The sequence below is a fragment of the Anguilla anguilla genome, chromosome 10 (genome assembly GCF_013347855.1).
Source record: "Anguilla anguilla isolate fAngAng1 chromosome 10, fAngAng1.pri, whole genome shotgun sequence".
Lineage (NCBI taxonomy): Eukaryota > Metazoa > Chordata > Actinopteri > Anguilliformes > Anguillidae > Anguilla > Anguilla anguilla.
The window spans coordinates 7,700,580-7,843,633 of record NC_049210.1 but is presented as its reverse complement, the minus strand read 5'-3'; the positions used below and the strand labels follow the sequence as shown (position 1 = coordinate 7,843,633).

The window sequence follows — 143,054 nt, the reverse complement described above, 5'->3', positions numbered from 1 at the left end:
CAAAGGTAGCCGGGAAGTACGCGGTCATTCAGTCCGACCGTCACATCGGATCAGCGTCTCAAAGAACCACCGGCTGGTGGTCACGTCCCCAGATATCAGGGCCGTGTAACTACCTCCATTTCGCTCACTTATTTCCCTCCCTGACCGGAGTACCAGATCCCCCCATTTTGTCATTAATGTTGTGCGAGAGAGCAATCGTCTCTCCCTCGTGTTATTTAACTAAAGTGATGGGGAGAGATTGCTGGCAGGGCTTAGGCAGGGCGTGTCTGCGATGCCAATGCTAACCGTCTGGACTTGGTTTCGAAGGCCCGGAGAGGACAGGGGTTTTGGGTTTGGCCGATATCCCTGAAGCGAGGCCACGGATTGCGGCAGTTGCTCTCTTCATGGGAAGAGGACTCAGAAATGGCGAACAGCTGTGAACATCCCCGATGTGTTCTTTTACTGAAACCTTGTGTCATCCACCAGCTCATCCGCTAACTCTCCTCTCCATGTGGCCTACTCTGAACTTTGCCTAACCTCACAGAACACGCACATGCAGACACACACACGTACCACACATGCACACACACACACCACACACACACACCACACACGCACACAGCCACACACCACACATGCACGCACAAACACACACACACACACACACACACACACACACACATCCACCACACACACACCACACATGCACACGCGCACACACACACGCACACACACACTCTCACACATATGTGGCTGTGCACACATTCACACCCACACACTCCTTCAAACACTCTCGTAAATCCTCAGATGAAGCAAGAGCAAGCGGCACCCATATGGAAAAAGTTTATGGGAAACAGCAGAGCAGGAGCAGAGGGAGGCTGCGCCCACGATCCTTCACATGCACCAGATACTCAACTCTGCAAATTCACTGTCCCTACCACTGAAACAGAAACTTTCCGGTTTGATGTGTCTTAGGAATATTTGTGGTTTGGGCCAAGACTAAATCATGACAAATAGGAAATGGACCTTCTGTACTGTTATACAGCTCAAGAAACTCCTGTTGCCAACCGGAACCTCCTGTAGCTAAGGAGCAGAAAGGATAGAATGAACTCAGGTGCTGAACATCTGGTGCGTCTATAGAATCTGGTTTTAGGGAGGATGATGGGGGGGCTGAAAATACTGAAAATATCCATGCATCTTACTTGGGGGAGGGGGGAGGGGAGCTGAAGATAAGGAACAGAAACTAAAAGCTAAGGTGGCATGGTTGTACACCTTGCCATGTTTCGACATCTGCTACAAAATCAGTAACGTGGGGGGGGGGGGTTTGGGGTCGGGCAGGGGGTTTGGGGGCCAGCGAGGCGAGAAACAGAGGACAGGGCACGGTCAGAAATGAAAGGGAGAAGCAGAAGTGGAGGAGGAGGAGGAGGGGAGAGGAGGGCCAGAGGAGGTTCACCTCTCCTGTGAGTTGAGCAAGAGACAGCTGTGAGCTTTGGGGGGGGGGGGGGGGGGAGTGTCCCCCAGCCCCCTCGTCTGCGTGTCAGGGGCTGTGATTAATGACCTGCAGGCCCCGCTCTCGCTTCCTTCCTCTGCAGCGATGTCATCCACACCACCCAGCACCAGGGCTAATGGACACCCAGCACTAGGGCTAATGGACACCCAGCACCAGGGCTAATGAACACCCAGCACCAGGGCTAATGGACACCCAGCACCGGGCTAATGGACACCCAGCACCAGGGCTAATGAACACCCAGCACCAGGGCTAATGGACACCCAGCACCAGGGCTAATGAACACCCAGCACCAGGGCTAATGGACACCCAGCACCAGGGCTAATGAACACCCAGCACCAGGGCTAATGGACACCCAGCACCAGGGCTAATGAACACCCAGCACCAGGGCTAATGGACACCCAGCACCAGGGCTAATGAACACCCAGCACCAGGGCTAATGAACACCCAGCACCAGGGCTAATGAACACCCAGCACCAGGACTAATGAACACCCAGCACCAGGGCTAATGAACACCCAGCACCAGGGCTAATGGACACCCAGCACCAGGGCTAATGAACACCCAGCACCAGGGCTAATGGACACCCAGCACCAGGGCTAATGGACACCCAGCACCAGGGCTAATGAACACCCAGCACCCAGGCTAATGGACACCCAGCACCAGGGCTAATGAACACCCAGCACCAGGGCTAATGAACACCCAGCACCAGGGCTAATGAACACCCAGCACCAGGGCTAATGAACACCCAGCACCAGGGCTAATGAACACCCAGCACCAGGGCTAATGAACACCCAGCACCAGGGCTAATGGACACCCAGCACCAGGGCTAATGGACACCCAGCACCAGGGCTAATGAACACCCAGCACCAGGGCTAATGGACACCCAGCACCAGGGCTAATGAACACCCAGCACCAGGGCTAATGAACACCCAGCACCAGGGCTAATGAACACCCAGCACTAGGGCTAATGAACACCCAGCACCAGGGCTAATGGACACCCAGCACCAGGGCTAATGAACACCCAGCACCAGGGCTAATGGACACCCAGCACTAGGGCTAATGAACACCCAGCACCAGGGCTAATGAACACCCAGCACCAGGGCTAATGAACACCCAGCACCAGGGCTAATGAACACCCAGCACCAGGGCTAATGAACACCCAGCACCAGGGCTAATGAACACCCAGCACCAGGGCTAATGAACACCCAGCACCAGGGCTAATGGACACCCAGCACTAGGGCTAATGAACACCCAGCACCAGGGCTAATGAACACCCAGCACCAGGGCTAATGGACACCCAGCAACCAGGCTAATGAACATCCAGCACACACACACACACACACACACACACACGCATATCTGCCTCTGACAAAATGCCTGTACAGAACCAGCATTCACGATGGCAACCCCTTTCAGCACTTCAACACTCCCCTCCGGAGTACTGATTTGATAGTGTTCTGTGTGTGCGTGTACGTGCCTGTATGTGCGTGCGTGCATGCGCGCGCGTGTGTGTGTGTGTGCACATACTTCAGCGTGTGAGAGAGTGCGAGGAGCCCATCGCCAGCGCGCTACGCTCCGTGGGGTGAATGTGGGAGAGAGCGCGGATCGCATGTGTGCCGGTTCCCAGCCTGTCAGGCCGGCTGTCAGGCGGTGATTTATGGTTGTGAGACTCAGAGCAGTCTTCGCTGCCAGTTCACTATTGTTACAACTGACAGCTAATGAGGCTAGACGTGCTTCTGAGCAGAGCACTTAACAGGGACTTCGATCTCGCTCTCTCTCTCTCTATCCCTCCCGCCCCTCTCCCCCCTCTCTCTCTCTCTCTCTCTCTTTCTCTCTCTCCCTTCCCCCCTCTCCCCCTCTATCCCTCTCTCTTTCTCCCTCTCGCTCTCTCTCTCTTCCCTCTCTCCCTTTCTCTCACTCTCTCTCGCTCTCTCCTCTGTGGTGGTAGCTATGAGTACTCACAGGCGTGGAGGCAGAAAAGCCAAAGTAGACACACATGGAAAAGAATCCATCCCTCCTTCTCTATTTCTCCCTGTTTTTCTCTCACTCCCTCTCTCTCTCTCTCTCCCTCTCTCCCTCTCTCTCTCTCTCTCTCTCTCTCTGACTTTCTTTCACTGTCAAAACCATACATATACATATACACACACACACACACACACACACACACAGCAGCCAGGCGCTCGTGGCTCACACAGAGCAGAGACAGCAGGTCAAGCTTCGCACATCAGCGGCAGCTCAGTGAGGACACACGGCCCTGGAAATGGCGCCGTCGCCCTTCACGAAAGCCGCACTCGACTGGTGCTGGGCCCCGCGCCGCGGTCCTTCGCCACCGGCAAGCTGCCGTCACGCCTGCGAGCCCCTGTCTGTGAGGCACTGCTGAACTTCAGTATTCCACGGCCATACCCTCTGCATCCCAGGGAATGACAGCATTAAACTCAGGGAATGACAGCAGTAAAACTCAGGGAATGATGGGGTAAAACTCAGGGAATGATGGGGTAAAACTCAGGGAATACAGCGGTAAAACTCAGGGAATGATGGGGTAAAACTCAGGGAATACAGCGGTAAAACTCAGGGAATGATGGGGTAAAACTCAGGGAATACAGCGGTAAAACTCAGGGAATGATGGGGTAAAACTCAGGGAATGATGGGGTAAAACTCAGGGAATGACAAAGCTAAACTCAGGAGTCCTCCGGTGACAAAGAAGAGGGACAGCTTTTGACTCTGCCTTGGGCACAGGGGGGGACCTCCGAGGACCAGCACACAGTAGAGAAGGGCGTGCGAATCGTTCCTTTTGGGAAGACTGACCAACGAAAACACCTCAGGTTCCCTCTGTCGTCTGTATCTGGGATTATTACTGCGGGTTAAGTGTTATTATGACAAAGGGAGTGTGGCGTTTCTGAACTGTGGGCAGGTCTTTGCAAATATCTCTCTCTCTCTCACTCTCTCTCTCACTCTCCCTCGCTCTCTCCACCCCTCCCCATCTCCATGGGACCAGCCTTATAATCGCTAACAGAGTTGCTGGCAGTCCCCCCATCCCCCCCCCCAACCCCCCCGTTCAACCCCACTTCCTTGTCAGCAATGATTAATGGCAGTGCGGTGTAGTGCGGGTAGCATTGCCAATTTCAGCGCTGTTCCCCCGATACATAATGAACTCTGACAGACTTCTTTTCCTCCTCTGTTTTTTGTTCATTCTTTTTTTTTTGTTCTTTTAGGTAACTGGGGGACTTAAACCTGCCACCACGGCTCCAGATGCTCAGGGAAGACTGAATTCATCAGGTAACCTGGTCAACCAGACTGCCCATGCTCCGTAGAAGGGAAAGCTTACGTCTGTAGAAGGTTCTTGTTACTTCCTTCTTAGTTGACCATCAGTCACTGATGAGTGCCTGTAAAGATACAGTGTGTGGTCAGTGAGTTCTACACCACCCACTTCGAGAGTGAATTTTTTTTTGACCAACCCCTCATTAAAATGTAGAATAACATCTGTTGAAATGTGGAATGGAACATGTATATATAGTATGTCCATAAAACTGAATTTTCAGGAATACACAGAATTCTTAGGAACAGCAAAAATCTGAAATGCTTTGTTTTCTTAGAGAAGACTAGAAATGGATACAATGTTTCTGCATTAGGCTGACAAAATGGGAAAAAAAACTGAATATATGCAATAATAGTACTACAACAACAACAGCAACAATAATAATAATAATAATACCTTATTATAAAGTACTTTTCATGCAACATCTGCAGCATCACGTTCTAAAGGTCCAGGAAACTGGATTTAAAATGTGCTTATATTCCCCAGAAGTGACAGTTGATTGTATTCTTAATACTTATCTCAAATTTTTCAATAATAACGATTAAATTGTAATTAAACTGTAGAAGGAATTATGTTGTTAATATATTTCTCAACTAAAAGATCCTAGTGCTCTGTTTGGGCTACCACACAACAAAAAATAAAAATGCATATATTTTTATATATGTTGTTGGCGCAACATCATAAAACAATCTTAAATTTCTGGCCCTCGGGGAAAATACGGCTCATCGCTTACCCGCATGAATTGGTTAATATTATATTGTCTATGTCGCCCTCTGGTGGTTACATCTAAAACCGTATTACCACTGTTCAAATGGTGGACTAAAGTAAGGGCATTTAACCTTCATGGTGCGCTTTGATGACGTAAAACACAAAAATGCGTTTCCGGATTCTGTTCGGCCAGGTGTATTTTTTTCGTACATTGAACAGACCTCAAAGTGACAGCACAGGTAATTTAACACGTACAAAATGCAGCCACGATCTTAATTGTTTTTTCTAAAATTCGCCTGGCGAAAATTACAGTAAAATGTCCAACTTAATTAGCAAGCTATATGTTCTGTTTCCTATAAGCCAGATAGCTGACCGGACATGATGTTCAATTTTGCTAGCTAACTATCGATACCAAGCATTAGCTAGGTAAACGTTTTGCTGGCTAGCCACCATCCCAAGTGATAATAGGCATTACGATTGTTTTACAAACTTACTCGCGATGTGTGCCACAGCGCTAGCTAGCATTTTCCAGCTAAATAGTTTGCATGCAATTATCTTAACATAGCACACAAACCACACACTCCGTTTAGCTAACTGAAATAACTGGGACTTGCTGGCTATACGGGACCAAGTGCAGTATCAATAACAGTATGTAGGCGGTCTATTTTGTTGAAGTTAGTATGATAACTGGAAGACGTAAGAAATGTTATTGGACGGGTATAAACTGTACAGCACTTTTGGCGCTTGTTTCTTGGCACTTTTTTCATTTAGCGTTAGCTAGCTTTCTGATATGATGTTACGGTTGGTGCGATTTGATTCCAAGAAGATGGCTTAGTCATGGCTTAATCCTCTTATTGCAGGGCGTCAAATGCTCTCCCTGCTCTGTTCTGTAATAAGAAACAGGTCACGGATGTGTTGCGTCAGGTGTCGTGATACTTTTTGCAGAATAGTGCAAAGGAGAGGGACTTAGCCATTGTCTATTTTTTTAATCGATGCGCTTAAGTTATGTTCTGTTTGCCGCTAACGGTACAGTCTTCTCGTGGTTATTTTTAACTGTGATGTCGGCTAAATCTACGAGCTGTGTGCATCAATCTTTCTCCGTCCCTCCCTCCATCTCTTCCCCTTAGGATGACACAACTGGGAGCCATTGCCTCAATTGTCTTGGCAATTGGGATAGCCGCTCTATTTTCTGCTGTCCACAAGATTGAAGAAGGGCACACCGGAGTCTACTACAGGTCAGCTAACTCCAAAGTTAACTGCATAAACACCTCCCTGTATTTAACAACACACCCGGCGTGCTATGCTGGAGTTTGTCCATTTATTAAGGATTAACTTGGTGGCTTATTATGCAGTTATTGGGAAAAGTACATGCCTTTGAAATCATGTTTTAAGTCTGCTTAACTGGATAGGGTTCACACAAAAGCAAACCATTCTTTCTCTAGTGTAACCTTTATTTAACCAGGTAATTCAACTGAGAACTCTGTTCCCTTTTGCAGTTATGATGAAGTTTGGGAATGCAGGAGGGGGTTGATTAACCAGTCCGATGTAGGCAGCCAGTTTTTTTAATTTTATTATTAGTGTCCGTGTTATTTCAAAAGTGTCACAAAATCTTTAATGAGCACAGAGAGATGTGATTGAGTTTTACTGCCTTCTGCAGCACAGGGTCACCATCACTTTACTGGGGGTGTTGAATTTTCAGTTTGATCCAGAGGGAAGAGTGTCCTTTATTGGCCTAGCTTTAGCAGGGTACAGCTGATTAGCTTCAGCAGTTAACCATTGGAAGGGTAGAAGGTGGTATGGCTGCTTAGCTTTAGCATTTAGCCAAGAGAAGGGTACAGGATGGTATGGCTGCTTAGCTTTAGCAGTTAGCCAAGAGAAGGGTAGAGGGTGGTATGGCGGCTTAGCTTTAGCAGTTAGCCAAGAGAAGGGTAGAGGGTGGTATGGCTGCTTACCTTTAGCAGTTAGTCAAGAGAAGGGTACAGGGTGATATGGCTGCTCAGATTTAGCAATTAGCCAAGAGAAGGGTACAGGGTGGTATGGCTGCTTAGCTTTATCAGTTAGCCAATAGAAGGGTACAGGGTGGTATGGTTGCTGTTGTACTGTATTTAATGCCACTGCTATATTGTCTGTTCACCAGAGGCGGCGCTCTTCTGACCACCACCAGTGGCCCAGGGTTCCACCTGATGTTGCCCTTCATCACCTCCTATAAGTCTGTGCAGGTGAGGAGAGAGAGTGCTGGGGAGTCCCAGCACGGACCATGACATCATGCGGATAAGTTACTCTGATGCTCTACTTTTCTCAACGTAGACCCGGTACTACCATGTATGGGGTCCATCCACCATGTTTTATTTGCATGCAACGGGCTATTGATCCGCAATACGCCCCACACAAGGAGGTAGCATTACCCGGCTACCACCAAATCTAAAGGTCAGGTCTTAGGAGTGAGCAGGAAAACGAACTGCTTTGGAAATAAAACATTATTTTCAGCTGTATTGCACCACTTGTACTTGTGATTGCTCCTTTTAATTGCCCCACAAAAAGCAGTGTGTGCTTTCTTTACTGCCGTGTCAGAGTTTCCAAAATAAGAGCGTTGATTTGAATCCTGTCTGGACCGTGTTGGCAAGTGATTATTTCAGGCAGAAATGTCAACACCACAGCAACCAGTGCAACTGGAAAGACCCGACCCTTAGCTTGCAGAGTGTTTGTATTGTCCTCAAACAAGACTTTACTTCTGAAATGTGTGCAGTGATCTGAAAAATTTTTTTTTCTTTGACTCAGTAGTTTCTGTTTGCAGGTGTATTTAGTAGATAAATGTTTATTTAACATGCCTGTGACATGTTTTCTTAACAGTATAGCATCACGAGTAACTGGTAAGTGGTTTTATGGAGGGTGTAAACCATACCTTTTTATGGATACTTTTTTCATGGAGCGATAGAACATTTACCGTCCAAGTCTTACCATTTAGAACATGAGGTTAGAACAGGCCTTTCGGTGCATCTCTGCTCACAAAAATAAAAATACAGCTTATTCACAAAGCTAAGTTATAAAGAAAAAAGGGAAACAACGAGAACTTTGACAACAGCAAGATGTGATTAAGTAAGACATGATGGGTGCAACAGAGGCCAAGGTGGTGGGGAGATGGTTTGAGTCCTTTGACCTTTTTCTTCCTCAGACGACCCTTCAGACAGACGAAGTTAAGAACGTGCCGTGTGGCACCAGGTAGGACTCCCATCTGCCTCCTGGTTTTATTAGATTTTCCCTTTTTCTTTTTTTTTCTCCACACATTCATTCTCTCTCCTCTGCCATGGCTGCTTGGTTTTCTGGGGTTTTAAATAAAAAATTGTACCCACGGTGTTTATGGGTTTTAGTCTGGGCTCTTTGGTCTTCGTAACTGTGTCGGTACTGTCTCGTTCCAGTGGAGGGGTGATGATCTACTTCGATCGCATAGAAGTCGTCAACTTCCTCGTGCCCTCGGCTGGTACGTTTGCCCTTCCTATTTGCACGCGTTCATGCTTGTGTGTGTGTGTGTGTGTATGTGTGTGTGTGTGCGTGAATGCATGCATACATTTGTGTGTGTGTTATTGCATGTGTGTGTGTTTGTGACAAAATTGCAGATTCCCTTGTTAAGTTTCCTGGTTAGATCTGGGGCTTGTGTTGGGCCGGCGTTGTAAAAAGAAAAAAACAGGAAACGGCCTAACGTAACCCCATAGGCCGACTGAGACTGCCAGTAAATAATTAACGAGCTCACACACGGCCCTGTGTACAGATCAGTGGGGAAATGGGAGCGGTACTGCGGAACAGTTAGCGTTAGCCTCACGCTGCTGCTAGGACTGCTCTGGCACTGAGAGGGTTCCCTCTCTCTCTCTCTCTCTCTCTCTCTCTGCAGTGTATGACATCGTCAGGAACTTCACGGCCGACTACGACAAGGCCCTCATTTTCAACAAGGTCCACCACGAGCTGAACCAGTTCTGCAGCGTGCACACCCTGCAGGAGGTCTACATCGGCCTGTTCGGTGAGAGCCCAGCGGGTCCGTCTCCCCCGTTTCCTCCCGGAAGACGCGCTGCTGCATGTGTCCACTGGAGGGAGCCGTTCAGCTGCTCGACACAAACTGCTGACTGCGCTGCGTACAGCGAGTAAACTGGTTCCAGCGCTGCTCTGTGTGACACTAAGGGATGTGCTTTTTTTTTTTTTTTTGTTCAATCTCAGATCAGATTGATGAGAACCTGAAGCTCACCTTACAGGAAGACCTGACCAGTATGGCACCTGGAATTATCATACAGGTGAGAAGGAGAGAGAGAGAGAGAGAGAGAGATGAAGGGGATCACGGTCACTGGTTTGGTAAATTCAACCTGGGGTGAATTATCAACCGTATTTTAAGCTGACAAAACGCTCGCCGTGAGGTGCGGTCAGTCATCCTAAGCCTTTGAAAGGGCCATCTAACGTTCAGATTGTGCATTCTGAAAAACTCTCAGATGGAACACAGCCAACCAGTGCTCGCATGTCACGAGGTGATACTAATTTCCCAAAGAGCAGTGTGGTCTGTAATCCCCCCCAATCCCCCCCACCCCGAGAGTACCCCCCTGTTGACATTGTGCACTCATGCGATGACTGGATTTTCCAAGAGACTTAACGTGGGCACGCTCGTTTTTCCCACCCACTGCTTTCCTGTTTTCCAAGAACAGGAAATGCCGTAATCCTACTTCAAACACTGGGGATTTACTTTTATTTACTTTTATTTCTTATCTTGTGCTATTTTGTTTTTTATTAGATATTTTTATTAGATTAAAAAAAAAAAATGAACGAATTTACTCATGGGAGAGCACGTAGAAATGAAACGATACGCAGGTCGTCCGATTCGATTTTTAGTGACCAAACAAAGGCCTGATTTGGTCTTCGAAGCAGCCGTGGGACACAAGCCTTAGGAAGGTGCGATAAATCCAGTGGTCAAACTTGGGGTAATTAATTGCGAACCCGTGAGTGTTCCAAAGCGTTCCGAAGCCTTTTATGGGCTGCTTTATTTCCCTCACTTGCCAAGAGCGTTTTGGCAGGAGACGCAAAAACATTATTGGAGAAAAAGAGTTTAGACCTGGAGGCCGCGGCCGGGGTGCGGAGCGGTGCGTTTGGCGATTGCTCTTCCCCAGCGAGACTCGCACATAAATTTGAGGTTCGTGTGATCAGGGTCCGGAGTGTCCAGAGGCAAACGCCGCAGGAGCGATCGTTTCACGTGCAGAGTTGACGGCAGACAGCATTACATTACAATACAGGCATTTGGCAGACGCTCTTATCCAGGGCGACGTACAACAAAGTGTATAACCTTAACCAGGAACAACAGCGTTTCCAGGACAACGATGTTGCAAGGAGGTTGGGTGGGGGGGGGTCGGCTCTGCCTCGCCTCTCAACAGTGTAGCGTAAGGGTTAGGGAACTGGCTTTGTAAGTTCACCTTTTGTGGGTTTAAATCCCAGATGAGGCACATCTTTAGCACCATTGAGCAGGGTTCCTTAACCCGAATTGCTTTGGTGAACAAGGACACGCAGAGTCATTGGTTGCGAAGCTGCGTGAGTTGCTGTGGATGAGGCATTCTGCTTTTTGCCGGAAATGTTTAAATGTTTAGTTTTTAACTAAATTTGTGATCCCTTCTCGTCTGGCAGGCGGTTCGAGTCACCAAACCCAACATTCCGGAGTCCATTCGCAGGAACTACGAGCTTATGTAAGTCCCCGTTCCAGATGTTTGGAAGCAAGCTCTCCTTTTGCCAAAACTGAGGACTGGTGGAGAAAATTGGCCCAAACTGATTTTCATAAATCCTTTTTTACAGTAAGCACTGTACATGTTCAGTTTGCGCTGTTGCCTTGAAGCATTTAATTATTTCATCCTGGGAATTCAGTGAAGAAATGGAGGAAATTCAGATTTGTACACATGGTGGTATTTTTCAGGTAAGGGTCGGTTTGAGAGTGAAGAGCACAGCAATGTGTGTGCGTGCGTGCGCGTGTGTGTGTGTGTGTGTGTGTGTGTGTGCACATGCGTGTTTAAGATTGCACGTCTGTCTTGTGCAGGGAGAGCGAGAAGACGAAGCTGCTAATTGCCGCACAGACCCAGAAGGTGGTGGAGAAGGAGGCGGAGACAGAGAGGAAGAGGGCCGTGATTGGTTAGTGAGAACCAGGGAGCGGCTACTGCCAGCCTTATGTAATCTAGGGGGGGAATAAAAGTTTCCATTTGTCATTTCCTACTTGAGTAACCGGATGATACAAAAATCCCCCCTCCCACACATTTTAGGAAGAGATTGTGCTTTTATGCATCATTTACGTGAGGCTGTCCCATGTTTATGCACCCCCTCGCCCCCCCATTCTCCAGAGGCGGAAAAACTGGCCCAGGTCGCAGAGATCAAATTTGGACAGAAAGTCATGGAGAAGGAAACGGAGAAAAGGATATCGGAGATTGAAGGTGTGTGTGCGTGCGTGCGCGCGCGCGCAGTTGTGATTTCGTGTGTCTCGCGGTGCCCTGGTCTCCAGTGAAGTGGGTCGTTTCTGAGAGGAGCGCTTGCGGTTTCGGGGAAATGGGAATGGCGCGAGGCCAAACCGTCTGGATTCTTTGGGAGTCCTCGTGCCAGGGCTCTGCTGCAGAGGCTGCGCTCTCTCTACTCTATTCATTTGGGTGCGCTCTTCCTTCCTTCCTCCCTTGTCCTCGTTGCGTCTCGAATCTTGAAAGAAAGAAAGAAAAGAAAGAAAGAAAGAAAAAAAAAAAAAGACGGACTTTCTGGATCACAGAGAGCTAGCGGACTGAGCTGGCCAGAGGATGGTGGCGTTTCGTTAAACCAAAGGTTTCTTCCTTACCTTCCTTTTGCAAGGCCTTTAAAAAAAATAAAAAATAAACCGTCCTTTTTTTATATTGTGTATGCACTCGGAGTCCACAGGGTCGAAAATGACCCCCCAGTGATAAAGCCTCCTCATAGAATTCTAAAGCCCAAATCAATATTTTTCATGTAGAAACAACCTGTCGCTCAGTGAATCGGCGAATACAGAATGGCTTTCCTCCTTCGCGTTCCAGAGAGACGGTATTGATTGGGCCATTTCCCTGTCCCCTGTTCCCAACCCCGCTTGCCTCCTTTTCCTCTTCCTCCTCCGCTGTCATCCTCACCCTCTCCGACCTCCGCAGATGACGCCTTCCTGGCGCGGGAGAAGGCCAGGGCAGACGCCGAGTTCTACACCGCTCACCGGACGGCCGAGGCCAACAAGGCGAGTGTGCGCCCTCGACCACACACCGCGTGCGCTCTACCACACACCGCACGCGCTCTACCACACACCGCACGCTCGACCACACACCGCGCGCGCCCTCGACCACACACCGCGCGCGCTCGAACACACACCGCACGCCCTCGACCACACACCGCACGCGCTCGACCACACACCGCACGCCCTCGACCACACACCGCACGCGCTCTACCACACACCGCACGCTCGACCACACACCGCACGCCCTCGACCACACACCGCACGCCCTCGACCACACACCGCACGCGCTCTACCACACACCGCACGCTCGACCACACACCGCACGCGCTCTACCACACACCGCACGCTCGACCACACACCGCACGCCCTCGACCACACACCGCACGCCCTCGACCACACACCGCACGCGCTCTACCACACACTGCACGCTCGACCACACACCGCGCGCGCCCTCGACCACACACCGCACGCCCTCGACCACACACCGCACGCCCTCGACCACACACCGCATGCTCGACCACACACCGCGTGCGCCCTCGACCACACACCGCACGCCCTCGACCACACACCGCACGCCCTCGACCACACACCGCGCGCGCTCGACCACACACCGCACGCGCTCGACCACACACCGCACGCCCTCGACCACACACCGCACGCCCTCAACCACACACCGCGCGCGCTCGACCACACACCGCGCACGCGCCGAACACGCGAAGGACACGCGACGAACATGCGCGCTGCACACGCAGCGTCAAAGGCAAAGCGAAGGGTTCACTGACGAATTAGCTCTAAACTCATTCAGTTCAGTCCAATACAATTCACTTCAGTCCAAGTCAATACAGTGTTTCATTGGCAGCGGATATTGCCGGAGCACAAACAACATGCAAATGACATACAGTGTTACACCAAGATAACTATGGCTAGACTGATAAATATATAATCACAAAACTCTTAATATTAACTTTCTCTCTTGCCCTTCCTCTCTCCATCTCTCTCTCTCTCCCTTCCTCTTTCCCTCTCACTCTCATGCATTCCCTTCTGTCCATCCCTCTTCCCCCTCTTTCCTCTGTTCGTCTCTTTCTCTCCCTCTCTTTCCCCCCCGCAGTTGAAGCTGACCCCGGAGTACCTCCAGCTGGTGAAGTTTAAGGCCATAGCCGCCAACAGTAAGATCTACTTCGGGAACGACATCCCCCACATGTTTGTGGACTCGGGCCGTGGGGGGGCCGCGGTCAAGGCCCCGCCCACCATGGACAGGGTTTCTGACAGCTCCTTTGACCGGGACTGAAGGACGGGTGTCCATACCCCCCCCCCTCCCCCCCCAGGTGTGTAATGTGGGGACCAGGGGTTGGTGAATGAAGGACTGAGCGATAAGACTACTGAGGAGACGAATGCAGGAAAAACAAGAGGAAGGATGTAGCATCTAGTCTTTTCCTTTTTAAAACACTGAAAGTGTGTGTAGGTATATATTTACAGTTTATAACCCCCCCCACCCCATACCCTCATCTGATTCTTTGTTTGTGGTTCAGATTAAACCAGGGAACTTATAAACTTTATGCACTGTAAGCAGTCATGGGTCGTTTTCCCATGTCCCCATCTGTTGATGTTCTGTGCGGTTTGTTTCTGGAAGATGCTCAAGACAAACATCTGGACTGGTCCCTCCGTGAGCACGGGGGGCGGGGCGGGGGCGGGGGGGGGTAGGTCTCAGTCTGATAGGACAGCCAGAAAAACCAAAGAGCCAGCAGGGAAAGCATCATCCAGACTGGTTTGGGCTTGCAGCCTTACGGTTCTAAAGCTCATCGCATTTCCAAAAAATGTGACACACACCCCCCCCCCCCCCCCATGCAGCTGGCTTCACAGACTAGACACAAAACAAAACACTCTATTGTGTAGGCCTTTGTAGGAGGAGTAAGTATGTATTTACAGCCAGAGGTGCTCATTTGGCTGAGTTGTTTATTTTTTATTAGGAGCTTGGAAGATGTCTGTTTTGGTATTAAGATGGCTACCGCAGTGCAACATGGCAGAATAAAGACTTGTAGTGCTTTGCGGGAGAGCACGGCATAGACGAAGACCTTCAGGGATTTGTGCTTTGTAGCTGAACCATGTCTTCACTGTAGCAGTATTTCATGGTGGGGCTGTGTGGGGGGGATTTGTCATGCCACAGGGAAGGAAAAGCCCCTCGAAATGAGGGAGAATCACCCAGAGGGGATTTGTACAAGCGCATGCTCTTACAGGCATTGTGCCTGATTCCGGGAGCCTGACCCTTTAAGCTCTCTTGTCATTGGTTCCCGGAATTCTGTTCAGATTGGGTGTAGACTACACCACACAGAAACATACACAGAAACTGTGATAGGGTTTTTTTTTTTCCGGAATGAAGTTTTCCGATTTTTTCCAAAATTCATTATCCTCGATGTAAAACCATGACAGCTTGGTTCTTGGGGCCTGCGACTGGCAGAAATGGCACTGACAGCTAGCTTATGCAATATGTCAATAGCCTGTTCTCTTAAGTGTATCATCTAATTTTTATATAGTTTGCCCTTTACCTCTTAGTCTTGTCTTTGCTTCAGAATCTAGGCCTGTTTATCGAATACGTTTATTTGATATGGAGGGTGGTAGGGCTTACTGGGACCAAACAAGCTATGCCGTTCAACTATTCCTCCTTCGCTATGAAGTCATTTACTCATACCACAAACTGCATTTCCACCCCTGTAATTATTCTGCAGTGGTAGAGTCCTGTTTTTTTTGGGGGAGGGGGCGGGGGGGTCACTGTGACATTGGTGAACCGTTCAGCCCTCTTGAAGGCCTACCTATGCCTTCCTGTGATTGGTTGTCCGGCTGATATCGAGCGACACATTGTATCCTCAGTATCGGTTATGCAAGGTTTTGACCGCTACTGCTAACCTGACGCGGACAATCCTCTCCATTGCAATGTTCCCCCAGTGTAACACAAGTGCTCGAAGGGGGTCCAGCAGAGTTACAGCAGCTCCACAGAATGCATTGGTATTTTCACTATGGTGTAACGGCGAGCACACTATGAGGATGGGAATATTAAGTGTTATAAGCAAGGCGTGTTGATAGTTTTGTTTCTTCATCTGAAATTTGAAAGGATAACAAATCAGGAAATGCAGATCCAGCATTTTTTAAATTTTAATTTAGGGGCATATGTTGAAGCATTAGGATAGCCATTTTCACATTGTCAGTGTGTTACAGTCTGAACATAAGTGCGATATTGCGTTGATTTCTAGTGAAAAAGATTGTCAATTAAAACAATTTGATTTGAAAACAACTCCAAGCATTGTGTGTAAACATTATAAGCGTAATTAAGCACTTTCATTCCACTATGTGGCAAGCCACAGAATAGCTCATTTTCCAAGTACTTTGAAACCCGTTTGAACACTGCATGACTCAAAAATGTCTGGAAGCTTGAGAAACACACACGGTAATTTCTGGAAATTCGCGTACTAACTTGCTACTAACATCTGGTCTTGTCACAGCAGCTTTTGGGAAAATTGTGACGTTTCTGGTTTTCACTCTGGCTGACTGGGTTAATATGACACACCGCATCACGACATTACAGTGTACTACAAACGTGATTGTGGAATTAGTGTGTAACCACGGCTACTGAAATGAAGATGCGGTGCGTGCTCTCACATTTTCTGATTCAGGTAAGATTGTTGTTAGTCTTCCCCTTACCAAGATGTACTACTGCAGTGACACCGAATAGAGATTATTCGTTTGTCCAGTGTAACGGGCGGCGATATTTCATAAGGGCACGCATTTAGGTTTGTTGAAATGCAATACTATCATCAGGTTTGAATGTCTGTTCTCGGTTGTGTAACTGCAGGTGGTCAGCCACCTAGAGGACTAGTCAAGTTTTCATACCACTTTTATGTATGAAGTTTAAATTCCAGTATGCAAATACAGTATCATCTTATTTAGAGCACTGCGATGCTGTTCTTTCATTAGCTTGCTGGTGATGTGCACACTTTAATAAAAAAGAAAGATGTAATATTGTTCATAATGGCCTAGATATTTCATTTCTGTGACTACAAATCGTACTGTTTACTGGTCCACAGTGCATCCTCCATCACATTTCAGTTCTCTCTCTCTCTCTGTATACATACATACATACCTATATGTGTGTGAGTGTGAGAAAGATCATTTACCAAAAAAAAAAAAAAAAACCCGAAACATAATTTTGGCTGTGTCTGTTTTAACCGTCCAAGATCCAAAGAGCGAGACAGGGAGGGAACATCATTATCCATCAGTTCTGCTGGCCTTTGGGTCCTGTTCGTTTTCAGTTTGTGCGTTTCATTTGGAGGTATCAAAGGTGCTTATTTCTAGTTCAGTGCGGTGGTTATTATTAGTTATTATTACTATAAATCCACTATCTAAGACTCAATACTTAGTCAAAAAGATCATGGCTTCCCTCAGTTTCTGTTCACCTCCAAACAATCAGGGCTTCTTTTTTTATCACAGAAGCAGACCAGTACTTAATATATTTTTACATATTCTGTAAATGCAAACGGCCTAATTTGACCTTATATAGATTTCCAAAGCATCTGGTTCCTTTGTAGAACACAACCTCCCTCCTTCTCGGTAACTCCATGATTTTTTTTAGTCCACCTATGTAGCGTGTTCTCAATTAACACGGCTTTTAAAATGAGTGAATACTAAATGGGGTGTTGCTTCAGTCGTGCTCAGGTAGACTTAACTGAATGTTACCTGAAGGGAACCATTTTTATTTTGTAATATAACTGTAATAAGATGCACTGTGTGAAGATGGACTAATTTCGGGAGATCTAATCGTTAATTTTGTCATTTACAATAAAGATATTTGAAGGATTGGTTTGAGGCAGTATTTTTTCTTTCTTTGCGCTGAGTATGTATTTGCTTAATTTCTTCAGAAATGCTTCGGGGCTTGAAAGATCACTATTTAGGCGTAGGCTCCCATTCACTTACGGAATGAGAAAAACGCCGTTGCTACAGAAACTCGCATGGTGTATCACGGGAAAGGGTAAACCGACAATATTTTTATTTAAGGATTATTGACTGGAATTACTGGAAGTCGTCCACGTGTCAGTAAATTCGCGATTAAAAAAAAGATAACTGGCGTGACTCATCACGATTCCCTCCGCAATACACACACTATTAAAAGGAGAGGAAAAGGGAATGCTTTGAAGCATTTCAAGGGAAGCATAACCCCGCCCCCAATGTTTTATGCGTATTTTGTGCCGGGAACGGCTTACATTTAACAGTTTAATAAAACCTTAGGTTAAATAGAAGGGGGATGATCTTGAACTGATGCACTTGTACGTCGCTCTGGATAAGAGCGTCTGCTAAATGCCTGTAATGTAATGATTAACTGCAGGAAGTGGAGCACTAAACAAACGAAACTTTTAAAAACAATTACATTTCCTCTCTAGAATTTCATGAGAACTTGATTTAAAAATATATCGATATAGCACTGCTATAAATGCTTGGTTGTATGATGACTCAAATTGGGCTGCAGGGCAGGGGCGCATAAGGCCCGATCCATATTAGCTCAATCGTATCTGTGGGAATTTATAAGCATCAACCAACATGTGTCCCGTAAAATTCCACTGTGCTGAAGTACAGGAGTGAACCAGCATAGTTTATACACTTATCAGAAAACTAAAACTAAGGTAAATGGTTAAATAAATAAAAAAACCAGCTCGCAACCTTACCAAGGTCCAGAATTGTGCACCCCTAATTTTGCGTCATCCTGGATGATTTCGATACCGCAAAATCTCTTCACCAGTTCAGGTTGTTAAAAACGAGTTCAGGCGAGTTGTGGAGAGCCACAGTGCCTGCAGATATCTGTGATTTACAACGACTTAAATGAATCACCGAATTGGAGGGCTGGATTTCAGCACTGAATTAACTGTGGAATAGAATTATTATTCTTTTTATTATTAAAGGTTATTATTAATTTACTTAGAACATCCACCACACAACAGACAGTTACAAAAAATATACAATCTTTATTAAATATTCTCATTTAAATACATATGTATTGGGCTTGGTTAGAAGGTCCCGTGGGGTTGCTGCACTAGGGACAAAAAGCATGGAATCCCTATCTTATGCACCAGGTGCACCCCACTACAAACAGGCTATAGCTCCCCACAGCGCACTTCACCTAGAGGACTAATACACTGGTCAAATCCACTCCACTACAACTAGGCTTTTGTTCCACACAGCACACGTAAAATAGACGGCCGAGAAGTACACTAGTCAAATACAGTTCACTCGCCTTTAAACACTTTTACATGCCTACAAAGCAAAAAGGTATAGAACATGATTCCTTACAATTAGCCCCCTTAGAGTTCCTCTCCACTGAACCTCCCCACTCCGCCCTACTTCAAACGTAAACACTATACACAAAAGGACTAGGACAGAAAATGAAACAAGGCTATCCACAATAATAAACACTAAACACAGAGTAATAGAACTTAAAAACTAAACTCGCCCGGCTGGCGAGACCCTCCCCCGGAGTCTGCGTTTTTGGCACCGTCCGACTCCCCGGGGCAAGCGTTCTTTGAGGTCGGCAGTGCGGACAGCACGCGGCAGCGGGCCGAGCGCTGATACACAAAACTGGAGAACCGGAAAGGGCGCATACACTCCTAAATGCCCAGCCCGTGCTACCTAAAGGAGGCTACTAACCTCCCCTCCTGGCGCTGGAACAGCTCCCCTGTCTGACTGTCAATTCCTCCCATCAATCTACCCAAGCAGTCCACCACCCACAATTGCGCTCCCAGTTCCGCCTCTCACATGTGTGCCCACTTGCCGTCAATTCACACCACAGTACTACCTTCGTTTGAAATCAATACTCTTCACAAACCAGAATCATTTCAAATTACGGGAAACACAGTAGCCAATCTCGCCTACGCAAGGCATAGTCAGGAACTGGAATGCGTCCGAATTTTTTTCCTTTCATTAAAAAGTAGGTCTCGGGGCGGAAAGCACCAGAACAAAAAAAACAAGGAGTTCTGTCAACGAGGATTGCGCTCAATAACTGGGAGCAACATGACAGTGCTTCAACATTCACGTCGTGAAAATGAAAATAGACAAGTGCGCGCGATTCACTGAGCGATGCTAGTCGCAGCGGAGGAATAAACCTTCACGCCAAAAAGAAAAGTTTCGCGAACTTCAGCTGGATATTAACTGATGCCATGTATTTTAGTCAATTGCGTGTCATGAACAATACATGTGGATTATCGCATCAACACGGCGGGCTCCTGCTCCAGCCGGTCTGGGACTATTTTCTTCATCGCAGAGAGTGGCTCTTGTCACCTTACCTTGCCGCGGGTGTCGCTTTCTTCAGCCACTTACTTATATGCGCACCTTTCCTGGCGTTGGACGTCGTGCGCTGCCGCTGGTTGGCACTAAACCGTTACAAGATCTCCGGCAACAGCGAGTTAGCCATATGCGTGCGTCTTTGGTTTAACTCTGTCCTAAGGATATTTTGGAACTACCTGATCTGCATCCTTCCAGCAACGGTTATTCTGCATCGACTTCGAAGTTCGAAGATGCCTGCCCTGGCTCCAACCTGCTGGCAGGCGCTGTGGCAGATAGCTTCGAGCTTATTCCTGTTCGACGCTCTGTTCTACTTCTGGCACGTCGTGATGCATAGGTAACTCACCTGTGGGGACAGCAGTCATACATGTAACAATTTTTTGGATTTTGCTGATTTACTCAGAAAATATTTTGCCAAGCACTATGAAATTTTACTTTCAAATAGCTTTGACATGTCTGTAGTCATTAGCCGTTTCAATTACATGCACAACACAATCCATACAGGTAAAACCAAAGTACACGCAGCCCGATGTTACAGTCAGTCATACCATCTAGCAGTAGCTGGTATGATTGTAACAGAGGTGAGGTATGATTGTAACGGTAAATGAAATCGCCCTATAGTGTGGATAAAAAGTCAATCAAGGAAACACATTTCCAATGGTAATGTGAGACCAAACATAACCTCAGATTATGAAGTATGGGGCTTTAAGTGATGTAAGTTGTGATAGCGTCCAAATTGATGAGGAAAGCTGCTTTTGGTTTTTTTATTCAACACCCAGGTAAGCTTTTACAAAGCAAATATTCTACCGTACAGACCAATTTGGGGCATGCTTATTATAAATGCCTGTGAGCAGGTGGCTGTTTATTTTCCATTAATGACTTAAAGGAATACAGATGATCAACACAGCAAGAAAATTAGCTGAAAACATTTAACATAAACACTTAACTAACTTTAAAATCACACACGTTGATGAGTAAAAAATGTATTTAATATAACTATAATATATTTAATTTATTAATATTAATAAATCTTTCGATGACATACAACATCAAAAAGCACGTTGTTTGTTATAGAAACTCAGAGGCGACATAACTGTAAGAGCTGTTACAGTTATATAGACGTGGATCTCGTTTTTTATTTATTTTTTGGTCACCAAGCATCCAATTTCCGCTAGAATACACTCCTTTGTGAGGCGGTAGAGGACTGAATTGCACATGTACAAACCTGAAATTATGACATTCGTAGGCTACATTAAGCTATTGATCGTCTTACATTTATAAAACGTCACATTTATGGCGACTCTCCCCTACATCACGTACCACAATAAAACACGCTTAGGCACGTGCACAGATAGACCTCAAGGGGGGCTTGAGCCCCTGCCCTTTTGCCCTCTCACTCGACAAGTGCCCTTATGGTCGGTGGTATTTATCATTTGTATTTTATATAAAGTACAAATGATAAATACCACCAACCAAAATAAAATTATAATCTATTATATACTATTGATAATTATATTATATTAATTATATATATTATAATATATGCACAGGTCCGCATGAGTAAATCGCAACCCCTCAGCTGCAGTACCGGGCGCTGCTATTTTGTCTTGATCGGCACAGTTGCCCACTTGTTATGGATGCCCGCTGCTGTACTGACATCCGTAGATAACAGGTAACAATACTGTGAATTTTCTACTGTGTACTATTTTGCAATGTCATAAAACAAAACCACAGTTGAAACAACAACACTTACGATGCTCAAAATAGAATAAACCGGTTTATATCGGATGTGTCCATTTTAGACTAGGTTAAGTTATCCTATAGGCTACTAGCCCACAAGCAAGCTAGTCTAGCTAATTATGGTTAACGATAATTAATGAAAATAGCCCCTTTGTCAAGCAAGACAACTTACAAATAGGCAATGTTTGAAACATTTCGCTAAGATGAGTGATGTTGTAAGTGTCCCCTTTTCTTTAGTAATGCCACGGACAGTAGTCCGTTTGTTTAGCCGGCTGTTTCAAATGGGTGGTAGTGGCACGCTGCTAATTTTAATAATGCAACAACAAAAAAATGCAGTAGCCTGCTTTTGCTTGTTATTGATCACTCAGAACGTAAAAAGGGAAATAGGACATGAGAAGAAACACTGAAAAAATGATTGGTTAATGTTTAATTGTTTTCCTTAGTAATGTTTACTTAATTGCTGTTAAAACCAAACATATTTGAATAATGAAAACCTTTATTGCCCCGAAGGGAATTTTGCTAGCACAATGAGCGATACATTAAACATATAACAAAGTAACAATAACAGACAGTAATCATAAACAAGTCATACATTTCAAAAGTGTTTCCACTATATTTCTGGGTTTACATAGGTTACTTCAGAGAAAAAAATGTTTATCATTTCAGTTTACCATTAGATCTGATATTTATTTATTAATGTTTATTAATTAGTGTACTTGCTTCGGCAAGCCCACTCTCGCTACCTTTCATATTTTTTTTATTATCTGCACTTTCCGGCCAATTTTTCTAGCTCTAACTAGTCCTACAGTTTTTGCACTACATTCAAACATTTTACACCAAAATGACCAGCTAGTTCCAGACATTGTTGCTTGTATTCAGATTTTTTGAAATATTAAAAACTTTTTGTGAGCAATTTTTGTGGTCACTCCATAGAGGTCACTCGTGGACGTTTAGTGGGACACACTTCCAACTGCACGAGATTTTTAACCACAGCTTTATAGCTTAACGTTACTTTAGCTAACCCTAACATGTTAGCCTTTCGCCTACGTTAGTTAACCTAGTTAGCGCATACAGATGCTATCCTGCACACATGAGTAGGAGCTACGGACACACAGCTACCACCTGCGTACGGATGCTATCCTGCACATGCGAGTAGGAGCTAATGACACACAGGTACACCACTGATATAGATGTATGGACACACGAACGCTACAACCACCGATACAGATGGAAGACAACAAATAACATTACAGAGATGAGGACATGCCATAGCTAGCTATCTATATAGTTAGCCAAGTTTTACTCCTGACACTTTTAGGATATGACTAATCCCTGGAACATAATCGCTACTTGCTGATCCTCGGCTGTATATGTAACGCTACGGTGCGCCATGGGTCTGGACGGTTTCGTGCTTCTTCTGAGCTATGCGCCCTCATTGAAATGCATTGAGGCTTGAGGACAGTGCCAGTTGGAATTTGAAGCAAGCCCACACAATTCCTTCAGGAATTGTAACCTTTCTAGTTTTATTTATTTTTTTATAATATTGCATGTGCTTTGTGACAGTGTTTTGTGTTTAGTTATTCCTGTTCCTGTAATAAAGGTTAAACAAAAAAAAAACTATGTGAGGTCTGTGTGAAATGCTGTAGTGTAGTGTTGTGGGGAATACTATCTGTAGAGCATGAACATGTCTGGATAAGGTTATTGGGTCCAAAAATGAATGACATATTACTTTAAGGAATTATGTTTCAGAAGACCCAAAACAGGGCCCATATTATGAACATAGTGTGTGATTATGAATGCGGTGTCGTGTGGCAATATCAGGATGAAAATAGTGGGGATGGTGCGTGTGGGGTGGAGGGTGCCCTTTTTTTCAATTGAGCCCCTGCCCCCCAAAATGTCTGTGCACGGCCCCAAATGCTGTTCTATGTTCACGTGAATTTTCAACAATACTCAGGAAAAAAATAAAACCTTTATGTCATTTGATTTTATATTTGGTTCGTTCAGCATCCTCAGGATTTGAATGGCATCTGAAGAGTTTCCAATAATTATTGACTCATGTCGATGCTGTGGATGTGTGTTTTTTTATGAATTGAAAAGCTTTTTTTTCCCCCAATCATTGTCACGCGCTAACCCGCGCCTCTTGTTTGACCGTCAGGGTTCCTTGGCTATACCGGCGCGTGCACCAAGCGCATCACCAGAACCCGGACGTGTTTGCGCTGACTGCCCAAGACGCCAGCGCAGTCGAGCTGCTGTGCCTCCAAACGATCGCCCTGTGCAGCGCCACGCTGGTCGGCTGCCACCCTCTAAGCGAGATTACCTTCCACCTGCTCAACATGTGGCTGGCCGCGGAGGACCACTGCGGATACGACCTACCCTGGGCCCTCCACAAGATCCTGCCGTTCTTCGGCGGGGCTCCCTTCCATCAGTTGCACCACCGGAAGTTCCGCGGAAATTACGCTCCCTACTTCAAGCACTGGGACCGGTTGTTCGGCACCGAGTTGACAGAGGAAACGCCGTGAAAACAGAATGAATGTAATATTATTATTATTATTATTATTATTATTATTAACAACAAAAACAACAGCGGTTGGACCCATGATCTTGCAGACATAAGCCGCGTTTCCACCGCAGGAACTTTACCCCAGAACTAGGAACCTTTTGAGGAACTCAGTGCGTTTCCACCGCAGGAACTAGGTGGACTAGTTCCTGGGACTAAAAGTTCCGGGTAATTTTGGTGGAAACGCGGCTATAGTAATGTTGTTCACAGCCACAAGGACAATTACTGATATAAAGAAGTAGAGTATAGTGCATTTATCTACAGCTTTTTATCTCATGATCTCAAATGACTTTACAGAGAGTAAAGAAATCTGCAGACAATGTGTCATCCACTGACAAGGTTGCCCGCTTGGTGTTAGAGCCAGATTGGGATTTTTAAAATCTGGCCACTGGAATCCTTCGTAGTCTCTGGGACAGGCAGCATGGGATCTTCAGTCAACACAGAGTTATAAGAACTCCCAATAAGTTTGATATCCCATCAGAAAGCCGCTAATTCCTGGCGCACAGCATCAGCTCGCTACGTCTTCCAGCAGAACTTTGGCTTTCCCGGGAGTCCTCCTGTCCAAGTGCCAGGACCCCATCTCCAAACCCGTTAGCAAGCTACAGCACCACATACGTGGATCTATGTCATCGATGTATAGCTATGTTAGAGTATTGGGTGTGGACATATTTAACAGACTGGCAGGTGAGGTGGCTCTTGGTTGGTGACAGATAAACTGAAATTACTGCCTTTGTGTGAATGAGAGACAACCTGGTTTTCGTTCTTAAATCTTACAATTGTGAGGATGTGGCAATGAAGGCAAAGCAAGATTTTTTGGAATATTGCAGACCTCAGTGCAGTAAGTGTGTTCAGTTTGGTTTGCAACAGGTTCTGAATAATTTAAGTAGGTTGGGTTACATGTTATGACTAGATTACTGGCTTGAAGCCAGCAGGTAGCTGTGATTACATTTGTAAGGGGAAGCTGCTTGGCATACCACGGCGACAGAAAAAAACCACGAGCGGTGTACTTGCATTGATGTGACGTGCCAACAGTAGGCCTAAATGTTCTTTTGGGGTTTTAATTAAGCGATATGCATGTTAATGACATTTATTTTGGTTTTCGTGAATGGGATGTGTTCATTTAAGTTTTTAAAATTCATTTAAACATAAAAAATGTTTTTAAAGGATTTTCCACACGGCACACCTGACCTTGCCTGATGGCACACCAGAGCGCCGCGGCACAGCGGTTGGGAAACGCTGCTCTATGGAGTCATTTAGGGTCACGACCATGGGTGGCTCACACAGTTTTAAATGCGCTCTATAAACCGCCGCCCCCCCCCCCCCACCCCCCCACCCCCCACCCCCCACACCCCAGTCGGGACTGCTTTGCTACCACCTGCACCCCTCATCCCCCATCCCCCCCCCCCGCCCCGCCCCGCCCCGCCCGCATTTGGTTTTGACCAGTTCATTGTTTTCTTGCTCGGAGCCACCAAAAAAAACCTGGTGCCTTGGTAATACATTTTATTTCTGCACATTACATTTACATTACATGTATTTGGCAGGCACTTTCATCCAAAGCGACATACAATACATGCAAACCCAAGGTATACTGCAGTACATTTCCATTTTGTAACGGTCTCCTGATTTCTGGCTTTCCATATCTCCAGTTTTTATGCTTTGGTACAGGTATTTTTTTTTGTACAGTATTTGCTGACCGATTTTGCATAATGATGACTTCTACCCATAGCCATCAGTTAAAATAACTTTCTTGAAATTATGACAACATACTTTTCATGAACTGTTGTGTAAAGAAACTTGTCTAATCAAATGAAGTGTATTTTTTGTTCTTAAATAAAGCGAAGGTGTGTTTATTTTTGACGCTTTTCTATACTGTGCAAGAGCTGTGTGCTTGGTGCGAGCAGTCGTGTTTGCAGGGGCTCCAGTACATGGTAAGAGAGCGTTGGAAACTACATTTGATTTTATTAACACTTTCTTATTAGCTTCACCCCGTTTACAGGGGCAACCTTAGCACCCATACTTTCATGTTGTAGGAAACAAAAGTAACCGATGTTACACAATCGTGACCTTGTGACAGAAACTGGAGTGGTGAGAGGACTTGCAGCCCTGGAGGGCTTTTTTACATTTGACAAAGATTTTTTGCACTGACGCATTGACGTTGGGATTTGTGTTGTTTTTTTTCCCCCGATTAGAGTTCCTTTGAGAATTTCCATCAGAGTTATTTTGAGTATTTCCTCTGCGCAATGAAAAAAAAAAACCCATAGAGTAATGAAACATGAATTAAACAAGATGCATTGCATACAATGTACAAAAACACTCATTTATTAGGGACCGTTTGTGTGCTGGTGGCGCCAAACCCAAGTAGAAATCTTTGTGGGACACCATACTAACCGGGCGTAAATGGTGAGCTTAGCTGCAAAAATCATTTGCTAAAAATACAGTGTCACTCAACCCTGTACCATTGATGCATTGTTTTTATAAGCATGAGATAAGATAAAGAATCAACATGGGGAGAACATGCAAGCTGTAGACAGGGAGGAGCCGGCTTGCTGGTACTCGAATCTGGAATCTCTTTCTTGGGAGGCAAGGGTGCTAATCATTTTCTGTATATTGCATTCTTAATAAATATGAAAATGATCTTTTCCCATATTTCATTGGCTATTTATAGTTGTTCTTTTTGCGGTTTATGTCAATTATCACTTCAGACTGACATACATCTTACAGATGGATGAATGTATTTTAGAATAGATTTTTTAAAATTCTGTGGGCAAGAACAGAAGATTTGCTGACGACCACCACGTTGCAGCTAGACAGCCTTTGTCAGGGTTACGACACACAGAAAATGACATGCACTTATAGATGGTGGACAGGTGTACTCAATAAGCAGTCATAATTAGTCATAACTTTTCACAATTGTTTATTGAATACACCTGTCGACCACATCTATAAGTACGTGTCATTTGCTACCCTGATGAAGGCTATCTAACACATAGCCGAAACACATTGGTCGTCTTATGCTTCTGGCAAGTGAATGAAGCCTTTTTAATCCACAAGTGCCTTGGAATTTTTCTTCATTGTGTTAAATGATATTCAGCTTTTATAGATAGGGAAGTTCACAATTCAGTATTTCACATTCAATATTAACACCCTTCTCCCCACCCTTTTAGTAATTCCCGTGTGGGTACTGAACACTACTCCCGTACTCCAATTCAAACAAATCCAGTTTGTGTTCTCAATCAAACATCCCGTCCTGGTGTATGTGGCCCACTTTAAAACCAAACCAGCTGTTTGGGGGGGGGGGGGGGTATTAAAGCCCGCAAAAAAAAATAAGGCTGAACTCTTCTGGAAACCTAATGCTTGGCCAGTTTGCAGAAGAGAGCTCCTCATCGTGCTCTCTTTCAGTTTGTCGGAAATCAGCCCTGCATGTTCCTGGAAGTGCCAACACGGGAGTCTCGCAGTGTAGTAATGGGAGGTTATGATCTCGTGCAAAAAATCCCCCATGGAGTGAAACTGTATAGTCGCGCTTTCCTGGAAAAGCCTCCAGACAGTCCCTCCTTTGCTCTGATGCGACTTATCGAAGTCATTCCTTTTCCTGCTTTTTTTGTTTTGTTTTTTTAATCTTAATGTTGCACCAGGGTCTGCGTTGTGTAAACATCACTTGGCTACACAAATCCAGAGCATACGCGACGAGGGCATGTGGTCTGAAAGGAATGGTAAATGGTAAATGGACTGCATTTATATAGCGCTTTTATCCAAAGCGCTTTACAACTGATGCCTCGCATTCACCAGAGCAGTTAGGGGTTAGGTGTTGTTGGGAAACAGACAGTTTTGTGTATTCTGCATTTGGGAAGTTTCCGCTGGGCCCCAGGGGGGAAGGGGACGAGCCCCCCTGTTGTAATTCAATTTCAATGTGAATGGTACCTGTTTGAATAGGTAGGATTGGTTTGAATTTGAATGGTCCAATCAGAAGGAAGCACAGCCTCATCACCAATCAGAGGCAGTGATCCCTTTCAACAATAGAATTCCACTGTATAAATCTAATCACCCAACAATACTTTTTGAACTTCCTTGCTGAGTTGTTCCCGTAGCCGGCTGCGTAATAAATCTTCCTGTTTTTACTACAAACTTTTGATCTGCTTCTTCCTGGGCTAACGGTCATTTTACCTGTTTTTGGGAACATCTTGATTCCCCTACAAATTGGCGCTGCGAGCAGGGTGGATTCGATTCCTGACCTCCGTGGGTTCCCCGACCGATGCAAGAGGAGTGAGTACTTTGTTCTACCACCATATAGATAGGCGATTGGAAGGCAAACTTGCGGAGGTCTGGAACGCTCCACCCAGTGGTATGTAACCTATACTGTAACTTGACCGGTGTGGAAGCAATTAATTGTTTGTAGTTAAAAACTGCGTCTTTTTGTGTCTATTGTGTTGTTTTTAAAACATATGTTATGTTTTAACTGATCAGGTAATGTTTTGAATGTACCAGCGCTGTTTATGTTTTGGGATATAGCTATATGGTGACAGGGTGAGGTTCATCCTAACCTGAGGAGAGTGAGTTTTCACGCCAAAAAGGTGAATACGTGGTTGCGTAGCTGCGGCAGGCTGAGTTTTTGGCCCGCGGCCCAGAGTGACTAATTATTTTCACGTCTGGTTATTCGGTCATGTGGACCGATGAAGCGTATATCGTGTCTGTGTTTTCATGTCCCGGGGAGAGTTGAGTATTTGCGCCCCGGCTCAGAGTTAAAGACAAGGGAGTGTCTCTAACTTGAGTATCTGTGAGTACGTTACCGCGGCACGTTGACATTTCAACCCGCAGTCCAAGGTGACAAACTATTTTCATATCTTGGGTAGTAGGTTTAGAAATACTTACGAAGCGTACTCTTGTCTGTGTTTTCATGTCCCGGGGAGAGTTGAGTATTTGCGCCCCGGCTCAGAGTTAAAGACAAAGGAGTGTCTCTAACTTGAGTATCTGTGAGTACGTTACCGCGGCACGTTGACATTTCAACCCGCAGTCCAAGGTGACAAACTATTTTCATGTCTTGGGTAGTAGGTTTAGAAATACCTACGAAGCGTACTCTTGTCTGTGTTTTTATGTCCCGAGGAGAGTTGAGTATTTGCGCCTCGGCCTAGAGTGGGAGACAAGGGAGTGGTCTCTCACTTAGGTTTTTGTGAGTTTGTGCTGAGGCAGGCTGAGTTTTTGGCCCTCAGTCCAGGGGACGAAGATCTGAACCGTACCTGGAGTATTAGGGGAGCAGGCTATTATAGCTGCTTTTCCTAAGAAGCTTACTCGTGTCCGACGTAAATCACGTCATTGTTCCGTTGTCCGTACCGTCTTGGGTCAGTATTGTTGTTTGATCTTGTTCCGTTGTGTTCGATACCGTTTTGGGTCATTATTGTTGTTTGACATTGTTCTGAGTCTTTATTGTTTCGTGTTCGTATTGTTCTTGATAGTTTGTTAAGTGTTGGCCAGTAACGCGCATTTATAATTATATATTATTATATCTAGATACAGACTGATATGAAGTGTACACAATATAGTTGACAGATTATATTACCTAAGTAATATAATAGAATCATAGATAGTATTATAAACTGATTGAGGTTCCGGTCTAATAGCCTAAGGACTGCGGACCCTATATAAGCCTGAAATAATGGAGTAAGGTTAATAATGACTAATCTACAGATCTCTGAAGAGTTTTTCAATTGTGGGGACTAAAAATGGTGAAAGACAGGTTGAGTGAAGAAGGTTAGGAAGGCTGCTATGTGTTCTCTGCTAGGGAAAAAGGTGAGAACGGGCCTTTAGAGATACGCTGCTATCTTATGGTAATTCAGGGAATGAATTGAGTAGAGGCAGTGGTGATTTCCTGACCATGGTAATTGATGGTAGTCTTCCCATTTTTAGAAACAAAGCATTGTGGAGGAATTGGTTACGCTTTGAGAGACTGTAGTGATATATTGGGCATGGGCTGCATATAAGGATGTGGACACCATAAGCCCCTAAATATTCTTAATTTATGAGCCCAAGATAAGGGAGTAGCTATAAATAAATAAATAAATAAGATATCATCCTATAAGGGTATCAGCCCTACATATAGTTATAAATATTATACAATATTAAAATGTAACTGTGGGTGATCTGTGGGGTTACCAAGGGCAACCGAGGCCGTGTAAATACACCAGAGATGGAGGAACTAGAATGTAGCATTGGAAGGTTTGAGTACGTGTAAAAGATGGAAATAAAATACGGAAGTATTGAACAGAAGAGAAGGGTTTTGGTGCAAGGTAGTATACTGCCTTTACTGCAGTACTGTGGGAGACGCTGAGGACCTTGCTCAAACATGGCAGGAAGTTAGGCACTGGAAAGCCAGTGAGATTTACAGGGAAATTGCAAGTAGGGATTTGGCGGAGACGTGTTCGAAAGTACTCGTATGTGGAGAATTGAGGAAGGATTTTAAATGACTGGTGATATTTGAGCTTGTGGGTGAATAGGAGATTCCTGACTACTGCAGGAACCCCCAATACAAAATGGGGGATTGGTACAAGAAACCAACTAATCAATTCAAACTGACTAATCAGTTTGTTTTGAGTGAATCTTGCAGGCTTGTGTCCCAAGTGTCTTTCACAGGATCACAGAACTGGACCTGACCCAGCTGAGGACAAAGCAACATTCCTGGTTGAACCTGGATCCTCGTGAAAAACATAATTGGACGACATTTTATCCAAATTTGGTCTGGACCACACAGGCTCATGATTCCATCAGCTGCTTCCAGTGACTGGAACTCTGGTGTGGTCCTACATCACATAGTTAGGAAAATACAAGGGTGAGACCCAACATGGGGCACAATAATCCCCGTCTACCCTTATAGCCCCTGGGGGCTATCTATCTCTCCATTCAGACACATATTTCCAGGACAAGATGTGCACCAACACGGCAGGCGGAAGTTGAACCTGGATGATGGCCCCACAAAAGACATTTTTAATGTTGTACATTTTTGGTGTCCTGTTTTAATGTTGTACATTTTTGGTGTTTTGTTGAAATGTTGTATAGTATATAGTGAAAGGTAGCCACTGGGTCAATAGCGAATGGCACAATAATGGTGACAAAAGGAGGACTACTTTCTAACCAAACTACTCAATGCCTAACATTTCCTACTGCACTAATCCAACTGACACCTCTACCACTATCTCTATTCTAATCACTCCTGATGTCACCAGTAAACACCTCTGCTCCAGCACTTCATAGCTGGGTGTTAAACCCTGATAACAAATGCAGCTAAAAGGCAGCAAATGTGGCCCAGTGGCTAGAAGGTAGTATTTGTGTGTATTGTCACATTGTAAGTAGAGGTGCCTGTACCTGGTAATAGGCCTTGTACACGACGCTTGTAGAATTCTTTCCTTTGTTTTCTTTAACTCTTACATTATTCAGCCGGCCTTACCCATATCAGTGGGTTCTCATATATCATGCTTACTACACTTTTAGAATATTGGTCAACCTCTCTTACTGTCTGCCCAGTGCCGGCCAGCAGCAGATGGGCTTCCCCTTTGTGAGCCGGGTTCTGCTCAAGGTTTCTTCATATTAAAATCTTGAAGTTTTTCCTTGCCACGGTTGCCATAGGCGTGCCACAAGGGGATTTTAGGCCTGGGTTCTATATGTGGGAGGTGTAACTGACCAAGTGACAATACTGTTCTGATTTCCTGTAAGCCAACTAAGTTGACCTCGCCATATGCTTTATGTTGGGTCAAAAAGGAGGGACTGTTGGGAAACAGACAGTTTTGTGTATTCTGCATTTGGGAAGTTTCCGCTGGGCCCCAGGGGGGAAGGGGACGAGCCCCCCTGTTGTAATTCAATTTCAATGTGAATGGTACCTGTTTGAATAGGTAGGATTGGTTTGAATTTGAATGGTCCAATCAGAAGGAAGCACAGCCTCATCACCAATCAGAGGCAGTGATCCCTTTCAACAATAGAATTCCACTGTATAAATCTAATCACCCAACAATACTTTTTGAACTTCCTTGCTGAGTTGTTCCCGTAGCCGGCTGCGTAATAAATCTTCCTGTTTTTACTACAAACTTTTGATCTGCTTCTTCCTGGGCTAACGGTCATTTTACCTGTTTTTGGGAACATCTTGATTCCCCTACAGTGTCTTGCTCAGGGGACACTTCGACACACCCAGGGCAGGGATCGAACCGGCAACCCTCCGACTGCCAGACTTACCTCCTGAGCTATGTTGCCCATAGGTAAGGAATGCCGGTGAGACTTGCCCCTAAAGTTCTGTGCCTTTCCACAACAGCGTTTGGTCTGGGATCTTCTGCAGCAGCAGCCGCCAAATATATATAAATTCCTCTCACTAAATTTAAGGCCATAAATAAATAAGGGGAATTTGCATGATGCCATCAAAGCGCACGAAACCCTGGGGCGCGCAAAGAGGCCAAACTATTTTACGGTTTTATTGCCAACTCTTGCTCTTAATTATTTAATTAGCCCCAATCACTCGCTTGACTCACCACACTTGACAGTTGCGAGCTACGACAACCTTGGTGGAAATGTGAATTTAATGTGATCCGACTTTAAAGTTGTACCAGCACCCATATACGCAGCTTTTTAGAGGATTAAGAAAGAAAAATCAGTGGGGGGGGGGGGGGGGTAGAATACCTCCACCCCGGGGATTTTGGGCCTCAAGTTCAATCAGATGAAACCAAAATAATAGAGGATAGCACTATTTTTTTCCCTTGGGCCTAGTAATGTTTCACTTTCCATGTCCTAGCAGTTGCTTTATTTTCAGAGACTAGATGAAAAGCATGGGCAATGTTATTTAAACTTTAATTGCTCAATGGGAAAAAGGCCATAACTTTCCCAGGCAACACCTTCTCTGGGCCTGGCCTCCTCCGCCATTTTTCTGCTGTGGAATGGGGGTTCCCATGTGGAAAGGTGTGTGCGAGAGAGAGAGAGAGAGAGAGAGAGAGAGTGAATGGGAAAGAGTGAGAGTGCCATGCTTTGGCAATACAAATGCAAATTTTGTCATGCCAATAAAGCACTTTGAATTTGAATTTGAGAGTGAAATGGAGAGAGTGAGAGAGAAAGAGAGAGACACACATTCAGCACCCAAAGCACACTGATGCTTTGGCGAAAGACCATTACGATTAGCAAACCAGCTTGTACAATGTTTTATATCTTGGATCACTTTGAGCTGTGATTCTGTGCAAATACTACTAAACCAGCAGGAAAAGTATCCCTCAATTTAATAAATTATTGAAACTCAACCAAAAAACCCTGTCTAGAAAGTTTTTTTTAAATCAGAATGATTTCAGTCATTCATTATTAATTATTAATTATTTTAATTATGAGACTTTACCACACTTTCCATGTGGAGGTTTGTTAACTGGCCACCCAAGTTATCAATCTTCCAGTTTATTTTCTACAAAAAGCATCTTAAATGTCCACAAGATGTCTCTGTTGAACCAACACTGTCAACATGGTGTTGTTGAAGACCATTAACACTAATTTCAAAACAAAACAGAAAAAAATATGCATTTTCATGAAGAGGCTTTGTGTAACAATATTGTGCCATGCCTTGTCAGACAGGTTCTGCAAAACTCTCCCTGATAGGGAAATGTTTTTTTTATTTTTATTTTTTTACAATGTTGAAACACAGCCAGTATATAAATACCTATTTTTTTCAGAAAGAGAATTTCACTTTCACACACAGTTGATCATGCATGTTTTGAATTTGACTGGAAAAAATTGGTGCTTGGCTTGGTTTGAAGCAGGTATACGCTTAACAAAATCTTCCTCTGGCCATGCTCAATGGAAAATGTTCATGGAGTAACTGGCTAATTAGGGGTTAGGGGGGCTAGTTAGAGGGTGATTGTGTGGTGCACAGATTGAGCAACTGGGACACCAATGTGGTCGCCTGAAGGTTGCAGGTTTGATTCCCAGGCTGTTGTTGTACCATCAAGCAAGGCACTTAACCTGTATTGCTTCAGCGTACAAATATCCAGCTGTTATAATGGGTACTCCAAGGGGCATCTGACACAACAATTTAACAGGTTGTGTCAGATGCTTTGGATATGGACATCTGCCAAATGCCTGCAATGTAATGTTTTCGGGCCACGGACGTACCCGAGCTATTTACAAAGAACACTGTGTACATTCAGAGGAGGTTTTGGTTTTGAATGACTCTCAAGTTTTGCCCCTGCGTCTTGAGGATTTTTTTTTTTTGCTGTTGTTTGTTCCTGCCTAGGCGCGGTCGCTGCTGTAATGGCCGCCGTTTCGGGGGTCACGAGGAGAGTGCCGAGGCACACGTAGAGCGCGACCGAGCGCACCGCCCCGCGGGGCGGAATTCCCTCCGTGCCGCCCGTGTCCTCGGGAAAAAAAAAAAAAGTTTTCCCAAACATCCCGGTCTCGGCGTGCCAGTTATCGGCTCCATCTGCAGCGCTCGGAGCACCCGGAACACAGACCCGCGGATCCGACCCTCGGCCAGACCTCTCCTGTCCCCATTACAGGCAATTAGGGCATTTCCTCCATGTAAATAATCACGTTCGACCGCCTTGCGCATCTCTCTCTCTCTCTCTCTCTGTCTGTCCATCTCTTTTTGTCTTTCACCAATCTCTTCCTATCTCTTGAGCTCCAGTGCACAGTCATGTAATTGCATTCACTCGTAGAGTACATGTGGTAGGAACATACATGCACACACACACGCACATGCACACACACACACGCACACACGCACACACATGCACACACACACACCACACCTGAAATGCATTTGATGCTCTCATAGATGCAGAGGGACTTATAATATGCATCTGTGACTATTCCAACATTCATTTAACCTTACGCTGTATATTGTTGACCTGTTCCTGCAGGGCCAAGCAAAGTATTTTATCAGTTACTCTCAGAGGAGGCCCCATGTAAAACATGCATGAACCCTTATCCCTGGAAGACTGAAGTCACCCCGCTGCATCTGTACAGCATCTGTTGGGCATTAACTCTGGGAATGTTCACGCACATGTGCTCTCTTTTTCTCACCCACACACACACACACACACACGCACACTGTGATTCTTTTTTTTTTTTTTGAGAGAGCAAAAGTCCTTTTCATACATATGCCATAAAGGTGCAGCAATCTCCAGACATGTCATTGCAACCCACGCCACCTAAATAATTCCTTTAATTTGTTTTTTTTTTATTGAAGTTTGTCAGAAAATTTGAATGAATCTGTGTAGAATATGTGCCGCTGTAAATCAGTGTAGCGCAGATAAGTGTTTGACTTGTCTTGGATCCCAGACACTGAAAGTTACCGTCATTGGAGGCAAAACACACTTAGTTTGCTTATCTATTCCAATCCAAATATTTCCCGTAGAAAAGTCTTGCTTTTACATGGATGTGGAACTTTCATTGCTCTTATTGCTACAACTTCATTACTGTTGAGCGAGCTTTTTATTACCCATATGAAAAAGTACTTTGTCAAAATATCTCATAAAAAAGTTAATTGTCAGTTAAGTATGCTTATAATTTGTAATAAATCAAAACACAGGATTTGAGATCAAAATATAATTATGAGACAACAGTACAGACAATCAGTTTTTATTTCATGGTATTTACATTCATATATGTTTTACCATTTTACAGAAATGGTTGTTTGAGGGTTGAGTCCCCCAATGTTCAGCTGTGCAAAGTTAATGGATGAACTTAAAAGTAAATCAAAGTAATGAAATTTCATATTTGGTTTCGTAGCCCTTAAATGCAATACAGTAACTGCATCAAGACTGTGTCCTTTGGCATCACAAAATGTTTGGTATCTTCACTGCAGCCAGTTTCAGTCGATCTTTGTTTTGGGGGGTTTCTGTCTTCAGTCTCGTTTTCAGCAAGTGAACTACATGCTGGTTTGAAATTTAGTCACGTGACTAACTTGGCCAGTCCAAAACTTTCTATTTTCTCCCATTTATGAAAGCGTCGGTTGTGTAGACAGCGTGTTTGGGGTCATTGTCTAGCACCAGCCCGATCAGGCTGGAGGAATTTCTTTGTACATAGCCGGGCAAAACGCGCCCATACATTTCTGAATTCATACTACTGCTGCCATCCTCCATTACAAATTCAATGAAGATGAGTAAGCCTGTTCCAGAAGCAGCCATGCACGCCCGAGCAATGACACTACTTCCTCCGTACGTCAAACCTTCCCTTTTTCAAGCTTTTGGCTTTCCATCGCTTTGGTAAACATTTATTTTGGTCCCATCTGTCCATAAAGCTTTGTTCCAGAGCTCTTCTGGCTCCTCTTCTGTATTTTTTTGGCAAATTTTAATCTGACCTTTCGATTCTTGCTGATGAGAGGTTTGCATCTTGCAGTGTAACTTTTGACACTCTCAATGTCGACTGTGTACGGTGGCTTGTGATACTGTACTTTTCTCTCCTGCCCTCTGGAGACTGCTCTCTCCTCAGCATGCCTCCACCCCGACATCTGTCCTCCTTCACTGCAGATGACTTCACAGTATTCTTTGATGAGAAGATTGCAGACATCAGCAGCTCCTTTGTCCCCTCTACGCCCTCTGCGCCCTCTGTGCCCTCCGCCCCCTCTGCGCCCTCTGCCCCCTTCGCCCCCTCTGCGCCCTCCCCCTGTTTCTCCACAATCTCTCCCCTCACAGACTCTGGTGTTTCCCAGCTCCTGCTCTCCCACCACCCTACCACCTGTGCTCTCGACCCTATCCCCTCATCTCTTCTCCAGGCAATCGCACCAAATATCCTCCCATTTGTCACCTCCCGTGTGAACTCCTCCCTATCTTTTGGATGTTTCCCCTCATCCTTCAAGAGGGCCCGCATCACCCCGCTGCTGAAGAAGTCCACTCTGTCATCCAGAACTACCGGCCGGTATCTCTCCTTCCTTTTCTATCCAAAACGCTTTTCAAATGAGCTGCATCAAACCAAGTTTCTGCTTTCTTCTCTCAGAATAACCTGCTCGACCACCACCAGTCCAGCTTCAGGCCTGGCCACTCGACAGAGACCGCACTCCTCTCTGTCAGTGAGTCACTTCATGCCGCATGAGCAGCCTTCCTCTCTGTCCTGATTCTGCTAGATCTCTCAGCTGCTTTCTACACTGTTGAGCACTCCATCCTCCTGTCCTCCCTGGCAGCAACAGGGATCTGCAGCACAGACCTTGACTGGATTGAGTCCTATCTCTCCGATCGCTCCTTCCAGGTTGCCTGGGCTGGTAGAGTATCGCCACCCTGCCCCCTTGCCACGGGAGTTCCCCAGGGCTCAGTCCTCAGTCCCCTTCTCTTCTCCTTATACACCAGATCCCTTGGCCCTGTAATCTCTGCCCATGGCTTGTCTTATCACTGCTGTGCTGACGACACACAACTCTTTCTCTCCTTCTCCCCATCGGACACACAGGTCCCTGCCTGCATCTCTGCTTGCCTGAGGGACATCCAGAGCTGGATGGACAATCGCCACCTGAAGCTCAAACCAGGTAAGACGGAGCTAATCTTTATTCTTGCTCTAACCTCTCCCCTCCCTAGGGGACACCTTAATGAAGTCATCACCCTGTGCCAAGAATCTCGGAGTGGTGATGGACAACAGGCTATCCCTCTCCAACATCGCAGCGGTAAGCCGGGCGTGTAGATTCTTCATGTACAACATCCGGAGAATCCGCCCCTTTCTCACCACCTACTCAACCCAGCTCCTGGTCCAAGCAATGGTACTATCCCGCCTGGACAATTGCAACTCTCTTCTGGCTGGCCTACCGGCATCTGCCATCAGACCCCTGCAACTCATTCAGAATGCAGCAGCTCATCTGGTCTTCAACCTCCCCAGACACTCCTACGTCACCCCCCTGCTCACTACCCTCCACTGGCTGCCCGTTATGGCTCACATAAAATTCAAAACATTGGTCCTAGCATACCAGGCAGTCAAGGGATCAGCCCCAGCATACCGCCACAAGATCTTCAAACCCTACATGCCAGCCAGACCCCTCCGTTCTGCTACCTCAGGACACCTGGCACCTCCCCCTCTTCGCAATTGTGCTTCCCGGTCACGTCTCCAGTCTGTTCTGGCTCCACGATGGTGGAATGACCTTCCTGTGGAGGTCAGAACAGCTGAGACCCTGACCACCTTCAAGCGTCAACTGAAGACTCACCTCTTCAGGCTGCAACTCTCCCCATCCCTCCCTCCCTCCCTGTAGTCTCTAGTTGACTATGTAATCTTAGGGCTGTAGGTAGGTAAGCTGTTTATCTTAGTTGACTTAGTTATTGCACACGTGCCTACTGAACTATTGCTTGTATTATTTGCATAGACTGCTTTGTTGCTGTTTTTGTTTGTGTTAATCAGATTAACCTACAGGGTCCAAGTTAAACTACATGGTCGTTCTCTGCGCTTTTGCTGTCTGAAGTACAAAGACAGCAGTGCTGGACTTGTCAATCGCCGTCCATTGGCGTATTTCTTTTGTTTACATGTCACTAATATCACTGAATAAGTGGTTGGTTAACGTGGAACTGTACTTCCCTCTAGGGTTTTCAACAGACTTGTTCCTGGTTAAGGTTATACACTTTGTTGTACGTCGCTCTTGATAAGAGCGTCTGCCAAATGCCTGTAATGTAAAATGTACTGGTGATGTCTTCGGATTTGTCTGACTGTCATAAACCAGTCCACCAGTGGTTTCTTTCTTTTTCAAAACTTTCCAAGCTCCTGTACTTGGATATACCAAGTTTCTGTGCTATTCTTCTTAATGAACCCTTCTGTTCTCTTAGCTTACAGATTACTTGTTTTTCAGGCATGGTCATTTCTCTGGTCCTGGTCCTGATGGTGTATGCCTCTGACTCCAAATGCAATTTCCAGTGGAGGTTGTTATAGCAGCAAAGGGTGGACAAACTCCATATTAATGCTTATAATTTTGGATTAGATGTTGGATGTTGGGTGTCCACATACTTTTGGCCATGTAGTGTGCATAGCAAAAGTAACAAAGTGCATTCTGGAGTGCACCGTATATTATATTGTACATATTATATAGTCACATATTGTAAAAATATTGCTTACATTTGTAGAGGTGATATTTTTTCTGAAGGACTAAATGCACACAAACTTTTCAGCACAAGAAACAGAAAAACAGGTAATGTGATACATTTGAGTGGAGTAATGCAGAGGACGTGGGACATCTTACACTGTATTCAGAGGATAAAAAGGAACCTTTTGTTATATTTATGGTCCATAACCACAGGAATTTTTCATTTTTGTCTCTAGCGCTAGGGGAATAGAATTTTTCCACATGGAGAGAATCAAAAAGGGGCCTCATTGGCCCATGTGCGAGGGTTAGAGATACAATGCGTGCGGAAGTTCAAACGCTGTTCGCTTGCATGGAGGGAGAGCACTGGCTGCATGTGCACCTGGTAGACTGTACGGAACAGCGAATGCGAGGCTCAGATATGTGATCACATCACTGAGTGTTCTCTCTCAGGACCTGTGCAGGCAGGCCCAGGAGGTGGGGATGCGGGGGCGGGGGCGGGGGTGAGGGGCTGGGTGGGGGCACTGCTGAGATTATGGAGTGATAAAGAGTCTTGTGATGCCATGGGTGCGGCTAAGGGGTTCATTACAGACTCACGTCAGAGCAGGAGGGCATTGGGGTGGGGGGGTGGCAGCCCTCCTGCTCTGACGTGGGTCTCCAATTAACATGTGCACACACACATACACACACCTTCAGAAACACACGTGCACATACACACACATTCTTGCACACACACATGCACACACACAAACATTCAGAAACACACGTGCACATACACACACATTCTTGCACAGAGACACGCACACACACACGCATTCATTGTGCACATACACACAAAAACACCCACACACACACACATACTATGTGCACTAAATGATTTATTGCACTTTTGAATGCTTCTCAAAAGTAAGTGCTGCTTGGTTGTATTTATTTTTTTGCACAAACACCAGAGGCCTAAAAACACTGAATGATTCAAAAGGGATATTATCACAACATGAATGCAGTGTTGCCACTGGAGAATGAGTAATGAGGAGACAAACAAACGCAAGCCCCCGCTGGCCGGGCTGGAAGTATTTTGCTTCGGATCATAACAAATACTGTAATAACTTCCCTTTTCAACATCGCTGGTGGACATTAGGGCAGACTGACAATGGCCAGACATTTCAATGGTTGTGTAAATATTCAATTAGCGAGCCTCAGTTCTGAGTCTCGTACGACGGCCTTCTGACCTTCTGCAGTTGGCGGAGGTCCTTGCACCCAGTCCGTGTCCACATATAGTAACGGCCGGTCGCCCTCAGTGACAGAACACTGGGATAGGCAGCTAACGGATTTCCTGACTGCATTTATTACGCCGAACATTTTTGTTTCCTCGTTGTCGGAAATGTCAACGGTTCCGACAGGTCAGCAAGTGAACATAAACAAGTACATTATTATCCCACACGGTCAGATGAGACGTTAAACCGAAGTCCGGACTCACTGCGGTCATTAAAGACCCCATGACACTCACTGCAGAGAGTAGGGGGTTCCCCAATGTCCTGGCTACCTTGTATTGTAAACGTAAGTATACCTGATAAAAGTAAACTTCGCTTCCTAGTTTCTTGTGAGGGGAGTCAAAAAGGAAATTATCTAAACTCAATGATAAACATTTAACAAGACAAACTCATCATAGCTAATGCACTGGAATGACTGTCATGAGTGTCTGACCCAAGCCACTGACTGCACATTCACTCTTCATGTGCCCTCCAACAAGGTAATGCGGGTTGTAGCAACATTATGTTTTATTCCTTTATTGAGTCCACGCAAACTTATGTTAACCAGCTAGCTAATGTTACTTGAGATTGCCAGGTGTCGTCGCAACCTTTAGCTAGTCAATTTTTGCGCTACTGTTACTAGTTTAAAAAACCTTTCGGTCATCAATGCATGTGCGGCACGTTAAAGGCAATCACTAGACTAACTTTAATTCTAATTAGTTTAATAATGTTTTGTAGCAAATCCAAAGGAAATCTCAATTTTACAATATTTTCATGGCTACAGATAGAGATAGCAGCAGTAAACACTTTCCTGCTTGGCTAATAATAACAGCAAACTAGCTAGCTAAGTTCATCTTGGTTTGAAAAGCAGTTGCTGTAGCCAGTGTTATTTAGCTTACCTCGATGTGCTTCCTCAGATTTGACGGCACTTATTTCCCTGGGTTGTGGCAAACAAATTAACCTCTACATCTTGTTTGAGTCGTTTTGCACGCCAACAAAGGTAAACATTTCTTTTAAATAAGGCCATTGGTGGTCGTCAGTACACTGGCATTGGAAATGGTAGGTTCGTCGTCGCTCCTAGCGGCCATTTCCGCTTCTGCCATTTCAAAGTCTCTGGCTACTGACTTTAGCATATAGCTACAGTGACCTTTAGCTGCTAAACTGGCACAGAATGAGATTCGCTAGCAAAATTGGCGCTGTGCCGCGTACATGCCATGCAAGTCAAGTCAGTGTACACCATATACAGTTGGTGCACATGATGGCACACGATCTCAATTAAGTCCTACCGGAACGACTTCTCGTCTAATAATACAATTCCCTGTAGATGGCGGTATCACCCTTTATCAGTCACCAAATAATTTTTCAAGGGGGTGGGTGGGGGGAATGACCGTCCATGTTTTCACCACGTTATACATTCGGCTGACGATTAGACGTAGGAAATGTAACAAGTAACGACAGTTGTCAATAGAAATGTATTTCAGTAAAAAGTACATTATTTATTTATCGATGTAGTGGAGTAGAATGGGGGCGACATAGCTCAGGAGGTAAGACCGATTGTCTCGCAGTCGGAGGGTTGTCGGTTCAAACCAAACCCCGCCCTGGGCGTGTCGAAGTGTCCTTGAGCAAGGCACCTAATCCGCAACTGCTCTGGCGAATGAGAGGCATCAATTGTAAAGCGCTTTGGATAAAAGCGCTATATGAATGCAGTCCATTTACCATTTACCAGTAGAAAGTGAAAGTTGCTAATATTGTTTATACTCAGCAAAAGTACAAAGTCGCCTAGGTCCTACTAAAGTATAGTGTAAATGTACTTTTTTACTTACCATCACTGGAATATAATGGCCGGATTGCCATTAAATTTGCTGTGCACCTTCATGTTCCCAAGAGAAAGAAACCTCCTGATTTTGGTGACCACACAATCTTCCCTCTAGCGCCACCACCAGGCCAAATATATAGCAAAATGTAATGCCTCGTCTGAGTGTATTCTTCCTAGTTTGGTATTGCAGTTTGGCTACGTACTGCAGTGAAGATGGGTAGTTCTCACATCTTTGCCTCCAAAAAAGGAAAAGCCACTGGTTCAGAGACCATTCCGTAAGTGTAATTGGGCTACATTCATTTATCCATTGTATCGGTATGTCCTGGTTCGACATATCAATTTTTGGTCTGCACATTCCACCTTTGACGAACAGTCTGGACTGTGGGCATCGCTGTTTATTTTTTATTTACCTGACAGCGCGTTGCTATTGGCGTGCTGTTGGGCGAGAAATGTCCCTGCCCAAGTCTTACCAGTGGCATACTGCCCGGCAGAGCAAATAGCTTTCTCGTGTTCCTGCTTCTCAACAAGTGGCCCTCCTTGACGCGGGCGTCAAGAGCGTCTGCTCGAAGAGGGTGCCGACACCGACACGGATCACTCTCACACTTGATCGCCCCGTGTCTGGCAGCGTATTTGCCGATCTGTTGTGCTTGGCATGGTCTCCATGGCGACAGCCGGACTGAGCCGGCTCGCAGTTCCTTTCGCACCATCAGTTAGATTGTGGCGATGATGACGGCCAAGATAGCCTAGCCTAATTGTCTTGTTTTTACAAAGTAGACCCTTATATTTTATATTATATATTTTTCCAATTTGTGAGTCCTGCCTTCTTTTCTGTCTATATGTACCATCGGTCCGAGAAATCAGAAAAGTTTCGGAAGTGCTATATCAGCAAATATTAGTGTAGCTAAATTAGTGCGTACACCCAGGTTCTTACAGGCGCTAACGTTAGCTAGAGTGCCTGTTTGAACCCTTTGTCATTGCATTTTTGGATTTCCCATATAGTTAAGCCCAAAATACTTCTCCAGGACTATTTCTGAGAAAACCTATTTAGAGAAAACCTGGGAAGCTGCTGAATTAACAATGAAGTCTGACCGTTAAACTAAATTAGATGAAACTGCTACAGCTAGGGCCTACTTGAATGTTTCCCTAGAACAGGGGTCTCCAATTCTAGAGGGCCACAGGGCCCGTTGGCTTCTGTTGTCCCCCATCACTTAATTGTTCAATTTTATGAATTTAAGTCACATGATTTATTGGGTCTCAAATGCTTGTGGGTTGTGTGGCTCTCCAGGTCCATGGCTGGGCATCCCTGATCTCTCTGCTCTTGCTATTCATGAAAAAATCAGCTGTGATTTAAAAACTCCTAAAATAAATAATTAATGATGATAATAATAATAATAATAATAATACTCCTACTCCTACTCCTCCTCCTACTACTACTACTACTACTACTAATAATAATAATAATAATAATAATAATATTGACACAAAGATTGGAGCGCATTCCCTTTATTTAAATGTACACTGTGCATTATAGAAAGGAGCTGGTGTTTATGACATCACACACCTATCAACAATTGGCTTGATAGAACCCTTTGGAGGCCTGCTGTCCCTATACCAATAATTTGGTATGCGGTACGATTTTTTTTAAGTTAAGCTTGTGGAAGTGTGCAGGAAGGCAGAGGGGGTCAGCCGGAGCAGCTGTCGAACCGCGCGCCTGTAGTCCGTCAGCCAGGGAGGCAGATTGCCCACCGTGTTCATTAGCTTCCAGTAAGTTTCCCATGGTTTTCTGTTCGTCTGACATGTGTAAACTGCAGCCTGTGAGCTGTTAGTTCTCAATAATCACTTAAAGCTTTGCATTCTGACCCACCCACACATCCACCCCCCCCCCCAGCGTAAACACACGCACACACACACACACACGCACACACCCGACCCCTCTGTTCTGAAGTGATTCGACAAGAAGTTTAAATGTAAGCATCTGTAGAGCTTGCAAGCTTGAATACAAATTCTCTTTCCCCAATTTTGTTGATTTTCTGTTACCAACAAAAAATAAAAAAGTTGTTTAAGGTATGAGAATAAACCATGTGCATGACTTGCTGACTGATTATTGCTCCAAACAAAAAACAAAACAAAAACCAAAACAATCACCAGAACAATGCATGAAAACATTTTTTATAAATAAAAGAAACAATTCCATTGTGTTTTTTTTTTCTAAAGTATAATTTTGGTATGTATACACAATATATATTGTTTTACATCATCACCTCTTTGGAACAATAAAATCAATAAATTAATCAAATAAATAGGAGTTCTATAAACGGAAGCAGCACAGACGGGTTGGCGGCTCAGTTTGAGTATTTGTGGAGTACAGATTTTTGGGAAAGGCAAGGCTCACGGGTGACTGTGTCCCTAAGAAAGTTCCAGACTGGGCAGACACATCAGCGAAGGAATTCTGACAGTTATTTGTCCTTGAGTCTCCAAACAGGGCTGGGAGTGGGGGGGGCGGGGGGGCGGTTGGTGGGATTTTTTTTCCACCACTTATCCTCTTAGCTGAGCATTGATAAGGGCAGGAGGGGTGCTATTCCAAAACAGTGAAGGATACAGAGAGAGTGGGGAGGGAGAGAGAAGTAAAGGTAGAGAGGGAGGGATAGAGGAGAGAGGTAGACAGAGAGAGAGTGAGAGAGCCAGAGAGAGAGAGAGAGAGAGAGAGAGAGAGAGTACAGTAGCATATAGTTTGGGATTGATGGGGAAAAGGGACAAGGGACAGGGAGGTGGAGAGTTAGAGGCACTTGTGTTCGGGGGCCCCAGAAGGTTGAGGGCAGGGTCAATGTGCCAGTGAGTGGAGCCAGTAGTACAGTCGGTGGCTGTTCAAACCCAGGAATCTTGACAGCCTTTCTCTCCCACTCTGCACCCCCACCCCAGCCCTCCTCAACCCCTCACTCTCACCCCATCACACACGCACAAGCCCTCCCCCTCCGTCCCCCATCCCTTTTCGGGAATGGCGTCCGTTCCGGGGCCGACGGTGCGCATGTTTCTCAGTCTCAACACCTCCTTATCGGTCCCGCGTGAAGGAGAGGGGGGAGGAGGTCGCACGGCATGTGACTCCCCAGGGAGGCTCGGAGGGAGATAACCCCCCCCCCCTCCCCCCCACAAGAGGGGAGAGGAGGAGAGGGGGCATCGAGGACTCAGCCGGAGAGAAGCGGTGCAGTCCAGCTTGGGGAGGTTTTTGTCTTTGTCAGCCCCTCCCCCCACTCGCTGGGACGTCGGGAGGGCGGGAGGCGAGCGAAGGAGCGATGATAAGAGGAGAGGAAGAAATGAATCAAGCAATCAGTGTCGGTGGAGGAGAGCCAATCTGTCGCTCCACTGGGCTCTGCAGCCCCTGGCCCGGCAGCGGCGTCCGGCCCTCCGGGACCCTGTGAAAGCTTATTATCGCGAAGGCTTGTGGAAACGCGCAGGTCGTCCAGCTCGGACGTGTCCGGTGAACACTTTTAACGCTGCCATGTTTTGTGTCCTGGCAGAGTTTTTGTGCGATGAGATGTCCGTTTCAGCGTGTCAGGAAATTCCTGTCTCGTGAGGAGATTTGGCGAGTGGAAATTCACACTTTTGGTGGAGGGCGACAGCTCTCTTTCCACAGCTGTTCTCGTAGTTTTCCAGGGAATGCAAAACTAAAGTCACAGGACAAAGTCACAGTCTTGTAGATGCAGGAACCAAAGTATTTAACCCGCCCCTGGTGGACTTTGAGGCAGGAGGTGGACGTTGCCTATCTGAAGGTGGACATCTACTCTAAAGCAATGGCCTCTCTCTTAAAGGGGTTCCTGTACTTCTGTTCTCATCCTCATCGTAGGAGGCCACAGTAACCTGGCAAGCACAGCCAGAATTCTCTCGCCCCGAAAACTCACTTTCCGTTACAGTTCAGGAAAAGAGACACCACAGCCCACAGAGTCAGTCTCCTGATCCAATCAGATATCAGTCCTTAAAACCGCAAACTTTCTCCAGTCCCTCTGATTCACCAACTTAACACATTGGCTGTGGTCTGTAGATAACCCAGACAGAGGCCTACTAGCTCTGTACATTGCATGTGCAGTACTGGCTCTGTCAAGACAATAAATACATACATAAAAAAAACTGAAGAGAAAATGACAATTGGATGTCACAAGCTATTCATGTTCCTCAGTCTGTTTCTCCCTATACTGCTGATGTAACTTTTGGATCTGACCAACTATGCATGTATATCACATGCATGGTCACTACATTCTGGACCTCCGTGCTGAAATTATGCCTGTAACGCAGGGGTGCACAACTCCCGATTCCTGGAGGGAGAGTTCGGTGCTGGTTTTTGCTCCAGCCACAGAACAAAATGTTTTACTCTGACCACAGAAAAATGTTTTACCAAAGGGTAAATTTGCAGTCAGCAGCCATGGCATACAACTTTGTCAGGTCAAGTAGATCATTTAGCTAATTCACATAATTGAGAGCAGTTGGCAGTTGAGTTGGCATAAAAACCTGAAATGGATTAGCCCTTTTTGAGCACCCCTGCTATAGAGTAAGCCGATATTTCACTCAGGAGCTAGATGGCTTTTTATTTTTTAAACATTTCGTTGGGTGTGTTCTGAGTGTGTGAGAGAGAAAATGTTACTACACGTCATTGATTCTGATTTCCTGTTCTGTTTTTTTTTTGTTTTTTTTTTTCATTTCACAGATCACAGATTTATATTAATTATATTGTACTGTACATCATAATTAAATATTCTCTTTCCTGAAATACAAAATATACACATTTACAAGCAGTAAGAACCTACAGCAACTTTACATAAATACACATGGACTCGCACCCTCACCCACTGGCATACATTCCCCACTCTCCTGCCTCCATCTTTCCTGCTATACCAGAGAAACACATTTCTCGAATCGATTCCCAGTCTCTCATTACCACTTTCTACCCCTTAGGCCCAGTTTAGACGTTGGAGCTGGACGAAAGTAATACTTTGACCGTGATATTCTATGGTAATTATGTTATTTTTATAGCCTTCTGATTGGCGCAAATTATTTTTATTTTTTTTAAACTTGTGAAGTGGTGGCTTTCTTTCAGCAAGGTGTTCATCAGATTATAGTCCCTTTTGTGTATTTTGTTTTTTGATACTACTTTAAAAAAAAAAAAAACTCCCAATGTCCTCCTCATCACTGTTTCAAGAGTCTAAGCTCCTCCCCCTCCGGAGGGCGGGACTATCGACAGCCGCATTCCGCGACCACCATGCCGTCGTACTTGTACTTGTAGGTGACCACGCCGGTCTCGTCCATGTACAGGAGGGAGATGGGGTCCAGTTTGGTGGGGACGCAGCAGGCCTGGGAGACCCTCTGTGGACTCTTCATGCTGACCAGGGTCTGGATGATGGCGTGCTTGGTGGGCGTGACGTGTTTGGTCAGCGGGAAGTTGCAGACGCCGTTGCACTCGAAGGCCTCGTAGCCGGTGGGCGCCAGGATCCAGGAGTCCCAGCCGATGTCCTTGAACTCCACATAGAGGGACGTCTTCTTGCACTGGTTGGCCTTGGCGTTGCGGCGAATCCTGGAGGCCGTGTCGTAGATCAGGTTGGAGCGCATCTGAATGAGCGCCTCTTCGTCCTCCTCCGCCTCGCCCTCCCGCTTTCCCCTGCCCTCCCCGTCGCCCCAGAGCCCGTTGAGGTCCAGGTCCAGGTTGTCCTGGAGCCCCGCGCCCACGGTCTCGTGCCCGATCATCTCGTTGATCTCCCGCTTGTCGCCGCGGTGGTCGCTGCTCTGGTCGTCGGAGAACACGATCATCAGGGGCTTGTGTTTGGCCTCGGGGCTCACGTCGATCTCCATGTCGCCCCCCAAGGCCCCGGCCCCGGCCCCGGCCCCGCCCTCTGCCTCTGACTCCTCCTCCTCGCCGGTGAGGCTGGCGATGTGGACCTCCAGCCTGTGGGTGGTGCCGTACTCTGACTTGCGCCAGCGGTGGACGGCGGCGGTCAGGTCGAAGGACTCCCAGCCGTTGTCCGTGCCGTAGACCCGCCGCGAGGCCAGCTCCAGCAGCCTGGCCTCCCCCCCTCCTCCGCCCTCCTCTCCTCCTTCGCCTCCTCTCATCCTGTCGCTCTCGTCTCTCATCTCGTCCCCCGTTCTCCCGGCGCTCTGCCCCCCCTGGACCTCGAACACGGTCACCCTGCGGTCCACGCCGGCGTAGATGTGCCGGTCTCGCTGGACCAGGGTGTACAGGCGCAGCTCGGCGGAGGTGACTCGCTCGTGGTGCGGGATCGACACGTTGAACAGCAGCGGGTGCTTCCTCACACCACCGCTGCCGACGCTGTCAGGAGAAGTGTCTGCAGGAAGAAGCAACCGACCAATCATACGTTACCTTACTGCATGGTCTCCATAGCAACCAAGCAATCACACGTTACCTTACTGCATGGTCTCCACTTGCATGGATTATTCATAGTAACCAACCCATCACACGTTACTGTTCTGCATGGTCTTTACTTGCATGGATTATACATAGTAACCAACCCATCACACGTTACCATTCTGCATGGTCTTTACTTTCAGTGCATACTTGCATGTAATTGGGTGGTCTGTATTTGCATACTGTATTTGTGCACAATTACACTTCATACACACGCTGGTATGTGTGCCCAGTATTTAAGTATGATTATGGGCATATTACAGTAATGATCAGGGTCCAACCAGGTTCACTGAAACTTTTTCTAAGCTTTCATTTTCTAAGCTTCAGTACATGCAGTTGGCAAATGCTGCACCTCTTGGTATTTCATGGCAAATGATAATTTACATGGGAGGAGCCCAATTTCATGAGAATAAGCTGATTTCATGGTCCATAACATTTTCACTGCCTTAAATTTCATAGGGCCCTAGTTAGAAAGTATTTATTATTCCTGATAATTATAAATAATAAAATATAACATACAGACAGTCTGGAGTAGACTTTGGTTAGGTGTTGCAAGTTGTGAGCACTTGCGCTAATTATTTGTATTTCAGTATTAACAGCATTTAAAACATTATTGTTAATAAAGTGTCTAAAAATGCAGATCTGAGGTTAGAAAACTATTCTTTTGATATGAATTAGTCTAACTCGATAAGAAAACAGCCTGGATAATGGTGTTTAAAAAAAAAAGAAAAATGTATTCCTGGATAAGAAAATCATTTGTGGATGAAGGATTTTTAAGATGCCGTAGAAGTCGAATAAGTGATAAATACAGAAGAATCATAATAATTTGTTGGCTTTTGTTTTTCAAAATTTCAGTCAATTTGATTGATTTAAATTCACTCAGTTAATTGATAAAATTCCCATAGATCATTATTAATTAATTTCATTTATTGAATTGACTGAAGTGGAATGGAATGGGTCTTCATTGTATGGTGCATACTTCTGCACCACCTGCATGGCAAACTAACCCTCCGCCATTTTCACTGTAGTTTCTACATTTAATTGGGAGGTATTTTATAACACCTCCCAAGCTGTATTCTAGTATATTCTTGCTCATCGCTGCAATAATTCACCCTCCAGAATATCTGAAGCAATTGAGCAATGCAGTGGATTTTGAAGTCCTCACAAAGCATTATGAAATTACGAGAACTTTGTGAAAGAAAATTGCGTTGCTTTAAAGGTGAAAAGATAAAAACCAGCATGCCCATTGGCTCCCTAGGACCAGGGTGGAAGACCCCTGCAAGAGCACAGTAAGGAACATGAAGTGGACAGTCGTGGGTGGGTCTGGCGGGGTTACCTTCATTCTTGAAGCTCCGGACGATGTTGGCGGCCGGCATGGCGGTGTGGTCGTTGGCGAAACGGTTGTAGAGCTCCATCATGTACTCGGGCGGCTCCGCCCGGGGACCCCCGTTGGGCTGCGGAGGGGGCCCCAGACCCGTCAGGTTGAAGGTGCGGAGGAACTGGCCTCGCAGGGTTTCCAGAAGGTTCTGCATGTCCAGCTCGCCGTCCTGCTCCAGGAGCGAGGGGTCCACGAAGCCCCCGTGCCCGTTCCCCAGGCCCGGAGCGAGACGGGGCTCCTCCGGGGACAGAATGGGGCTCCCCTGGCCAGAACGGGGCCACAGCAGGAGAAGAGGGAGAAGGGGGATGAAGGTCATCACCGTGGCAACAGCCATTGTCATGAGGAAAGAGTTGGGTTCCTGGGTCCTTTTCGGCAATATGCACTGTAATCTGCAGGCGCGGGTATCCAACCAATGGAAATGATATTTGTTAAAATAATAGATGCACAAAAAATCATATAAATTTTCCACCCAAAAAAACACAAAAAAAATATCTTCAGTCTCCTCTCCTGGGCTCCTCTCTTCGCTTCTCCTTCTTGCGATTTGTTGTGAAATGTTTTTTTTTTTTTAAAAAGCAAGGTGAGTCCTTGTGGGTCTTGTGACAGGGTACGAGAGGCTGGCGAGATTTGTCAACCCCTCCGTACTGACAGGTTTGTCAGTGCTGCTGCCCTCCTCTCGCTTGTGTTGTGACTTGTGACTGTCCCCAACCTTTGGCTCGGTCCTTTTATTGGACCCTTTTTGTCCGACGCACGCTTCTCGTCCTCTTTTTTCCCCTCAAAGTTTACGTCCGCGGCGCGAGTGCGGCTCGATCCGGTCCCACTGCGGCATCTCTTTACTCCTGTTTTGACTTTTTTCTTTCTCTCTCTCTCTCCTTCTCTCTTTCTTTCTTTTGCTCCCTTATCTATGAAATGGGAAGCTCTGCATTTTTTTCTGTGTGTGTGTGTGTGTGTGTGTGTGGTGTCCCTATGTGTGTTCTTATCAGGACCCTTTCCCTAATGAGGTCTTTGTAAACATCGTTGCGATTCGGGGTTCTGCAGTTTTCTTGAGAGTTTGACGGTTTTTATAGTACTTTATGGGTGGGATAGGAAGAGAATAACATGTTGGCCTGTTCATTTATTTCATAAACTGCATATTTAGGAGGATGAGTTCCTGCTTCATTGACCGTTTTTCAGATAACCCCCTCAGTCTCTCTCACTTGCTGGGTCCTGAATGCAGATTGCGCTGGGAAGTGCGTTTGGTGCATACAGAATCCTAATAATAAAATGGAAATGAAATGAGGTGTGGTGAAAGATGAACTGAGGCGGAGTATTGATAGATTAAAAAGCTGGAATGTATCACTTTGTCATTTTGTGCCATTTGAGGGAAGACATTGGAACAACTTTTTAACAATTTTGGTGAAAAGCTTAAAAAATGATATATTTGTTTTCAGTATGCTCATAAAACAATTTTTGAAGGGATTATAATGTTAATTTAGATTAATAACCCCTTCAAATGTATTTTCCAATATGAAGTAAAAATAAATGTTCTCTGCAAAGATTAAGAAAAAAATACACTTTGAAATTTAGAAAAGTAAACTGCTTGTTGCAGAGAACTTTAGATTTCAACCGCCTGAAAACTACACATGCGGTAGGATCAGGTACAGGAACTGCAACAGAGCCAACAGTCGGAAACTGCTTTATCACTTTTTCATGTCACTTAAAAGCTCGGACAATGTGTCACCTCGGCCCTCAATTGAACCCCGTTTCAAACGCACGGTCCAAAGCGGCGACTTCCGAGGAGATGCTCTTGAATTGTCCGTTGTCCTACCGTCCCGTGGGCGAGGGGTTCCTCCATCACCGGAATTCTTCTCGCCGGCGATAACGGTGGCGCACCATGTCGAGTGCCCTAATATGGCGGCGTAGCTCCGGAAAAGATTGGAATGCCCGCACGGAAATTTTCAGCGGGGGGCTGCTGTTGGAACCGGGCGATTGGCCGGCGCTCGGCAACGGTCGACTTGTGAGACTCGCGCACGCGTCTCCGCAGGGTGTTGAAAAGCCAATTAGCCGGCCGGGCCTGAGGCCAGAGCCGCAGTGAGAGGCGGCCGCGCGGACGGAAAGAGGCGGTCGCGTAGCGCTCTCTCTCATCTCATCCCTGCCCGTCTCCCGCCCCGTTTCTCGCCCTTTCTCCTTCCATTGATGCCCGACTAGTTGTTATTTGACGGCCCTGACTGTTCCCTCAATGCGTTTGACGCATAAATTCCATAGTTCCACTGTGACTCTCCAGTCGTTTAGTAATGATCTGGGGCACGGGCCCAGGCCAGGGGACCACAGAGCCGCAGGGCCTGCAGGTTTGTGTTGTTCTAGCGTTCAAAGCGGCCGACTCACCTCGTCCGGCTTCTTGGATCTAAACTGTTAGCAGAATTTAGGGTGCAAGCAAAGACCGGCTGGCCTAGCAGCTGTATGGGAACCAGGACTGGGGGGGTACTCCTGGTCTGAGGGCTCGATAGCATTGGCGCAGGCTTGTACCGAACTGTCTGCCGTGACCTGACCTCACCGGGCACACCCTGAAGGCTGAGAAACGGATGACGCGGGAATCCATCCCTCCCCTGTCACTCAGCCCAGGGTTTGAAGCTCGACAGGCTTGCTGATATCTCTCCCACAGGAGCTTACGCAACGGCTCTTTCTAACAAGCCACCTCGCACACCGCTGGAATCTGCGATAATGCCTCCGTCCCCACACACACGCGCGCGCACGCACACACACACAACCAAAAATGCACACACACATGCATGCACACACACACGCACACACATATACACAAACATACATGCACACACACACACACATACGCACGCACGCACAAATACACACACACACACACATGCATGCATGCACACACACGCACATACACACACGCACACAGGGGCCCCCAGCAATCTAAAGGCATTCCTGCCATCGTTCTGGTGCCCTGAATGACCCCATATCAGCTGTAACCCACTGTCTCAGCTCTGACCCCCGAAACCCCCCCCCCCCCACCCCCAGAGACCCTAAACTCCCTCTGCCTCCCGGTCATATTAAGATACCCTCTTTTGATCGGTACAGATATGTGTACCCAGTAAAATGTCCAGCGTTAATTCAACTCTAACAGAGTGTATATAACAGGGACCATCTGTACTCTGTAAGAGTTGATTTAACACTGAACATTTTACTGTTTAAGCAGTGCAGCTTGGAACTATAACTTTCACAGGTTCACATCGAGCATGACGTACATTTAGGCCTTTAGCCTTTAGACACGCTCATCCAGAATGACTTACAGAGCGTATACACTTTACTTATGATCCTTTCATGCAGCTGAATATTTCACTGAAGCATTTCAGCTTCAGAACCTTGCTACAACCGTACAATAGCAGTGCCCCAACTCTGAATCAAACCAGCAAACCCCACGCTATAAGCCCAGTCCCCTAACCATTACACTGTAAGAACAGGCTGTAAGAAAGGGGGGGGGGGGGATGTTGGCGTTTCTTTTTGTAGGTGAGGCTTACTAAGTGAGGCTACTGCCAATGCACTCTCTCTGTAACCACACTTCAGACAGGAAGCAGGTGGCTGTCTGGAATTCACTGTATTTTGTGAGTTTATGGCAGCTAAACAATGTGCTAAATCAATGTGGCAGACGAAGCAAAAACAAACAAACAAAAAAACGTAAATTACGATGAAAATAACTCAATTTTTCCATCACCCCATCAGTCCCATGATGTTTACAGTAAGCTGACAGAAGGAATTTGGAAGACTCAGCTACTGCTTCAGGAGAAATGGGTTCACGTGTTTATTTTTTGGGCACACATCACCAAATACAGAACAAGATGCAGTTATTTGAAAAATAATTACGTTCCATGGCAGTTTTCACTCTGCGGGCTATTTAGCTAAAAACCTGTTTCTGGCAAATTAGAACAGATTTACTTCATCCTCTGATGCAGTGATGCATTTGTCATTATCATTTCCAGGGATTCCAGAAGATTAAGTTAATACCTTATATAAGCAATGTCTTTAATTCACCACTGAGTCATTATTCTAATTTATTTTACCGTTAAATCATTTCAAAATGTAATGGCTTTGTAGAACAGCCTCCTTGTGGATGTGAGCACATCTTTTAAGTCCTGCTTTTACTTTTGTAACCGTTTGCAATATTACTTACTTATTTTATTTCATTTTAGCAGTATACATTTTTTATATATATATATATATATATATACACACAGTACTGTGCAAAAATCTTAGGCACCTGTATAAAAAATGCTGTACAGCTAAGATGCTTTCAAAAATAATGAAATGAAAAGTTATAAATATCAAAAAAAATAACATAAAGAGCAGTAAATAGTTAAAAACTAAATGAAATCAATGTTTGGTGTGACCACCCTTCGCCTTTAAAACTACATCAATTCTCTTAGGTACACTGTCCGGCAGTTTTATAAGAAAATCGGCTGGTAGGTTGTTCCAAGCATTTTGGAGAACTTGCCACAGTTCTTCTGCAGATTTTGGCTGTTTCGCTTGCTTCTGGCTCTTGATCAAGTTTTTATCTGAAAAGTAGTCTATTACTTAAAATATTACTTTATTTAACAAAATACAGAAACGTATCTACAAAATTTCATCTTTTGGAAAATTCATGTTTGGAAATCTCAGATTTGCTCTTTTCTACTGACACACTAATGCAGAAAACAAAAAATAAACATCTAAGACCAAATATATACTATATATTATATTTAAAAATCTAGGGTGCCTAAGACTTTTGCACAGTACGATATATATATATATATATTTAAAAAATTCTATCATATTCTGACTCTCATTTTATTGATTCTCCTTTCTTGTAAAGGACATTGCATTGCACTGTGCTGTATAAAACGTGCTATATAAATACAGTTTATTATTATTGTAACAGTGGCTGTGGTTTTGAGCCCTGGTCTTGGGGTGTCCTGTTTATTATTCAGCGGCGATAGAGTTGTTTTGACTTGGGACCTGACAGGAAAGAGCGTGAGCGTGCAGCGACGGACGGGCTCGCTATCAGTGTGGGAAACGGCAGCCAGGGATGTGCGCGCATGATATCCCCTGGACAACTCAAGACACAAAATGGCCGAACAGCGCGGGGCTGCTGTTTACTGAGGTTCTGCTCACTGGCAGGTACAGCCGACACAGACTGGAGTCCTGGCCGGAGGTCAGCTGCCTTCAGCAGCACAAGAGCCCGTCTCAAAAACACGTTCTTATAAAGCGTACGTTTTTAAAAAAACGATGTCCGTCTGCCCACAGAACCCGCATCCCCAGGGCACGCGTTCAGTTAACCAATCGGCAGTCTGAGTTTCGGGAGGGTGGGGGTGAAAGGTCAGGGGTCTTGGGGAGTGTTGGCCCATTAGGGCCGGAGTGGGTAGGGGTGGGCGGTTCTGGTTGTTCTGGGTTCCGGGGTGCTTGCGTGAGCGTGGCGGTCCCACGGCGGCCCTACGGCGGCCCCGCGGCGGTCCGGCGGGACAGGAAGCTCTGGATCTCCCGGTCCAGCTCCTGGTTGCGCTGCTCCGCCTGGTCGCGGCTGCGCTCGGCGTTCCTCAGCCGGATCTCCAGCGACGTCACCAGCCGCTTCTCCGCGTCCAGCGCAGACTGCAGCTCCGTCACCCGGGCAACCAGCTCCTCGTTCCTCCGCTGTAGACTGGGGGAGGGGGCAGAAGTGTAAACATTTAAGGGCGGGTGGGCAAATAGTTTAGATGCCTGTAAAATTCCTGCAAATTGATAATGGTTTAAAAAGAAACTTTCACAAATATTAATACAAATACAAAATATTGTGTTTATAATTATGTTTCCTTGACTATTCAAAGGGATCTTCAGGAGTGGTTTAAAAAATTTTTAATTATCGTAAGAGGTTAAGTATTTGACCTTAAGGTAACGGGATGTTCTTCCAGAGAACATAACGCAAGACACACGTATGCACTTGGCTTCAGTTGGAACCACTGAGCTAAAGTGGAGCCACTTCCAGCTTCGTACACCGTTTGTATGTCTGAGGTTCAACTGCCAGTAAGTCCATTAGTATCAGTGCCTGTTTGTAAATAATAAAAAAAGTATGTTAGTATGTCGCCCCGTGCCACACACACCTGGTAACGAGGCTCTCGGGCGTGTCCTGTGTGTTCTTCTGGGGTCCTGTTTTGGCCTCCGAGCTGGGTGTGGAAACCACACTCCTCGCCGTCTCCGCCCTGCCCTCTGCCCTCTCCTCCTGGGGGGGCCGGGTTTGGGGCCAGGTTTGGGGCTGGGCGGGGCCGCCGCTGGGTTTGGGCGGGTCGGGCTTGGTGGCGATCGCGGCGCCCCTCTCCGTGGATCCCCCGCTCCTGGCCGCGTGGTCCCCCTTGCCTGTCGCCGTGAACAGCGAGACCCTCTGCAGGTCCAGGATTTTGAAGATGTCCTCGGACAGGGTCCCCTTCTCCTCGGGGAGGCCCCCCTTTGCGTCGTCGTCCAGAGCAGGAAGGGTGGGGCCCGCCATCGTCCCCCGGAGACTGCCCTTGTGGAGCCCCGCGTGCCCCGCCCCCTCTCGGGCCCCCAGGGAGGGGAGGGTCTGCGTCCGCTTGCGGGGGCTCCCAGTCCAGGGGTCTGCCATTAAGGAAGAGGAGGAGGAGGAGGAGGAGGAAGAGGAGGAGGAGGAGGAGAGGGAGGAAGGGCAGGATGGCTGTGCAGGGGTGGTGACCTCTGACCCCTCGTCATCTCCCGCCTCACCTCCCAGCGTCCCAGGACCGTCCTCCTCCGGGGACTCGGAGAGAGTTTCGCTCTGGAGAAAGGACACCAGCACAGTGAAATCAGGAACGGTCTTGAAGTTAATAACTGGTTGCATCACCTTTAACGACAATAACCGCAACCAAGCACTTCCTATGATATAATAGCAGTCTTTCACATTGCTGCGGAGGGCTATTAGCCCACTCTTCAATGCAGAAATGCTTTCATTCAGACAGGCTTTTCGACCACGAGCTGCTCATTTCAGGTCCTGCCACAGCATCTTTATCGGGTTCAAGTCAGGACTTTGACTAGGCCATTCCAAAACTTAAATTTTGTTTATTTTCAGCCATTCAGATGTGGACTTGCTTTTGTGTTTTGGATTATTTTCTTTCTGCATATGCTCTTACTGTGAAAGGCTGTATTTGCCAAACACAATGGGACCCATGTCATCCATCTGTCCATAAAACATTATCCCAAAAGGCTAACAACAATCCCATTTTTGTCTCTTTCTTATTGTGTCATGAGTCATGAGTCATGAACAGTGACCTTAGCTGAGAGGCTTAGCTAGAGAGGCCTGCAATTCTTTGGATGCTATTATGGGATCTTTTGTGACTTCCTGGAGTTTTAGCAGCGTACTTGGAGAAATTTTGGCAGGCCACTGTTCCACACGTTTATTTGAAGACAATGGCTCTCATTATGGTTTACTGGAGTCCCAGAGCCTTAGAAATGGCTTTGTTTTTTCACCTCTACTGGAATTTTCTTTGATCATTAAATAAACGAAATAATAATTTTGAAATGAGTTTTGTGTTTTCTCAGGTTCCCCTTGTCCAACATTACATTTTGTCCGAAGATCTGAAACCATTCAGTGTGTGTCTGTGTGTGCGCGCTCGCAGGTGTGTGTGCGCGTGTGTATCTGTGCATGTGTGAGTGTGCGCGCGCGCCTGTGTGTGTGTGTGTAGAAGCCGTTATCCACACACACCTCGGCAGCGTCCCATCCCACGAAGCTGCGGGGCATGCTGTGCTTCTTGCGGGCCGTTTTTTTGGAGGGGGGCGAAGGCGGCACGTCCTTGGAGGGGGGAAAGAGGCTCTCGTGCTGCCGGATCATCACCGTCATCAGCTTCTGGATCTGCGACGTACCTGCGCCGTAACCAGGGAGATGGAGTGGGCACAGGGCACACAGCCTCCTCAGTCCTGGGGCAGATCCCAGGTTATTTCCAACAAAACATCGCCAAGCAAAACACACACTCATATGGAAATACTCAGAAAATAGACTGCCAATGATCTCCAGGTTTTCACTGGTGAAAAGTGTTTCTTTTTTTTTAAATCAATGTTGTTTTTGTGAAAAATGTTCTTTTCTAAAAGGACTTTTTTGTGTTACCACTTCTGTGTTACTTCCAACATTTTGCGTCAAAGCTACTGCTTTTGTGTTACAAATGCACAATTTATGTGTTACAGTGGGAGACTTTTTAATGCGGACTTGCGTGTTGAATGCAGCACAAAATGTTCTGCCCTTAGGCGGACATGGAGGGGTGTAAAAAAAACTGACACGTTATATGTTTTGCTTTTAACATATATATCCAATATATCCTGTTTTGAGAGTGGTAGAGGCCCTCTGGGTTTTCTTCCCCTCGATTTTTTTGACAGCGATTTCATAACCTGTGTACCAGCTATTACAATGCTCGGCACTGGCTCAATACTCTGGCTCAATACATCCTGGGGGAGTGCATGCTACCTGTGGCTACCTGCAGCATAGAGGTCAGGGGTCGTGAGGCAGTGTAGTATAATGGCTAAGGAGTTGGTCTTGTAACCTAAAGGTCACAGGTTCGATTCCCCGGTAGGACACTGCCGTTTTACCCTTGACCAAGGTACTTAACTTGCATTGCTCCATATATATATCCAGCTGTATAATTGGATACAATTCTCTGCTCTGGATAAGAGCGTCTGCTAAATGCCTGTCAGGGGTCAGGGGTCAGGTGACTCACCTTTCATCATGGTGACGGGGTCCTCTATCTGCGGCTTCAGCAGGTTCACCCCGATGACCGTGGCCAGGTTCTCCACGCTCATTTTATTCACCTTGGAGTTCTGCTGAACTTTGTACAAGAACCTGCCGCAGAACAGAACCATCGCTGCTTATCGTCCAGGCCCAGACGTTCAGGCCCGCCTGCTTTATTTGGGACGCTAACATTCCCGTAGATTTGCGCCAATATTCAGAATATTCTCATCAGTATTCAGGACTAAGATTCCTCTCGCATATGCGTGTACAAATGCAGAGGTGGAAAATCCAGGTTCAGAAAGTAAAATTCCACCCCAGTACTTTGTTCTAATCACCTGGATTTGCTAATTAAGCACAATTCTTCAGTCAGGAGGCAGAGCTAATTGGTGAAATCAGTTGGCTGAATCCATGGGGGACTTTTCCTTTGTGACTCCCCGGACTTTCCACCTCTGGAAACGAGTTTCACTGAGAAGTGTGAGGGGGGTCTGCCAGAGAGCGCCTTTAAAATGTCGCTGCCATTGAAGTTCTTCCAATCACGCGTTTGAACCGGGTCTGGTCAGGCAAGACGAAGTCATAATTGCTGAAGCGGAGATAAAAACCCGAAGGTAAACATGAAGCGGCTCGGTAAAGGGAGGCTCGGAGTCCGTCTCAGTGCTATGACTGCGCGCAGCAGGGCTGGGAAACACGGGCCGATCCTGGACGGCTGCATCCGGTCCGGGGTTTCACGCCAGCTTCTTGCTTTTAATTATTTAATTAGCCCCAATCGCACACGTGATCTGGCATCAGAGAAGCGTTCACTGACTGGCGCAGGAATGACAGCAGCCGATGCCAACGGTGCTATCTCCTGGGCCTGACCGAGTTTCTGTTAACCGGCGGAGACGTGCGTATCCCCCTCAGCTCCCCCCCCCCCCGGGGGACAGGGTAGCCCACCCTTGGTGAACAGAATGCCTGCGTCCACACGAGTCCGTTTTTCATTCAGGGAAAAGGTGCGGGTTACCTGCAGATGTAGCTGAGCAGGTTGTAACTCAGTTTTTGTTCTGGGAAAAGGTGCGGGTTACCTGCAGATGTAGCTGAGCAGGTTGTAACTCAGTTTTTTTTTGGAAAAGGTGCGGGTTACCTGCAGATGTAGCTGAGCAGGTTGTAATTGGCTCTCGGGAGGAGGGAGATCTGCTTCTCCAGCTTTTCACGGCCCTGAAAGTATGTGGTAGAAACATCACTGAGTGGACATCGGAAACCTGACCGGGCCTGCTTCATTTCTGAAATAACAAATGATGCATCTTCTCCTGTGCTTAATGCACCGCACAGAATATAATATGATTGGAATTATAATTCAATACAATCAATGGGATGATGCAATCATGATGAATCACAAGCTCATAATTCTTAAGCACACAAAATTCCACAAGTTGCATGTGTTTGTGTGTGTTTTCATGCGTGTGTGTGTGTGAGTGGCTTGAAATGCAGCTTATGACACAAGCAGCTCTATTTTACCGTCAAATTTGTCAAAAACTAACATCATTTACTAGTCCCTAACTTGCTTTAGTGTTAGTTGTGTTCAGTCCACTGGACAAGCGCCTTTATCTTTCGGGAGATCACAGGCTGTGCGAGGAAAAACAAGCACACGTCAGCAATCAGCTGTCACTCTAAAAGCCTTTCTCTAAAGAACCAAACTTTTTTTCGCAAAAGGAAAAGGAATCCCTGAGGAAAAAGGAACATGTTCCCCAAACTGAGGCTGGGCCAGTTTGAAAGATGCCAGCAGCCAGGCTCACACATCTGTTATTCTAATATTAATACAATGTCATAATAATATAAAATTAATGACAACAAGATTCACCAGGAAGGCTCGTTTCCCACATGGGCCGCAGCCATTGCTACTCTTGAGTAATGTACTTAAGCTGAATTGCCTCAGTAATATATCCTGCTGTACGAATGGATTGCACGAGCTCTATTAGGTTGCGCTGGTTTAGGGCTTCTGCTAAATGCACTTAAGTGTTTAAGTATCGACAACATCGGTACAACTTACGTTCCTAGCCACTGGTATTAGCATATTGGTTTAAGTGATAGATTTAGATCTATTATTAAAATATACTGATGCTTTCTAAAAGCCTAAGAAACTGTGTGTATGCTGTACAGTAAGACATAAATTAACAGTTAGCTTTTAAAGGTATGGGCGGAGGAGGTTTCCATGACAATATTCAGACAGTTTAAACGATAACCGAAATGTGTGTATCTGCAATGAAGATCACACGGTTGGTAGCGGTTGTCACGGTGACAGCGTGGCACCAGAGCGAGCTCCTACCAGGTTGCCGTTGGGGTTCAGCAGGTGACTGCAGTCCAGGAAGTCCTGGTATTGGGACCAGGGAATCACGGGCTCAGGCAACTCCCGCAGGTACAGCTTGAACAAGGACGCCACCGTGTGGACATCTGTGTCACTGCAGGGCATAAATTACACGCTGTCACTTTCTTCATTCCTGAGGGCGAGTCTGACACATTTCTATTAAATATTTCAGTAATATTTCATAAAATATTCCAGTAAATGATCATCAGGCTTCTAAAGTCTGGTGAGCTCTATTTGATGGCGTGTATTTGCAGTGCATTACCAAAAAGAAATGCATTCACACTAGGTATTGGCAGAGACAGTCAAAAAGTGACACTGTTGTATAACAGCTCAGAAACTCAGAGGCTGCAGGTTTTATTCCCAGCTTAGGCACAGCTGTTGGGCCTTAAGCAAAGTACCCAAGCTGATCTGCTTCAGTGAAATAACCAGCTGTATAGAAAAGTTGTACAAAAATGTATCTGCATAAGTCACTCTGGATAAGAGCATCTGCTAACTATTAAAGACAACTGCGATTATTTACTTTCGTATTTAGCTATTTCCTTCTGCATTTAAAACGCTCCTTATGCCACAAGATAAAGATAATACTTCTGACTGGCAGCCCACCAAACAGACTCACTGCTGACTAGTGACAATGTAAATTGCCATAGCACTGCATAAGCATTTTGGTCTCAAAAGGTCATTACCAAATAATCCTCTAGTGGGCAGTATAAGAGCTCCGTCACTTTTATTAGAACTTTCAGGATTAAGAAACAAAAGAACTCATTTAAAAATACAACTGAATGAAACAGGGGTTCATGGTGCAAGTGTTCAATCATAGCATATCATAATGTCATAGTAATTGTTGTCTTCGGTTCTTTATATAAAGCACACGCGTAAAGATTCTTTTGAAGGGTAACTGTGGTGAATGTATAATGAAGGTGACTGCGCCAGGCGGGCGTTCAGCAGTGTCTGCTCAGCGCATCTGAAGCAACTCTCTGCTCTCTGCATCGTTCTCAGACAGGAAGTGGTTTCAGCTGCAGGGCTGGGCGAGGAGACAAACTGAACGCGGTTCATCTGTAAAAATCTGCCCCTTCTGCATCTCTCTCTCCTCCCCCTCTCTCTCAATCTCTCTCTCCCTCCCTCTCTCTCTCTCAATCTCCCCCCCTCTCTCTCTCTCTCATTCTCTCTCTCTCTCTCCATTTCTGACATTCTCTCTCTCAAATTCAAATTCTAAATGCTATACTGGCATGACCGATTTTGAAATACATATTGCCAAAGCGTGATGTTCAGTGACAATAATAACAACGATAAAAGTACTAACAACAACATTAAATTTCAAAATTAAAATATTAGCTCTCTATCTCTATTACTCTCTTACTCGCTCTCTCACTCCCTCTCTGTCTCTCTCTCTCTCTCTCTCTCCCCCCATCTCAGTAACCATGCCAACAGACACGCATGTAACGGATGCCTTGAAAGTGACCCTTATCTTTTAAGCTTCGAACATGTGCGGACATTTTCCAGAGGGAATCAAACAGAAAGAAAAAGGGCCCGTTTGAGCCTCGCCATGGCCGCCATGTGCGCCATGTCCGCGAGTTCGATCCCCCCATCTGAAGCAAGTGGGAAAAATGCATAAGCAGCGCAGGCTATCTGCCCTCCTTCCAAAGGAAAAAAGAAACTGAGCACAAGCTTTACAAGGAAAAGTAGGCCACCAGGGCTTATACGGGTGACAGGGTGTCATGGGCCCTACCACACAAAGCTCTATACACCACACTTCCTGTGCGCTACGCTGTTATCTAGCTCCCTTAAAAATGACCAGAGTTCTCAGACGACAAAGCCAGCGTCCCGGGACAAGTTGCTTACTTTAACACACTTCAGCACCCTTCAGACGTCTGACAAATTTTTAAAGAAATATCTTCTTTTCAAAAAAGCAAATACCACGTTGTGCGTTTTAGTTTAGTAGCCTATGTTTTGAAATTCTACTGCCATTGAAAGAGTTAAAGTATTTACAATATGTATTTGACCCAGGTCTGGTTCAGCGCTGTTGTATCTTAAGGACTGGTGTCCTCTAATTCAGCGGTCCTGAAACCGTTCCTCGGGTACCTGCAGCCAGATCCAGGTATTTCAGGTGGTCCATCTGAAGCACACCTGATGCGACCAATCAAGAGCTTTGAGGTGGAACACTCCGAAAACCTGGATCTGGCTGGGGGTAACCGAGGAGGGGTCTGGGAACCACTGCTGTAATGAGAACGGTCGGCTGGTCTGAGATCAGCGGGGGGGAAAGGGGGGCGTCCCGCGCGGCTCACCTGGGGAAGGAGGGCCTCTCCCCCGCGTCGAAGGCGTCCCGGAACTGCTTGACCTGGTTGTCCTGCCCCGGCAGGCGGAAGATGCCCTCCTCGCTCAGCCCGTGCTCCAGGATGAACTCCGCGCACTCCTGCACCAGGATGGGCACCAGGTGGGGGCCGAACCTCCGCTCGTACGCCACCGTGTCGCCCAGGCTCTTCCCAAACACTGCTGGAGGGGGGGGGGGGGGGGCCGGAAGCACGGGAGGTGTGAGGGATTTGGGCACGTACTGGAGACAGGAGAGTGCAAAGCAGCATAAACTGGCTTTATGAATGCTACCACTACTGCTACTGCTACCACTGCTACCACTGCAACTGCTACCCACACCACTACTGCTACCACTGCTACTACTACCACTGCTACCACTACAACTGCTACCCACACCACTACTGCTACCACTGCTAGTACTACCACTGCTACCACTGCAACTGCTACCCACACCACTACTGCTACCACTGCTACTACTACCACTGCTACCACTGCAACTGCTACCCACACCACTACTGCTACCACTGCTACTACTACCACTGCTACCACTACAACTGCTACCCACACCACTACTGCTACCACTGCTACTACTACCACTGCTACCCACACCACTACTGCTACCACTGCTACTACTACCACTGCTACCACTGCAACTGCTACCCACACCACTACTACCACTGCAACTGCTACCCACACCACTACTGCTACCACTGCTACTACTACCACCACCAATGCTACTACAGCTGTATATTTTTACTTAATTAAATTCAGATTAAGTAGCTACCATACTCAAGGTTACAATGGCACCACCCCATCCGGGAATTACAAGCCTACTTCCCTAAGCACTACGCTACACATCCACTCCTCTACTACTATTTCTACTAAAACATAAAAATAATAACAATTATTATAAAGTGCCGGTTGTCCATGCTACTCAAAATACTTTCTAGATAAAACAAAAAAAGAACAGAAAAGCAGGGGGTGATGCCTGTTTGGACACGTTTGAATCGTTTAATGATTCATTAAATGAATCGTCAGACTTTCATATCCGTTTGGCATTCAAGTACACACTGTCTCTCAAGTTCCTTGTTACATACTGTTCAAATCATTTTCTCAGTTCAAACAGGTAAGTAACTCCCACAGCCAACACTTACGACTGCTCCCTCTCATAAGTTTTTAATGCAGCGGCACAAATCACATGCGTTTGATGCAGGAGTTAATGATTCATTTATACTGTGTCAATCTTTGGTTTCATCCCTGCTCCACAGTCAAAATTTATTCATGAGCACATCGGCTACACTGCTAGAGTAGTTCTCCCAGAAAACCCTAATGCAAATGTCAGGCTCTAATTAGACATTTATATAGACCAGACCTGGGTCAAATACGTATTTGTTTTGGATTCAAATGCTTTTCTACCCTTTACTGATCTTGCCGGGATGTATTGGAACCAACGAAATGCTCTCAAAAAGTGCAAACCCCGCCTTCTGCTCATATTGGCAGGCTCAATTACACCAGGCAAGATCAATAGAGCACAGACAAGTATTTGAATCTAAAACAAATATTTGACCCAGGTCTGATAAAGACTGGTGGGTGTATGGGGATCTGCTGATCGTCTTTCAGCAGTAACTACAGGTTCCCATGCCGTAGATATTGTATCCCAACTGTGTAAAGACGGCACCATTTTTCACGGAGAACTCAGGTCCAGTATGTCCGTCTGTAGGCGAGGGGGTCTGTACCTCCGCTGGAGGGTACTCCAATCACCCTGCGGAGGGTGCGGACCCACTCCTCCATCTCGTTCTGGGAATTGGCCATCAGGACGTAGGGGTCCCGCTCACGATCCCCGGAGCTGCCTGGGTACAACCGAGAACAAGTAGGGCGTCTGAGACCAGCCGAAATTCCCCTACTGGGGACCTGATAAAGCACTCTTCCAGTGCTTAGCATTACAGCCTTCTAACAGCAGACAGTGGAGATTCACATATCAAGTTTTTTCTTAGCCCCACGTCAGGGTTTTGGACTAAATGTACATGAAGCAGACACTCTCCAGAGCACGCTACACAATCTGCATTTGTTATTGTTTTCAAAGAATATAATCAATTCAGAAATCTGGATTAAACATCCACTTAATTAAATGGTAAAGAGCCTTTACTGCAGGAATCAAGATTAACTGCTTTGCCCAAGGGTACAATGGTACAAGTTATGGACACAGTTTCCGAACCATTGTATTACATGCTCAACCCATAAACAGCATGTACTGTTTTCAGAGACATTTACTGCATTTTCCATAAATGTATTTACTGCACCGTGTGTGAGTTTTGAACATATTTCAAAAAAGGTGGATTCAGGTATTTTATCTGTTGCATAAAAACAATAATTCATCTGTGATAGCCATACAGAAGACTATAAATTCTAAACTGTCAAATTGCCAACAGCAACAGAAAAATGGAAATATGTAACTGGCATGCAAGAAGAGTACAAGCACGCAAGAACAGAGAGGGAGTTAGAAAGAGAAAAAGAAGTGAGAGGAAGGGGGTTAGATAGAAAGAGAAAAAGGAGAGAAAGAAAGGGAGGGAGAGAGAGTTAGAAAGAGAAAAAGGAGAGAGAAAGCGGGGAGAGTTAGAAAGAGAAAATGGAGAGAGAGAGAAAGGGGGGAGAGTTAGAAAGAGAAGGGGGCAGATATAGAAAGAGAAAAATGAGAGAGAAGGAGGGAGAGATGGAGAAAGAGACAGAAAGAGACACTGGGGTCGATCTCACCTGGGATAATTTCGAAGAGGAACTTCCCGGGATCATCCGTACTGGACGGCAGCTCATTCACTTGGCTCGGCCTCAGGTTGATGTGGCCCTGCAAACAGGAGGGAAGCAGCAGATATGAAGAGGAAAAGGGGATGAGATTAAAGATCCAGGGAAGAAGTGACCGGGAGTGCAAACAGAAAAACATCCTCCACAGCACGTACTATCAAATTTAGCCTTCCCTTTGGGGTGGAAGTGATGAGAAGAGTGCGTTTGGCTATTGCCTTTTACATTACTCCCATCCCAGCGCAATTTACACAACTCTTAGCATTTTTACAGAGTATCTACTTATACAGCTGGATGTACCCTGGATTCATTCAGGTTAAGCACGTCGCTCAAGGGTTAAAAAAAAAAAAGCAGTGCCCCAGCTAGGAATCAAGCCTGCAACCTTTGGGTTACAAGCCCAGTTCCCTACTTATGACACTGCCATGATACTAGTCATGATACTCATGATCGACGGTGTGACAAGACGCATGGCAGGCGGGTGACATGACACAAGCTGAGATTTCTGGGCCGAGTCATTCCTCCTAACCAGGCGCTGCTTTGTGCGCTTCGATAAGGTCGTCAATTAGATGTGTGCATCCCACTGGCGTCAGACCTGGGCCAAATACGTATTTGTTTTGGATTCAAATGCTTCTCTACGCTTTACTGACCTTGCCTGGTGTATGGGAACCAATTATATACGCTCACCTTCTGGTCATATTGACAAGCTCAATTACACCAGGCAAGATCAATGGAGCACAGAAAAGTATTTGAATCCAAAACAAATACGTATTTGACACAGGTTTGACTGGCATAGGCATGGGCGAGCCAGGGTGGCCCACAGCCCCTTCCACAGTGTCCTGGCCGACACACTTATCTTGGCTGAACCACCACACCACACCCAAATGTAAATGCCCAGCTAGGTACTGTAGCCCTGGCCCACCAAGTTCTATGCAAGTCCAACTGTATTAATATTTCTGCCCACGCTGCTGGTGCATTCACACGCTTTTATTTTGACCCGCCTTTTGTCACCGCCTTCTCAACTTGAACTTCAAGCCTTTTTGGAGGGTGGGTGAAGGTGTGAAACACTTTAAGCAACACTAAAAGAAGAACCTGATTACCCATATTACTTCTTAACTTAACTTTTGAAATCCTAACATATTAGTAGATTTTCCTTTCCAATGTCAATTTTTTAAATATATATTTCTGACCTGCTGAAAGGAAACTGAAAATGTTTATCTTTCTACAGTTAATTAAAGGATAATATGCAAAACGCTGAGTCTGAACTTGAAAGTAGCAAGTGACAAACTTGAAAAGCACGCCAGAACGGTCGCATGCGTCATGATAAATCTGTGCACCAGAGTCTTGCATTAAAGTAACCACTCGAATGTGCTTAAAATAAAGTATTTGGTCTTCATACGCTTATGCTATACGCTAAAAATGTAGATGGTACAGTAAAACTGCGGTGAAATGACAAGCTGTTTATCATTACAAAATAAGCTGGCTTTATGTCACTGTCGAGAGAACTAGTAAGTCACCCAGAACGGATGGCCTATGTGGTGTCCCCCTCCATATCTCACCTGAAAGGCATTATCCTTATCGTCCTTGTAGTAGTACAGGGTATACCCTCTCAGCACGAAGTAGCGTAGCTGCCAGTTCTTCACGATGGAACGTTGCTTCTTTAGCCACCCGGTCTTCAGCGGTCGCTCGGAGGATTTAGGCGAACCCGGCCGGCACGGCCCCGCGCCGCCTTCCCCTGGCATGACGCTCTTGGACCGCGCTGCAGGTAAGAAACCGGGGTTTTCCACACGAATACGAAGGTGGTAGACAGATGGGTACAAACGAAAAAGCAAGCGAGGAGAACGAGGCGGGCTGTTAGAAAAACCTAAAATACCCTAGCCCGAAGTTCAATGCACAGCGAACAGAGCAGCCAATAAATCTTTGTCAATTTCGACGGATAAAGTAATAAATAGAATTATTGTGACGTTAGCGTGTATGTGTCTATTTTTGTACCGTCGCGATCGAATAAGCACACGAGGCTGTTTGTGTCAGTGCCTGTGGTGTCAAAGAGGAAGCTCACTGCCACAGCTTGACCCCAGACGCTTCCTGTTGAACACAATGAGTTTGGCCTAACTGATTGTTCTGCTGTTCAGCGACTGTAGGAAAGGCTTGCTTTCCTCGGGACCGTTTACACACGCGCGAGTGGGGGCGCGGACCACTGAAAGAAAAGAATAAGAGGTTAAAATTCCTTCGAATAAAGATAAAACTGATTTCACTTTGCTCAATGCGTGGCAAGTCAAAACCGATCTCCATATATGGACGTGTACGGCGTTGAAAGGAGATGCGGAACACTAGCGCTAGGGCCATTACCCCAGTGCACTGCGACGGAGAGCCCTTATTATTGATGATACGTGCGCCCTGCTGGCGCGAGTTTCACTAGCTAGGCGGCTCGTGGATTTACTCAAGTTCGTCCACATATTGCCTATGATTATTCAGTGGGACACTCACCCACCCCTTGTGCCACAACTAAAGACAACGCGCTAAACTCAGAAGCACGCGGCGAGGTCAGCATGTCCTGGGAACGACGCAGAAAAAACCTGACACATTTCAGTTGTCATTTATGCTTGTAACGTAAGCGACCAATCGATGTGTCTGTTGGCGTTTTATGTAAACCAACAACATTTATGTTTAATCTGTCGGTCATGGAGAGGCCACAGTTACTACATTTTAAGAATTGCCCCCTTGTGAAACTGGGTTTGAGGAAAAACTGTGGGCAGATAAGTATAGGAAGGAGAGCAAACAGAAACAAATGAATGGTGAAGTATAGGTTTAAAGGGAGGCATGGAAGTGACTAGCGAGATAACTATTAAGTCCTCAGCTGTTGTCGATTCACTGTGAAGCAGGAGCAGATGAGAGACGTTCCAGAGGGCTAAACAAACAGGAAGAGGCAGCGCGAGCCACTGCACGCTGAGGCTTTTGAAGGCCACCATCAGAACCACAGCCTCTGTGGTCTGTTTTGAGAGCCCTGTCCCTGGCGAGCGCAGACAGTTCGAAACCCATGCACACACAACACCACATCGCATGTACCACACCCTCGCAAGTAAAAGGCTGTGATGCAGCTCCAATCAGGTTTTTTTCTAATCAAAAAAGAGATCGGGTATACTTATACTGTCTGCTTTAGCAACGTGGGAAAAACAAACAAATGCTATATCAAGCAATCCCTATTATGTTTATAACAGAAGAGGCGGGAATAATAATTTTGACTGTGACAGGACTTTTGGCATTCTACCTGCCATACGCGACTGCACCAGATAGAGGTTAACTGTGTGATTGAATGCTTTAATTGATCAATTAAGTGCAGAGTGACAACAAAAATCAGCAGAGAGCCTGCCAGGACCAGGAATGAAGATCACTCCTATAAAGGGTGGTCCAATCCCACGTTGTTCCCCTGAATCCAGGAATATCATGTTCACACATCTGGAATGAGCAGTAAGGCTGAGCTGTCCAGTCCGGGAGAATTACTCATGGTTTTTGCTACGAAATGACTGCAAAGCCTCCAGCTACATTCGGATACTGTTAACAGTTGTGACGTAGCTGCGAATTCCAGTCATGAATGACATTCGACTGGCTGATTTCCTGTCATCCTCCGTGCTTGCGTGGAACGTACCCTTTTCACACTAGTAAAGAATTCCCTTTCCCGGGAAGGGATGTCAACTTCCCACCCTGGATATCGATAGTGTCTGCTGGACTTTGGCGCACCAACAAATTTTCTGCTAACAGAGAAATGCTGCTCGGTTGAAAGGAAGCTACAAAAAAATAGCAAATGGCACAGCCCTCGGGAACACTGCTGCCGTAGAGGGAGAATGTGTCACTAGTCTGAAAACATTACGCTTGACCACCCCCCATTGCTTTGGTCAGCCTTGCCTCATTGGCTAGCCAAGGATCTCAGTTCTGACTGCAGTGCACTCTCACACCACCACTTTTCTCTGGTATCCGGGTGGAAACCTGGTGCAATGCGATAAATTCGTAGCACCGCTGCAAAAGTATCCTGCGGTTGGGAAGACGCGTGTAATTATCCCGCACTCCTCATTACTGATGTCTGACTATGACACCTGAGACCCACTGGTATTTAAACACAGTGAGGGAGACCGTGGGCCTACAGAGCACTCACATGCAGAGATTAGACCTGGGTAATGTACAGACACAAGGCAGTGAGGTCACTACGCTCTCTGTAAGCAAAGGAAGCTTTACTATTTATGGTTCTGCTATAGCACAGGCAATCAGGTACTGTAAAACGTCTCTCATTGCATCAGTTTCCGGCTGTCAAAACCCAGGGACAGACAGAGAAAGAGTGGGAGAGAGATACAAAGTAACAGAGCGGAAGTAATGTGTGTGCGTGTGTGGGGGGGGGGGGGGGGACTTCCAATGTTACAAAACATTTTTCAATGCGTTTCCATCTTCAGTGAAAAATGTTTTGATGAGAGGCAGGGGACTTCGATAACTTTGCTTCTCAGTGTTACGTGTCAGTGCCCCCCCCCCCCCCCCGTTTTGTTTTCAACAGAACCGTTTACCAGAAGCCCTTGCCATGTGGAGCCCATTACAGTATGTCTTTGTGCGTCTTACATTGGACAAGACTTGTGCGTCGGGCAAGTGCGTCCAGTCTGAGCTGATGTAAGAACAGCAAGTGCATTTCATTAAGAAGGCGCTTTAAGACCCTAGGAATTTCGACGAGCTTTAACACAATGCACATTTTAAATCGATCATGCAGACGGTTAAAACTGCTGCCTAGAACGAAATGGAGGACAAGATCCTCCTGTGCTATGTACAAATCACAAGGGGCCATGGCTCATCATCTTACTAAAAAGAAATCAATGCAAAAAGGGTAGACAAAGGTTTAAAAAGAAAAACAAATGAAATGAATGACTAATTGGGTCTTGGCCCAACTCACTTTGAGGATTTAAAAATGAGTTTTGCACAGTTTTTGTCACCCTGTTCCAAAGCGCAAGACTCAAAATGGTTCTCGTGAACCAAAACTGGCCATACGTTCCTGGAGATCAAATTAAAGGGAATTCAATTGGTTTTAATGATAAAAGGGAAGATGTGTGAAATGCACAGGGGACTTTTTGTTCCTGGGCTAAGTTTAGTGAGAGAGCACAATATCAGCTCTGAAACTGACCAAGGGCACGGACGGTGAAACTAGTATGTTACCATAACCGAGATGAACACTGGCCTTCCAATGCCAAAGCCCAGGCGATGATGTCAGAATCCACAGATCATGACAGCATCATAGGCTTTTCACACACACACACACACACACACTCAAACTCCTGGACGTTCATGTGCACATCCATTTCAGAGCTAACCCCATCCTCATATCTCCTAATTGCTCAAATTAGCTAACCAGCACGTGCAGAGTACTTAAGCCCAACCACTCCTCTCGCATAGCAAACACGACACTAAATGCTTATTGAGCAACACGGCACTTGTGCTGCCTCCAGGTATGTAAAAAATGTTTGAGGATATCCAACCAAGAGATTGGGAGAATGAACTAAAAGCACAATACTGGGCAGTGTTAACTAGAAGAGTCCCTTAATGAAGTCATTAGTCAGGATTACTCAGGAGCCTAACACCCCGGCCGCAGGTTCTCGACCAACGTAAGCCTCTAAACAATCAGTTCTCTTGGCATGTAGCACGAGCAAGTAGTTTCCACGAAAACACCTAAATTAAACTACAATTTTTTTCAGAGAGGGTATTTTCAGAACTCCTAACTGTGCCACAGGTAAGCCTCAGGTCACACATATGGTCTTTCCACTTGTGAATTTGTAAGGTGCAAACCCACCCAACCCCACAAACACACACACACACACCAAAGCCATAAACCAGAGATGCTAAAATAAGTAGCCCGCCCCTGTAGAGGGACTCTTACCTATCTTGTTGGTTTCAGCTCTGAAGGTGCTGAAGTCCCAGTTGCGAGGCAGCTTGAGAGACATTGTCCTTCACGTGAAAGGGCAGTTTGCACACACACACATACAGACAGACATACACACACACACACGCGTGCGCTCACACACTCTGTGAGCTGTACACATGCAGCCTCTCCGTCCGCCACATACATGCAGAAAACCTCGCGCTCTACCTCACTTCCTCCTTCCTGCGGACTGACATTTCTCTTTTCTGAACTTCCGAACGTGTTCTTACTTGTCCCTACGAGAATCATTTCTCGAGTTATTTTTCTAAAAAAAAAAAAAAAACATAAGTGTGTGTTGTGCTTGTGCGCATGTGTGAGGACATTATTTTCATGACTGTTCTTAATTCTGATTAATTTACTCATAACATAGTGTCAATATTGCCTAAAGCTATTTTTTCATATCTCTCTCTCTCTCAAAGGAGGAAGTGGGTTTGACTTCTCATTCACTCCTACTCAAACGGATGCACAGAAACACCCAGCCCCAGGCTGCAGAAACGGGCGTCTTCGGCGTTAGGAGAAAACGCACTCAGCCCTGAACTTCAGTATGAAATGCAGTATCGCTTCTATTAGCATTCCCGACTTCCATCTGCCTCCACATGTCGAAACATAAATTACACACGGGTACAACACATGGTTCTGATTACGGTTATGTAACCGCTACAACACCTAGTGTTACCCAACATACTATTGACCACTAGTGTTGCATTTTTCTTTGTTTTTCAACTAGCCAATTAGCAGGTTTTATTTTCCCCACAAATGTGGTCAGACGGGGCTCGCTGTCTCTTCTGACATCACAATAGCCATGGCTCACTGAGCATGTGGTTACTAGTGTGACAAACTCATAGTTCTGTGTAAAACCTAGATCTCCTGCTCATTTCAGCTACAGTCCAGTGGATGATGCCTATCAAGTTCACTGATGCATATACATATTTGGGAGTGGCAAATTCTCTTGGAATTGTGGGAAACGGTGTCCCCCCTCAAGGGCATGTCTTTTTAAGTGCCTCCATTTTCCATTTTGACAGTAAGCTTCCACAGTCAATCAGAGGCCACAACGTCACACTGTTCTCAAATATCATAACTGCACAAGCAGAAATAAACAGGTTATGATGAGGAAAGAGAAGTTGGCCTGAGTTCAGAGAGGAAGAAAAATAAATTAAAAAAAAACAAGAAAGAAAACCCATGTCAGTCAGTTATTCCACTTTCCTTTTTTAATACCATAACACAATTTAAACACAGTGCTTACCACGGGGGAAAGCAAATTTTTACCAATGTTTTCTGAAATGTACAACTTCAAAACTTTCCCAAAAGAAATACAATAAAACACAAAGCAATACAGTATATCTATAATAGTAATTATAATCATAGTAATGACGCTGATGATGATGAAGTAGAAACATTGACATGAGCTCTCAGAGGCAAACAGGTAACAGTTGTGTTCTGAAGATTCCAAGGATTCCACAGAGTAACCCTTTCATTTAGTGCAACACCATGTCAGTGACAGGAATGCAAGCAGTTCAAACGTCTGACAGAAACTTTTGGTGCCACATATTCACCTTTAATCATGAAAATAAACAGCACCCCATCCAGACCTATATCTCCCAGGAAGTGGCTCTATTTTGAAGGGAAGTTGAACAAGCAGTACTCTGACCAATGGCACAGGTGTGGCCATTCTCAGTTTAAAGTAGGGGTGTGCAACCGCCTTCATGAATAAACATGAGTTTCAACTTTGCACCTCACGAAGACCAGACCATGGTCAGAGCATTATGTATGGCAATATTAATAAAATTACATAACGCATGAATTTACACATTAGGCTGTACATTACAGTGTCTACTGCCACGGTATTGCCTATTTATTATTTTTGCCTTTCACCATTAACTAAGCAGCTGAAAGATCATTAAACGCGTGGGTTTCTAAGCAACACGTTTCCATTATTCACCTCAAGCTGGTCCGATTACTCTTATCACTTTTCTAAACGACAATATGTAGTCATTATTGTGGCAAAACGCAATTCACATAAAACACACCTGTTACTGCATCAGCTGATAATCAAAACTAGAGTTCAATACCAAGCTTTGAAGAGAACAAGAAGCCTTAAGAATAATCCATGTACTCAGAAAAGCTCACTTTGAAGTGGACTAGCCAAAAGGATTTTCATCACAACTGAAATTATCTGACTCTTTACTCCCTCTGGTGATCAACTGTCAGAGTTGCAGCCGATTGTTAAAGAAGTTCTCTACCCATCCTAATCTCGCCACATAGGTCATCTTCCATGTTGCCAGGTGACAGCTTATGTCAAAGTATCCATCTTGCAGCTACCTAGTTGTTTTTTCACACATCACAATAACGCAATTCTAGATCGGTGGGGCTTTTTATGGTCAGAAAAAGCACTTCAACGCTCCCGAAGACACAAAGCACAGAAGAGAAAATCCTGGGCCAAAAACAATCCACCAAACACCACAGCAATATCATAAAATGGCTGTTATTTTTATTGATCTACTCACCATAACATACCTTAAATACCATATGGCTTCTACATTTTTCCTTAAAAAAAAACATGGAATTATAATTATGATATTATTCAAAAAGCGGTATTAATGAAATGTGCACCTAAGTAGCTGGATCTTAATATGACTTCATAGAACCAAAATAACAGAAATAAAGGTACATTTAAAATATATACTGTACAAATCAACTTATATATATAGAACGAATGTAAAAAAAAAAAAAAGAAGAGGTTTACACAACTGACGGATGGACAAATGGGACACTCACAAAAGTGAATAGACAGGGCGCGTGCCGCAGTGGACGTAAGGACATTGAAGGGGACGCTGTTCTGGAATTAAAAGACCAGCGTGCAATGGGCCCTGTTCTGCACAGGGACCATCCGAATCGGTTCACAACGGCATTGAAAACAGATCAGGAAAGGGTGAGGGGGAGGGGGAGGGGGAGGGGAGGGGTGCGCCCATTAACAAATTCCACCCGGGGGGTGCGTCCCAGCTCGTGCCAGTGCTCGTGGCTCCCCCCCCCCCCCGCCCCCCATGACTCTACTCCTAGAGGCACATATACAGTAGCATCTGCAAGTAACAATCAGGCAGGAAGAGAAATGTTTAAAAGCATTTTACGAATGTAGACAGCACCCCAAGAAACTAAAAAACAAAACAAAAAAAAAAAAAATACATATCTGCACAAAGGTTGCTTGAGCCTCGCCCTGTGAGGAGCCGAATCGGCCATCTTGAGTAGACATTTCTACGAGACTTTGGTACAGTTGTAACCTCAGATTTCATTTGTAATTGGCAGTTTTCAGGACAATCTTACGGACCTCTGTTCTAGATTTAATGGCGTTGGGAAGGTTAAAATGTGGCAGAAGATGAAATAAGAATTTCAGTGTTCAAGGTATGAAGGCATCACCTTTAATGCACAATCAACCTGCAGTCGATTGTTAGTACAGCAGAAGCAGAGCCACTCTGTATGGAATCTCAAAATGGGGCAAAGCAGTACAAAAATCCGTATCAGTTTTGGAATTTGTCTTAAAACAGGTTTGTGCACAAGTATAATCTAGCGGGAAAGAGATTCACAATCAATTTTGCCAATCAATAAAACATAGAAGTACATCAGATCAGAATAATATTCCACTACTAGTGTAGTGTGGTCCAAGCAGTACTGTGCACTTGTTGCGATGAAACCAGGGTTGGACTTAAATCAAGCCCTGCCCATCACTCCTGGTTGCAGCATATCAGAATAACCTGCTTTGGCAGTAAACAGCTGATTGGACAGTTATTTGCCAGTCATTTTCAGTATCTCTTTTGTGTGCCATAGGTTCTCAATTCTTTACTGAGAAGAGAGGCCTTTTGAGTCCAAGTCAAGGTCCAATTTACAGTAGGAGCTGAAACAATTCTTGAGCACTACTGACAAGAAACAAACATTGAGCAAATTTAAACAGTGCTTTATACTTTAGTGCTGGACGCAAACCGACAATTTAAGGTGACCATTTTGATCCCACAACAATAAAAAAAACAAACAAAAGAAAACCTCTGAAAACAATCTAAAATTTTATTTTTAATTTAAAACTAATTCATTCATTCACTGCAAGTGTGATTATAGATATTTCTCATTACTTGTATCTGAAAGGTTTGATTGTACTATCAAGCAGATAGGCATGTGAACTGTAGACTCAAAAATATTGACTGTCCTGACTCCTGACCAAAAAAAAAAGTTGAAGACTTTATTGAGGGGGACTCCTGGGAGGAGCTATGCTGTGACATCTCACAGACCTGGGAGGAGCTATACTATGATGTCACACTGACCTGAGAAGAAGCTATACTGTGATGTCATATAGACCTGGGACGAGCTATGATGTGACATCACACAGACTCTGAAACAGTCTGTGGAGTCTGTGGTCTGTGGCCATTCAAGGAGAGGGGAACAATCATGCAGTGAACTGCATTAGATCTCAAGCACTATGAAGCCAATTTCCCCCTTATCATAAACCAGTGTATAAAAGGGCCTAGCATCTTCATCCCCATAGCCCAGGGGTCTCTGGGAAGCATCAGTACAGAGACCAGCCTGACCCCTCGGGATTCTGGGAAGTGTAGGTAGAGACCAGCCTGACTACTGGGGATTCTGGGAAGTGTAGGCACAGAGACCAACCTGACTATACTGGGGATACTGGGATGTGTAGGCAAAGAGACGAGCCTGACTACAAGGCAGTGAAAGAAAACTCCAAGTTTCACCAGCACAGGGAAAACACAGCGATTACGCTGACGATTGCGGACGTAGCCTTCCAAGCTGTCATCGACGCGTGTAAACAAACTTTTCAAGCAACTTTCCTCCTGAGGACAAACCTCAACAGCAAAACTGAACATGCATCAGTCCGCCTGACCTGAACACAAGTTAAATATACGTGATTAATCATTAAAACAAATAATACTTCTTTTCCCCCAGTCACGGCTAGTTTTACAAAATATTGGCAGTGTTTTAATATCAACGGATGAGACCACAGACTTTCTGCACCAGCCAGTCAGACATGCTCATTAGTAGACAGGAGCACTTTAGCACGCTTCTCACATCCTTAGAATAACAGAGAAGCCAATATGCTGGAAATCACTGAAACTGACATCTCTAGGAGCACAGTAGTGGCTACAGTTCATCCACACCCCAAAGTTGTATGCCTCAGGGTTAAAGCTCAAATCGCATTCCCATTTCAAGCATCATCCGTAATACTGCAATAAACTGTAGAGAATTTTTAACGTTTAAGGTGTGACATCACAGATATATGATTAGAACGTTCTTAACTGGACATTCTATTGCTGATGTAACAAACACTACTGGTAATTGAAAGCAAGTGACTTTTGGGAAAAAATTTTTTTTTTTTAAAAACTAGTCTTCAAAGGGTTAAGAAAGAGAACTGTTGCAGACATATTTTCATGCTCCTGGCAACAAATATCTGCCACCAATGACTTACTTCCCGGATCAGCTTTAGGGTTTAAAAGGACTGTCAAACGCTCTCACTGACAGAGCGAGACCCGACGATGAACTTACAAGCTTATAAACTAACAGCAGATGTGTGTATTGCTCTCTGTGAAAGCTGGACACGTTTGTATAGCACTCTGTTATTTTTCCACCATTACCATCCCGGAAAAAAATATATTCAAGGGTTTTCCAGGACAGCTGAAATGTAATAAACAAACATTCATAATCCCAGTTTACACAAACAAACATTCATAATCCCAGAAATGCCTCAGGGGGGGGAATTCCCCACTGGTTAACATCAATTTAACCTGTCTGGAGCCAAATGACTGTCTTAAGACAAACACTACATGCAAGCCTCTACTTGTCTCTGACATTACACTGCCAGGCTAACAGCAGTGCTAACCCCGGGCTACAATCGCTCTGAACTGGCTGGCACAAAATGAACTCAGTCTGTGGCACAGAACTGTGGCATCAGTCACATGAAATACATTACACTATTATATGACCCATAAATATATATATATATATATATATATATATATATATATATATATATATATATTTGCATGGCAAAGTGATTGGCTTTCACAGATAAGACAGAATATAGATAAATAGACATCTGTAGGTTTAAATAAATGTTCAGCTGACATTTAGCATGATGCAATATTATTCTGCAGCAAACTCCACCAATATACGAACATATGATGCAATAAATGCTGACTGACGAAAGCCACTCTGACTGTGAATTTATAGAGGAGTTACCTTGTGAATGTGTGGTTAACACAGTGCATTAAAATAAGGTCAAATAAAATATGTACCATAAAATATTCACACACATTTTTTATATATAATGCAGTCTACTGTATGTAAGAGGAAATGTGCAGCTGACCTCATGATCACTCGAGACTGAACGTGTCATCACTGCATCTGTAAATAGACTAGCTAACACAACTAAAACTAAATGACGCAGAACTGTAACACACAAACGTAACCGCAAAGAGATACACAGAAACAGTGGTACACACACACACACGTACACACATGCATACACGCATGCACACACGCAAAGCACACACACACACACACGCACGCATACACGCACGCACACACACACACACACACACACGGAACGGAATGATCCAAGGTTTAGCTGTAGTCTGTTCGGTTGCGTTCTTGCTCAGATAAGCACCATTCAATAATCCCACTTCCTCAAAAAGCATCAGACTGCCTGCTGCTACAAGGCTGACCTTCTCCCTCCCCTTCATCCTCCTCCTCCTCCTACTCCTGCTGCTATTCGTCCTCCTCATCCTTAGGCCCGCCTATGCCGCCTCCTCAATGGCCGAGAGCAGCCCTTTCTCCGTGAGGTGTGCCTTTAGGGAGTTAAAGATGTGGAGCTGCTGGTCCAATCGCAGGGCTAGCAGCTGCTGGATCACTTTGCTGGGGTTCGGTCCCCTGTGGGGTGGGGAAACGGTCATTTAAAAATCAAAAAATAGTACTTCTCTTGCCTGCCTGATGGACTGCACCTTATTGCACAGAGTGCCTATTATATCATCACATTATCTGTGTGGTAAGAACAGAATGACCTCAGCTACCTGCTGTGATGTGTAGTGGCCAAGTGGGAGGTGGGAGTTACACCCCTACTATTAAATTAGGAAATTTACATTTGAAATTTGAATTCACTATTGATTACCTGCACGCACACTGTAAATTGTATATTATTGTGTAGATCTCATGTGACACTCGGCAAAACGGATTTCCCCACTGGAAAATCTAAAGCCAGTCTACGTGTATACAGGTGGGCAATGCTGTTGGGGGGGGGGGGGGGCTAGAGAAGGGGGGTCACCTGATAAAGCTGGCGATGTAGACGTTGACAAAGGTGGCCATGAGATACTGGCAGTCGAAGCGGTCCATAATCCCGCCGTGCCCGGGGATGGTGTCCGCAAAGTCCTGAAAAAGCAATAAAATAATGCACTGTGAGAATAGAGCAGCCCCATTAGAACACTCCCTCCCTCCTCAGCCGTCCAATCAGCACGCGGCCTCCTCTGGTCTGAGGCGATTCCAGCCAATCAGAGGGACCCAGGCTCACCTTGATCTTGAAGGCCCTCTTGAAGCCGCTGGCGAAGAAGCCCCCGAAGGGCCCCATGATGGAGGCGAAGCTGGACAGCGCGATGCTGTGGATCTGGAACGGGTACATCCGCACCGTCGTCTGCAGGGACGGGACCAAGCGCTGACCTCAGAACAGTGTGTGCACAGGGGGAGTCTCTGTCTCACACTCATACAACTGACCTCAGAGCAGTGGGTGAAGAGGAGTTAGCACCATCATGCAGAGTGGAAAACACTACAGTTTTAAAACTCTGAAACCCCACTGCAGAGTACTGGAGAGGGGACTGACCGTGCAACTCCAGAGTTTGCAAGTTCAAATCCCAGCTGGGGTACAGTCACTGCAGCTGAGCATGGCTCCTAAACCGAGCTGCTTCAGTAAAGAAGCGGCTGTATAACTGGACATTGTGTAAAAATGTGAGCTGGGATTTGGGACATGAACCGCGAGTTACAAGCTCAGTAAGTTGCTCTGGACAAGAGGGCCTGCTTAGCTCATAAGCAGAACTAAAGCAAACAATACAACAGGTGCAGATGCAAATCTAGCCAACCGGACACTGAGGGGCACAGGAAGAGCAAAAAACAAATTAGACAAACAGAGACAGCTGAACATACAGGCAGACAGACAAACAGAAAGACAGAAACAGACAGACAGGTACAGAGAGACAAACAGATACAGATAGGCAGACAGACAGATGGATGTACAGATAGGCAGACAGACACTGACAGAAATAGAAAGAAAGACATAGACAGATAGGCAGGGAGACAGACAGACAGGCTGACAGATACAGAGACAGACAGATGGGTGTTTGAGAGGCAGGCAGACAGACAGACAGACAGACAGACAGATGAGTGTTTGACAGGCAGACAGACAGACAGATACAGAGACAGACAGATGGGTGTTTGAGAGGCAGACACACAGACAGACAGGCAGACAAACAGACAGACAGACAGACAGGCAGACGGAGGGGCGTGGTCCGTACCCAGCCGGTGAGGGACTCCAGCACAGAGGGCAGGACGTACTCCTGAAGCTGAAAGAGCTCGGACGGCTCGCAGTCCACAGTGAACCTGTTGGAGTCGTTGTTGAACTCGACCGGACAGACAAAGTACCGGTACCCGCTCATCACGTAGGACAGCTGGGGGGGGGGGGGGAGAACATTGGTACTGCTGGACCTCACAATTTTGGGACTAAAACAGAGACATGACTGTAAACTTGTAAAATAAAGAGTAAGGCCTCATTCTCAGATGACGCACTCCAAAGAAAGTGCACTGCTTCCTACGGTTCCATGCACAAAAACATGTCTGTATCATTATTTTTAATAACGAAATAGCATGTTGTGTGTGTGTGTGTGTGTGTGTGCGCGTGCAAATGCATGTGTGTGGGCCTGTGTGCGTGAGTGCGTGTGTACACGTCAGCGGTATTAATTACCAGGATTCCAAACACAATGGTGGCGAAAAACCCTCCAATAAATCCTTCCCAGGTCTTCTTAGGGGACAGCTGCAGGTGACATCACAAAAAAAAACCTGTCACCACTTCAAAACTGATAAGACAAAAGCTATAACCAAGGATTTCATTTTTCTGTAAATATGTAAATATAGAGCATGCAGAACTTTAAGCCAGAACTCTAGCCAGTAAAATAAACGAAAAACAATTAGTTTGCAGTTTCTCTTTTAAATAAAATGGCGCTTGGACGAGCGAATGGTCGAACCTTGATGAGGGGGGTGCGGCCGAAGAAGAAGCCAAACATGTAGGCCATGATGTCGTTGCAGATGACGCAGGAGATGGGCACGATGAACCTGGGGGGGGGGGGGGGGATCAGAGAGGGAGGCCGTCAGCATCAGCTGCCGAGGACGAGCGGAAGCGCGGGGGGGGGGGGGGGGGGGGTGATCCCCCCAGGGGGCACGCCCTTGAGGAGTCGCTCCTCACTTAAAATGACACCAAAATCGCTCCAGTCCACTGAACTTCCAAAAATGTGCATTTCTTAATAAACCAATCAGAGCCATGCTAGCAGAGCGGTAAGCCAGTGATGTCACCTTAATCATGAGCTTGTGTAGCTGTGGCTAAACGGTACCATTCGCCAATTAACGCTGGCTAAAATTTGAGAGAACCAATCATATTGCAGGAAACCGGACTCCTGGTGAGGACTTGTTTCTGCGGGAGTGAAAGAGCCAGACGGACAGACGGACCGTGTCTTACCAGATCATTCCTTCAAAGAGGTTGTGGATGATGAGGTGGGACTGAGTCACCACTATCAGGAGAGTAACATGGGTCCAGCCGAACTGAGAGAGAGAAAGAGGAGGAAGAGAAAGAGAGAGATGGAGGGAGAGAAGGGGGGAGTCAGAGAGGGGGAGAGTGAGTGAGGGGCAGAGAAAGAGAGAGGGAGAGAGAGAGAGAGAGGGAGGGGGGGAAGGAGGGCGGGAGGGAGGGAGGGGGAGAGAGCTTTGTCCATTATAAAAAATGGCATTTTCCAACAGAATCCAAATCCTCTGGACAACAGTACAACATATTTTAATGAAAGCTTCATGAAAACATAAGTAGAGAGACTCTTGGAGTGGACGGGGGGGTGGGGGGGGGGGGGGGGGGGCGACACCGACATCAACAGATGACACAGAAGTGGTGTCTGGCTTCCTAAAAGGTTTTAGCAGCAAATGTGTGGTTCACAGTTAATGACCAATCAGTGCCCACAGTCTCCCAGTTCCAGTGCTTACACCGCACTGCGGTCCTATGGGCCAGACAGACCGGCCCCAGGATGGGGGGTGGAGGGGGGGGGGGGGGAGTGTCAGTAATACAGCAGAGGGGGGCGGAGCCTCCACACTCACCATGTAGAACTGCAGGCGGTAGTGCTTCTTCACCAGGCTCAGCACGAACATGCAGAACCCTGGGCGGTACCACGTAGAACCCGCAATTAACCCGTGTGGAACCCACGCAGAACCCGCAAAGAACAGGAGGAGCATGGAAACAAAAACACAAAGAACAACACTCAGGGAATGAGGAAGTCATAATAATGATACTTCTAATAATACTAATAACAACAATACTAATACTACGACTAATAATACTAAAAAGAAGCTTCTTTAATTTTGTATGTTTTTGGGGGTTTGCACAGAAAAAAAAAAAGCTTCACTGCTTCATCGCTACAAAAATTCACCTTCGGAACACACAATAAGAGCTTTGCTTCAGCGTAGTTCGAACTGGTTAATAATAAATAATAAAAAATGGGAGATGTGTTCAGGTGCTGATCCCTTAGGGCTTATCGTATTGTCTGCCCTGTCTCTGGTCATTGGTACGGTCGGCCCTGTGCTGTGATGTGCTAAGACAGGAGACACCGCCATCTTTCATCTTCAAAGCCTGGGGGGGGGGTGGGGTGGCGGTACGTTAAAGGATAAAGCGAAGAGAAAAATGAGCAAAGAACAGGAGGAGGAGGAGGAGGGAGAGAGAGAGAGAGAGAGAGAGAGAGAGAGAGAGAGAGAGAGAGAGAGGAGAGAGAGAGAGAGAGAGAGAGAGAGAGAAACGCGCGAGCAGAGAGCAGAGCTATCTTTCCAGGCAGGTTTGGTAATTACTTAGCGGCTGTAGGACACACCTTGGGCTGCAACACTTCACCTCCTTATTAAAAACATATTTCATCCCAAATCTTATTGAACACCATCGTATGTCAAAAGCCTGGCAGTGTGGGGGGCGGGACAGTCCTGGGGGAGGCGTGGGGTTTTAATCACCCAACAACACATTAACTACAATCTGTCAGAGGAAAGCATGTCTGTTTCCACAAAATTCAACCCAAACCACTCGTGGTAAAACATATTATTATCAGCACAAAAACACACCATAAGCAGAGTCAAGCTAGCTTTGGCTCACAAAAATTTGCATACTGACCAGAATTTCTTCTACATATGAGTATTTTGTAGTAGACCAGGGCCAGATGCATATCAGAACTAGTTCAGCTACTTTCGATACTAGTAACATGAGAATTTTCCAGGAAACCAGTTATGTAACCGAACCATACTATCATGCAGAAGCAGAACTCTGTTCTCTAGAGTATTTTCAATATGCATTTGACCCAGATTTAACATGGCACATGGGAAAGCATACTATTATCACTCTTAAGTAATTGGGGCTTACAGAACCTAGCCAAAGCTTGCCCTTGGAGAAGGATCTAGATGCTCTGTTTTGTTGAAGGTACGCAGCTGAACGTGCAGAGGTACACAGCTGTACATGCAGAGGTACGCAGCTGTACATGCAGAGGTACGCAGCTGAACGTGCAGAGACGAAGGCCGACGTGTGGTGAGGGGTTCACCACATCCCGTTCAGAGAAGGCCCAGATCCGGCAGCTTCTTCGCCGCGTGGATTCCCACGCACGACGCCCCCGGCAGCCAATCACCGCGCGAACGTCCCTCGCTTCAAACGACGCCAAATAGGGTGAAAGCTCGCGCCTGAAAGTGGCGCCTTTTCAAGCTTTGCGGTAAGCTGTAACGCTGCAGCCACAGTCCTACAATCAGTGTGGAAAATTAGCATTTCCCACGGCAAAGCCACCTCTGTGCATTAAAACCGTATGATTTTTAGACAAAAAGGCTCCTGGTTTATGTAAGGCTAATGCGGGTTTTCCAAAGTTATTCTTCAGTGATGGTTTTGGACAGGACAGCCTGCTAGCGACTACGAGAAAAAAAAATTACCATATATGGTAATTAAATTCAGCCAGAACTCAAAGCAAAAAGCCAGTTCTGATCTGGTTTTGACCCACTGACGAAAAATAGCATAAATATACAGTTAGACTTGCCTTGTCCTCAGTGATCTTATGTACCACATCTGGAGTAGAGAATGGGGACTGAAAAAAGGAATAGGAAATCCAGAGTCTCTGTACTGAGAGACTGAACTGGTAGCCCAACATTAGGGTGTGGTCTCATCAGAAAGGTACAGATCTGTACACTAGTGTATGCAATACACACTGGTACACAAGGTACAGGCTGGTACACTAGGGTAGTGTAGGGTAGGTACCACTTGTAGGATCTCACCAATGAGGCAAAGGCTGGTACACTGGGGGAGGTAACACCTGTATGCCCACATATGTAGGTTAGGTACCACCCGTAGGGTCTCACCTGTGAGGTACAGGCCCGTACACTACGGTGAGTAGCACCTGTATGGTCACACCTGCAGGTGCCACCCGCAGGGTCTCACCTGTGAGGTACAGGGCGAAGGAGATGAAGCGATGGTATTTGCTGAGAATGCGCAGCGGCTCCTCCCTCTGCACCAGAGTGAAGAAGTAATCGGTGACCGTCTCGCCGTAGAAGAAGTAGTTCACACACAGCAGGAAGTACCTGCAGGGGAGGGGGAGGGTGAGGGTGAGGGGGAGGGGCAGAGCACGACTCGGTCGCCATGGAAATCCAGCCAGCTCAGCTATCACACCTACTGACGTTGCGCAAACCGCAAAATCTAGTGGAAAGGTTGTGCTCACGACGTGAGCAGCCACTTAAAAGACCCCGGACACAAAATTCAGCCACATTTTAACGACTCAAAAATGTGAACGGGGAAGCAGCTTACACAACAGATTAAATTCCACACTAGATTTTATGGTAACGTTATAAATTACAACATCAGCAAAACACTACATTTACTGCAATATACATTACCAACAGCAAGACAGCACTATGTAAATTAACACTACCTATAGGCATCTTACTGATCTACTTGTCTAACAAACTACCATATTACCAAATCAGACCAACCTCGGGAAGTCTGTAATGAAATACAATACAAAATGGCTCATGATTAACAAGTCAAAATAAGCGCAGTTAGTTAGCACACTGTAATGCACACACCCATATCGGACAAACAACACAAGGTAAATATGCAAATGGACTACAGTGTCTGCATGTTTGCAGTCCTGGAGGGCTGCAGTGACTGCAGGTTTAACTCCAGTCCTGGAGGGCCGCAGGGACTGCAGGTTTAACTCCAGTCCTGCAGGGCCGCAGTGTCTGCAGGTTTAACTCCAGTCCTGCAGGGCCGCAGTGTATGCAGGTTTAAATCGGTTACCGGAGCATGGAGGAGACAATGTGGTAGTGGAGGAAAGGAGGATATATTTTTCGAGTATTGGGACGCACACATTGACGGAAAAGACTACATTCCCTGGCTGATGGCAGTGGACAACGCAAAGCTCATTAAACGCAACGCTCAATGGGCTCTGTGGAGCAGGTCCATTAGAGATCAAACGACATAAACACACAGGAGGGAAGGACCAGAGGGTGCCACTCAGGCCGTTTCCACGGCGACGGGCTCTCACCAGCTCAGCGTTCTGAACCAGGGCAGGTGGTAGGAGTGGTAGACGCTGTAGCCGATGGTGATGATCTCCTGGAAGCATTTGATCTGCACACACAGCACCTGGGGAGGAGGGAGAGACTCTGTCACGCACGCACGCACACACACACACACACACACACATGTGCACATACACACAAACACACACAAAAGCACACACAAACCCACACCACTAGACCCTACCTACCAACAGAAAACTGCCTCAGCTAATCATGTCACCAGTGAAGGACTCCGCCTATGAAAATATCTAAAATTTCTGTTTTGTTTAATGAACAATAGTACTGTCAGCTGGAGGGACAGTTTTAAGGCGCTTATACAAGCAAATTAGACCAGTGTTGGTGCTGGAATTCTGGGTAAAGGGTGCTTCTATAAGCAGAGAAGACCAGTGTTGGTGCTGGAATTATGCGTAAAAGGGGCTTCCATAAGCAGACGATTCCAGGTCAGTACACCACTGCGAGGGGAACACTATCAACACAAAGACATGAAGTAGGCCACGTCATCAAATCCATCACCGACTACGTCGCTATGCAGCCTTAAAGGACGCGCTGACCTCAGAACGCAGACCTGGCTCTCAAACGACACCGCGTGACCTTTCTGCGTCAGGAATCAAGATTCGATTCAGCATCGTTACTCGACACAGGCTAACTGAATTTCTTTCAAAAAATAAAAAATAAACAAAAGAGAAACAATCCAACGCACATTGAGGCACATTTAGCCCTGAATGGTGCAATTCAGTCCGTTCTACTCTTAACTCAATAACGGACATCGCAAATTCACTTAGGGAACACAATGAGAAATAATGTCAGGAATGGGGCTTTGCTGTAACGCGATTAACGAAAGTAGAATGCGGCTTGCGTGCCGCTCAGACTGAATGCAAAACTGAACGCAACGCAGCCAGGGCTGTGATTGCTCCCCCTGTTTTTCCTGATTAATCAGAAAATACTGGTTTTCAGACTGAAGTAGAGGGTCTGGGTGCGTCATGAACGCACACATTTGCATGCTCCGACAGTTGATAAGGAGGGAGCAAAACGCTCAGCAATAAAGCCACTTATAAATGATTTAATTTGGGAGAAATGCACTCAAGGCTTAAAACATGCCTCTAGTCTGCCTCCCACCATCATCTCCTGATTCTTTCTCATTTTCCTCTGGACTGTGGAAAGATGGACAAAACAAAATGGTGTATATATTTTTTTGTTTGTTTTTTTCTTTGCAAAGCTGGCTTTTAATTATGGATTTTTATGACCCTCAAAAGTCACAGTACAAATCCTAGATGAAGCATACCCCAGGGTTCAGCCCCAAAGCCTGTCCTAACCTCCCATAAATACCAGCGTTCCACCTCATCAAACAGCCTTATCCTTGTTTCAGGATGAAAGACAGCTGTTGATCTGCAGCAGCCCAGAGGCCTCCAGAACAGCACAAATCAGCACGGTGCTGTCATGTACTGAGCTGTGAGGTGAATGGCAGTGAGTTACATCAGATACCATCGCCTACAGTCCTCTGCTTTGGGGTGCGGCGAACCTTAAACCGTGGCTAGCTTGAACCATCAGTATCAATGGCCAAATGCTTTAATGCTGTGGTTTTTTTTTTGCTGAACAAGGACTTATCTGGCCCTGAAAAATATGAACACTTCAGATATTTTACATTAAAAAGTAATAAAATCGAAAAGGAAGCCTAGGAGAAGGTACATTTTTTTTTCCAGTGTCATTTTCTGTGGGTAAAACAAAATTCATGATACCGGTCAACAATGAGGATGATATGAAATAAGCATCACACAAAAGTGACATTTTAACATGACTGCCTCCAAAACAACTTCTCACTCACTTAGCGAGCTGTTCGGCCTGTCACGAAACACAAAGGGAAAAAAACTCTCGGAAAACAAAAACAGACAGCTTGCCATATGGCCATTAGACGTTCACACATTACGAGCCTCTGCCCACGCCCTCCCTCCATTCAAAAGAGAGAGCGAGAGAGAGAGGGAAGAGGAGACAAGTGGAGAGGTAGAGGGAGAGAGAGATGTGGGGACGCTGTGGAAAAACTCACGATCATCATGAGCACCATGGGGCCCAGGTAGATAATGATGAAGAAGAAGGAGATCATAGCCAGAGTGAGGATTCCTCGCACCCACCAGTTCCTCCATCTGAAGAGAACACACACCGTATTAGTCTAATAACCACACACACACAGCATTACTGAGAGAGAACCTCCACACTACAGGTAAAGTCTCACAGAAATATACACACACACACACAGCATTACTGAGAGAGAACCTCCACACTACAGGTAAAGTCTCACAGAAATATACACACACACACACAGCATTACTGAGAGAGAACCTCCACACTACAGGTAAAGTCTCACAGAAATATACACACACACACACACACATTACTGGGAGAGGACCTCCAAGCTGCAGGTAAAATCTAATAATGCACACTGCTCAAACATACATAAGGATTTTAAGTTCAGACAATGTGCAGACCAATGTACACATTATTTTACTTCCCAAAGAGATATTTTTAAAAAGTGCAAAAATCTGGCTCTGAGATCTGCAGCCATATGTAAAGGCAGAGGTTACCGTGACGACAGCCCGGACAGGGCTTTGTTCAGGACCACCGGGGTGTCGTCGGCCGGGGCGGGAACCTCCGGCTTGGCCTCGTTGTCCGAAGCGGCGTCGCCATCGGCCCGCGTCTCCCCCTCCGAGCCCTGGAAGAGAGACAGGAAGTGAGCCGCCACCCTTCTGGAGAACCGGCGAGGGCGCATGGAACCCGGGCCTTCAGACGCACGCGGAGTGTTCCCGGCTCGAGACTCCGGAACGCGAGTGGAATGGAATCCGCCTGACAGCCAGCCTAGTGTTCCATAGGCCCCACCCCTGGAGGACAAGAACAAGCAGTGTGTTTTTTTATGGACAGGGCCACTTAAGCGGGTAAAAATGACCCGATTGTAGGCAGAGGACGGGCTGGCAAACAGCTCCATGATGTTCTGCAGCCCGACCACAGAATGCTCCCCATGTCTCCGTGTGACAGGAGTTACACAAGCAGCCAATCCGCACATCACAGTGAGTCAGAGCAACACATTTACCTAAACTATTTAATTCTAGCTAAAAGCATTTACTGTGCCGTGCTAAAATAAACTTTTCTATGCACGGAAAAACACTCTCATGGCTACACATGGGCGGCAGTGTAATATAATAGGCAAGGAGTTAGTCTTGTAACCTAAAGGCTGCAGGTTCGATTCCTCAGCAGCACACTGCATTGTACCCTTGAGCAAGGTACTTAACCTGCATTGTTCCAGTATATATCCAGCTGTATAAGTGGATACAATGTAAATGCCATGTAAAAGTTGTGTAAGTCGCTCTAGATAAGAGCGTCTGCTAAATGCTTGTAATATAATGTACTGTAATGTACCTATAGGATTTAAGATTTTAAAAAATTGAATAAATATAACACCACTGAATTTGAAAAGTACTGACATGTTGTGAGTTGGTCCTGATAAGGAATGAATGACTGAAGGACTTTCATTAGCTAGGGTAAAGCTACACGTATATGTCCATAAAGTGCATTAATAATGGCTGACTTCCACAGCCCTCCCAACCAAGGTGGCCTCATCAGGACCACAGCCTTATGAAACTCCCAAACGGTTTACTGTATACTGAACTAGGAATGTATACTTGGCTTTCCCCCGAGTTGTGGGCAGATGACATCATGAATGATTAATTCATTCCCAACACATTGTTTTTTGTGTGTGTGTGTGTGTGTGTCTGTGTTAAGTTAAGCATCTTATTTATGTCCCTTTCTGGTCATAAACCATATGGCATTGATGGGCTGTGTGTTCTATGTATTTTAACTATGGAAATTTTCCAAAGTATTTTAAATAACAAATATGTAAATAACAAATATATTGTGTGTGTGTGTGTGTGTGTGTGTGTACAGTTTTAGCCTGCTGCTGTATTGCGAGAGTTACAGAACTCTGGCAGTCAGGTGACCCTGTTCTCCGTGGCAACAGCCCGCAGTGTTTGTCATGAAGCCTCGAATGCCAGCTGCACTGTGCTAAGCTGCGCACACGCCACTGCCCCGCCCCTCCCCTTCTCTCTCTACGACTGGCCGAGCACTCACAAAAACAGCAGAAAAACCTCATACTAAATATATATTTTTAAACAATTCTACAGACTAATTTCCACTATTTCTGAAGAATTGTGCTAATATTAAACCTTAAAATACTCAGACTTACAAACACGCAGCCAAAGTCTTGTCTTTTCTCTTGCGTTCTCGCTACCTCTCTCTACCACACACACACACACACACAATCCAGCTGATGGAACTCGTTGGCCAAGACACTAAGGTCGCCATGGTAACTACATCCTGTCATTCAGGATGCTGAGACTAAAAATAAACAAACCAAAAAAAAAAACAAGATGCTCCTGGAATTGAGAGGAAACCCCAGCACACTTCCTGCAGAGGGAGAATATAACAGGAAGAGTGGCACCATGTTTTAACGCTCTATATATGACTGCTCAGTGGCATTTGCATTTATAATTTGCTGCGAGACACTACTATCTTTATGGGAGGAAATTTATCCCCGTCCCACACGTACAAACAGGCACAATTTGCACATTCATATTTCTATTGATTTTCACTTCCAATTTTCCATCTGTAATGCAGAAAACAAAATTCTTCCTATCTGAAAAGCACAGTTAGACATCCAGCTCACCCTGACAGCGAAATAGAGGGCAATTAGTGTGCCACACATCACATGGGCTAATCATTAACCACAGAGGAAAAAACCAGTACTGCCACACAGCAGAACACAGGGGAGCCTTCCTGAATCCAAGGCACTAAAGCATTACCGAGGAAGCAGAATTCAACAGACAAAACCAATGCACTACACTTAGCTAAAGGACTTGTTCACTTCAGACACATTAATGCATGCCATTTCCAGGTGCTGTGGTTAAGACAGATTGCCTGGGGCGATATGCTCTCAAATTTGCTAGGCAAAAAAAAAAAAATGAAAATGCAAATAAGCTGTGAATTGACCGAGAGAGACTTTGGCTGATGTTCAGTCAAGGACTGCTGTAATACAGGAGCACACAGGAGACAGGACCTAGAATTTGATTATCCTCTACGTGATGCAAACATCTTTGGTTAGCTCACATAGGCTCAGTCTTCCTCAGAAGCAGATGCTCACACTGGGCACAGATCTTCCGCTACAGGCTGCATTTCATACCTTTTCCGTTTCTTTGATGGTTGTACGTTGTGCGGGTGGGCCTGCTACGAACGGAGCCAGCGCACAAGCTTAAATTAGCCAGCAGCTATACCGCCCCGTGGCCCTGAAGCACCCGCAAACTGGGCCTGGATTCTGTTTGGAGCCTGGATGGGAGAGCAGGTCACTGCTGGAAGTGTGCTGCACGTGGTCCAAAAAGAGCATTCTTTCAACTATAAGATTTTAATAACAGCATTTAAATATTCTCCCAACTTAATGCGACACATTCATTGTTTTTTTTTTTTAATGCACAACTAATCCGGAACATAGGCCATAGCATGTGTAACTGAATTGCTTATAAGTATGGTACATGCGATTATTAAAGTGCAAAACTCCTTTCTAATTTCTGTGTATGTTAAACATTGATATACTCTTCCCTCAGTCACACAGAAACCTGTTCGCTGTGCAGTGATGAAGAACCTTTCAGATGAAATGGTCTCTTCTTTAAAGTCCTGTCCAGATTACCCATCCACAAAGGGCTGATACCACTGTCTGCAGTTTACCTGCCAAAAGGAAATCCTTGCCTCTCTACCACACTTCTTTGTGCCAAATGCTTTTTCGCGGTAAGATGGTTGTTCAGGAGGTTTAACGGCTCTTCCTAAAGTGCTTTGTGGTTGTTGAAAGGAATGCGTTAAAATAATGAAAATAATTATCATTATTAACGTCTTAGCTGCCATATTTCCAAAAGTACATAAAGAGAAAGGCACCACAAGAAATCCAAGACGAGGACACAAATTGAATGTAATGCATAAAACACTTCCTGAATATACAAATGCTATATTTACTATATTTCAGCCATGCTACATTTGAACCTTTTGATAATTTGGTTTGATGATAGATCTTTTTTCCTTCTTTTTTTGAGCACTTAAGAGACAAACACACGGTGTGGAACTCCAGGGCCTTTGATAGGGATCACTGCACCCTACACTGGGGGTCCCTCTTCACCTCTGACCTCCACCTGGACCCAGTATGGCCTGTTCTACTCCTTCCACTGCCTGATGCACAAAACACAGCTCTCGGAAATAGAACAAACCAAAGATTCTTTAGACACACCAGATACTCACCTCCTGCATTCCTTTCATCCTATTTGATTCTTAACTACAAGAAGTCCCAGGTTGATAAGCGATAACAGCATGTGTTAGAATGTGGTGTGGGCAGTATCTGGTGTGTCTACAGAATCTTTGCACAAACCCCTCCTACAAACTGGCTGTCTGGTAATTTCCAGGAGATTTCCTAATTATTGGGAATGTCTATCTTTTGCTTCCGGACTCATGCGTGGGTGCACAGCTGATCTACACTGCATACCCCTCCTCATGCTCATCCTAAAATGTGTACTAAAGCATTAAGCCACACCCAAATGAACACTTTCAGACACACTTTTTTCAAAGCTAAAGAACACTTAGTCTTCTTGACAGTGTTTAACACAGACTATAAATTATTTTTTTAATCCAGCTTTTATAACTGAGTCTGGTGGGGGAATTGATAACTTAAGGCCCCAGAAGACACTGACTTTTTCGTGAAAAGGGAGTTGAAAAGATAAGATGTTCAGTCCACATTTAAGTGGAATATAGGAGAACATTATTTCGGGTTTGCTGCCAAAGCTCGATCACTCTCGCCACACTGAAAATCCAATTAAGCTCAAATCAATGAGTCTTCTGTAACTCCTGTATTTTCAAAGCGTACGACAGCTCCATAGTAGATCTAAGCCACATATTCGGCAGCATTCGTACGCATACAACTACATTCACTATTACCTGTGTTTGTTTCTACATTCCCCATTGTTCACGGCCATGTTAATCAGCAGCTACTTTCCATAAATCGATTTATTTGATGACAGCTATTCAGTTAATGTTTGTCTACCTTGTTAGCTAGCTGTAGCTGTTCACCAGCAACACGGTAGTCTAAACCGTATATATGTCTATGGTCTAAACGCCAGAAAAATCCCAATGGGAAATGCGCCACCGGAGGCATGACAACTCACAAGCCGATGCAATGTTTAATTTAGCTAGCTACATCACTCGAGTTCATACAGAAAACCCCAGCACTTGAATGTAGTGTGCAACGTTTGCACATCAACGTCACTGAAAACAGTGAATGGCCAATCTACAGATAAAAGTCAGCAAGCTAGCTAGATAAGGCAAGGAATAGCTGACATTAGCAAGCAGTTAACTACCTAGCTAGCTAAGGGTAACATTATATTGTAGAGTCGGCTTTCTAAGTGGAACGTAGCTATCTAGTCGCCTACTACATTGTTAGTCTAGTCATAAAGCCTAGGTTTAACATAGTCGTAACGTAGCAAACGTTAGCCACTTAAGTATAACGTTAGCTAGCTAGCTTGCTAGTCGTTCGCTTTTAAAACGGTGGCTAGTGCTAGTTAGCTGTCTTCTAGTTGGTAATGTTGCTAACAGGCTAGGTATCAATAACAGAATATAGCTAAGGAGAGAAAGCCACGAGAAGTTAACCTAACGTTGGGTAATTTCATTCAGCCTTAATAACTCGCTACCTGATGGTGGCTAATCGACTAGCTAGACATTTTAAAAAGCTCATTTTGAATTGGAAATAAAACATTCTGAAATAACCTTGTCATCTGCTGACTGTTGTTGCAAGTCGTTCTCTGCTGCGCCGCGGTGCCGAAGCTCTGTCATGATTATGGGGATCAACCGTTTCCTCGGTCGCTGTAGCGGAGTTCTGTTATTTTAAAAATTGTTATCACTATTAGCTAATGCGGATATTAACTACAGTGTGTAGCTTGCCCGCTAGTTGGCTATTTTGGTCGTCACGCAGTACGACGATCAATCCGACCCTGGAGAGTGTACCTCACATCCGCGCTGCTGTAACCCTTCATCCGCCGTTTGTCAAACTGCTTCTCCACAGAGAGATCGTCAAAGAGAAAGATGCTCCACTTCCACCCTCCAGTTCTGAAAGAGTTAACTCCCACATCTCGGAGGGTAGCTCCGTACATAACAGAGCAGTGAACGGAGCTTCTAATAATTTATCCCAGGACCAGGTTTTTTAACGGTGGTTGATGGCCAAAAATTGTCCTCTTCCTATTCATTGAACAGTTTACCATTAGGCAGTAGATTAATGTGATAAGCAAGGTAAACTGGTCGATTTAGAACATGTAAGTATCTAGCAAAACAAATGTTAAAAGTTTGTTTCTTAGTAGACATGCCCAACAGTTTTGGCTAAGCAATGGAAAGCCATGTTTGAATGGAACAACCTGCTCAAGAGCTTCTATCAATCTTTGCAGCATGGATTCATTCCACATTGTAGTGGAAACATTCCTCAGGGATTTTGTCCATGCTGACTCAATACCATCACACTGTCCCTGCACATTTTTTGGCCACACATTGATGCTCACCTCATCTCAAAAGTGCTCTGTATTTAGATCTGGGGATTGATCATTGGAGGTCATTGAAGTACACTGAAGTCACTGTCAGGTTTGTGGAACCAGCTTGACATGATGCGTGCTTTGGGGCATGGCACAATATCCTGCTGGAAGTATGCATTTGAAAAGGGGTAGACTGCAGCTAAAAAGGATACACATAGTCAGCAACAATGCTTAGGTATGATTTGGGATTCAAATGATGCTCAGTTGATACTAAAGGGCCTAACGTGCCACAAAAACATTTCCCGCAACATTACACCCTCACCACCAGGTGTTACCTTAAGTCAGGATGGATTCATGGATTTGCTATTTACACCAAATTCTGACCCTACCACCTGTAGGTCGCAACAAAAATTGAGATTTGTCAGGCCAGGTAACATTTTTTTTTTTCAATCTTCGATCATCCAGTTTTGTGACCACATGTCCACTGTACCCTCATCTTCCTGTTCTTAGCTATCAGGAGTGTAATCTGGCATGGTCTTCTGCTGCTGTAGCCCATCTGCTTCAAGGTTTGAGACGTGCAGTCAGAGACCCCCTTCTGCCCATTGTTGTAAACAACAGTTATTTGAGCATTTGTGGCCTTTCTGTTAACTTCTGACCTTGCACAGGATGTTTTCACCCACAAAACTGTTGCTCACAGGGTGTTTTTTTTTTTTTTTTTTGGTTATTATCATCATTCTCTGTAAACTCTAGAAACTCAAAATCCCAAGAAGGCAGCTGTTTTTAAGATGGAGGAACCACCAGTCATACCTCACTCAAAGTTGCTTAGATCACATGTCTGTTCCCATTCTAATATTAGGTCAAACAACCTATTCACCATGTCTGCATACTTTGCATATTGAGTTGCACTCACAGTAAAAAAAAACACACACATATATATATATATATATATATATATATATATATATATATACTCCTTCCAAAAATATGGCAACACTTAAGTGAAATCATATACTTAAGGCATTTGGATTTGAGATTAAAAGATGAACATGAGACAGAAATACAGACAATGAGCTTTTATTTCATGGTATTTGCATGCATATATGCTTTACCACTTTACAGAAACAGCTGTTTTGTGTGAGTGGCTCTCTCTCTCATATATATATGACAGAGAGTACCAAAGGGAATTCCTTGTTTTTCAAATTCTTAGTGATGCCCATAAGTCATGTGCACACGTATTGTCCAATCAACTACCATTTTTTACTGAAAAAGATGGCTGTGTCCTAATGTAAACTCTTTACGTTTTCGGGTCCACACACCAGCTCCAGCTAATACTGGGCCAGTATGGCGCGGGTCCAAACAAACAGCGGTTCTGAAGAAGCACGTAGCGCAGCTGCACGATTCTGCCTGCAGTTCCGCGACTTTTTAGGTTTGACTGTTTGTATGAATAACACGTAGGAGTAGCCTAGCATCATTGGGATGGGCTGCTGTTCTGTACGGCAACTACTGATTTGTAGCGCAGCAAGGGAATGTTGGCTTTCGCACAGCTTTCTCGGCATATCGTAACAGAACATAATAAGGAAGGGCTCTTGAATGTCAGGGTAGCCGACCGCAACCACCGCCTACTGACTTTGGCGAGACACCACCACGGTGTGCCATCTGTACGCTTTGTCGGTCTTAAAGCAATACCGAATATTAACAGCAGACGCAGCTGTTAGCGACATGTCAATATGTTTATTTTGTTTCGATACTTGTAACAAGCGTTGTTTCATACCCACTGTGGGTGGTAGCCTACACTGCTGCAGGTTAAATGCAGAGGAATTACATGTAGGTTATGCGTTTTGTATTTTCTTGTTTCTATGCAATACATTTCTTGGACGCCTGATGGCAGCAAGTACAAACAAATATGTTTTGCTTGCGGTATTTCAGGGCTCAACATGCAGTATCTCTATAACAAAAATTCTACATACAGGCTGCAAGTGAATGAATAATGTTATTGTTTTACTTTTATTGTTATTGACTAAGGACATATGTACATTATAACTAAAAGCATAAGATCTTGATAGATAAAGACATTTTGTGGACTACATTTTGAAGGATAAGGATAGAAATGTCGACATAACACAAACTGGAGAGCCACTGTTTAACATCTCTTTTTCATGTAAACATGGATATTATTGCTACTACACAAGACAGATCCATTTTGTGTGTGAATAAAGAGAAGATTGTGTGCAAGGGGAGGAGAAAGGCACTGGTGTGTGTGTGCAAGAGGGAGAAAAAGAGGTATGACTGTGTTTATGCTTGTGTGTATGTGTGTATGCCTGTGTGTGTGTGTGTGTGTGTGCGCGCATATGTACGTGTATGAGAGTAACAGATATTTCTTTGCTCAGCTGCAGTGTGGGCTGGTTCAGCATGACAGAGGGCAGCAGTACTCAAACTTTATTCACCCTGCTGTCGACAGGCTAAGGGCGGGGAACATTGCGGACAAAATTTTGGAAGATGTCTCTACTCCTAAAATGGTATGACCCTCCTGATTTAATGTTTAAAAAACGTTTTTAAAAAACAATGCAAATTGCAAATGTGAGTCCCTTGAATTTTTGTTTTCTTCTGTTTTTTCACCCTGGTGGTTAATTTTTCAGACAGCAACAGCACTGACAGGACATTTATTTGCTAATAGTAGTTGAGACTAATAATAATAATAATAATAATAGGTATTTATTTATATTGCACATTTCATTTTACAGAAAAAATCTCAATGTGCATTGCATGGGCAATTAGGTGAGTTAAAACTTATACAAACCTTATATTGTGCAATAACATAAACTGTATAAAGAACAAGCCTGTATTGCATATAAACATGTACTGTATAAAGAAGCAAGCCTGTATCATATAAACAATATAAAGGAACAAATATATAACACTTCCACACATCCTGCATAAACTATGAAGGGAAAAGAACAGAAAACAAAAAAATCCCAATAAAACAGAAATTTATAACAACAAAAAAGAATGAAATGGTGCAGGATGATGCAGGCATAACAAACACGATGGGAGGATTTAATTAAAGCTGTGTGGGAAGGCAGTGTATTGGAAATGCAAGTCTTGAATGTGCTGGGTTATTGGCCAGGGAGACAGTGGATTTTTCCAGAGACACAGGGGCCAGTCTGCATCTCTCATTCATCTTGTTTTGCATGGCATTTGGTGCATTATCTCATGGGCTTGCACTCACCCACTTACTGGCTCTTAAAAGCTGCGGAGAGGAATCCGAGGCGCTCCTTCGTGTGTGTCCTGGTACCCCCCCCCCCCGCTCACACGCCCACCTGCTTCCTATTCAGAGGTGAAATGGATTTCCCCGCAATGCATCCTGGGAGTGATCAATAAGCTTATTTAAGCAAAACTACTTATTTGTCAGTGCACATTTGTCATGGTTTACTTTGTGTATCTTGTGGATAGAATTATACAAGATGACTTCATATACCCCGAGACCTACCGGACAGTCGGATAGCACGTAAAGTTATCAAACTAAAAGCAGGCCGTTCCACAGTCTGAGGGCACTCGGTATTTAAGGGTTTTGGTGAATGGCGAAACATGCAGAGATCAGACTAGCTCAGGTTTGATTGAACACTTAGCAATAGAGGTACAATGGAGGTGCATTTTTGTTCTTTAAGGTACAAAAAATTCCACATGTACCCACCCAGAAGCATACAATAATGTTCTTTGTGTATAATAAGTAACAAGTAAAAAAGGTACAAGTGAATTATTAAACTCATGGATATGGGTACAAATTGTGAATACAAACTGGCTTATAGGGTCCCACCCCAGTGACAAGAGTTATACCTTTTTAGGCACTTTTTTCTACCCTTTGTTTTGAGAGTGATATTACAGGTTGTCCTCCTTGCTGTTCTGTAAACGCACTTCTAAAGGGTCTGCAGAAAGCACTTCCTGTCCAGGTGTCCATCTCATAGATTTGTGGTTTCTGACTCATTCAGCATTACAAGTGTCTTCACTTCTAACTGTCTTTGCAGTGTGCATTGATCGGTGAATACAGATGAGCTTGGAGTTTGTCCTTGAGAATGTTAGTGAGCGATTTTTTTTTTTGTTTTTTTGGATGGGGTGCGTGCACATTGATGCATTGATTGGCTTGTTTCCCACTCAGAAAAGATGGTCCAGTGCATTCATAGACAAATTTATCATGCATATATATTATATATATTTATAAATGAATATATATGTATGTATATATATTTTAAATGTCACACAGCAACCCCCCTCACACACACACACACACACACACACACACACACACATGCACAAGCATGCACAGACAGACAGACACACACACACACACATGCGCAAGCATGCACACACACGCACGCTCCCCTGGTCGTCTCTCTTTACCACACCGTAGCACTCTATTTCACGGTCCTCTAGGTCACATGCGAACACCATGCCACCATTGCACTGGTAATGGGCTGGTCTCATGTGCTGTGCACTGGACATGTAACAGGGTCGAGATCCAGTAGCATCCCAGTACTGTAGGGCTCCGGGCTCTGGGACATCTGCAATGCAGAAGTCTATATATAGCAGTAGGTGAGGGGTGCCAGAGAGAGAAAGAGAGAGAGAGAGAGGGGGGGGAGAGAGACAGGGAGATGGAGAGCGACAGAGAGAGAGAGAGAGAGAGAGAGAGACAGAGAGGGGGGGAGAGAGACAGGGAGAGGGAGAGCGACAGAGAGACTGATCAAAGACTGATGTAATGTAAGAAATTCATGGTTTGAGATGGACGAGTGAAAGGAGAGAGAGTGCGCTGAACCCGGTGACATGTTGGGCAGAATTACGGGAGGGGAACTGAAGCCATGGTAACAGCACCCCGCCGTCCAGACAGGCTAATGGAGAGCGCCGGAACGCAATCTGTCTGCCGCAGCTCTCGCCGTGGTGTGGAGCCTACCCTGATTTTCTTTGCCCGAATGGGGAGATTTTACGTCAGCATGTTTGTTTCATGTATGCATAATTGAACAGGTTTCTCTCTCTCTCTCTCTCTCTCTCTCCTTCCCCTCTCTCTCTCTCTCTCTCTCTCTCTGCACCCCCGAGCCTCTCAGTAATGAAACGATAAATCTGTTTTTGGCCACCCTGATCAATAAACAAATCTCACATCTTGATGGCCTTCATTAGCCAGGTACTAAATTAAGCTCTTAAAAGAGAATTAATAACAACTGCTACAACCCCTATCTGTCCTTGTCAGGGCTTCTCTGCCAGCTCGTGTGCTGGTGGCCTTCAGGGCAAACGCCCATTTTCCTGCGTGCAGTGGTGGGGACATCAAGCGAATGAGAATCCTTTTCTCTTAAGAGGTGCTTCGACTCATCTGCGGCCTTGATCATTTAGGCGGGAAACATAGGCAGGTTAGTCCTGAATTATACTACAGCCAGTAAGTCCCTTGCTCTTCTCCTTTTCCACGTGTTTTACAGTAAGAAATTGACAAAAAATTTTCCCACTGGAGTTACACAATGAACATTCAACCCATTCAGGCTTTGTGTTGTGTAAATTGCTTATATTCACAATTCTTTCTATTGTATCCAGGTGCTTGGAGAATTGTAATATAGGGGGAAAACTGAACAATGAATTATAAAAAGACTGTACGGTTACTTGCTGTTCCTTGTTCTTGGTTAACTTGCACCGGTTCAGGATGTCTTGCTGTCACGGTGGGGTATCAGTAAGAATACACAGAATCCAGACATCCAGTTTATATTTTAATGACACAAGCTAGCAAGCAACCGCAACTGTATTTCAGTTATTTATTTACAAGCAGATGAAATGCGAGCGGGTGTAATTTGAGCTGAGAAAGGCCAACTCTATACATGCTGTGTTGTCAGCAGTACATCAGCAGGTGAGGCTTGATGGCAGTTGAAATTGAGTCTGTCGTACGTGTTCAAATGGAAACCTTGGCTCACCTGTTGATTGCAGGTAATTGTAATATGCCGATTGGCTTTGATTTGCCGATTGGCTTTGATTATTCCCAGGGACCTTGGCTCTTGCTTTTGAAGGAACTCATTTTCTTTCAGGATGAGGTCTGAAATTTATTACGTGCAGGGAAGAGAGAGAGAGTGAGGGGGTGAAGATTTTATCTTGTGCCGATTTCCTTTTATCCATTGTTGCCAAGTTAAGTCAAACAAGCACGTAACCGTCCAGACCCACGGCGCAACTCACTTGCACAGACACATTTGAGCCGGCACCACCAGAGCATGCGTCTCACAAAACGTCCCTCAAAGGTCGTCCGTGAGTGAGTGAGTGAGTGACCACAATTTGCCATGCATATACAGTTCCTGCGCACCATGGGAAAAAGACAGTTAATCGAAGGCTTCCTTACACAGTGTGAGCTCCTGTGAGTGGGGGTGTAATTGTGGCTCAGAGATTTGGTCACTGTGTGTAATTGATCGGCTCTTGTTATATGGTGCAAGATTATAGATCGATCTGCCCATCATCGCTGCGGTGATCTTTCTCTGAGGGTTATCGAGCAGGATTGTGGGGTGGGGTTGTGGGGCACAAGTGAAGGACAAGTAGAGAGACAGAGAGACTGAGAGGGAGAGAGAGACAGAGGGAGAGAGAGAGACAGAAAAACTGAGAGGGAGAGAGAAATGAACAGACAAAGATTTTACAGTGGAGGTGGTCATTCTTTACCTTCGTGCTCAGATGAGTTTATTCTAGCAGTTTTTATTTTGAATATAGACCTTCTTTCTTATTTATCATTTTATTATGGTTTATACTGATTGTAATACACAAATAATTTGTGTGTAAAATTTGTGGATGATATTATTATTAAATTACCATCACTTGACAGACCCTATTTTCCAGAGTAATGTTCAGTAGTGAAGAACATCTGGGTTTTTCTTAGAAATAGAATAATGCAGCATCACAGATGACACAGAGGCCTATTATGTCAGTAAGTGTAATGTTGTAATCAAGAAGTGCAACTTTATAGAGTAATAACTTGAAGAGTAATGACTTATAATAAACACATCATGACACCGAGGGTGAGTGTTTGGTTAATAAATGGCTTTATTTGGCTTTTGGGGGAATATCACTGCGTGAGTTTTTGCAGCACAAACGGTCACAGTAGTTGGACAGGAAGTGTCAGTAGTCCTGCCACACCCCTGGACATGTGAGAATGTGAGTGAAGCTTGCTTCTTCCTTTATTTGTTATGTTCACGGTTAAGGCAATAACATTTTATAACACCCAACAAGCACTTTCCATTCAAACACCTTCCTGTGGTTTTTACATTTTTTTTAAGCTCCAAGAATCAGGCCATGCAAATGGCCGCCCATGGATTGATTCGCTCGCCCGCTGATGAAGATGAAGGTCGGAGGAAGAGCAGCAGAGTCTGGCCAAAGCCACTAGTTTTTTTTCCAATAATTCCAGCGATAAACCCTTTCCTGTCCCTTCCTCATGCAATACAGAACCAATAAAAAGGCCAATGGAACAAAACAACTGACTTCTAGGATTCTATAGTTTATTGGCCAAATCCTATAGCTACTTGGTCTGTCCAGTGCCCTCCATTTTGGCTCAAGTGCAATCACTCTTTCTGCCGATATCCCTTTAGCCAATTTCCACACAGCCCAAATCTAATTCTTTCCTTGCTTACATTAAAGTAAAATCACATTTCTGAGCTCCCTCTTCTTTCTTTCCAGTGTCCAATCACAGAACAGAATACTGAAGCCATTTCACGCAGAGACTTGCCATGCCTGCCATTTGGGGGGCAGCGAGAGTGAGCCCTTATCTGCTATACTGTACCATCTGTCTATTACATCACAGCGTCTGTACGCCTGTCACCTGCAGTACTCCTGGAGAGCTGTCAGTGTCAGACTCAGCTGGGTAACCTCAGGTGACCTTTACTCTGCCCTTAGAGGACTTCAATGAACAAAAAAAATCCCCCCACCTATCTCAAGGTCCCTCACTTCAGCTGGAAAGGCCTAACTCTGGATCCTGAGCCTCAGCTTCCCTTGGACTGATCTGAGATCAGCCATGGGTAGTGATGGGAGAATGAGGTTCTTGAACAATGATAATGGGCTGAGCTACAACAATCTGTCAGCGACAGACTTGTTTGAACCAATGAAATCATTTTGCTCTCAGAAGCTCCGCCCATTTTTTATTTTCTGGAGCCTCGCTCTCTCCCAATCACCAGTGATGGCCATTACTCTTTGGCCACGCCCTCTGCTACCATGGTTGCGAGATTGATCTATGAAAACTCTGCCCTCCGTGTTATACGTGAGGGGAAGAAGTCAGTGATATCAATCCCGCCCTCCATCTTTCCAGCTGGGAGAGTAAAATTGGTCAAGTCGACGAACAGGAAAGCTGTGCGTCTACCCAGAGGCAGGCGAATCAATCGAAAGGCGGCTGTGTTCTCAAACAAACACAAACAAACAAACAAACAAAAAAGAACAGTACATTAAATAGCAGCAGACTTTAATTAGTTTCTATATTTTCATTCCCGGAAGAGTTCCTTTTTCAGAGCAAAAACAGACATCTTTGCCGCCTCTAACGCTAACTACAGAGCTCTCCCCTAATGCTCAAATCTGTTACAGTTCTACTCATCCGTCGTGCTGGGACCATCGCATTTAAATAGAGGAAGAGAAAGACAGATGGAACATTCTGCATCGTTTAAATAACAACTTAGCCATGGTCATCGTGCTTTTGATAGAAGTGAAGAGAGATGGAAAGAAAGAGCTAGAAGATAGAAAATTCGGTGGGGTATACTGTTCATTTCTAGTTTCTCTGGGTCAATGATAAAGAGACAGAGAGAGATACAGAGAGAGAGAGAGAAAGAGAAGTAAAGAACACATATTTTCAGTGTGTTCAGAGAAGTAAAGAACACACACTTTCATTGTCCCCTGCATTTAATTTGTGTAAGGTGTAATCCATAGTAACATAACCCAAAGCAACCCACAGAAAGAGCATTTGCTAGCATTTGCCATATCAATGCCTGCTTCTGTTATTTGCACCATTCTTGGCAATTTATCTAAAGCCAGTGTAAAGCACAGACTATTCACAGTTGATGTTTATTACCATAAGGATACGCTATGACATTGGTTTGTACGAGTATCATTTCCAATACTTTCCAAACCAGTTTTTTTTTCTTCTTGTTATCAAATAGCACCTTAAAATGGACCAGGTCTGGTTGGTCACTTCTGTAGTAATCTGCATGCATTCTGCCATTTCAGAAGATATCATAAATCTACTTCACATTTCTTGGGTTTCAATCATACAGCAGCAAAACAGTACAAAAATAAGGGAGGTTTTTGTTGGACCACCCACGCATCCCTGTCTGACTTATAACCTGACAAGCTTTTCCTGACTGCTAAACTGGCCGGATCTACATACATTCTTCCATATCCTTCTCTGAATTCTGCCACTGCTGTACATGGCCTGCTGTTCAGAGATGGACTCTCTCTGTGCTGTGTGTTCAAGTAAAATCACCTTTATATTTTGTGTCAGTGTGCTACGACAATAAAGTGCCTCTTCCTAAACCTGCGAAATGTACGGAGGGCTGTAGAATGGACCCTTCCTTTCCCATGGTAGATTTGCTTTCATAAATGTACACTGTGTGTCCTGGTTTCGGAATATGGACTGTTTTAAGATCAACATTGCGCAGAAGAAATACAAAGGGAAAAGGACTGTGCTTGTGTGTGTGTGTGTGTGTTCCTGTGTGTCTGTGTGCGCGTGCGAGAGAGAGAGAGAAAGAAATGGAATGAGGGAGCCCATATGAGTGAATGAGCGAATGAGTGGGTTTGCTGAAAGTGATGAAAGAAAGGATGACGTGAGCAGTTTAGCTCTTGCTGGTCTTGCTGGGAGCAGCCTCCTTCTTCTTGTCCTTCTCGTCTTCCTTCTTCTTCTGTGGCTTCTCCTCCTCTTCCTCCTCCTCGCCTTCCTCTTCCTCTTCCTCTTCCTCTCCGTCTTCTTGGTCATCTCCCTCTTCTCCCTCCTCTCCTGCTTCTTCTTCTCCCTCTTCTTCCTCTTCTTCCTTCTCCTCTTCCTCCTCGTCTCCCTCCTCGGCCTCCTCGGGCTTTGCGCCGGCCCTCCTGTAGGGGGAGCTGGAGCTCAGGTGGTACGAGCGCCCGGAAGCGTAGGAATAGCTAGAATAACCCGCCTGGAGCATAGCCCCGCCCACTGTGCTCAAACGACACTCTTCCCCCTCCAGTAGCTTCCTGAAGAGAGAGAAAGCGAGAGAGAGAGAGAGAGAGAGAGAAACTGATCAAAGACTGAAGGGAAAATTGGAATAAATGTTGAAAGACAGCTAGGGACTGGACATTTTCTGAATGAGAAGTTTTGGGGGAGAAAAAAAAGAAACAGACAGAAAGAAAAGGAGGGAGAGAGAGATCTAAGTACATGTAGAAGGCGAGGAAATGATTGTGATAATCTTCTACATCAGCCACATTCCTTGGAATCACTTACTGTAAGTATAAGAGTACTGAAAGAGAAGAACTGACTAACTGACCAGTAACACATTAAATATCAAATTGCCCGTTTGTGATATCGATGCGATTGGCAATTCACACATGCACATGCACGTGCAGCTGTTCAAAACACGAATAACTGAAATGCTAATGCATCGGACCATGTCTGCGCCTTCCCCCCCCCCATCCCCCTGCCCACCCCGCTCACATACATATGCCCTCCCTGACCTGTAGGCGGCGATCTCGATGTCCAGAGCCATCTTGACGTTGAGCAGGTCCTGATACTCGCGCAGGTGGCGAGACATCTCCCCCTTGGTGCTGCGCAGGGCGCCCTCCAGCTGCTGGATGGCGTCCTGCAGGAGAGACCCGTCCGTCACCGACGCGGATGCGCAGAGACTTGGTGATCACACATCACAACACACTCACACGCAAATCACAAACCACCCCTGGTCGCACGCACGTACACGTAGAACACATACATCCCCCATTGACACAAGTATGATGGCCACACATCATGACATGCACACACACATAAAAGACACAAATCACCCATGTTCCTATGTACATACAAAGATGACATATATCACACACTCTCACATGCAATGATCATGCACCACCAAGCCGCCCCTCAACAGCTGGGATGAAAGCTTTTGTTTTAGCCAGCGCTGTGACCTGATTCTGTTAAATAAGGCCTTGATTGAAGGCCATGATTAGTTAATTAGTTGAATCAGGTGTCGCAGTGCTGGGCTAAAACAAAAGCCTTCACCCACACTGCTCCTTTATGGAATATGATTGGACACCCTTGACCTGAGCTTATCAATTGTGTACTAAAAAGCAAAACCTATCCTAGAACGGCACTCTATGATACTTTATGAATCTGGGCTCTAATCTAGAATCAGGGTTTCCCTCTCCATAAGCTTATCTATTGTGAATTGAAGGGTTAACGCCTATGAAAATGAAGTTTTTTGGAATGTTTTTTTCCCCAAAAGTGTTCTAGAACTCCGTTGCTTTCAATTACCAGCAGTGATTGTTACACCAGCATTGGAATGTTCAGTTAAGACCCATCTGTGATGTCACGCCCTAAACGGTGAGACTGATCCCAGGTCAGCGTCCTCAGCCGACCCTCGGCGCCACCGACCTGCAGGTCCGTGACCTCCGCGCCGTGGCGGTCCTCCATCTCGGCCAGCTGGCGCTCCAGGGCCTCGTTCTGGCCCCTGAGGGACTCGATCTCCAGGGTGCGGGCCTGCACCTGGCGCCGGTACTCGCTCAGCTCCTCCTTGGTCTGCTTGACGGCGTCGGAGTTGCGGGCGGCCGCCTCGGTGACGCTGGCGAACTTGGAGCGGTACCACTCCTCGGCCTGCTGCTGGTTCTTGGCGGACAGCGTCTCGTACTGCGCCCGGATGTCCTTCAGCGCCACCGACAGGTCCGGCTTGGTCATGTCCATCTCCACCTGGATCTGGAGGGGAGGAGGAGGAGCAAGCAAGCATCGGGGGGGGGGGGGGGCAGAAGAGAGAGAGGTTGAGAGAGAGAGCGACAGAGAGAGAGGCGGTATTGGCCATACATTTAATCTGTAATTCATCTCATATATTATTATATGCAGTAACTAACTTAATGAGTTGGAAAGAGAAGTGGGGAGGTGGACCATCAGAGGGAGGAATTACACAGTAAAATGTTGGGTGTAAATTCAACTCTAACAGAGTAAATTAATCCAATTGGGACCATATGTGCTCTGTAAGAGTTGATTTAACACTGAACATTTTACTGTGGAGAAAAGGTTCAGGAAGCTTAGGAAAGTTGGAGGGAAGAAGGAATTAGCTTCTGTAGCTTCTAACCTCGTTCTCAAAACATTATTATGATATAATGGTTAAACTAATTCCCACTATATTGATGCAACGTTTTAAAATGCATACTTTATTTTACTTGGCTTAACAGTTCCCAATAAAAACGTGTTTTAATTAAACACAGCTTAACTGGTTTTAAATTACACTAATGACAAAATGTCTACATGGATGAATCTGTATGGCAGGTAGCCTAGAGATGTGTTTACGGGGCAGTATCGATGGCCTGTGTGTGCAACTCTTAATGAAGTTGAGCCACAGAAAATTGCTGAGGCGATATCCATCGATTGCTGAGTCAGCATCCAGCGCGCGGAAGACGGGAAGATGATGCTGACTGTCAATATGCTTGCACTTTCCATCGCAAGTTTATCCGTCTCAGCAAACATGGAAATGCCGCGTTCTCCTAAAAAGCGTCCGCATAGATCAATGACTTCAAATATGCTTATTTATATATTGCCTTTAAATGTATTGTATTGGCTACCAAAACACTTGTTTATTTCGTTTTTCTTGGAAATAATTTAATCAGTCCTACATAATACGACTGACACATTTCACCGGCTTCACTATGTAGCCTATAAATAATTACTTTTACGCTATCGAACTACATGAATAGATCTTAATTTGCTATATTAGGAAGGTATCTGGAGTCCATGAGTGTAATGTTCTACTTAAGAAACTTGATTTATATTCTATGTGCAAGCCTATGCGACTTATGAAATGTTTAATTTAATCAGCGTCGATTGCGCTCAGACGCTTTCAATGAACAGCATTTACTGATCTGCTTCAACTGATTTAAGAATTCCGGAGTTCTTCGTGCAACATTCAACCGGCTGGTGCTGAACGCTGAAGGACACTGCGTGTGCCTTACCCCACTCCCCCCTCCCCCCTTTTTTTTGAGCCACACCTAAAATAATGCGCTTCTATTTGTCTGCAACACGAAAGCTTTATTACCCCACTAGCGCAAAACTTAACATACCCGCACCCGCACTCGCCAGTCACGGTTTCCATTCCTCGACTACGCCGATCAATACAAGTTTGTATTTCAATTATAGTTTTACCGATTGCTTGTTTTCCTAGACTAATTCGCAATATATCTGCAGGTAACTACGTTTGTTCAAAAGAAGAAAAAACTAGGAAGGACATGAGCTATGCTATGGCACTGCGGAGTTCTCCACTGAGTGGGTGGGTCAGGGTGATGGCACCATATTACGCATTTCAGTAAACCGCAGTGCCCGTAAATTAAAGCGACTGTTTCCAGCTGATGTCACGATGCGCAATTTGTACTCTAGTAATATTAAAAGTCCGATATTTACCGAAACGCGGTGCTAAACCAGTAGGCTACTGACCGACTACTAACTGGGCTTAAAAGTTAAGGGGGAAAGAGCAGTGCGTCACGGGTTGACGGACAATTCTGAAGCTGAATGAAATTATGAAGTGACAATATGTCAGCTGTGGGAAGTTTCAGTTTTCTCAATATTTTCACGCAATCTTTATAAAATGCTATTGGGACAGAGACTTTGTGTTGTCGGTCACGATTCATTCTCTTTTCAGGGCAATGTTAAGTTAGTTAACCCTCGATTAATTGTACCCGTTGGTATTATAACTGTACGTTGTATTTCCTTCTTTGTCTACGTTTCTTTTTTACGAATGCCCTCCTGCCCAAGAATGTTTGTGGCATGTCAGGTGATATTAATGGTGATGATATTAAAGGCATGATAACTGATATGAAGGTGAAGTGTCGCACCTGTGTGGCTTGCAAAGACGCCTGCAACTCTTGCAGCTCCTCCTCGTGAACTTTCCTGAGGAAAGCGATCTCATCCAGCAGCGATTCAACTTTCTTCTCGAGCTCGAGTCGCGAGAGAGTCGCGTCGTCCACGTCCTTGCGGTACCCCTTCAGGGTGTTCTCCGCCTCCTCGCGGAGTCGTGTCTCCTCCTCCAGCTTCTCCTTCAGGCGGTCCAGCGTCTCGTTCATCTGGACGCAGTCCAAGTGCATCTGGCTCTTCTCATGGGTCAGCTCCTCCACGCGAGCCCGGAGCTCGCGGATCTCCTGCTCGTACAGATCGTGCAGGCGAGAGGGCTCGGAGTGTCGCTGACGCAGCAAGGTAACCTCCGCTTCGAGCACCTTGTTCTGCTGCTCCAGATTGTGCACCTTCTCGATGAAAGTGACGAAGCGGTCGTTGAGGCCTTGCAATTGCTCCTTTTCATTGGTGCGGATGATTTTCAGCTCGTTGGTGACGGCAGTGGATTGCGACAGGTCAATGCTGGTGTCGGGAAAGGACGAGTAGCTGCGACCGGCACCCACCTTGCTGCGGTAGCTGGAAGTCAGCACGGACGATGGCCCATAGCTGCGGTGCTGTGAGCGGTACCCGGCCGAAAGACGAGACGGGCTACTGCTCGCTGAGATACGCCCCGAGACCCGTGGCGCGTCTCCAAAAATCTTCCGATACGAACTACTGGAGTACATGTCGCCGGAGTAACTCATCTTGTAGGAGGAGGACCGCAGATGTGCCGCTCTTTACTTGTCGCAGAGTGCTCAGTTCTCACTGCCTGCGAGTGAGTGAAAGTGAGGGTGCGTGTGTGAGAGAGGGGGGTGTGAGAGACAGAGAGAGACAGAGAGAGAGAGAGAGCAAGAGAGACAGAGAAAGAGAGAGAAAGGGAGAGATGCGAGTACAGTGCTGCCAGGACAGGTGTTTATATAGCCGGAGAGCTGTGGCATCATTTGACGCAGAGGCGTCAGGCGAGAGGGGTGAACCTGCAAGCTGCTGCAGAAAACTCTGGGTCCCCGGGGAGAACCATCGCGCCGATGCTTTAACGCCTGTCTAACATCTAACGAACCTGTCCCCTTTCATGTAAATGTAGGCCTACTTTGTAGGGGTGGGGCACAGAGGAAAGAACGATTAATCTGCTGTTCAAAGAAATTTAATTATTGTGATAGATTTTTTCTTTTTAAGCATCAATAAATAACTGCTGACACGTGACTAATAACATAATAACAATAACTGCAAAAACAACAACAATAATAATAATAATAATAATATGAAGCCAAATGAAAACGACATTGTTGTCATGGTAGTGGTTATGATGATAATGATGAAGATGGCAGTCATGATGATGATGATGATGATTATGAATACGATGATGGTGATTATCACTATTATATTCTTTATTACAATTTTGAATAGAGCAGCAACTAACATAGTTAATATGGTTTGTTGCCCAAAAGTTGCACAATCATTCTGTATTGCTGGCTGTGATGTAGGAATACTGGCGTATGGGTTTCTCATTACAGATTGCCACATTAGTGGCAACCAGATTTAAATTGGGTGGATTTATTTCCTCACGTGACAGATAGGTCTACATAATGATATATACATTATATATGTACATGTATATGTGTGAAGAAGGTGTTAATTTTAGGGAATTACTTAGATGTTGCCATTTAGAAGTAAGTGCCTGAGTGTGTGCGCGTGTGTGTGTGTGTGTACGTGTGTGCATGTGTGTGTTTGTGTATGTGTGTGTGTACGTGTGTGTTTGTGTGCGTGTGTGTGTGTGGCCGTGTGTGTGGGGGGGGGCATGTGTTTGTGCATGTGTGTGTGCGTGTGTGTGCGTGTGTGTTTGTGTGTGTGTGTGTATGTGTTTGTGCATTTGTGTGTGTGTGTTTGTGTGTGTGTGTGTGTGCGTATGTGTTTGTGCATGTGTGTGTGTGTGTGTGTGTGTGGGGGGGGGCATGTGTTTGAGCATGCGTGTGTGTGTGTGTTTGTGTGTGTGTGTTTGTGCATGTGTGTGTGTGTGTGTGTGTGTGTGTGTGTGTGAGGGCAGGTGGGGGGTGGGGCTGTTGCAGTTGCAGTTCACAGGCCCGCGGGTGGGATCGATATGGAGAGGGCTGCGTCACTCAGACGAGTGTGGCTGTGCTGTAATGCGGTCTGTAGCTGCTTTCACACCCGGACGCCGCATCGCCTGAATATGAAATGAGGCTGGAGCCCTGGGCTCCGTGACCTCGCGCAGGTCTCACGCACGCGACCGCGCCTCTCCGCGTTCTGTACGCTTAACTCGCCAGGAGTCGCACTTAATTACCTCTTTAAGCAAGAGCAGGCCCTTCACTCAGTGTACCGAATGAGAGAAATAAGGCTGGAAGAAGTGTGTGATAAATGAAAAGAGTAGGGAGTAAACCGTTGTCTCTTTCATTCGTTCGCAGTGATTCAGCAACAATGGGGGCGTCCGGCAGCTTACCTCTCTCGACCCAAAGCTTTTCCATCGTCAGCTGCGCCGATGCTCGAGCCAGAACCGTGACCACGCCCTCTCGTGAAGGGTAAATCCTTAACCTTTTCATGGTGTAAGAGCTCAAATATGTGATTAGAATGTTAACTTAGCTGAACATTCTAATGCTGATGTAACAACCACTACTGGCAATTGCAAGCAGTGGAGTTCTGGAACACTAAACTTTAATTTAAAAAAAGAAAAAAAAAAAACATTCCAGAAAACCTACTCTTTGAAGGGTTAATGCAGCCTCAGTCCTGGCTGGGTTACATGTCTTTTCCACCCTTTCACAGAAAGAAGAGGCATCCAGGTGGGGCATAATTTTAGTGTTATCTCGACTGCTGGTTTTTAATGGGCAGGGCTGCCTGACATTGAATCTTTCAATGACTTGGCAAAAGCATTTATTTATTGATTTACAGTCAAGTATCTGATGAGAGAATGTGGACTAGCTTTCTAGACACACGTACGTGCACGTATTTATGCACACACATACATGCACGTACTTAGTCATGCACATGCACACACAGCTGCAAGCATAAATTGACCTTTAATACAATTTGCACTGATATATAAACATTACTATTACAGTACACCTAGCCTTTTCAATTGTTTTATTTCTATATAAAATTTGGTGCAGAAATAGATCACATCTTTTTTTTGTTTTTTTTTCTTGGGTGGGGTAGGGGACAGGACATTTGTGCAGAATTAATTCATCACTGCATCACTGTGAGCATAGCACTGCAGGCTGTTGTATTTATTTATTTATTTTTTAAATTCTGAGCCAATATTTGTTATCTTTATCAATATTTAGATTCATTGTTTTTCATTATGGAGGAAAAATGGTTTAATACCGGGAACAAAAGTGAAGTTATTTTGAAATTAGTCAGCAGTTTCAAAACTAATCACAACCATTAAGGTATGATGCAAGGGCTCTATTCCCTCAATACTCTTGGAATAATGTGGCCTATTTGAGATATCCCCGCGATTGAAAATTCAGTGAAGTACATTACAAAGGTAAATGAAGAGGAATGCATTTTTATAAATGACCTAATAAATGACCAGTGATTTTTGCACACCCTGGAGGCACTCACAAGCCTTCACTTTAAAATGTAAAAAGCTTAAATCGAGCAAGTTGGCCAAGGATTATAGCTGCCCATGTGTGCCAGTGGGAAGCGTGGAACAGACTAAGCCTAAACCACAGACAAGCTACCAGACACAGCCAGCCAGCTGCATCCGATGGTACTGGGAGGAGGCAGATGGGTATAATTTCACTGTTCGTTTTTAATTTCATGCTACAAATGACTGTGGTGCAATGTCAGGGGGTGTTGGAAGGAAGCAGGGGACAAGGGGACAGGGGGACAGGTGGGACCCCCCCCCCCCCCCTCCTTCCCCCCCATTGTTAGAAGCAGGGAAAATAGTCTCCTTCCATATTCACAATGTGTTCCCCCAATGTCACATCCTTGTGTAGCGTTAACTTGTCTTGGACAACAGAGGTGCACAAATATGATGACAGAGAACACTGAAAAGTGCATAGCAGTGTTAACATAAAATGACTTGCAGAATGACTGGAGTTACTATTTTTTTTTTAAATAATTGGGTCATTGGTCTGGGCTGTCTAAGTTCCTGGTGCCAATGTATTTAGACTATAGCACCATCTATTCGCACAATTTAATGGCAAAGCTTAACGTTTCAAAATCAGAGCAGCTCTGGCAGTACAGGAAGATGATGAGTCACAGTTTTCTTTTCAAGATTATTTAGAACAGCTACAGGACATGGCAAGCAACTGGAATGTGGCAACTAAAAGTCATATCTAACGAGGTGGTGCATTAAATGAAGGGATATTTTCGGACACGTTTGTTATTTTAAAACGAGCATTTAAATCATTTTAAATGTTACCGCAGGATACTTTGCTTTTAATGCGTCGCGGTAGGCCTCAGCTGACTGAATGCCTTCAGTCGCAAGAACGGCTGCAGCGAGGCTCTTTGGCACAGGAGGGCGGTACAATTCTTATTTGGGAATTAACGCTTCACAAGAGGTGCTGCTGATCTCCGCCTTGATACTAAAATGTCTTTGCCTTAAATGACTTCACGATCAGCTTTAATAAATAGCTTATTAATAAATAGCTGCCTATAATTTTCTTTCGTTTTTTATAATAAATGTTAACACACTCACTGTAATCCCGCCCCGTTTTAGTGTAATCTATCGTTTTCATCATGTTTTGATTCGGCAGTTCTAGGAAAATGTATTTTGAAAAATGGCAACATCAGTGACGTTTACTGCTTAGATGTAATTTGCTGCTGTGTGCTTTTCTTGTTGCAGAGTTTACCACAAGAGGGCGCTACATAATAAGTAATATATGTTATCTCTGGTCTGATCACAAGCAATATCATCAAAGTTACTTGCATATGTTGTCCACCAGGTGACAGTGTTTTCCACATAGCCTTCTCAGGACATCCTAGATCTGTGTGCAATAATAAGATGTATGTTCGGCGAAGTGCCAGTGTTTACTGAAATGGCTTCCGATTTAATTCCCTGGCGAAACATTTCCTTTAAAGTGTACCAACGAACAAGGTACTCACCCTGAATGCGAAATGGGGGTTGCCCTGCAAGCCAATAAATTTAATAAATAAATAAAAAATAAATTTAAACCTGGCTTGCCAATATGTGAAAATGAATGCTACATTTTTCTGAATAAGGGCTTAAACCAAGTCCTAGATATTAATAATAGGCTTTCCTAATATAAAATATGTAATGGAATGGAATTGACACATTTTAGGCATTTAACAAAATAAAAAAAATAAAGATAAGGTTGGTGTCATTCATTACAAAGCATGGGCAGCTATAATGAATGACTGAATGAATTACTCTGTTCTTAAGAACGTACACCTTCCCTGCATCTCCAAAAATTAACAAAAAATGAACAAGATTTCGATACACGGGTGTGTGTTTCTGTCTGTCTTTCGATTAAAAAAAACACACCTCCAAACAGTGTCTGACGATGCCCGTCACTCAGCGGTGAACCACGAGTTTCTTCACATTGCGCCCCCTGCTGTTACATCATCGCGCTTTTGTTTCGTTGTTGTGTCGAGCGTTCACGCCAATAGCAACAGAAGACCGCTCTCTCACTCACAAGGTGTCGCTGCAACTTGCGAGTGTTGCTAAGGGAGACAAATTAGGGAGGTGGCAAAATAAAAAATAAATAAAAATAAATCTCTTTCAGCCACAGGTATTTTACCTGTAATCCAGAGTAATAAGCTCCACATACCCAAAAACAAGAATGTGCATGTGACACACCCCAAACACACACACACACCCAGGCAATCTTTTAAGTCCCAGTGATGAGGAATCATGCTAGCTTATGAGGCGACAAACAGCTTCATCTTCTGGAAATCACACTCTTTCCACATGTCACTCAGGCAAAAAAAAAAAAAACAAGCAACTGCAGGTGGTAAAATTTTTTATTTTTTTTTAAACCTGACAACATTCCAGCAGGTCGGGTGTTTTGCAGTGACGTGGGTGCATTTTCCTGGCCTGCTTCAGACGTGCTCGTAATTTTCTTGGCCTGGTTCGGGCGTGCTTGCAATCGAGTCACGGTCAATGTCAGTCGTGTCTTACTTTCACTGAGCGATTGTCCTCTCGCCCTGAGTTAAAGCAGTGCTTTCTGTGGTGTCTCTCAGGATGACCCCGCACCTGTGCTCAGGGCAGGAGCCGCTGCCCAGCGGTTAGGGCAGCGTGAACTCCGCTGTCATCCACTTGTCACAGCCTGCTCAGTCATCAGGTCCCGAAACGTTCGAGCGTTTATGTGCTATTCCAGGCTGACCGTACTTCCTCTTTTTCCCGGACATTTATTCTTTTGGGGCCGAAAATATCCGTCTGGGTATTGGTGGCTCAGCACCTTGTTAAATGACCATACGTTGGGATTTTTTTTCACTTCCTGTATTAAAGCCACTTCGCAGCAATAAAAAAAAGCAGAGGCAGTGAAGGGGGTGTTTGAGTGGGAGAGAGGCGAGGGGTCGGCTGTTAAATCCCGACTTCCTGTAGGCGGACGTCCAGCTGGAGGCGTCAATTCAAGCCAGCTCAGCCATCGACCTTTAACCTTTAACATAACCAATCAGAATTCGGGAAAGCCAACCTCACTAACTGTGACCTGTCTGCTCTGGGCCTCTGCAGTGATACTGCAGTGGAGGGCCTGGGTTCCAGTGGCTCAGGAATGCGACTCGACGGGCTGGCAGTGCAGGTAGGGCCGTGTCCATTTTTTAGGGCGTGGTCAACGTTTTGTCCCACAATGCATTAGTATCAGTGTGAGTTAAAAGCGGATTTTTAAATGAAACTAGGACTGGGAAATACTTAAAAGACATAGGAGGCTAATCACTTGGTTCATCTGTGCACTATGTGCGTAAGAGAGTGCACAGTATGTGTGTGTGGTACGGGTGTATGCAGTTGGGCATGTGTAGTCTACGTCAGGTCAGAGCAGCCCTGCTAGTGGAGGTTACTGAGGGTCCTGCTGGCTGGATCTGCTTGGCCAGGATAAGATGGTAGATTTGGCTAATCTCAGAAGTGGGAGGGGGAGTCAACGAGACTCTGACCTCTGACACTGACACCCTGCCAGCATGCGAGGACACACTGAACACACACACGCTGCACACACTCGCACACACGCTGCACACACACCTTCACACACCATTCCACACAGGCAACGCATGGCTGACAGGTTACACTGCACTCCAGTCACAGGTCAAATGCTTTTACTCACTGCACATACTTTAACCCTTTAACCACCAATTATAAAAAAGGGATCATTCCTGCAGATTGCTGACAATTAAGAACTTAATTCAGTATTTTCACACAACGCTCAGAGTTCTTTCATATTGATTGTATGTTTTTAACATATAATTGTTGAAATGTTACAGGAATTCTGCAGGACTGTTTTTAAGCATTTTTGCAGGCATCTAAAGAGTTAAAAGTGTTCTGGATACGTCTTTGACCTTTGACCCGGGTGTGCTGCACTCTGACCTCTCTCCGCCATCGCTCTTTCTCAACTGTCAAGAGTTCAGGCACTTAAACCCAGAACAGAAACCCAGAGCAGCAAACGTTTCACCAGGAGCCACAATCAATGCAAGGATTCTCCTAACACAGACTCAGTGGCAACAATGACTTAGTCCAGAGAAGGTATTGGTCCAGGTTCAGGTTCCCCCTGCCCTAACCGTATCCATTATTAGCTAAACGGCCAATCGGATCCCAGATCAGGGCCAGTGTTCATAAAAATGCCCCAGAGTAGGAGCGCTGATCTAGGATCAGATTTGCTTTGTCCATATCCGCAGCTTGTCCATTAGAAGGCGACAGGCCAAACTGATCCCAGCACAGAGTCTGTATTCACGAAGAACGTGTCAGTGGCCTCTCGGCAGGTGAACACGTACAGGTGAGAGCCTGCATACAGTATGGTACAGAGCCCTATATTACAGAGGCTATTGTGTCCATATGAAATACAGCAAACAGGCCCTGCTATATGCCACACAAAGAGTGCGTGTGTGTTTGTGAGTGTGGTGGGGGGGGGGGGTGGGGGTTAGGCTTTTGCAGGCAGACAGAATAAGTCCACCCTCCTGTCCTCTTATCACCCTATGACTGTCCCCAGCATTCAGATACATCTGAGTGAGTGAAACACTACCCCCGAACCCACCCCCCCGCCCTTGACCCGGCCCTGCCCTGCCCTGCCCCTGCCCCCCCCCCCCCCCCAGGCCTGCCTGCCACAGGCTCCACCCTTCATCCAGTGCTGCAACCATGCAGATGGGTCAGCTGGTTTGTAAGATGATTTTCTTCCATTTTGTTTAAAAAAAATTCAGCCAGAATATTTTCCAGTCCTGAGCAGCTGCTGAGCTTCTGGAAACATTTCCATGCCATCTTTTCCTCCAGACAAAAAGATTTGCTTCCATTCAACTGTTTACTGATTAAGATTTTAAAATCTTCTTCAGGTTGTCTTTCCAGCCTGGTAGAACAATGGTGAACTTTTCTGAGCTTGGTTTCAGGAAGTTCTGACAGTTAAAACGAATCATTTCAATAAAGACCCATGAAACATATGGTTAAACAACATTTTTTAAATTTAATTTCTTTATTCCATTCATGTCACTGGCAAATATAAATTACTGATCCACGTTTCACAGAATTTTTCCTGGTTTTTAATATTTAAGTCCACATCGTCCAAATTCCCCACTTCTAAAAATAAGTGCACCAAGTGTCCACCATTTTGTATGCTTTGCTTGTTTAACAGACATACAGTAAGTCTGTCCTCGCTTGTGTGTGTGTGTATGTGTGTGTGTGTGCATGTGTGTTTGTGTGCGTGCGTGCGCGTGTGTGTGTGTGTGTATATGTGTGTGTTTGTGTGCGTGTATGACAGGGATGTTCCTGAGACACGGCTACAATGAGAGAAGGAATGACTGTTGCAATGTATATAGCTATGTTTATATTGTATAGATATATATTATATATGAATATAATATATACTGTTGTGGTTATCATACATTTGTCTGTTTTAAGGCTTTAGCCACTTTGTATATACAGAAAAAAAAAATTATACATACAAACGTACGTACATAAACAAACAAAACAAAAATGGATGACTCCCAGGTGTTACCTGGTGTAATGGACTGCATTACAGGTAAATGTGCAACTCTGGTTTTTAAAACCGCAGTCTCGATCTTAAATTATCCACACCTGCCGCTTACCAGCAGGTGCTGAAGCACCAAGGTCTGTACAAAGTGTTGCTTGAAAAGGGCGAGAGAGGGGATGGAGAGAGGGGGCGGGGCCTACCTGGCCCTCTGCACCATTTCCTCCCTGCCAGTGCTGGGACAGACCAAGTTCACACAAAGTGGAGGGGGGGAGGAGTGGAAGACACCAACAGTAAACAAAGAGAGGGGGGAACTGGGTGCTAATGCTCGATACATGACGTCTTGGAAAGTGGACTCTATTTTTTTCCCCTTTTTCTTTTTTTTTTTTTCACCTTTTTACTCGTAACAAATAAAAACAAGACAAAAGCATATCTATACAAATGGCTGTTTAAACAAACTTTACCCCTAAGTCACCCAACCCAAAAGCTTTATTCTCTTTCTGAAGACAGCGACAAGACCGACGAAACACCATCCCTGTTCCATCACACACACACACACACACACACGCACGCACACACAAGCCCCATTCACAAGCGCAGTTCGCAAGAACGCAGAGTCCCGTCCTAGCTCACCAAGGGCGTTCCTTCATCTCACCGCCCAACACTGCATTCAAGCAGCGGCACGGAGCAAACAGGCGGAATAGCTAACTGTCCTACTATCCTTTCGCTATTATTGTTTTGCTTAGAGCAGGTGGCCCTTGTCATGAAAGCGGAAGTCTCCATGGCAACGTACCGCGACAGCGTGGGAGCAGCAGGTTGAGCGCGGCGGGCACCTTAGTTCCCCCTCCCACCGCAAAAAAACGAACTCCCATGAACCTTTACATCCTCGTAGCGCAAAACTGCATCTCGTTTTCCAGACCAGAAGTTAGCCACTGAACTCCACTATTCTCTCTCTCTGGCTGAATCAACCCTTTCCTCCGCTGTACGCACTCTTGGTTGTGGAGAGCTGTGTTGGACGATGATTTTTGTCGTCACTCAGCAGTTCATTGATCAATTTAGAGCAGTTAATCACTTTAATTACTCAAATCTGAAATGGCTGCCGACTTCACGGTGAAGCCGAGCCCGGGATTCAATCCACGTTCATCCTTAACTCTGAGCAACAATCGAAAGCAAGAATTGTTATTTTTATTTTACTGCAGACACAGTTTAGCCAGCTCAACAATCAGTAAAACGAACCCAGCAAACTAAGCTGGAGGAGTGTAACACCGGCATTCGCTTGTAAGTAAAAGTTATGGACGAATGTCGATTGAATAGCGGCCAAAGTCATGGTTTTGGAGACGAGAGGAGGGACAGAGGTCGTCGGCTCTAAAGATCGCCCGCTGCTTCCGCTAACTTCCGCTAACTTTCGCAGAACGACTCGGCCATTTCTGCCAGCTTCTTCTACCCTTTTCAATTTTACTATTTTTTTTATTACCCTTTTTTCCCCTGCTATTTCATCTTTTTTGTACATTTATTTGGACATTTTTGGAGTTTTTTTTTTTTTTTTTGCTGGCACCAGTGATGGCTTTTTCAAATAACACACACAAGAATTAACGGGTAAAAAGTTAAAATTCTCGCCGTCTAAACATCACGAAAAGCCCAGTTTATGAAAATAAAAAGAAACCGCTTCAAAGCTCGAAGCTTCACTTCACCGCGCCCACAAACGACACACTCAGAACAACAGGAACAACAAAACGCAATTAAAGCAACAACTACCTTCTAAAATTAATATATTAATCTGATTTTAGGATATTAAGATTAAATATAAATACTTTGTAGATGTACATATACGTATCTGTCTGTAAACTATTTACATAAAACTGACTAATATATATTTTAAAATGATAAATACGTAAGAAAGATGGAGTTGGAGTGTACTTCATCTGTTGTGAATCGTTTCCAGGGAGAACACACACACATGCGTACGTATACACACACACGCACACACACACACACACACACTTTCTTCACAAGTTGTTTTCAGAAAGCGAGGTGAGTTGCTGACTGGTGGAGCGTGTCGTTAGCTATTCCTAAAGCCACTCAGAGCAGGAGTGCTGGTCTAGGGTCAGGTTCCAAAGGCCTGCCCATTACGAATTTACAGGCCACACTGATCTCAGATCAGCAGTCGAACTCACAGGCTGAGCCTTACAGCGGCTCTCTGTTGACCGTGGGGCCTGCTCCAGAGCTCCCCCTGCTGCCTCTACATGGAATGTGCTTTTTTCTCTCTCTCACTCAGTCAGTCAGTCAGTCAGTCAGTCAGTCTTCCCTTCTTATAAATCTAATGCACAGTGACCTTTCGCCTAACCCTTAAAAAAAAAAAAAAAAAAACAGTAAACGATAAAAGGACAAACAATTTGCCGCTGTCATCAGAGAGAGGAGGAAGCAGGACGGACTCACACCACCCCGCCCTGCCCGTGACCCCACCCAAAAACCACACCCCCCCCAACCCCAACCCCAACCCCACCCCACCCCACCCCATCACAATCTCATGCTGCACATTGCTCTTCACAACAATTTTTTTTTTGTTTTCTTTTGTTTTCTTTCTTCATAGTTAAAGTTCATGGCGGCCGGAGTGGTCTAAAAGTAAAAGGGGGGGGGGGGGTTTAGGATATTTTATCCAAAGGACAGGTCATTTACTTCACCGTTAACAGTGACTCCCCCCCTTTTAAAGAGTCGCGGGAGGCAGGAAGGAAACCGCCGCTCTCAGGGGCGGGGACAAGCAGTGCAGTGGCTTAGGCCCCTCCCACAGGGGATGCCCCGCCCATTGCTTAGAGCCCAAATCTCCGCAGGAGAAGCCCGCTGTAGATGCAGAGATTGGGGTTGTGGGGGGAGTCGGTTTCGTTAAAAATAGTGACTGCACCCGTGAGGTTACTAACATAGCTGCGGCTCCTAGCAGGAGGAATTAAGAGAAGGATCCGGAAGATCTGTCCACTTCTCAAAGTGCAAAAGAACGTCCTCGGACAGACAGACAGACGCAGCCTCCTGCACATGACGCCTCCGTTGAGAGGGCTGGGTCTCGTCAACAGCCGGAGGCAGGGGGCGGGGCTTAGCTGGTTCGGCTGCTTGTGGTTGGACCACGGATCTGATGGGCAGCCGGGCGTGGTCTGACAATGTTGTAGTGGCTGATGTCCGGTGCTAAACCAGCAGAAATTGGTGTGTGTGTGTGTGTGTGTGTGTGTATGAGAGAGAGGTTGAATCACAGCATCCAAGTTGGACACAGTGTAGCTCAATGTGGAGGGGGCGGGGCCTGGCGAATCCATGCATCTGATTGGACTGGAGACATTTCGGCTTTGGGCTGTGTCAGTGATGATTTGGCCCCTCTGATGGACAAGCAGGGAGTGAGGTGGGTGTGACTGGGTCACTAAGACTCCTGAGTGTGTCTCAGAGTGAATGTGTGTGTGTGTGTGTGCACGTGAATGTGTGTGTGCGTGTGTGTTTTTGAGTGTGTGTTAGGAGGGGGTGTCAATGGTCAGTCTCTTGGCACCAGACTGCTTTGTGCATGCGTGCGTGTGTGTGTGCGTGCGTGTGCTTGCGTGTGTGTATGCATGTGCATGTGTACATATGGGTGCGAGCGTGTGTGTGTATGTGTACAGGTATGTGTGTATTGGAGGGGGGAGGGGTCAGTGGTCAGTCTCCGGGCCTCAGGCTCCGCCTCCTCCCATGCGGCTCTGTGCTTATAGGCTGCAGGCCAGCACCATGCTGCCCTCTGGTGGGCAGGCGAGGCGGAGCAGGCTGGCGCTGGAGTAGCCCTCGTCGCTGCAGCTGCTGCGGAGGCTGCTGCGCTCGTCCGAGTCGCTGACGCTGCTCCTGCTCCAGTCCAGCTCCCCCAGGAGGTAGTCTGTGCCCTCCACGTCCACGTCTGCGTCCGCGTCTGCATCCGCGTCTGCATCCGCGTCCACGTCAACGTCAACGTCTACGTCCACGTCAACGTCCAGCTCTTCTGTAATACACACACACACCCGCAATGCTGCTCAGGGCTGAAATACACACATACATCATAAGGGCCCAAATATATTTCAGTTGCTGTCTGATGTCCTTCACTTGAGTAGCAGAAAGCATACCAGTAGGGATCACACACACACACACACACACACACATACGCACACACACACACACACACACACACACACACTCACCCTGGTCAGAGTCGGATTTTTCTGAGGACCGGGTGGATCCTGTGCTGTCCATGCGCACACACGCACACACACACACACACACACACACACACTCACCCTGGTCAGAGTCGGATTTCTCTGAGGACCGGGTGGATCCTGTGCTGTCCATGCGCACACGCTCCACTCCCAGCTGCTCTAGCCGGCGCTGCAGGTGCCTCTGCTCCCGCTGCAGCTGCTCTATGGAGTGCTGGGCCCTCCGCTCGCTCTCCTCCAACCGCTGCCCCGCGCCAGAGCGGAGATACAGAGAGTTACGCTCACATACAGTCACACAGAGTTACGCTCACATACAGTTACAAAGAGTTACACTCACATACAGTCACACAGACTTACACTCACATACACAGAGTTACACTCACATACAGTCACACAGAGTTACGCTCACATACAGTCACACAGAGTTACGCTCACATACAGTTACACAGAGTTACACTCACATACAGTCACACAGAGTTACGCTCACATACAGTCACACAGAGTTACACTCACATACAGTTACACAGAGTTACACTCACATACAGTTACACAGAGTTACGCTCACATACAGTCACACAGAGTTACACTCACATACACAGAGTTACACTCACATACAGTTACACAGAGTTACGCTCACATACAGTCACACAGAGTTACACTCACATACAGTTACACAGAGTTACGCTCACACACAGAGTTACACTCACATACAGTTACACAGTTACACTCACATACAGTTACACAGAGTTACGCTCACATACACAGAGTTACACACACATACAGTTACACAGAGTTACACTCACATACAGTCACACAGAGTTACACTCACATACACAGAGTTACACTCACATACAGTTACACAGAGTTACACTCACATACAGTCACACAGAGTTACACTCACATACAGTTACACAGAGTTACGCTCACATACACAGAGTTACACTCACATACAGAGTTACACTCACATATAGTCACACAGAGTTACACTCATATACGGAGTTACACAGAGTTACACTCACATACAGAGTTACACTCACACACACAGAGTTACAGTCACATACAGAGTTACACAGAGTTACACTCACATACAGTAACACAGAGTTACACAGAGTTACACTCACATACAGAGTTACACTCACACACACAGAGTTACAGTCACATACAGAGTTACACAGAGTTACACTCACATACAGTCACACAGAGTTACACAGAGTTACACTCACATACAGTCACACAGAGTTACACAGAGTTACACTCACATACAGTCACACAGAGTTACACAGTTACACTCACACGCACAGAGTTACACTCACAGAGTTACAGATTACAGAACACGCACAATATACAGACAGGCAGACAGACATGCATGCACATGCACACACACGCGCACACACACACACACACACACACACAGTGCTTCCTACCTTAATGTGCTCCTTGGCCTTCATCAGGAGGCTGAGGGTGGTGTGTCTGCTGGAGTCGGGGCCCAGAGGCACCAGCGATTTCAAACGCTCCAAACACAGCCGCAAGTGGGCCCGTCTGGGGTGGGGAGGTGGGGGAGAGGGGGGGAGAGAATAAAACATGTGGTCACTGTATGGTACTGAGCCTGAGACAGAGAAGCGCTTTCTGTTTCAATATGATAAACAAATAAATGAATAAACAAATTAATTTTGAGAAATTTGATTCTGAAATTCCAAACTTCTCCCATTTACCCACCAAGGATAAAATTCTAATTGTATTGAGAGACATACATCACAAATTACAGCAAAATATGTGACAGTTTTTCATAGCTAACATACGCAAATACTAGACACAAAAACACACGTTTGAATTCCGTTTATCTGTTCATTCTATATTTGTTGTATTTTTTTTCATTCTTGGGCAATACATATCCATATAGGTCATGCCAATATAGCTAATTTGAATTAGAATTTGAGAGAGACAGAGCAAGAGAGAGAGAGTGAGAGAGAGAGAGAAATTCATTAAGGATGAATTTCACAGCGAGACTCGACACCAGCGGTGGAGATCCCTCTTTACGCAACGCGGGGAGCTACGGAAGACTTTCTCTCGTTTTTACTGCAGTCGTCAGCAGAGCGCAGTGAGATTCATCAGAGGCAAAATGCGCATGAATATCTGGAAGTCTCCTTCCTTTTATTACACGCAGAGTACGTGTGGGAGTGGAGAGTGTAAGAGACAGAGAGGGGCTCAGCGTGTTAAGACCGCACCCCGTGCAGTGCTGGGCGCTCTCTACACTGTGGGGGGGACACGATGAGCCTACGTGAGCAGGACGTCCTGCTCTGGTCACTCATTTTTTTTGGGGGGGGGGGGGTGCGGCGTTGGACAGGGCAGGGGGCAGAGGTGAGCGCAGATTCAAATTTAACGGGCACATGAAGTACCGGAACGTAAAGTACCGGTAAAGGATTTCACACGCGCGTCCGAGCCAGGTCTGCCCAGAGTCCGGCGTGTCCCTGTCCTAACAAGGTATGTGTGTGTGTGTGTGTGTGTGTGTGCGTGTGTGCGTGCGTGTGTGCGAAATGCAGGTGCGTCACTTGTGCAAACGCCCACACGGTCACGGTATGTATCCACCACCTTCTCTGGACCAGTGCCAGCCCCAAAATGACAAGTCACATTAAAAAGTATGTACTCCATTATATTATTGCAACGCACATCTTCCTATTGCGTAAACAGTCTGATTTACAGGCTTTATCAGGACTGCGTTTTATTATGTACAGGATGTACCCTCCTGCTCTCATAAGGGGTTAAAGTGTCCTGCTACTACATATCATACAGCCAGTACCTAACTGCCTCCTCTCTGCTGAGGTCTGTAAACACACACACACTCATACACGCACACACACACGCACAGAGGCACAAAAAAACACACACACACACACACACACACGCACACAGGCACAAAAAAAACCACACACACAGGCACAAACACACACACACTCACAAAGGCACACCCACACGCACAGGCACAAGCACAAAGGCGTACACACACGCACACACACACACAGGCGCACCCGCATACACACAAACAGGACTTCAAATGCTTCCCACTGCTAGCTGGTGTCTATAAGGAGGTTGAGCGAGGTACACACCGGTGTCTTCTCTCCCTTTCACAGGGTCCCCACAGCAGGCTTTAAACCCGTGTGTGTGGGCAGAGCGCTGTGAACTCCAGCGTTCACGAGCCCCGTAGCAACACACGACACACAGCTCCTCCCCGTGAGTAAGCCGGCCTTAAAGAACAAACAGTGCTCCAAGACACCCCAGCTCCACTCTAGTAAAACCCCACCAACACGCACCGTCTGATTAACTGGGTAACGCACCCGGGGGGGGGGTGAAACAACTCTCCCAAACACTTTAACTCCTTGGATACCGGCGAAACTCGAGAATGCCCCCGAGCAGATCCTTTCAAAAGTTTTTCCAGTGAAACACGTCACTGTAACCACAACATGCTGCAAGAACAAATAGGTGCTTCTTTTTAAAATGGTAAGTAATCAGCAAGACCCTCACTTGTGTCTAAAGGGTTACTGAGGGCTAATTGACCCAGGTCTACAACAGAAAAGCTCTGCACCCGAGCCCTCCAGCAGGGGCACAGGACTGGCGCCAACCGCTACCTCACTTGTGTTCGGTCAAAGATAACCTGCTGTTGGCTTACCTCACCAACTCATGCCAGAGCCTTCTCCTTTACCCTTTTACCTCTTACCCCTCCCCCCATTTTACCGCAGTCCGTCCGTCCCTCCTCCTCCTCCTCCTCGCCCTGTGGATATTGACGGGTTTCTGCAGCTGTTCCAAAACGAGGGAGGGGGTAGGGGGGGAGGGGGGGAGGGGGGGAGGGAGGGCGGGAGGGCGTCTGTGACCGCGTGACCCCTCCGGTTACACAACCCGGCTCCTCTTCCACGCGCACACACACGCAGGGGTCGCGACCTTACTATTTTACCGGCGGCTGCGCGAGCGGGACGAAGCACCCCCCCCCCCCCCCCGCCCCTCGCCCCCCAGAGCCCGGGTGTGTGGAAGTGGGTGTGGCGCTGGTGTGCTTTAGGTGCGATGGCGGGCAGGCGGGCGAGCGAACGCAGGGGTGAGAGAGAGTAACGCGAGGACGCACGCGGAGAATCGCGCGTCACGCCATTTTGGGATCCGAACCCCCGTCCGCGCGGAAGCGCTACAACCATCCCGCGCGCCGGGAGAAGAAAACTCTCTTAAACTATTTATTTCACAGCCTGTGCATTGCTCTTACACTGAGCTCAGAAGAGAAGCAAGCTCTACTTCACCCCAGCGGCTCACCAAACATTACGCTGTGCAGACGCTGGAGAAAGCTACTGAATAAACGTCTGATTGCCATCTGAAATATATGAAATTACTTCATTACTTACAGCATTTACTAACAGGTATGATGTATTAAAACCATCATATCCATGTTAGCATCTATGTAAAGGGACCAGAGCTTAATAGAATTCCACATTTCACAAAAGGGATTAAAATATATATATATATATATATACTGTCAGAAGATTTCAGTGTTGAGCATTTCCATTACATTAGCCATTAACTGTAGCAGACTTCCTTATCAAGAGCGACTCACGAAGCTTGCATTTACACACCCTGTATAGATTCCCTTTTATGTGTTTCTATATTTTTTTCTGCTCGAGCATGATCCCTCCCGCTCACTCTCTGATGTAACGAGCTCTCATATCACCCATGGATATGTGAAAGAACATTTTCTCAGGCCCAAGTGCTGCCTTTCGCAGGGCCAGTGGAACCGACCCCGGCCCTGAAGCGAGGGGGGGGGGCGTATAGAAACAGCGCTCTGTGATTTAAAGAGCAGCCAGCACACTGGCAGCATGCTGGAGACTGCTTGAGTGTGAGCTTGAGTGTGAGTGTGAGAGAGAGAGAGAGAGAGAGAGAGGCAAGGACAAGAAGAGAGAGAAGAGTGGTCGAGACAAAGAGAGAGAGAGGGAGAGAGAGGGGACAGGTAAAGAGAAAAAGGGAGAGCGAGAGACAAGAGAGGTAGAGACAGAAAGAGAGAGAGGAGACAGGTAGAACAGAAAGAGAGAGAGGAGAGAGGTAGGGACAGAAAGAGAAGGAGAGAGAACGGAAGATGGGAGAGAGAGAGGGAGAGGGAGAAAGGGAAAGAGAGAGAGGTTCTGTTGTTGTGCAGTGGCGGTGCCAACAAGAATGAGGATGACAACGGTGACAGAACCGCATCCCCGCCCCCCACACAGGGCCTGGGGTTGTGTGCTCTGGGTTTACCAGCAGCTTCTCCCAAACCAGTCTGAAGGGCTGGAGGGAATTGTGTAAACCAGTCTGGGGCAGCGGTGTGGCATTACACAATACACAGAGCTCAGAGAGAGAGAGAGAGAGAGAGAGAGAGAGCAGGTGCACTGCTTCACCCCAAACCAGGACGGGACGGGTGGGGTTAGGGGGAGGGGCGCTGGTGTGGGTCACTGGGGCGTCCCGCTCCGACATTGGCATCTGCCAGGCTTGCACTCTGGCACAGGTGTTTATGTGATGTACTTCAGATTATACACTGGAGTCTAATTAGTCAAATTACAGTGTGCGGTCGCAGCTCGATGCAGCATATGGCTCAGAAGACGAAAGGGGGTGTATTTCTATAAAGATTTTATTTTTTGGAAATGTAAGCCTTATGCGTGATGGGGCGCGCCGACAAAATGAAAATGTGGCACTGCCATTGGAGCGTCAAGCCGCCAGTCATCCTGACAATTAATGGCCAATCAATGGAAAGGGGGCGGAGTCATCCTGCCACTATAAAGTAGGCGGTATACTACAAACAGCGTGCGAACACCGTGGCCAGTGTACTCAAAACGAACGCCGTGTACTTTCTTTTCAGGTCACTCCAAGCCGCGCACTTCCTAGCATTACAACATCTACACCCACGGCAACCTAATTGCACAAACGTTATGAAACCATACGTTGCAAAACTGTTTTGTTGAAATGAAGGACACAACTGAATCAATTTAAACAATTGAATTTCTACATTATAGCGATTTCGTTATATAAGCTAAGGGAAAAATGTATCGAAGCATATTACAGGCAAAATTAGAAAAGCACAAAAATTTGTCTGCAAAACGAGACAAAAGCCGTTAAAGAAATACAAGTGCAGTATTTTTCTTTCTTTTAAAAAATTTTTTTAAGTAATTTCTTCAGTCAGAGACCGCACACAAATCGGTTAAGACTACATGTCACGCAGGTGTCATGTAGTCTTATTCAGTTGAAAATATGTAGAGGGCGTTAGCTCCACGTTCTGAACCTATTGTTTCCATAACTACAATGCTCACAATAATTCATCCCCACCCTAAAGTCTTTATCAACTTAAGCACAGTGTTTGCAATGAATGGACTTTGTGTGATTAATGTGTAAAAAATTTGTTTCGATAGCAGTTGATCGAGCAATTCGTATTAAAGCGTCGGCCATTCAGGTGCTCGACAGCGAGGCGGAGGAGAGGGCGACACGTTCGCTCAGCCAGACCAGACAGTGGCACACATGGCCACGCTTAAACTCAAAACACTGCCCCTGTTCGTTTGCCTCTTGTTCGCAAAAGGGTCGTTTCGAACAGAAAGTCTGATTTCGTTTAGAGATTACTGCCGCCTTAAGGAAAGTCAGAGGGCGGCAGTGACCCCCCTTAAGCCTGTTAAATCTCTGCAGTACCAGTATCAGTATCCCCTGTCCCATCATCTCCTGACCCTGACCACACTAAATAAGGGGGTCACTAAAGGCTGAAGCTGCAGGGCTCCCAGTACAAGCTGTGACCCCCCCCCCCAGCGGGGCAGTCGCCACAGAGAGTACAGGCAGGCGGCGTCGCCTGGTCCCCAGGGGTCACGGGGTCACGGGGGCGAGCAGGCCGAAAGGTCACAGCGGCAGCAGAGTCTTCAGCCCAGCTCAGACCAAGCCAGCCGGAGCAGCCTCAACCAGGCTGCTCAGTTTAACAGGCTGCATGTGTGTGCACGTGTGCCCGCGTGTGCATACATGTATGTGTGTGTGTGTGTGTGTTTGTGCGCATGTGATACGACGGATCCCGACCCTGCTGAACACGGGCAGTACCGAAGCGCTAAGCGTGTGTGGGTGAGGTAGCGAGCTCAGCGATCACGCAGAGCGGAGCGGCAGAGCGTACGTGAGCAGCTCGCTGTCGAGCCTCATTAGCGGAAGATGGCGGCCGGAGAAAGGCCAGTGGCGGCAGTGTGACGGGCCTGTCGATGCCCAGAGAGCTCGCGTCCGTTCTGCGGCCTGAAAATCGACCCTCCTCAGAGGCTCGAGGGGGATTAGGGGAAACCGAGAAGCTTCCCTCCGCTCGCAGCCAAACGCTGCGGGTCCCCACAACGACACGTTGCAGGTCCCCACAATGACACGCTGCAGGTCCCCACGACCAAACGCTGCGGGTCCCCACAACGAAACGCTGCAGGTCCCCACAATGACACGCTGCAGGTCCCCACAACGACACGCTGCAGGTCCCCACAACGAAACGCTGCAGGTCCCCACAACGAAACGCTGCAGGTCCCCATGACCAAACGCTGCGGGTCCCCAAAACGACACGCTGCAGGTCCCCACAATGAAACTCTGCAGGTCCCCACAACGACACGCTGCAGGTCCCCATGACCAAACGCTGCAGGTCCCCACAACGAAACGCTGCAGGTCCCCATGACCAAACGCTGCGGGTCCCCAAAACGACACGCTGCAGGTCCCCACAATGAAACTCTGCAGGTCCCCACAACGACACGCTGCAGGTCCCCATGACCAAACGCTGCAGGTCCCCACAACGAAACGCTGCAGGTCCCCATGACCAAACGCTGCGGGTCCCCAAAACGACACGCTGCAGGTCCCCACAATGAAACTCTGCAGGTCCCCACAACGACACGCTGCAGGTCCCCATGACCAAACGCTGCGGGTCCCCACAACGAAACGCTGCAGGTCCCCACGACCAAACGCTGCAGGTCCCCACGACCAAACGCTGCAGGTCCCCACGACAAAACACTGCAGGTCCCGCGCCTGCAGGTTTCCAGGGGCCGAAAACGACCTTACACAGGATGGGTGGTGTATTCTACACGGCAAATGTATCTGTGCATTTGTGTGTGTGTGTGTGTGTGTGTGTGTGTGCAAAGACAGAGCCGCTATTACTTAAGACAGTGGTTGACGGTAAACTTGTGTTTCCCCTATCTGAATAAAGGGGACAGGGGCGTAAGGAGAACCTGACAGCCTTAGCTTTGAGTAACACCACGGCACATGACTGAGTCTCATTGTAAAACTGGCTGGGGGGGGGGGGCGCTGGGGGGGGGGTGGTTGTGCTTCCCCATGCTGGGTTGCAGAGGTGAACTTCTGGGGAAGTTTGACACCCCTGCTCTAGACATTCATACCTGAACCTTTTAACTCCGCAGGTCATCTTAAAATGACCGGAATTTGTATGAAATACAAAGATCAGCATGTTCTCTATTAAAAGAGGAATATTTAAATATTTCTCTTTTAGATTACTGATGCAGCGTCTTTTCTTTGGCCTCTTGCACCACTCATAGCCATCGTTAATCTCACAGTCATGACCACAGATTTAATACCTGGATTTTAATCCAGGTATTTTAAAAAAATTATTTTAAAAAAATCGGCAGGTCGCTTTCTGTTTCTCAGAAACCCATCTCCCTCGTTCTTCCGCTTTATCTATTGCTTTCGATATCTCTGAAATGGACACAGAAATTCTTTCCACATTAGTTTGTATTGGTTTCGTTTTTTGAGAATGTGAGAATTTTTTTTTCCTGTATCTGTCAACTATATATAGGTGCGAGCAGTTCTTAAGATCCTCCGCATTCTTTGAGTTCTTTCCCGCCCACTCTTCAGATCCTGGAGCGTCTCGGCGGACGGTGAGCCAACTCCACAAGCGCATGACATCCAGTTATCGCGTATATTTCCAGAACACGACGTCCACATTTCCTTTTCCGATAACATTAAAAAAAAAAAAAAATTTTTTTTAAATCACTTCCGTCACATTAAAACTGACATCACCCCAGTTCCAAGAATCAAGGTAAAGATTGTGGGTGGTGTCGTGACAGTGTCCCCCAGAACCAGGAGCCCCGGGTTTGAAGTTGACACTCGACAAGCTTCCCCGCACTAAAATAAAACTACGCTTTAATGCGTAGCGTAGCAACAGGCGCGAAGCCGTGCTGGGTTGCGCGTTACCGCGACGTGCCTCAAAATGAAACGGGCGAACCAGAGGAAGGGGTGTCTGTGCGTCTGCGCTTCCCGAGCGACGTCCCAACAGACGGGAAGGAAGGCAAAACGTCCCGTTTTTCCCGCCTTTCCCACCCCGGAAAAATCCGAAAGACATCTGCACCGCCCGAAAGCGAACAGAATCATTTCAGCGTCCCTGTCGACCACTTCAGCTCCGACAGCAACCTCCGGGGTTAACCCCCAGAACCAACGCGCCTCAAGAAACCCCCGATTTTAGAAATGAGTCCGAAAGGTCCCTGTTTTCCCCCAGAGCAGGTTTTCTTCCCCCTCTCTCTTAAAGATGGAGGCTAACTGGACACACAACTGGACAGGCTAACTGGACACACAAAATGCTCTCTCTCTCTTTCTCTCTCTCTTCTAGAACACAGAACCCTGAAGAAGAGCCCGGTGCGGAGGAGTTCAAAGCTGGAGCGTCAGGGTTCGAGGCGCCCCTCTCCACGCCCCAGATTCCTGTGCCGCCTCCGGACGAGGAAGGAAGCGGGTTTTTGATGAGGCTTGTATTTCGCCAGGAGAGGGAGGTAAAATGGCCGCCCTTTGTATTGTTAGTCACTGTAAGTTGATTAAGTCGTTGATGCCCACACACACACAAACACGCTCTCTCTCTCTCTCTCTCCCACTGGCCCCGGGCCTCGGGCGTCCACGGCATGCATTATTCAGGGCGCTGGGCCCTTTGTCCTGGATGAGTGGGAACGGCGAGCGGGGCCGTGGGAGATCTGCTTCATTAGCATCACGACTGAGACCCGACTCCACCCGCTCTGCTCTGTGAGTCTCCGGGGTCATCATACAAACGCGCACACACACACACACACGTCATACAAACACACACACACGTCATACAAGCACACACACACACACACACACACACACGTCATACACACACACACATACATACATACACACACACACACGTCATACAAGCACACACACACACACACACACACACACATACATACAGACACACGTCATACAAACACACACATACATATATATACATATACACATCATACAAGCACGCGCATACGCATACACAAACGGCATACAAACACGCACACACATGCATACAGATAGATACATATACACACGTCATACAAACGTGCGCACACACATACATAGATACATACACACATATACACACACAAGTACATCTCAGTCATGCCCACAGATTTATACCTGGATTTTTTTTTTTTTTAAATCAGTAGATCACTTTCCGTTTCTCAGAAACCCATCTCTTTAGTTCTTCTGCTTCATCTATCGCTTTCAATTTATTTGAAATGGACACACACAAATTCTTTCCACATTAATGGTTTCGCTTTGAGAGAATTCTATCTGTTGTTCTTTTGTAGTCCGCATTCTTTGAGTTCTTTCTTGTCAAATCTGGGAGCATCTCGGTGCACAAACACACTCACACGCACGCACACACACACACCATACATACACACACACACACGCACGCACGCACACACACACACACACAAATAAAATGTATAGACTTGGGACTAGTCTACATGTACTTGTGTGTGGAGGTGCGAGGAGGAGCCTGTGCACATCTACACACATGTAGCACAAACAGAATCCAGACACAGCAGATTAGATGCAGGATCCCTGATCACTTCCTCTGAGGTATTCACACTGAAAGCCCAGATACACGCTTGCCACAGGTTTCCATTCAGGTCATACGCTGGCCTTCACCTCCCCCCCTGCGCCGCAGAATCTCTGATGGACAGACAGACAGACAGACAGACAGACAGACGGGCGGGCTGGGAACTGGGCCTACCTGTTCTTCTCCATTTCATTGTGCGTGGACCTGCAGGGAGACACAAAGCAGACGCGTTCGCGTTAGCCAGCGTTAGCAGCTGCGCCCAAAGCATTCCGCTTCATTACAGCAACGACTTTCATTCACCCTGCGCTGTTTTCATAGGCGTGTGTGGCGCTGCACACGCATTTCAAAGCAGGGGGAGAAAAGATTAAAAAGTGAGCGCATAATAGATAGGCACAAACAGATTTTTTTTTAAATTTTAAAAACCCCAAGCATGTTCTAATCACCAATCAGCAAGTGAGCGCCGTGTGTGTGTGTATATGTGTATACGTACACGAGTGTGCACATGTGTATGCGTGTGTGTATACGTGTATGTGCATGCATGCACATGTGTGTGTATGTGGTGGGGGAGGGGAGACAGTGCGTGAAATACCAAATGAAATGAAGTCCTTACAGGAGCGTGTATACTCCAGCTAACCAGAGTGGGGGAGGGGGCTGTGAGGGAGGGGGGGAGGGGGGTAAACTTAGCAACAGTAACCAGAAAAGAAACCGCGATAACGGTAACGGTGCTGTCCTCATGCTCGTCACACTGGACCCTAAAGCCAGGCGGGGAAGGTTCACTCCGCGACGCAACCCGACGCCATTTCCACTATGGCTGCCCGTTGCCATGGACGCAGGGGAGATCAATCCACAGCTTTAATGGAAAAGGGTTGTGTAGAGGGCGACCTGGGGGGCGAGGGGTGCGGGGGCTTGACTGCACCTCTACCTGAAATCCTAACCTCTTTTCACCCATGCTACCCTGGGGAGCTCTGAACCCAGGCTCCGCCCAGTCCGTAAATCAGCGAGGCTAATGAGGCTCGGAGACCTGCCACCCGCAGACCGTAAATATGGCCCACGGGCTCCGTACAAGCACACCCATTACCACAGGCACACAGCGCAAAGGCCAATTACGCTTCTAAAATATTTCATACAGTATTACTACAACGCATTTTTTACATTTAAATACAGGAAATACGTGGTATACTAAACGAAACAATCATATAATAAGGCCTGAATGAAGAACCATTATTTTATTTTTATTTTTTTAATGTTTGGCCATTTTTTGACATACCACATGGTCCCCCCTGTGATATGAAAGAGGGTGAATGAGTAAAGGAGGGAAGAAGGCAGGAAAAAAGAGGGATGACACTCGTCCTCCATGTGTGTGTGAGAGAGAGGGCCATCTGTGTTTCTCTCCCTGCATGGCGTATTCTCCTCAGACAGGGGGGTGGGGGTGGGGGGGGCGGGGTGTCACGGCCAGCGATGACATAATACCTCTCGGGCCCCACCTCCCACCTCCGTGTGCCCCCCAGTGTCAGCTCCCATCGCCCACAGACACGGGTCACCTACGCGCCCCAAAACTCTTTAACTCTTTCAGCGCCAGTACAGTCACAATTCTGAATCCCAAAGAGGTTTACTGAGCTGCTGTGTGAGCCAGGGACACACGCGGTTTTCTGCCCATCGACACACACACACACACGCGTCGTTTAAGGCGTGACATCACAAATATGAGATTAGAATGTTCGTAACTGAACATTCTAATGCTGATGTCACAATCACTACTGGTAACTGAAAGCACATGGAGTTCTAGAACACTGCACTTAGAATTTTGAACAAACATTCCAAAAAACCTACTTTCCAAAGGGCTTGTGCTCTGGCTCAGCTCACTGTACAGGATCATACCTCAATTCCAGCACAGTACTGATAAATCTGTGCAATTTCTTTAATGCTGCAGAAACAAACACAGGCCCACTCAGCAATCCCCTGTGCATGGCTAGTCTATGTTATACATGACTTTATCAAGTCATAACACAACAGGGCAAATCATATTAGCCAGTGCACACACTTCTTTAATGGCATGAGAATAAGTAATATGTAATATTGCTTATTCTGGTATGCTGGTATCTTGCTGTATCAGGGGTGCATATCTCCATTCCTAAAGGGCCATTTTAACCGGTGCCGGTTTAACTTTGCACCAATCATTCACCTGGTTTCAGTTTATAAAAAGGTCACACACACCAACGCTGGCTCGCTCCCATACTGGACCCCGGTAAAAACATTTTCACCAGGGATCCATAGCTGTGGCTCATGACTGAGTCGAAGCTGTCAGATTGGGGCTAATTAAATAATTAAGAGCGAAGGCTGGCCCGAAATCCTGAGACAGATCGGCCCGGGAGAAGCACCCCCGCCTCGTACGTTGGCGTGTAGCGTGTATTCATGCACACGCGTGAGGCGTGCGAGTGGGCTGGATGACACGGCTCTTCATCTCCGTAATGGAGGCCATCTGACTGCTGGGAGAGATAGAGAGAGAGAGAGAGAGAGAGAGAGAGAGGGAGGGAGGGAGGGGGGAGGGAGAGAGATGGAGAGAGAGAGAGGGGAACCGAGAGGGAGAGAAAGAGAGTAACATGGAAAGAGAGATGGTGAGAGAGAGAGAGGGAGGGGGAAGGGGGGGAAACGCCAATACCCACCAGCAGGAGCTCACTCCCCTCCCCCACCCACACACACACACACCGCCATGAAAAAAGAGGAAGAGGGAGGGTAAGAGACGAGGGGCGGAGGGGCGGAGGAAATCACTCTTGGGCGAACAGGTACGGCGCGGCCGGCTCGCGAACTTGAAAGGAGCCGGGCTGCGACGCTCGCCAGCAAAATGGAGGGAAGGAGATGAATGGATACCGGTGCTTTCCGGGAGAGAGTTTCCCTGCATTTTCCATCAGGAGGTGTCAGGGCTTATTAGCGGCGTTAGCGGCCGGGGCAATTTCACCATCTCCCTTCAGACGCGCCGCCTGCCTGGCCCGAGCCCGGGGATAACGGCGCGACGAGAAGAAAGATTTTCGCGAGGCGGCGGCTTCTGAAAGTGGCACAGGCAGGCAGGAGCCGCGCGCGCATTGTTTGCATCCGCGTCAGCCCGAGAGAGAAGCTCATTATGCAAATGAATAATCTGATAAGACGTACTACAGTGTTCTCAAAAAAAAAAAAAAAACCGTGGGTACTTGAGAACGCGTGGGTGTCGTTTCGCGTAGCTGGCGGCCGCGATGGCTTTTTCGGTTATTCACTCTGTGCAAACTGAAAAAAAAAAGCTGGCCGCAGTTATTCAGCTGTGTTTCCTGGGTGGTGATACACAAATCTTTTTACTACGGCATGTGGGCCTGGACTTGGTGTGCCAGTCTTGAGCCCTTTTCTTCTTTAAATAGCCTCCGTGTGTATGGAGGAAAATTCAGATGCCTAAAGGACAGGCCACTTTAAACAGCCAGAGTTAGGTGACTCAGGTACGGCAATGAGAGCGTGGAGTGTGTGTGTGTGTGTGTGTATGTGTGCATGCGCGTTTGTGAGTGTGTGTACATGCATGTATGTGTGCGCACCAGCGTTTGTCAGTGTGTGTGCATTTGTGAGTATGTGCTTGTGTATGCGTACGTGTTCAGGAGAGGGGGAAGGGGAGTGTGCTGTGTTTGTGAGTGTGTGCATTTGAATGTACCTGTTCAGGAGAGGGGGAAGGTGAGTGTGGTGTGTTTGTGTGTGTGTGTGTGTGTGTGTGTGTGTTTGTATGTATGTATTCAGGAGAGAGGGAAGGTGACAGTGTGTTCCCCATGGGTGTTCCTGCAGGAGGGGGGAAGGAAGAAAGGAGATTGGAGAAGAATGGAAAAATCTTGCTGAAGGAGGACAGAGGAATGACAGGTTGAGAAAGAGAGAGAGAGAGAGAGCTACACCCGGATTCTTCACTTCACCCTTTATGGTTTCAGGGAAAGGTTAATGAAAAGTGGATCATTATTAATATTTATGAAAATTAACCACGTGAAAACGTGACCATTAATGAGACGTGCATCTGACACCTAATAAAGCCTCATTGCCGTGGCACGTATGCCAGTGTCTCAGCTTGAAATTAAAATGGAACAACACTGCAGCTACTTAATGTCAACAGACTAGATATCCTCAGAAGCTTGGAGGAGTTTGGTTTCCATGACAATGTAACAACTGGACACCAATCATTTGAGCTAAAATATGCACAGATGCTCGGGTGGCGTTTTTGATCTCAGTAAAACGGAGTGCGACCCCAAATGAGGAAAGTTACTCAGATGACTGATCCTACTTCCAGAGGGCACTGTATTTCGTTAGCAAACAAGCTTGCTAGCTTCACAGTACTGCCGACATCACTGGTCTCAAGGGACTGTCAACCAATTACTGCAACCACGACTTTAGGGTGCATCTACAAATAATACTCACTTAACCTGTTACAAAGCACTAGGAGACAACTGGTTGGGTAACTCTCCCTCAAGTTAATTAGGGTGGCAAGCCTCTTCCCTTCCTTCAGATAGTTAGCTCATATTTTTAGTGTTTTAGGATTGTGTAAAGAGGGAAAATTCTGTTGCTTCATACGGAGATGCAGGCTAGTACTCACATCGATGCAACCTTCCGTTCGATGTCATAATCGTCCTGGGCTGCCTATTGGGTCAGTCACCTCTTAAAGTGACTAACTAGGTGTCAAATGCTAGCTTCCGCCAATTTTGACTTCCAACCGAGAATCGACATCATTGCCAACTGCCTCTTCTGACATCCTCAATATTTTTACTTCCATTTTTATGAATATGAATCATGTTACCAGCTCAACGGCTTTTAATTGACTAATTTTTATATATTTGCCTCCCCAGAAAATATCCTGTTGTCTTTCTACACAATTGTCAGATTTTGCCATACCTAATGTAATGCTATGCAATGTATAGTAATTCTACATAATGTAATGCTACTCCATGTAATATAACGCTATGAATACGTTTTGTTGTTTTTCCCCCCATTGTTGTAATTTGTTTATCCTTCCTGTTTTTCTATTGTCCTATTTTAGTCCGTTTTTTGGTTGTTTACTGTGTCTGTTCCCAGCACCCCGTGTCATTTGAAAAGATTAAACTAAACGCTGGTTCCTTCATTTAATTGAACGTTTGAAATGCTGCTGTCCCTCTCGTCTCACCAGCTCTGTAATCCCCCTTTTGTCAGCTCCTGATTTATTATGTTTTTTTTATTTATTATTAGTGTTCTTCCGCTGACATCCTTCTCCTACTGCATCAACATTTCTGTCCCGTTGTCACAACCAGTGTAGCGTCTCACGTTTACACTGGCATTACATTTACATTACGGGCATTTAGCAGAAGCTCTCATCCACTGAGACTCACACACAATCCATTAATACGGCTGCGTATTTACTGAAGCTGTTCACGATAAGTACCGAAACTGAGGGTACGAAGGCGGCGCCCCCCCCACCTGAGAATCGAACCCGGATTCAGCGCTACAACCCCAGCTCCCTCTCCAACACGCCCCGCTCCCTCCATATTGCGGTTGGTGTTTATCGTTTTTTTTTTTTTTTTTTTTTTTTTGGAAACAGGTTTTCTACCGCAACGAGCGAAGCCCTGTACAAAAGGACCATCGTGGCTGGTATGTGATGCGTCACAGCCTGCCTGAAAGGACATTAGCCATTCCCGTTTTTAATATTCCACAGAAGCAGAAGCATGCAGTCACATTCCTGAAAGTCAGCACGGGGACATCTCAGTACACTGTGCGTACGCCGAACACGAGTCCTCTGAGTGAGAACGAAAGAGATTAACTGCCGGGCGTCGCCGCAGGTGGATTAAGAAGTGGGGTGTGCCGGTGTTCAAACAGGCGTCGCTAACACACGTGCGCTACACCCGTAGCACTGGCTAGCGTGCGGTAGAGCGACTAGCGCTGGCTAGCGCGTGGTAGAGCGACTGACGCGACCTCGCTGACCAGAGTGGAACAGAGCGGCTGAGGGTTCGGCGTGCGAAGCGTGAGTCTTCTCTGCTTTCTCTACGAGGCCACGGGGCTCGTCTCCAACGGCGACGGCCAGAAACATGAACTACGAGCGCGACGCTGCTCAGGACGCCATATAAGGACTACAGTGCGTGCGCAAAAAGACAGACTCAAACTGATGGTGGGAGTAAACAGCACTCTCTGAAAACAGTTCTTACTAGCTGATGAATTCAATTCACTGGTAGCAGTGAAAGAGACAACATGAATGTATGTGAATGTGTGTGTGTGTGTGTGTGTGTCTCTCCTTTTCTCTATCTGTTTGTACATGACAGAGGTCACCAGCACAGGCTACCAAACAGGCCAATCCTAATATTTGAATAACACTGGGCTCCTATTACCAAGACAGCTTAGGTATAAATAGACCCAAACGCTCCTTTGCCCGTGTCCAGCTTTAATATCCCGTTATCTCGAGCCACCCTCTACCGGGACGTCCTGACACACAGATTAGACCGCTGGCTCTTGTCAGGGCTGGGCGTCTCCATAATCTGGATAACGACGGGCGTCGTGCCCTTCTCAAGGAATCTGTCCGGGGACGTTTCTCTGTTGGAGACGCCTTGAACTGACCTCAATCTGGGCTGACTGTCCTTCCGCCTTCTCCCAAACTAACGTGCGACACCTAGCAGCGAAAAAAAGCTCACACACACACGTGCACACACATCACATCACATCACTCCACCATACGAGTCTCACAGGATTCGTTTCTCATCTAACTCACTCGCATGTTCTCCCACACGGAATTGTAATCATCGACCCTCTAAAACAGGGCTGCCCAATCCTGTTCCTGGAGATCCACCGTCCTGTGGGTTTTCATTTCAACCCTAATTTGGCGCACCTGATTCTAGTGATTAGCAGCTCAATGACATCTCTAGTTGTTGAATGAGATGCGCTTTGTTTGGGTTGGAGTGAAAACCTACAGGACAGTAGATCTCCATGAACAGAGCTTGACAGCCCTGCTCTAGCTGCTGAATTAGGTGTTTTTGTTAGGGTTGCAGTGAAAACCTACAGGGTGGTAGATCTCCCTGAACAGGGTTGGGCAGCCCTGCTCTAGCTGTCGAAATGAGGCGTGCTTCGTTAGGGTCGGAGTGAAAACCTACAGGACGGCAGATCACCAGGGTTGGGCAGCAGACAGGGTTGGGCAGCCCAGCTCTAAAGCATAAACCTGAGCAGTACCCACAGGTCTGCATGCCATCAGCATGAATACGCTTTACCGACATGACCGGCTCCTGACTAACATGACGTAAAATTTCAAACCCACAGAAGGATGGTCACAGAAACGGAACAGGGGAATTCAAAGGAATTTCGTGGGGGAGAGAGTAAGGGTGTGAACGCTTCCTGCGCGACTGCTTAGATTCAGGTTCATTCGGGGGTAACTGGATATGTCGGTTTAAACGTTTTCCTTCCCCATTCCTTTGATGTGTAAGAAGCGCTAAATTTCACCCCTGCAACAGAAAGAACAAACCCTGGTATGCCCTGGTGACGAAGCATGCAAACGGCTGCGGTTGTGCCTTCTGTTTCTGCGATGTGTGTGTGTGAGAAATTCATTTCATTTCGCCTATGTCTCTGTAGGATGTCAGAAATCTGGAGCACAGAGGGTGAAATAAACAGCGGGTGGGGTAGGGTGGGGTGGGGTGGTGTGTGTGTGGGTGGGGGGGTGCAGTATTGATGGATGCCTGCTACGCCACTGAACCCCAATATGACAGAGCTGCACCACGTTTCTCTCACGAGTAACGTAATGCACTGAATTAATTGCTCTTAATATAAATGCAGACACTGAGCACAAGGGTGTGTAAGGTGTGCAACGATTCAAATTACCTGCTGTTGGAACTTTTCTTGCTTTTATTTTTCCGTTTCAGGCTATCCCTTTCTTTGCCGTTGCTGTAGGGTAACATAGAAGCATAGCCGTGTTCTGCCTCTGCAAAAATGAGAATTTTTTTACAAACGTGTTTTCACCCAACGACTTTCATAGATGTACAGCTACGCATGGAACTGCCATGGGCACGAGAAAGGAGACAACTTGTCCAGTGCAGAGAAAAACATTTGTTATCGTCACTTAAGACAACACGCAGATTCTGTGTTTGCCATGTGAGCGCGTGCGAGTGGACTGGGCTGATTCGGTGCGAGAATCCATCGCTCTCAGTCCAATGATGTCATCTGAACTCGAGTAAACCCGTTACCCAGCCAAACCACAACAGAAAGAGCGGATGGGTGATGCGCTAGGATAGACCCGATCCTGTACGATATCCCATGCATCTACCAAGTAATAGAATCTCGTGAAAGCTTTGAAACAACCACTTAAATAGCCACATGCACAAACACGTCTTTCTGTCAGGCTTACAGTAGCATCTATTGTTTAAACAGACGGCTGCAATTTCAATAATGAAACAAGCTCACAGTTGTTTTGGTAGCAATGTGCACCTCAGACATTACGACAACGTTGCCTTAGCAGTCGATGCATGCACTTTTCGTCCCCTCTAATGAAGATGGAAAAGCAAGAATATCCCAACATGATACTAATGCAAAATGAAACATGTAGCACGGCAAATGAATACACAAATAAACATGTTTGCGGAAACAATGCAATGTTTCCATTTGTTTTAGTGCATTTGCAGACTCGTAAGTACTAGGTCGTACTCATGCATTTTACAGTTTTACACACACAAAACACAAGTATAAAATATGAATAATCAATATGATCAATATACCTCTTTCTCTCCGTTCCAGATATTCAGCAGCTTCGATCAACATCTGCACCATTCCTACCGCCGCCATTTTCCACAATAACACCGATAAAATGACAATCCGGGTCAGAAATGAAAAGGAGCCTGACACGCTGATGTACACTTTCACTAACTGTATTGGTCTTCCAATGCAACTGACAATTTGCAATGCACTTTTTGTCCTTTTCTTCGTGAACACCGAGACAAAACGTCGACCGTGGTAGTTTGTAAGAGGTTTTAATTATTTATTTAACAAGCTAGCTGGATTGTTTTTGTTCTACTTGAAAACCCCTGGTAAACAAAATATTGCTGATACTTGGCAGGCTAATAAATACAAATGAACAATTAATTACGTTAGCAAGCAATTTATAGCTGTGGATGCAGATTGCAACTGATATCCTTGTATCTTCTACTTAGCTGGCTAATGTTACCTACTGCTTGTTTACCACAGCTAACCAGATAGTAAGCTCCCAATAACAATGGCTAACACTAGTAATTAGTCCTCTGTGTAAAACTGATTACTTACTGACGTTTGCTGGTGAAATTGTTCGCACTGCACGTTATCTGTCCAGCTCTCTAACAATAACGTTGACTAAGCCTGTCAAGTTCCTTTTTGCTTGACTGCAAACGTCAGCTAACTGATGGAAAAAACGTCTGTTAATATATTGCGAGCTAGCTAGTTATCTAGCTGTATTTTGAAAGTTACACAGTAACTGAAGATATTGTCATCCAACGTTAGCTATGTTTTAAGTGTTCCTGATAAGCAAACAATGTCCAAGCAAGCTAGCTGACATTAGCTTTAGTTATGCTAGTTGTTTAGTCTAAAACGTTAGAAATGTCCAAATCTAGAACATTACAGAAATGCTAAATTAACTATCAACTGAATTAACTTCAAAGCGAATATCGTCCTGCTGAAATTCAAATAGCTAACTTAACTTGCTAAATTACTGAACTAGTTTGGCTTGCTGGCCAGCTTGTTACGTGAGACTCGCTGCTCCGCTCCGAATGTACGGACTGATCTGTGACTGACAGCGACGAGAGCGGTTTGTTTATTACAAAAAAATGGCACGAAAAGTCGCTAGCTACTGACGAACACCGACCCAGCCGGCACCAGCTCGCTACTGTACTTCTGTCAGCCTATCCGTGCAAACTTATCAGCGATTGGACCCAAGACATGTTAATCCGATTTCGTATTGGGCAGAACGACTGTCAGTTTCTTCAGCGACAACGATATGGAATCGCTGTTGTCAAGTTGTCAAGGGGCGGGGTATGTGCAACAGACGGCAGTGTTTCGCCATTTCGGCTCAAACGAACCAATTCTAAGCGTACATTCGAGCCCAACTCACAGAGCCGTAATGGACCCTGCTTTGGAATTGAATGTACCCTCTATGATTTCAATTGGTCCATTCCACCAAATACCGTGGACAAGT

General features: G+C 45.9%; 7 protein-coding genes and 1 long non-coding RNA gene across 11 annotated transcripts; 3 read left to right on the top strand and 5 right to left on the bottom strand.

Moving 5' to 3' along the window:
* Window positions 1-5,614: 5,614 nt before the first annotated feature.
* Window positions 5,615-17,584, top strand: erlin2 (ER lipid raft associated 2). Of its 3 annotated transcripts, none has more exons than XM_035379569.1 (12): window positions 5,615-5,750; window positions 6,639-6,746; window positions 7,649-7,730; window positions 8,684-8,730; window positions 8,928-8,989; window positions 9,398-9,523; window positions 9,718-9,791; window positions 11,161-11,219; window positions 11,564-11,655; window positions 11,862-11,951; window positions 12,663-12,742; window positions 13,848-17,584. In XM_035379569.1, exons 2-12 carry the CDS (start codon window positions 6,640-6,642, stop codon window positions 14,025-14,027), a joined length of 999 nt encoding a protein of 332 aa, XP_035235460.1. In that variant the 5' UTR covers window positions 5,615-5,750; window position 6,639; the 3' UTR covers window positions 14,028-17,584. The 3 variants fall into 3 exon arrangements, with proteins under 3 accessions (XP_035235460.1, XP_035235463.1, XP_035235462.1); XM_035379572.1 differs by lacking the exon at window positions 5,615-5,750 and adding an exon at window positions 5,896-5,937; XM_035379571.1 differs by lacking the exon at window positions 5,615-5,750 and adding an exon at window positions 5,949-6,159.
* Window positions 17,585-18,787: 1,203 nt separating this feature from the next.
* On the top strand, window positions 18,788-25,657 carry ch25hl3 (cholesterol 25-hydroxylase like 3). The gene is made up of 2 exons (XM_035435546.1): window positions 18,788-20,393; window positions 23,952-25,657. The coding sequence occupies exons 1-2, from the start codon at window positions 19,933-19,935 to the stop codon at window positions 24,313-24,315; spliced, it is 825 nt and encodes a 274-aa protein (XP_035291437.1). The 5' UTR covers window positions 18,788-19,932; the 3' UTR covers window positions 24,316-25,657.
* An 18,901-nt stretch (window positions 25,658-44,558) lies between these two features.
* On the bottom strand, window positions 44,559-52,320 carry bmp10 (bone morphogenetic protein 10). Its single transcript, XM_035435726.1, has 2 exons — window positions 50,148-52,320; window positions 44,559-48,731 (listed from the first exon to the last, which is right to left on the bottom strand). Exons 1-2 carry the CDS (start codon window positions 50,527-50,529, stop codon window positions 47,626-47,628), a joined length of 1,488 nt encoding a protein of 495 aa, XP_035291617.1. The 5' UTR covers window positions 50,530-52,320; the 3' UTR covers window positions 44,559-47,625.
* A 2,712-nt stretch (window positions 52,321-55,032) lies between these two features.
* On the bottom strand, window positions 55,033-72,467 carry arhgap25 (Rho GTPase activating protein 25). 2 transcript variants are annotated; one of them, XM_035436020.1, is made up of 11 exons: window positions 72,240-72,467; window positions 67,894-68,093; window positions 66,296-66,383; window positions 65,281-65,394; window positions 63,520-63,724; window positions 61,199-61,331; window positions 60,017-60,090; window positions 58,889-59,010; window positions 57,886-58,043; window positions 56,297-56,961; window positions 55,033-55,857 (listed from the first exon to the last, which is right to left on the bottom strand). In XM_035436020.1, the coding sequence occupies exons 1-11, from the start codon at window positions 72,301-72,303 to the stop codon at window positions 55,653-55,655; spliced, it is 2,028 nt and encodes a 675-aa protein (XP_035291911.1). In that variant the 5' UTR covers window positions 72,304-72,467; the 3' UTR covers window positions 55,033-55,652. The 2 variants fall into 2 exon arrangements, with proteins under 2 accessions (XP_035291911.1, XP_035291910.1); XM_035436019.1 differs by having other exon boundaries at window positions 63,520-63,727; window positions 72,240-72,464.
* Window positions 72,468-73,467: 1,000 nt separating this feature from the next.
* cds2 (CDP-diacylglycerol synthase (phosphatidate cytidylyltransferase) 2) lies at window positions 73,468-94,267 on the bottom strand. The gene is made up of 13 exons (XM_035436021.1): window positions 93,993-94,267; window positions 88,733-88,860; window positions 88,198-88,294; window positions 86,123-86,220; window positions 85,021-85,160; window positions 82,671-82,729; window positions 82,048-82,130; window positions 81,560-81,647; window positions 81,280-81,348; window positions 80,834-80,986; window positions 79,840-79,959; window positions 79,597-79,700; window positions 73,468-79,205 (listed from the first exon to the last, which is right to left on the bottom strand). The coding sequence occupies exons 1-13, from the start codon at window positions 94,056-94,058 to the stop codon at window positions 79,073-79,075; spliced, it is 1,338 nt and encodes a 445-aa protein (XP_035291912.1). The 5' UTR covers window positions 94,059-94,267; the 3' UTR covers window positions 73,468-79,072.
* A 1,750-nt stretch (window positions 94,268-96,017) lies between these two features.
* On the top strand, window positions 96,018-97,883 carry LOC118207026. Its single transcript, XR_004761295.1, has 3 exons — window positions 96,018-96,170; window positions 97,132-97,260; window positions 97,486-97,883. It is a non-coding gene; the product is annotated as an uncharacterized LOC118207026 (long non-coding RNA).
* Window positions 97,884-104,407: 6,524 nt separating this feature from the next.
* Window positions 104,408-109,711, bottom strand: zgc:65851 (uncharacterized protein LOC321113 homolog). Its single transcript, XM_035378564.1, has 4 exons — window positions 108,767-109,711; window positions 106,323-106,640; window positions 105,413-105,537; window positions 104,408-104,935 (listed from the first exon to the last, which is right to left on the bottom strand). Exons 1-4 carry the CDS (start codon window positions 109,502-109,504, stop codon window positions 104,557-104,559), a joined length of 1,560 nt encoding a protein of 519 aa, XP_035234455.1. The 5' UTR covers window positions 109,505-109,711; the 3' UTR covers window positions 104,408-104,556.
* An 11,657-nt stretch (window positions 109,712-121,368) lies between these two features.
* mxd1 (MAX dimerization protein 1) lies at window positions 121,369-142,753 on the bottom strand. The gene is made up of 6 exons (XM_035378565.1): window positions 141,610-142,753; window positions 140,720-140,819; window positions 133,076-133,105; window positions 123,492-123,606; window positions 122,152-122,311; window positions 121,369-121,859 (listed from the first exon to the last, which is right to left on the bottom strand). The coding sequence occupies exons 1-6, from the start codon at window positions 141,674-141,676 to the stop codon at window positions 121,594-121,596; spliced, it is 738 nt and encodes a 245-aa protein (XP_035234456.1). The 5' UTR covers window positions 141,677-142,753; the 3' UTR covers window positions 121,369-121,593.
* Window positions 142,754-143,054: the final 301 nt, after the last annotated feature.

Bases quoted from the DNA above. Each gene is read 5' to 3' on its own strand.
- erlin2 (XM_035379569.1), top strand. From the start codon at position 6,640: ATGACACAACTGGGAGCCATTGCCTCAATTGTCTTGGCAATTGGGATA. The intron at 8,731-8,927 runs GTAGGACTCCCA...GTCTCGTTCCAG, and splicing joins AACGTGCCGTGTGGCACCAG to TGGAGGGGTGATGATCTACT. The intron at 11,656-11,861 runs GTTAGTGAGAAC...CCCATTCTCCAG, and splicing joins GAGGAAGAGGGCCGTGATTG to AGGCGGAAAAACTGGCCCAG.
- ch25hl3 (XM_035435546.1), top strand. From the start codon at position 19,933: ATGTATTTTAGTCAATTGCGTGTCATGAACAATACATGTGGATTATCG. The intron at 20,394-23,951 runs GTAACTCACCTG...TTTGACCGTCAG, and splicing joins TGGCACGTCGTGATGCATAG to GGTTCCTTGGCTATACCGGC.
- bmp10 (XM_035435726.1), bottom strand. From the start codon at position 50,529: ATGACAATGGCTGTTGCCACGGTGATGACCTTCATCCCCCTTCTCCCT. The intron at 48,732-50,147 runs GTAACCCCGCCA...TTCTTCCTGCAG, and splicing joins CCGGAGCTTCAAGAATGAAG to ACACTTCTCCTGACAGCGTC.
- arhgap25 (XM_035436019.1), bottom strand. From the start codon at position 72,303: ATGTCTCTCAAGCTGCCTCGCAACTGGGACTTCAGCACCTTCAGAGCT. The intron at 58,044-58,888 runs GTGAGTCACCTG...GTTACGGCGCAG, and splicing joins CCCCGTCACCATGATGAAAG to GTACGTCGCAGATCCAGAAG. The intron at 55,858-56,296 runs GTGTGTGTGGCA...CCCCTCCCCCAG, and splicing joins CCCGAGAGCCTCGTTACCAG to TCTACAGCGGAGGAACGAGG.
- cds2 (XM_035436021.1), bottom strand. From the start codon at position 94,058: ATGACAGAGCTTCGGCACCGCGGCGCAGCAGAGAACGACTTGCAACAA. The intron at 81,648-82,047 runs GTAAGACACGGT...CCCCCCCCCCAG, and splicing joins CTCTTTGAAGGAATGATCTG to GTTCATCGTGCCCATCTCCT. The intron at 79,960-80,833 runs GTACGGACCACG...CCGTCCCTGCAG, and splicing joins TGGAGTCCCTCACCGGCTGG to ACGACGGTGCGGATGTACCC.
- zgc:65851 (XM_035378564.1), bottom strand. From the start codon at position 109,504: ATGAGTTACTCCGGCGACATGTACTCCAGTAGTTCGTATCGGAAGATT. The intron at 106,641-108,766 runs GTGCGACACTTC...CCTCCCCTCCAG, and splicing joins CGTCTTTGCAAGCCACACAG to ATCCAGGTGGAGATGGACAT. The intron at 105,538-106,322 runs GTCGGTGGCGCC...TCTCTCCTGCAG, and splicing joins CGGAGGTCACGGACCTGCAG to GACGCCATCCAGCAGCTGGA.
- mxd1 (XM_035378565.1), bottom strand. From the start codon at position 141,676: ATGGCGGCGGTAGGAATGGTGCAGATGTTGATCGAAGCTGCTGAATAT. The intron at 133,106-140,719 runs GTAATTTGAATC...GTCTCCCTGCAG, and splicing joins AAGAAAAGTTCCAACAGCAG to GTCCACGCACAATGAAATGG. The intron at 123,607-133,075 runs GTAGGCCCAGTT...TCCCCACCCCAG, and splicing joins AATGAAATGGAGAAGAACAG to ACGGGCCCACTTGCGGCTGT.